Source organism: Centrocercus urophasianus, unplaced genomic scaffold (assembly GCF_019232065.1).
Source record: "Centrocercus urophasianus isolate 14NV4802_14NV808 unplaced genomic scaffold, USGS_Curo_1.0 seq_28, whole genome shotgun sequence".
Lineage (NCBI taxonomy): Eukaryota > Metazoa > Chordata > Aves > Galliformes > Phasianidae > Centrocercus > Centrocercus urophasianus.
The window spans coordinates 8,355,204-8,478,678 of record NW_024884844.1 but is presented as its reverse complement, the minus strand read 5'-3'; the positions used below and the strand labels follow the sequence as shown (position 1 = coordinate 8,478,678).

The 123,475-nt window shown below is 37.8% G+C and overlaps 3 protein-coding genes across 22 annotated transcripts in view; 1 reads left to right on the top strand and 2 right to left on the bottom strand.

The window, feature by feature from the left end:
• Nucleotides 1-2,040: 2,040 nt before the first annotated feature.
• On the bottom strand, nt 2,041-68,414 carry R3HDM1 (R3H domain containing 1). 10 transcript variants are annotated; one of them, XM_042827424.1, is made up of 27 exons: nt 45,083-45,610; nt 44,749-44,954; nt 43,710-43,920; nt 37,621-37,710; nt 33,987-34,101; nt 32,114-32,192; nt 30,470-30,529; nt 30,248-30,388; nt 27,764-27,872; nt 27,573-27,668; nt 26,092-26,129; nt 25,959-26,009; nt 25,593-25,819; nt 22,819-23,073; nt 20,177-20,328; nt 19,096-19,197; nt 16,348-16,608; nt 15,668-15,788; nt 12,253-12,407; nt 11,862-12,010; nt 9,784-9,887; nt 9,205-9,369; nt 6,102-6,271; nt 5,725-5,875; nt 4,545-4,627; nt 3,791-3,875; nt 2,041-3,449 (listed from the first exon to the last, which is right to left on the bottom strand). In XM_042827424.1, the coding sequence occupies exons 3-27, from the start codon at nt 43,878-43,880 to the stop codon at nt 3,085-3,087; spliced, it is 3,495 nt and encodes a 1,164-aa protein (XP_042683358.1). In that variant the 5' UTR covers nt 43,881-43,920; nt 44,749-44,954; nt 45,083-45,610; the 3' UTR covers nt 2,041-3,084. The 10 variants fall into 10 exon arrangements, with proteins under 10 accessions (XP_042683358.1, XP_042683350.1, XP_042683351.1 ...); XM_042827416.1 differs by lacking the exons at nt 19,096-19,197; nt 45,083-45,610 and adding an exon at nt 68,340-68,414; XM_042827417.1 differs by lacking the exons at nt 19,096-19,197; nt 45,083-45,610 and adding an exon at nt 67,620-67,723.
• A 607-nt stretch (nt 68,415-69,021) lies between these two features.
• ZRANB3 (zinc finger RANBP2-type containing 3) lies at nt 69,022-105,641 on the top strand. Of its 10 annotated transcripts, none has more exons than XM_042827068.1 (21): nt 69,022-69,088; nt 74,320-74,478; nt 85,907-85,925; nt 86,580-86,758; nt 88,809-89,040; nt 89,246-89,331; nt 91,683-91,854; nt 92,293-92,421; nt 93,582-93,701; nt 93,931-94,050; nt 94,576-94,755; nt 95,237-95,389; nt 96,029-96,491; nt 97,493-97,693; nt 98,346-98,428; nt 99,125-99,226; nt 101,048-101,190; nt 101,668-101,811; nt 102,640-103,033; nt 104,080-104,211; nt 104,780-105,641. In XM_042827068.1, the coding sequence occupies exons 2-21, from the start codon at nt 74,327-74,329 to the stop codon at nt 104,876-104,878; spliced, it is 3,303 nt and encodes a 1,100-aa protein (XP_042683002.1). In that variant the 5' UTR covers nt 69,022-69,088; nt 74,320-74,326; the 3' UTR covers nt 104,879-105,641. The 10 variants fall into 10 exon arrangements, with proteins under 10 accessions (XP_042683002.1, XP_042683009.1, XP_042683001.1 ...); XM_042827075.1 differs by having other exon boundaries at nt 69,023-69,088; nt 74,317-74,478; nt 88,809-88,905; XM_042827067.1 differs by having other exon boundaries at nt 69,023-69,088; nt 74,317-74,478.
• An 852-nt stretch (nt 105,642-106,493) lies between these two features.
• Nucleotides 106,494-123,475, bottom strand: part of RAB3GAP1 (RAB3 GTPase activating protein catalytic subunit 1) — a 19,681-nt gene continuing 2,699 nt past the window's right edge. Inside the window, exons 5-24 of one of the 2 annotated variants that reach the window (XM_042827078.1) lie at nt 123,302-123,380; nt 122,823-122,942; nt 122,101-122,266; nt 121,268-121,367; nt 120,289-120,370; nt 119,445-119,513; nt 118,716-118,789; nt 118,105-118,197; nt 116,549-116,718; nt 116,336-116,434; nt 115,964-116,136; nt 115,289-115,343; nt 114,617-114,985; nt 113,445-113,582; nt 112,238-112,465; nt 112,038-112,134; nt 111,845-111,948; nt 111,643-111,758; nt 110,568-110,670; nt 106,494-107,707 (exon numbers count right to left, since the gene is read on the bottom strand). In XM_042827078.1, coding sequence (XP_042683012.1) covers nt 107,465-107,707; nt 110,568-110,670; nt 111,643-111,758; nt 111,845-111,948; nt 112,038-112,134; nt 112,238-112,465; nt 113,445-113,582; nt 114,617-114,985; nt 115,289-115,343; nt 115,964-116,136; nt 116,336-116,434; nt 116,549-116,718; nt 118,105-118,197; nt 118,716-118,789; nt 119,445-119,513; nt 120,289-120,370; nt 121,268-121,367; nt 122,101-122,266; nt 122,823-122,942; nt 123,302-123,380 — 2,678 coding nt within the window. In that variant the 3' untranslated portion in view covers nt 106,494-107,464. Of the gene's footprint in view, nt 107,708-110,567; nt 110,671-111,642; nt 111,759-111,844; nt 111,949-112,037; nt 112,135-112,237; nt 112,466-113,444; nt 113,583-114,616; nt 114,986-115,288; nt 115,344-115,963; nt 116,137-116,335; nt 116,435-116,548; nt 116,719-118,104; nt 118,198-118,715; nt 118,790-119,444; nt 119,514-120,288; nt 120,371-121,267; nt 121,368-122,100; nt 122,267-122,822; nt 122,943-123,301; nt 123,381-123,475 lie in introns of those variants that run through there. The other variant, XM_042827079.1, reaches the window with a different exon arrangement.

Below are 123,475 nucleotides of genomic sequence, written 5' to 3'. Positions count from 1 at the left end.
CCTGAACCCAGGCACAAGCCTGTGGGTTTTTCAGTGCTCCCCAGGAATGGGGCTTGTTTGTTTTCTTCATTACAAACATTTGTTTTCAGTGTACAGTCACAGCAGTGAATGCGTTCACAGTTCAGGGATGCATTCTGTACAGTAATATTACTGCATTAACTAAAAATTGAACTCAAGTAGTAGCCTTGGGTGGAGTAGATAATAGATTCACCCAAGCTTTCTAGTTATTCTTGATTGCTGTTTCCTCAGCCTTAGCAGTTACAACATGCTCCCAACCCAATGAAATGTATTAAATCACTGCAGTATAATTTGTGCCCTTAATTCCTTTTGCCGTTAATTACTTTTAAAACAGCTCCAACATGGAATGGCAAGAAACTCAAATAAATTAATTTTAGGTTGGTGAGAACATTTGAGAAAACTGGTTATCAATACAGTGTCTGTTCTCAGCTGGGAAATAAATTCAGTTCCAGGGTCTCTGTACACAGACCTGAGTTGTGCCTTTTTACGAACCAAAAGGGACAGAAGTGTAAAAGTCGGGGAAGTACAGCTGGTCTTATCTTTCTTTAACTTGAAGTTTGAAGGCTAACGTCTGATGAGCCCTCTCATAGGGACACTGTGAAGTGGCACAAAACGTGAACAAAGCACTGTAAAGCAGAAGTATTTTTTTAACTCTGAATCTAAAATGGGTACAGAAGCCTCTGACACTGGGTCCTGTTCATAATCATCAGTGAGACACCTATCAACCTATCCAGGCAAAAAATGTAACTGCTCCTGCTCAACAGAAAAAAAGTGCTCAGAAACTACCTGCCTGTAGTAATAGTAGGAAGGAGTCATATTCTGGATTAGCATACATGACTTATTAATTGGTTTGGAATGGCTAGATTGGATGTTGTATTTAGTACTGTTCTTTGGTCATTCAGAATGGATGGTAACTCAGTTATTCACTCTTCTACATCTTGCCCTAGAATTCTCTTTTTTTACCCAGAGGCAGCAACTGCCTCTCCGAGTTGTGGCACCTGTCATTATAAACTTCTGGCTTACAGGATTAAAACCACAATCCTAAGCTAGTTCTGGTTATTAGCTGGAAGCAGTGATGCAGCTTGTGCATTGGTCACACTATGATCCATGCTGTCCAGGAGTGGAATACTGTAACTTAGATCACCTGGAGTTACATTTTCTTTGGTTTCTTTGGCGATTCCAGCTCAGGATGAAAACAGATATCCTCTCAGGTATGACTTAATTCAGCAGATGTACTTGAATGCCAAGAATCCATCCTTTGAGCAAAGTGGTCCTACTATTAAGTAGATGTGTATTTTGGCTAGGGGCTTAAAGTTGACCTTTCTCCGGCTGTAGGAGACATGCAGAGGGGAGGTTTACCTTCAGTCATGTAAATACGTGTCATTACAGCCTCTGGCAGAACCAGGTCCCCCATGCTCAATTAATCACGCTGTCTCTCATCCCCAGACAGACCAATTTTCTTCTGCATACTTCGATTAATCACACAAACGATTTAGAAACTAAACATGCAAAAGACAGTTCTTGCTGCTTCACACATTGATGTTTAGTTGTTCAGTAGTAGAATTTTTGAAACGAGAAAATTAGGCACCAAAATTATTTACTTAACCACTGCAAAATGTTTTTAAATACATTTACATTGAGTTTCCACTTAGAGGAATTAAAAATGCATGTTTTACAAAGCTATGGCCTTAAAGGAAAGGAACTGGTTGTTGTTTATCTACACAGCAAGTCAGCACCTGTGCTAAAACAAGAAAAAAAACTACTGAACAGGGGCAGCCCTTATAATCTGATCTGTTCTCTCTTTTCACTTGTATGGGGAAAATGTTTAAAAAAAAAACGGAGAAGATGGTGTAAATGAATGCTTTAAGAAGAGGAAGAGATGGTGGTTTAAAAAAAAAAAAAAAAATTACAGTAGTAGTTATTTTCAAGTTATTTTCTCACATTTATAGGGATCCAAACCATCAGCATATTCATCCGGGTTTCAGAAGACTCCTAGAAGTTTAAACAAATGCACCACAAAAGTCTGTGTTTGTAAACATTTATTTTCTTGAACTGAAAAAGGCTTGCATCAGCACACATTGTACAGCCTTGCAAATTACACAAATTGAAAAAAAGTTTGTTTCATTTTTATGTGCAATGAGTCTTTTGATGTCCAGTGAGTATCTGCAAATGATGAAAACTTAAACCATTAAAAAAGTTTCCAGCTCTTATCAAACACAATTATCTTAGCGTGAAAAGAATGAGAAAGAGATTCATACTGGTGGGAACACAATTAAAGTGCAAACATTTTGTCACTTGTGAAGATCCATTTTAGTTTCTTCACTTTTTTTTGCTAAAAAGAAATATTAAAATGTGATTCAGTGAACATTCTTCGTAATCTATTCATATTCCCCTTTAAATACTTCTTCAACTCATTGGATCAAAGCGAATCCTTCCAGGGTACAATGAACTTGTAATTTCTTTTGACATCGCTTGAATGAATCTCAAAAGAAACCAACCATCTAAGGAATTAACTAGTTACTAAAATTTTATATTTCTTTTCTTTAAAAAACAAAAGAAATGCAAGGGACAGGGAACAGGTTAATCTGAATACTTTGGGCAGTTCACTACAAAATGAGCGTAATTCCTTGAAAATGGTTCTCTTTCCCCCTGTACCAATCCTCAGGTTCCTGCTTTGGAATGGACAGCTGTGTGCTGGCAGTGAACAGGGATTATAAAATACAAATCTGAACATGGGCTTTTATGAACGTTTGCTGTACAATAGAACTTTGGATCTGATACAAGAAGTCAAAAATATAAAACAAAACTATTATAAAAGTTGGGGGGGGGCATTTCAATGGCATTCTGTATAGAAAGCTGCCTTTCCCAAAGATGATTTCTTGCTCTTGTCTGGAATTAACTTTTTCATCGTGCTGGATCACTGCGTTATTCTTCAATGGCTAATGTCACTTATGACAAAACATCCCAGGAATCTCTGTGAAAAGAACAGAAACCCCACAACATTAAGCCGATCAAGGAGAGAAGGACATGGAAGTAGTAAAGGCTGAGTGTCCATCGATGTAACTGCTACTGAGAACTAGCCCTTTCAAGGATATGAAAGTCGTAGTGCTTCTTGCTTGTTCTCAGCCTGAACTTGTTAACTGAGGTACTACTTTGTTTCTTCAATGCGTTCTGAGCAGCCGACATTGTAGGGAACATAGCTAGAACCGTGTAAGTGGAGGCCAAGTCAGTAGATTTGCATGGCTCAGTGTTCACATTACTATCTCCGCTGCCACAGTACCGCCGGTGGTGCTGCTGTGTTTGTAGACACTGTGAATCCCTCAGCCACCGGATCTTGGCACCGACTTTTAAAAGTTCTCCAAATAGTTTTTCTGCTTCCATACGAGTTATACCTTCTGGCAGCTCTGTTATTTCTAGAACTTTTCCCACAGCTGAAACAAGAAAAACGTTGAATCAAAATTCGTTCTTGTACTTAAAGATTAAGTAGATAAGTAGATAAAGACAGTAGAGAATGAGTTATTTCATCCTCGTATCTCCAGATGGCTGATATTACAGGCTATTACAAAAGCATTCTGTTGCTGGTAGAGGGCAATGCTTCTTTCACATTTAATGCTGCTTACAGCTGCAAGTGTACAAATAAAAGCTGAGATTACAAATAGGCTCCTTAAAAGAGCAAGGCAGGGAGTCAATGCTGAATTTTGCAGTAGATTTGTGAACTGACTGTACCATCTGACTTGCTTTGCCCTTATACACCACGTGGCTAGTTCTATACCTGGCTCTCCTGCACCGAGATCTGCTGAAGCAGCCTTCTTTGCTGGTTTCTTTCCCCTGTTTCCATGTCTGTTTCCAGGCTGACACTAGAGAGATGAATATAAATGATGTACTTCAATGAGAAGGCATCTTAAAAGTTCTGCATTACCTCAGTGTAAATCTCTTGACTTCAGAAGAAAGGAAGGAAACAATGAAAAGAATCACCTTAAAACTTCCCAGAAAAAAAATAAACCACCTCCCCTCAAACCCATCACATCTTCTGGCTGATCTCTGGTAGAATTGAGCAAGTTAGGAGAAGGGTTTAAGTCTCCAGGAGTAAATACAGTTTTGCTAACACTATTTTCTTTTCTTGTAAGAAACAAAACCACTTTTTGCTTAGGAATACCTGTATTTCCTATTTTTAAAAAATTCTTACTCAAAATTCTTTTAAGCAAATTTTTTTTATTACTCATTTTTAGAACTGCTGCCTATCTGCTTCTGGGAGAGTCCATATTCTACACTGTGCCTTGCACCTTCTTTCACAGGTTGAAATTTCAGTTCAAAAGACAAGTTTACATTTCAGGATAATGCTTCTCATTACTTTTACACCATAGGAACAGCGGAAGTATCAACAAAGAATGAAACAGTTATTAGAAAGCAAGTGCTTTCCAATCCATTATTTTTCCAATGCAGTAATTTAAGTTCCTATTCACAGTTATTATAATTGCAGTCCTAAATTGCTTTCTTCTGTGTTGCCAGGAGAGTGTTCTCTTTACCTGTTGGCTTGCTACTTGTCCACGTAATAAAGATGGTGGATTGTATTGCAGGGGCTGGCCAAGCAATGGGTATCTGGCATCTCCTTAAAGAGAAAGGTAATTAGAAGGGTCCCCCCACCCCCAGAACATAGGAACAGAATTTGGAGGTTTTGTGTTTATCTTTTGTAGGGGAAAGCAGAATGAGTATGCACAATGCAGTGTATCTGGCTAAGCTAGGAAATAAGATTTGTGTGATGAAGTCACATACTGATCACAGGGTGAAAAGGTTCAAGCCCAAGGCTTTCTTGCATTTAAGAGTTACGCTGAAAAACGCAATAACATTATTTACTGTGGTGTCACCTGAAAATGACCTTAATAAAGGACTTCTCAGTGTACTAATTTAACCATTGCCATGGTTGCATCCCTGGTGAGTCTTCATACTCCTCTGTGCTCTGAGGACTAGCAAACGGAATTCTTTTAACAATCACAGAAGATTAAAAAAGTTGCGAGGTGTGGTTTGCAACAGGCAGCTTGGAATTTTTACAACAACGATGGAATACCAAGCATGTAGAGGTTGTGCAGCACAGGACAAAGACAAACAAAATAAGTTTCTCCTATCAATAAGGAAGACACAGCAGCATTTTCTCTAAGTCTTGCTTTACTAACGTAATTTTTGTACAATAGATCCACTGATTTTAGTTTTGGAACTACAGACCAGGACATCTTTGGTCAATGCCAAAGGACTTCTTGTTTGTTTTCAAACTTCCACATCATAATGAAAATTCCCTATTTTCTGTTTTGTTTTTTTTTGTCTTTTTTTTTTTTTTCTTCCTGATAACACGGCAGAAGAGGAATTCAATTATTCTATAAGAAACTTTTTCTGCTATCACTCCAGTTTTTCTAAAAGGAATGAAGAATTCACACTTAGCAGTGGTTTGATTCAATGCATTCATCAATGAAGAAAAGGGCTTTGGCAGAACATTCATCTTAAAATTACAGTTCTATCCCTGAAAGATAACATCGTAACCATGGAATGCATTAAGATGAGCTAGTGGATAGCTTTGTTGATCTTCCTTCAGTAAGATTGCTACTGCAGTGAGCCACAGTTTGTCAGAAAATCCTTATGTCTTTTAAGATGCATTTAAAACAAAACAAAAACAACAAAACAACACACACAAGTTTTAGTTAACCAAAAATATACCTTGTCCAGGGATGAAAGGTCTAGAAAACTGGGGCACAATAGAAAGAGGTGTTAACGTGGGACGGATGTTCTTGAGGTTTGACAGCTGAGCTGGTGCTGGTGACTGGGCTGGCGAGGTGACAGGACTACCTAGTTGAGGACTATGCTGCAACTGGATAAACAACAAGTGTGTATTTAAAAAGGTATCCAGTTGAACAAGCTAAATTAGAAGCATTCCAACACTGGAAGCAAAAGTACTATATTAAGTACTATCAGAACAGACTTCATTCCAAAAAAGAACTCTTGGGAAAAAAAACAACAAAACAACAACAACAAGCCAAAGCAAAAATGCAGCTTATGCAAATAAGTCATGCTGGAAAATAAAACAGAACTCATACCTGTGCAGCACTATCTAAAGTGCTAAGTTCTGTGGACTTCTGCCCCCTTTGCTGATCACAGTAATATTTATTCTGTTTCCACTGTGGAGGTGAATGGTTCCGAGGCTGAGGGTTGTTGGGTATATTTAGCTGCATCATTACTACTCCTCCACCCGGTGGTGCTGCTACTGCTACATGGCAAGAAATGGACAGGATGCAGTTGGTTCATCATCAGTTTCAATTTTAATTTTAGTAGAAAAGACATGAATGAAAACAAAAGAAAATGCTTACAACATCCTGCTAAATAAGCTGCTCATTTCTAGAGAACTAGGACAGGATATTCTGTACAATTCTATTTCCACTATCAAATAAATCTGCACTAGATTAGCTTAAGAGAAGGCTTCCCAGAACTGCAGAAGATAAACGGAACCACTGAAACTCATTAGTGGGAATATTTTTTAAAAGGAATTCTATTTAACAATAGTTAGAAGTATTCTACATTTACTGTAGTTATTGTCAGAGTAAAGTTCTCTTTGATTGGTGCCATACATTAGAAAGATCTGAAATGGGTCTTTAGTCCAAAGCAACGTTTTATTCATTCACAGATTTTATAACTATCCTACAAGTCTGGGGTTGCTTTTCTGAGCAGGGAACGTAGTTTGTTCCATGCAGCCAGCACCACTCAGCTGCTGTGGTTGCTGCAGAAATTCCAGTTAGGGGAGAACAGCCAAACAGCCAATGCTGTTCCATATGGTTTTGTGTAAAGAGCTGTGAGAGTTTTTCTGAGAGATTAGTTGTTATCCCCCATCCCAGGTAATTTATATAATGTCCTATTTACTTGGAAATGGTTGTTTGCAATTTCCTTCTTTCTTCTATATTATGTTTACATAATTTCTCAGAAACCATGATTAAAATACACTGTTTGAACACCATTTAATCATCCAACTTCACTCCCTTCAAACAGAGAGTCCACAATCTTCTCAATTCATTACCTACATCATACCACCAATTAGGAAAAGTCAATCAGATTACAGAATGCATTGCTCCTATATCTTCTTAAAATGGGCTATTGTATTCACTACCCCTGCACTGCAAAAAGAAACAATCTGATTCCTTGGAAACACAAACCATACAATGTAGAGCAACAGGCTCTTAATATTAGAACTGTGTTAGCCTTTCTAAACTGTACTGTGAAATATTTACTGTATTGATGTTTATCAAAACAATGTGATAATAGCAATTTTTTTTTCCTAATTTTTTAAAATGGCAAAAAGTTCTACCTATGTGCTACAGATTGAAATATAATCATCAGATTACCTTGCCAACTTTAGTAGAGGGTATCAATTTGAGCGTCCCTGCTCTGTCCTTGTAAAAGTCACACGGTGAATATTTCTATTCTGTTGTGCAGCAAAATAAAGCAGACTTCTGCTTATGGACTGCTGCTATTAATCTGAGTAACACACAGCAAGTTGACAAGTGGCAAGGCCTCTGTAATCTCTATGCACAGACTCGAGGAAAAGAGGCAAAAACCAATTTACACACTACCTTTCACACAAGATTGGTTTCATTTTATTAATTATGCACATATGTATATATAAATATTATAAATGTTAGATTTACATTTTACTGCTTTATAATTTCCACAGTGCTTGGCACATAACTTTTGTCATCTCTGTTCTATGAGATAAGAACTCCCAAGGAAATAACCTGCAGCATTACTGCTTGACAGATGTCACATGCTGAAAAGTTCTACGTAAACTGCAAAAGAAAACTGTAGATCCCCAAGTGCTGTTTCTCTTTACTTCTACTATAAGTTCCACAGCATTTGAGTAAGTGAGAATAAATGCAACTCTTTTCCTATAACAAGCATGCTTGAAATCAAGTGTCATAGAAGGCATAAGTCAAATGCAGATATTCAGCTATCAAAAAGCATGGCAAGAAGAACCCGGGAGAAATCCTTGAAAGGCTCCCAGACTGAGTGTGCTCCCCTTCAAATTTTTCAGAAGGAGAAACACCACTCAGCTGCATGCCTATGTATGTCCTGTGTCCTTACCTCGAGATGATTCCTCAAGGTATCATCTCACTATTGCTGTTGCTCAAGTGCGTGCGTTTTTTTATTCTCTCAATATTTAGAAGGCTTTTACCTTCCCAAACCTTGTTTAAATGACAGTTTAACAGGTTTGAATCAAAACAGCATAAAACAGAAACATAGAACAGGGTAAGGGTAGAACAAACCAATTCTAGACCAATTTTGGATGCCTGGAAATGGCCATCTTTAAGATTTATATCCCAAAAGAAAGAAAACTAAAAATGCCTGTGAACTAAAATACACTGCTGATCCAGCTATCATGCCACCTAACTGTATGTTACCTATTTACTAATGAACAGCCTCTAAAAATATCTTTAAAGATAACAGGTCATAAGAGACTCCACATCTCATTCTCCACTGGAATCTAGGTCATTGACCTAGTTGCTTCAGCTATTGCTTGCAAAATACTGATAACAATGGTAGAAATTACACCCCCCTTTTCTTTTTGTTGCCAGTGAAACCTCTCCTGCATCAAATTCCCTTTCATTAAAATAAGGGCAGTAGTACTGACTACGATTAAAAGATTGATCTATAAATCTCTGGTTTGGAGGCTAACCCCAATGCCCTTACTTTCCTGACCAGCTCATCAAATTATATGATAATTGTGGTTGGAAATGCAGAGATTTAAAGTGTCTGGATATCAATACTTATAAACGTTTCAAGGACAAGACAAGCTCTATGTCACTACTGTTTTCATACTGCATTGAAGCTGCTATATATAGTCCTTAAAAAAAAAAAAAAATCTTAATATTTTATAGAGTAAAACATTCCAAAACTGATTTAAGTACTTCTGCTAAGCAACACTGTTCTCTGTTGAAGAAGGCTGCCTCCAGACTGCTCATAAGTTGGCTGTTGTTTCATTTAGTTCAGTGCGGTCATTTTTGAAGTTACAATGACAGTAATTCAGATGAAGAATTATGAAAAAGTATTTGCAGAGACAGCATTCAAATCACAATTGTTCTCGCAAGTAGCCATGAAATCAACCTGATAATTTCTAGACAGAATGGCTTAGATGAAAATCCCAATAAAATATACCTTTTATTGGCTGCATGATGGAAAGACCAGTGGGTGAACTTTTACATGAGGGTGGAGACACTATGCTGTAGTGCAAAATGGAAGCAGCCTGTGGCAGCTTTGACTTTGATGAAGGTGGCAATAATGTAGGAGGTGATGGCTTCTGACTTGAATGGTTGTTATAAACTATGGAAGTAAAGGCAGTAAATAAGGCTACCAGAAGAAACAAACATGAGAACAGAATACTTCAGAGTATTTAATTTCCCTTTCAACATTTGAAAAGACTACCTCTCTCCTCTCTATCCAATCCCAGTAGCCACTGAGGAAAAGATTAAAGTCATTTGGCTGCAAATGCATTGTTCCCAAGTCTGACTCAATTCAAAAGCAGACATGCAAGGCATTGTGGTGTCCAATACTGAATTCTGGCAAAGTAATGAGAGCTTTCAATGATAAAAAAATTAAGATGTGAAGTTAACCTGTATGCAATCTAACTTCAAATACAAAAGGAAATAAAAAAATACCAAACCCTTAATAACAAATACAAACACTCTACATAACAATGGCTAAAAACTTGCTCCAAAAAAGCTTTAGTCCCCCAACCTGCACATTGCTGTCCTTGAAGCTGCTGTGAGTTACAGGGTGATGATGTTCTAGGAAACTGTATCTGCTCTGATCCAGGAGGCTGCAAATATCCTACTGATGAACTGTAATAATAATAAAGAGAAAAGAACATGACTAACAGAAGTTTGTCACATTTAATCCTAACCACTGCATTTGTTGCCTACAGACACCACAAATTACTGGGATTTCACTAATTTCAATCAGTAATATTCCCACCTACCCCCTGCCCAGGAATCTTTTCTTCAGAAGACAGTGGTTTCGAGTCTGTTCATTGGCCATAACTTATGACCTGTGTATACCAAGAAGCTGTCGTGATTTATTTATTTTGGTATGTGTGCAAATAGACGGTATAAAGATGTACAGAATTAATTAACCATAATTAGGTCTCAGTTAAAAAGCCACCACAGAACCCACCACAAGGATTTCATATGCTGTTTTCTCGGCTGGAGGCTGGCCCCAAGCAGCTGAGTCAGCTTATGCAGCACATGGAATGAGCATACTCATCCACTTCAGAGCACGGTAAGGCAGCTTAGACAGATACCTACAGAGGTTGCCTTAGCATGGCTTTTCCAAACAGGAGATTGGAAAAAAGTACCCAGGCATGGAAGAAGACAAAGAAATAGCCTTTCATTTTTCTGTAATACATACAAAAAGGATAATTTTGGAAGTTTATTTATGCCAGCTAATTTTCAAGACGTTCAAGTCAAAACAGTTGAGGAACCGATACAACCAAACTCTGTCATAACACAGAACATCTGTTGGGTTGGAGGACTGCAAACTGAGAGTGGTCATGTCAGTACTGACAGAAAGTGAATATCCTGAGGGAATGAGATCTTTTTAAACACCTTCAAACAACAGAATAAAGGAAGTGTGATCCTGTTGAGCCTCCACTAGAAATCCATTTTCACGTATGACTTCACCTAAATTTTTTTTGCATCCTTTGTCCCCAAGATCAAGTATTTGATTATAAATTAAAAGTGCTCATATTTTGAAAAAGGCAAAACTCAGTGGAAACTAAAACAAATTGCTTCCTATCTGCATAGGATGTACTCTTTCACACAGCTTCTTATCTTTCTATTATTTTAGTCTACACTAATGACCTGTGGGTTTGAGTCCACTCAGTTCCTGCAGAACAGTATTCTGTGTTCTTTGTTAAAGTGTTGTATTTTGATAAAAGCAAGATGCTGTCCTAATGTCCAAGATGCTAGTCTGCTCTGAAGTTACCCTGCTTGAAAGAGATGGCCATTGCAAATGACAGAAGAGATCAAGCAACAAAGCTTATTATAAAAAAAAAAGTCTATGATGATGTCTACCTGTGACTCCACTGAATCTCAAACATAACCAAAGAAGAAAAGGTTAAAAAGAACCTTATGGTACACAGAACAAGAATTCAGATTCATTTAATTTGATGAAGCCGTGTAGCAATAACATAAATACTGAAATCTGTGCTCACAGATGGATGAAGCAAGCTTCATACCATTGCTGCTTGTTTAAAAGCTGCAAGCCAAGTATTTTGAAACACAACATGTAACAAGCATTAATTGTAATGAATTCTTTTAGGTATTCAATTATCTGTTCTATCATGAGTACTCAACATTATTTATCAAACAAGACCTGAACATCCAAGGAAGTTCCTATATTCATTTCATAGCCAGCGTTGTGCTAACAGGCTTTGTTAGTTATGTGCACAAAAGGAAGTTGAGTAATCTGTTTCAGAGATTCAAAATAAAGAGAATAAAGATAACTGCAAAAAGGTATTGCTACTGGACATCCTCGTGTTTCACGTGTAAAAAAAGGAACACTGAAAACTACAATGTAGAACTTACAAGTAAAAGATTGCTGATAGCAACACAGAAACAGTATATTTCCAGTCCAACAAGCAGTACTGGTTGTTTCAGTTAACTGCATAAGAGTAAAAAATGAAATAGCTAACAAAATATTTGCAAGTCTGCCTATAAAATACATCTCAATACATGGAGTAATATAGCAGATATGTCCGTTTCTACAGGGCAATTAAACCTTGTTGCTGAGAAATCAAATAACTAAGTTAAACTTACCTTAAATTATTCTGTTGACTTGATGGAATGACACTGTAGTAAACTGGCATTCCTGTTGTGGGCAATCCTTGATTTGACTGACCAGGAATTATTACAGGCTGTTGATATGTCTGCTGGGGCACTGCCTGGGAACCTTGAGGCACCGAAACCTAAAAATTGAGAACACATTAAGACTTCCTTGTGCAGACAGTGTTTCATTCTGCCCCTTGTTTAAAACTTCTGCTTCACATTCCAGTTGTCTTTGTTTACTGTTACTACTTTTTCAAATTTCTATCCATGTCACTTTGAAACATACTTGCAGATTTCATCCATTTACAAAACAATTGTAAAAAAAATTAAAAATAGATCACTCTGAATGCACAGATTGGAAAGTTCTGAGTAAATTACCCACCTGATAAGATGGCACTGAAGGATATGGAACAATCACACCTTGAATTTGATTCCCAACGTTGTTGTGTTGGCCACTGACTAGACTTTGATTCTGAGACTGTTGAACTCCAACTAAACCCTGGTAGTTTTGCTGCTGGTTAGGCAAAACTTGGTAACCTGAAATTATACATTTGAATGTTATTTTGAAATAATTACATATGAACGAATTTTATAAACAGTTGCCTATATGAAGAGGTACGTGTGGCATTTTCCAATGGCTTTCTACATCTGGCAGCTTTGTAGGAGTTGAACTCATCATGCACATAAAAAGAAGCCAACATTAGAAATTAACAGATTTATTTGTTTGCATCCATCTGGCATCAGCATTAAATACTTCACATCCTATCTGCAGTGCTGCTCTCACATGCTTGCACTGTTTATACTCCAGTGAGTTACATGTGTTAACACCTTGATTTGTCTGGTGAAAGCAGAAGGCATTTGAACAAGGCATGCCAGATAACATTAAGAGAGAATCAGTTGTCAGTTTTCATAAATAATGCTGTTTGAGGTACACCGGCTTTGAAATTCCGGTGATAACTTCTGCCAGCATCTCAGGTGCCCCAGAGATAGAAGTAGCAGTGATTCAGGGCTGAAGCACACCGTGCAAGGCATACGTGCAAGTCCTTTTCAAAAGGGCCATTTCTAAACTGAAGTATGGGATACTAAAACAATTAGGAACTGAGAGAAATCTTCCAGGTAAAAGCCACATTCACATACAATGGAGACATTTCATACTTAACTTTACCTCGTGGGGAAAAGGAAAAAACCTGACCTCGATATCCACCCCCATGTTGTGATTCTACAACCATTTATTATTGCTTAACTGGGACCCTCTATTATCTTCCAAAAGTGTCCTAGACAAATAAGTAAATAAATAAACCCACAGGTCTGAGTGCCAAACAGGAAACAGCATCTGTGCATTTACTGTGCTCCAGCCCCACATTTTTTTGTAAATGCATATAGGAGATAACTTCTACCATGATGAAAATACATGCAGAACAAAAATGACATTCTTTTTCCCCCCTACTCCACCTTTAAGGCTATGTGCTTAATTACTTACCATACAGCAAAACCCTCTAGCTATTATGTGGCTGAGACAATGCCAGAGACTACAAGAGAGTAACAAAATGGGGCTTGTCCAGATGAACTGCTGGCGAAAAGAGTCTGTATTTAACTCTCATGCATTCACATCTAACAAATTTGGCGTTCCCCATGCTCCCTGGCTTGATATGGAACTATAATTAATACAGCAAATAGAGCCACAAAAACTCACTTGGATTTTGTGTCTGCATGTTTAAAAAATTGCTTGGTCTATTTTGTAAATAATTATCCAGTTAACACAAAACAAAACCCAGGGATGTTCATTCATTACATACGTTCAGGGTACAACAAACGTTGTGAATTAAGTCTCAGCTTTTACAGAGATTGCAACAATGGAGACTGACAGACTGGTAACATCAAATATTGTTTGAGAAAATTAAAGGGAAGAAGGTTCAGTTAATTATGAGTGCTGTTCATTAGAAACACAGAATACACTACGTGCTTTCAGAGCACTATACAATTCAGAACAATGCATGCTTGAATGAAGAAGAGTAATTACAGTTTTTAATAGCTAAGCTTGAACTGCACACAAAAATCTCTCATATCTGCAAAAAACAAAATGCTTCAGTGTATTTTGTTGCAGAATGATCTACAGCCCCTAAAAAGCAACAGAATGCAAAGCTGCATATGACAGATACAGTCAGTAATACATCTGCAATCTAAAGCCCTCACTTCCTAGGCTCTGTAATGTAGCTGTGAACATTTGTCACTTTTTTTCTAGCACTTTCAGTGACAGATGTAATCAGTTTTGCAAGTGGAGAGAACTGGAACAATAGAAATTGACTGCCAAAAAGGTTTTCCACTGTATTCCAAAGAATATTCTATTTTTAGCACCACAGTTTCCCCTCTGCATTTTAAACGGTATGACAGAAATGCAGCACTCAGCAGAAAAAGAAAACTCACACCTGCCATAGTGGACTGCCTCCTAACAGAGAAATACTCCAAAGCAGTAGTTCCTGGAAGAAGCGTTTCTTGATATTTACATAATTTAAAATGAATCACTTACTATAAGTTAGCAGACAGAGTATAGAAATACATCTTCTGAATGATACACTGAGAGTGAGAAATGGCTTTTAGTCAAGAACACAGCAGTACAATAACCTGGTTAGCAAGTGATGACTACAGCTTGATACCAACTACTGCATCGACAGCTGTAGGAGCTTTATCACTGGCCATTTTGTAGCAGAAGCCAGTTGAGCTTCAGTTGATGTTCCAAACAGTAATTGCAGTCCAGTTCGGATTTTTAATCAACCTGTGGTTAGGTCTCATGGTAACTTGGCCCTCACAATTAGGAGGACATGAGATGCTACTTTCTTAAAGAGTGTTTCCTCCTATTTACATATTTGGACAAACAAAGCATTTAAAATAGAAGCGAAAAACCTAACACCTGAAACCCCTTTAAAAAGGAAGCCAGGAAGCAGCTGAAAAAGAGACCGGTTCACTGTGAGAAATACAAACCTCTCAGACAGTGTTACGGCCCCGAATTCAACAGCTCAAAGTCAGGCCATCCCATAATGTTAAACCAAACGTGGTTTCAGTTGCCATGCTCTCAGAAGCTGTCATCTTTTATCCACATTTGTTTGGAAAATAATTTCATAGTTAGTAAGCACTTTATAAAATGAATAAACCCCCGTAAGACACGATCTGCTCACTCTTGTTCTTGACCAGACTCACAGAACATCTGGAGCTGGAAGGGACCCAGCCTGAGGGACTCACTGCTGCATTGGCCAAGCAGCGCGTTGCTTTTCACCTCAAACACAGCCACCGACACTGAGCCCCAACCATTTCAGATGTAGCTTTAGGTCTTACTGCATGTACTGGTCAATATCCAGATACCGTTAGTCGATGGCCAGAAAAATCATTTATTGTGTATTGTATTAAACCGCAATTTAAACACTAAAACTATCTTTTGTTTGGAACTTAGAGCAGTTAAGACACATCTCTCTGATTTTACATCATTTCAAGTTATTAATTCATCTTATTTTACAGGCAACTAATTTTTTTTAGTAACTAAGTTACCCGTCTTTTGCTTTGTCTTATAACTTACTCAGTTTTAGACTAAAAAATTCTCCTGTAACTTAGCAGCATGGGCCACTCGCAGTAATGGCTCGGATCTCAAGTTTCCTGAACAACTGACTCAAATTGTTCTGCTTCAGTTGCACACTGTGTCCAATATGTGAACTTTTACTTGAAATCATAAGGCAAAATAATTCTAAAAGCAGAGGACAAAATGTATGTAGGGTATTCTAATGAAATGCTGAGTAACTTCAACAAACCTGTCTGCTGTCCAGGCTGTGCCAGTGGTTGGTTTTGCTGCGTGTTGTAATGGACAGAAACAGGTCGATATTGTTGACTGGAGTGCGGATACTGACTGGGGGTACAATAACAGGCCGGCATCTAGGGACAAACAACAGTTAAGGAGTTTCAGTAGCAAGTTTATAGAAGGCAGACGCATAAACAGAAGAAGAATGCAGGGTTAAAAGAAAGATAGATGCAAAACTTCAATGATGCTTTAGCAACTTTTTTACATATAAAGCCTCTTTTTAATGGCTGATTTCTTGGACTTCCAATGTAGAAAGGAAAATTCCACAATATTACATTTTCCTATGCAGGCACTGATTTAATGAACTGCTTTTAGCAGGCTTTGGTGACTGTGCATGCCATTCCAGCCAATGCCAGAAGAAAGCAACCCCGTTACTTTTAAAATGCAGCACCATTGGTGAAACCATGGAGAAGGATGGAGGGAAGCTGATTTAGTATCTCGGGACCAATTTGCACTTGAAGTTTTAAAATGTTTCTATCAATAACAAAGTGTATGTTTTTGGTGGGTTTTTTTTGTTTGTTTTTTAAACCAGCTGCACATGAATAGGCAGACTTTACAGAAAGCTCACTGACGAAAATGCACAATTAGTTTCTAAACATAGCTTTCAGTAGAATGGAAACAAAGCCCTTGTACCTGTGGCACAGGTTGCTGCATATATCCCTGCTGTGGGAGGACCTGCTGGCTGACAGGGTGGCTGGATGGAGAGTAGCCCGGAGCAGAAACCGGCTGGCCAGAAGGTGGTGGAGGTGGAGCGGCTGCTATGATATAACCAGACTGCTGCGGGGGCTGCAGGACAACAGTGGACTGGAACATAGTGGTGTGAGGTTCAGCTGGATCAGCAGGTGGCTGACGGGCAAGACTCATATGGCTAAACTGTGATCCTAGGTTGTCTTGCTGCAATAATAATAAAAAAAAAAAGTTACATTTGGAAATACTTAAAAAAAAAAGAAAAGTAGGCAAATATCTTAAACAAAAGGTTTCAGATAGGAATGTCTTAAATTATTGCACAATAGCAACATCAGCCAAAGAAGAACAGGAAAGAACATTATGAGAACACAGTAGTGAACTGTCTTCAGTGCTGACAGGGGAAAGTACATCCACACTCAGAGACTCCACTCACTTCACATACTCGAATTTTTTGGATTACGTCTGCCTCTATCTACTTACTGCAAGAAGTCAATTGTCAAAAATACATTCTTCTGATTGGACTTCAAATTCTGCATGAAAACACAGAACCCCAGCTAGAACAGCAAAAGGCTGTATCGACGAAACAACTTTTGGTTTTAAGAGCTTCAGTTAATGAGGCTTTAATCCTGGATAACAAGGTACATTTGTAAAAGGCGGTGTTGTGCTATGCACTCGATTTCATGCTAAAAAATGAATCCTCGCAACAGCTGCAAAAAAACATTCTAGAAATTACTTATTATCTCTGTTTTATTTACATCTGAAACCACGGTGTGATGGCACTGGACACTGCACAAGTCCTGTGATGTTTGAAAACTTCTACTACTGTAACTAAGCCTAAGCACTTGTTCTTTACAACATCAACATCAAACAAATTACCAGCATCCCAGAAATTAAAAGTTATCACTAGTATTGCCTTGGTTAGTAAACATGAAATTTCACATTTCAAAAAGCAGTCTCTTTAACTGTGAAAAAACTCTCAAAACCTTTAAAAGCATCCGATCCTCTCTCACATCATCCTGAAGATAAGAGGTAATCAAGAAAGACTAAGTTCAATTTCTGTCTTTTACAGATCATCTATATTCATATTTTATGATGACATTTTACACTTTTAGCCTTGGAATTATTCATCTGATACATGAATTTGCACATGAAATGTTATTTGGAATACTTCTGAATTTAGAACCATCTCTGTTTTCCTTCTATCAACAATTTACATTTCCCTATGGCACTTCTGGAATGAGGCCTATTAACACAATCATAACGCTTTTCTGCATTGAACTTTCCATACTGCTTCTCACAACATCCAGGTTAGAAAGGATACTGATATTTCATTATGACGTAATATTAACTCCCAAAACATCTAAAGGACAAAAAGCAGCAACACACGTTGTACTATCAATACCAGTAAATCATCTGGTCAGTTATTCCTGCAGTGACACGTACAGTACGTATTGTCAAAACATGGATAAACCCAACCTTCCTGCTACTACGGGTGATAATTCATTTAGATTACGAACCAGAGTCGATTAATCCTTTTCACTACGTTACATAAGTTGCCATCAGTAGAAATACATTTTTGAAACTGATAGCACAATTAGTATTCAAACTCACTTCCTGAATATGAAATGGCTTGAAACCATCATAAACCTGGAAGGAGTTTCATTCTTTGTTTTAGCCTAAACAATGATTGCAGACTGCAGCACAAAACTAGCTCCTGAATGAGCTGCTGCTGGAAGCAATGCATCACATGGGTTAAATAACCATTCTCATTTAATTAACTGAGAAGTTATATACATTGCAGTTTACATGTGCTCAAACTCTAAAATAACATGAGAAACAATGTTGCTGAAAAGAAAGCACCCCTAATGCAGTGCAGTTCCTTTTAGAATTGCACACCTAAAGTACAGATAATGGTTATAATATCATCTTAATTAAGTGCAGGCTACTGAATTCAGATTAATGAGCATCTGTTGTCATATGACATGATTTATGTTGCAAGCAATAGCAAAATACAAACTTCAAATTCATCATAAAATAGCTATTGTACAACAGGTAGAGCAGTTTGGGGAGTTGGAAAGCCTCAATTTTTGACCTGGGCCCTAGTTCACATTCTGCTTTGGACAACATTTCTCCTTCAATAGGCCTCACTTTGCCTCAGCAATAAGACTCTTAAATAATACCATTTCTACAAGAGACTAATGGATTTCATTTCCAGCTTCTATCTATTAAGAACAAGGGATGCTGTGAACTGTTTAAGAGTTCTGACAAAGAGGCTTCAAAAAGTTACCTCAATAAAACCCAGCACAGCTGACCCTTGGAAAGCAATTAGGAGTCAGCTGAAGAAAGAGCAGACAGAAAGCAACAAGGGTGGAAAGGATGGATAGAAAGACATTAATCAAAAGACACAAGGCATTGACTGGCCAACAAAACTTGGAAAAAGTTGTTTCTTAGTTAAGAAAATATTATATATCATTATATACAGATAAATAGAATAGCCTTAAATGTATGCATTTCTCTTGAACTTGAAATTAACAGGGAACTATTTTCCACTACTCAGGTGATATTTTAGTGTGACTGAAAAGCTAGCCAGTCATTATACCGCTATCACACATCACTTACAAACAACCCAGGCAAAGGTCAGCTTCCACTAATGATTAACCCACGCAAAAAGGAAATGAACAGAAGATATAATACCACAGAATATTGCTGGGTAGAGGAGACTGGCAGGAGCGGGGGTGGATAAGAGACTGCAGAGTACTGAACAGGCTGGGAAGAAGGCTGTAGAGGTCGGATAGGCTGAAGAAATAACAGGTTTATAAACATGGTTAACATAAGAGAAGTGAAAACAGTTTTTTGTAACAGGACAAAAAAAGCAACTGTGTTCCAGTTGTTACCAGAAAGGGAAGGGATAGGTTTTTGGATTTTTTTTTTTCTTTTAATTAAGCTGAAAGACTGCATAGAATTAAAAGTAATTTTCAATATGGCATTTGTTTTGTTACACATTGTATTGGCTATAAACTAAGTCAGCAGATTGCTTTTGTTTAACATTTGCCATGTCTTTCAGAGAGAGACTGTTTTGAAATTATAAAATAAGAGCTAGACTTGCATTCTAAACAGAAGTTGTTTCAAAGTAGCTGAAGACAGAATCAATCTATTAGCAACCACAGATTAAAACATGTTGCTTTTATTTATTCCCCAATACTGAAATATTTTATGTGCACTCTGGTTAACCATTTAAACACAGAGAGCTAGCCCATCCTTCAGCATGCACCACTGTAAGCAGGACAAACCTAAGAGGCGTTCACACCTAGCAGCTCTCAGCTACCACTTGGGTGCCAGCAGTACAACCTGACAGCACAGCCCAAGAACTTCTGACTGAAAAGTAAGCTTCATGAAAGAATACTTCAACTGGACCAAGTGCCTGCCTTGCTGACCAAGGTTTTGTGTGCTGACAGGGTTTGTGTGTGGGTGTGAGTACATGAGTGAGTACAGGATGAAGACAGAACCCTTTTTTCTTTTTTCTATAATCTTGATACTATAACATTTTCAGTACATCATTTTCTGTATTTTTAAGAAAAGACTGTTTACCCTGCTCAGTTATTAGGAAAACTGACAGTTCTGAGAACTATGGGGAAGAATTCCATATACTCCTATCTGTGCAGCTATTCCTGCTTCTACAGCCTGTGTCAACAGAGCAAACCTGCTAATCCCTTGTAAGACAGCAGTACAGCAGTATCGACCATCAGTGCAAGCAGCATACATTTGACATGTGCACCTGTGAGAGGATGTGATTAGCTGCTGGCTGTTGCTGATGTGGGGGAAGAGGTGGCTGTTGTGCAGGTCCAGGCACTTGGGTCCTAACAGGTTGCTGAGGCATAGGAGGATTGTACACAACTGGAGTGCCATCTGGATTAAGGAATGGCTGACCTGAATGGTTGAAAAAGAACAAAGACAGACAGTTCTATTATCTGAGTTTGGAGAAAATTAAGATAATTAATAATAATTAATTAATATATTTATATATTTACAGCAGACAAAATGAATTAATAACAGTTAGAAAGAAAGTCATACTGTTTCATATCAAATTTATGCCAAATTCCCACAACTACATTTACAATGGCCATAACTAAAAGTGAGTCAACTGGCAAATTATATGCTGCTAAAACATGCAAATGAACATTTAAATTAGACAAAGAAACTCAGCACTGACTTAATGAACACATAAGCATTTACCATACCCTGACAGTCCAGACAACTTATTTTTATTAAGTGAACTGAAAAAGGGCAGAAGCAGTAAAGGACAACTCTACTAAAACAGTATTTTAAGGACCTTTTAGAAGGCAATTAAATAAATAACTCCAATTGTTTTGAACATCAAGTGAAACATAGGACAGAGTAAAGGCAAATACCTGTACAAAATAGACAAAATAGAAGCAGCAATTATATTCCCATAACAGCTAACAAGGTTGAAGTACTTCTATTCATAGATCAATTCCTTCAGCTTTCCACTGAAATAATGTAATACTATTCTCCTATTTAATAATTTGCAGCTTCAATATTGAAGCACCCCATTAATGCCATTAAAAAAAAAAATTAGAAGTAAATTCTAAATAAACAGTAACTTGTTTTGTTGCCTAGGTTGGGGAAAGAAAAAAAAAAACTAACAAGAAGACCCAACAGAACAGCAGATCAGCAAGAGCCCACGTTTAAGTTAGAATCATAACTTGAGTTTTAATTAACATCAAACATCAATTATAGAATTCTGTTGCTTTTCTGAGGTGAGCGCGAGTAAAAACGCTTACAACATGAAAAACTGTTTCACAATCCATTCTTTCTTTGCCCTTTCCTGCTGCTATGTGGAAGTCTCACCAAAGCTACTGGGAAATGACCAACTGTACAGGAGGAACAAAGTGAATCTAATCACATGCAAAATGCTGACACAGACATCAGTGAAATGAAGATGACTTAAAGGCCACTACTTAAACTGTATCATGTTTCAGATGACACTATTTGCAAACTGATGGTAGCCTTCCAATGTCTGCAGTTATCTGTTTTGTTTACAGCAACTCCAAAGATTTTAATATGGTCACGCTATAAACTCGTAATATGAAAAATGAGCCAATACCCTTCATATTTACTACAGAGCCCAGAGCACGCGAATGCCTACAAATGCTAGAAAGTTCTGCTTTCCTAGCAAAATTTGATCACAAATTGCCACATTGCGCTTAGATGGCCAACGTCACAGTGTAAGATTCACATGTAAGATGTGCAGTGGTCCCATTACGCCTAGAAGCAAAGTCAGTGCTATGTCCAGAACCTATACCTGAGATAGCAAACAGTTCCTCCTCGAAATGCAATGGCTGCCTAGAAAAATTAGCTGCTACAGTCAGCTGTAACCAAATTCTATCAGGACCAGCATTGGCCGTTCTTTAGAGGGATTTAGTTAAGAGAAGCTTTAGGTGGCATGTCAATATGTAGATCCATTAATCAAATAGTTTTCTACTTTGGATACAAGAACAGCAACTGATTTATATTAAAGAAAAAGAAAATTATTTATTTACGGGAGAGAAATAATTTAGTAAGTGATTACCTTAACAACAGCAATCAGAAAAAATCAGTTTTACAAAAGTACATGCAATTATATTCAAGTATAATTAAGTCTGTCTAGAGAATGATGAGAAATGCATCCTGAAGAATTTCCTCATCTAGAAAGGAAACAAATCTGTATACTAAATGTAAAATACAATCTGTGTTGCATAGAACAGGTAAAATCAAATCTTCAGTGTTCCTTAGCTTCCACAAGCAAGTAAAAGGTTGAATTTTTTTTTTTTTAAATCAGGCAAGAAGTTACACATCTCTGCATCTACATTATGAAGTTTCATCCTCCTACTTATTAAAAATATTAATATTGGCCAAATACACCAACATTGACTTAATCTTGTTTTAAACTAAACAGAGGTTTAAAAATAGCATATAATCTATCCTTATTTCTGTCATGAGTTTACAGAAATGTTTGTTGTGATGTGCAAAACAAAGGATAATGAATTCTTTCAAGTCAGTGTGAATATTTGCTCAGGAGCACTTCCTTCAGTGAAACTGTTTTATATTAGCATTCAAAAACACTCTTTCCTCTCTCCCCTTATTCTGTATTCTAGATAATAAATGACATATTATTTTGTCCTAGTCACTGTTACAATACATTAAACCTATAAATTAAAACCTGTAGCAAAATCCAAAGTGAGTTTACTTACCCCTTTTATATAGAAGTCATGCTTTTTAAATTACGTGTACGGAACAAACATAAACACCAAAAAATAAAAAGAAAGAACAGTACTGAAATTAACTCTTATATAAACACTTGCACATTTTTGTCTGAGTTCTCAACTGCAACAAGAACACCCACGAGGAGATACCAACCTGTTTGAGGGTTGATCAGAATACTGCCAGGTGGAATGCCTGTCGCTTCCAAGGGAAGCAAAAAGAAGCTAGTGCTAGTAGGTGCCACTTGCCCATTTATGCCACCATCAAAGGAAAGAGAGTTACTAGTGCTGACAGTTGGATAGACGGCAGGCGTGCCATGAGAAGGCTGGCTTAGAGCTGGCACTGGAAGAGGCTGCTGGGTGTGAGAAAGAGAACCCGTGGATGACCCTACACTACTAGAAGACTCTGAACCTAGGAAAGGAGTAATGAGAAATTGTTTTTACCTAAAGACAGAAACATCATGCTCACGTTATATATATATATATATATACATACACACACACACACACGCACACACTTTCAAATGCTTACCCTTAAAGCTAAGCATAAGCACATAATTAAACAGTGGCCTTGCCAACAAAATGTTCATTCATCTCCCCTGGAATACCATTATAAGATTCTTTCGGTAAACCAGGGGTCAATTCAGCACTGCTTTGCACTCCAACCGTCTCTAGATCTGATTTCTGGTCAGAAAATATATCTGTGTACATATACATGCACTACAGTGCAGTTCTTCCAGTTCTAATAACTGATTGCTGACACATTCCAAAAAGATGCATGCAGACATATTGATGTACTCAAGGGTTTACATACACCACTTGTGCACACACAGGTGACAGCTATCGTATGCATGCAGGCCATTGGATAACTCAGATCCATTCAGCCAGACATCTCTTCAGATAGGCTTACATTACATGCTCTATAGACAGCCTACATGCAAGGAACGACTTTTTTGTGCCTACTACACATCTGAGATCTGTCTCACCTGATGGACAAATTGCAGAATACTAAAATTCCCAACACACTCTTCCCAACCTCCCCTCTCCCCTGGCAATTTTAAGGCTGAAATAAAAAATGCAGCTAGAAGAAAAATGAGGTAATATGGTATTTTAAACCTGAATTAGTCTTATTTGAAGTTCAAGAAGAATACAAAATTGCTTAGAGAAAGCAGTTATTTTACAATTGTGAATGGCTATAAACATTGCAAGGCAGTGGAGAACCAGACCCCAAGCTTTCTGAAAGCTAATGCATGCTGACAAGAGCAATTTTCCCAGAAGTCCAATAGGGAATGGTCTACAGAATTGCGGTTTCCTAGAGACCTCTAGGTGTACAATCCAGCACACTTTTAATTAAGTGTTCGCTATGACACTTGCAGGACTTAGAGTATAGAAGTTTAAATGTAGTAACTCTTATTAGCAGCCTCTATACAATCTAGAAGACTGGGGTAAAACATATTTACCATTTTAAGTCACCTTATTGTCCTTCAGAAAACATTCTAATTGCAAACTTTTCATTTGTTAGTATGAAAAATTAGTACAGCTGCAAGCATTTGCTGATGCTGATAGCTTTTTCTTTTTTTGCTATTGCTAAAGTGAAATACAAAGCTAGAATTTGTACATTGTGCAAAATAATTTATGTCAGCTTCAGAAAACACTCCTGTTTTTATCAGTTACTTTGTTTAGATTTTTTAACAAAGGTAGCTACTTCTAGATTATGTAGAGAAATGAGACTGAAGTCAAAGTTAAAGCCAGTTACATCCTTAATCAAAAAATGAATGTTTTTTCTTTCAGTGTTTTTTAAAAAAGGTTTCTGAGAATGTACATGATTCCATGATTGGTGAATGTACAAGATGTACATGATTCCATGGTTTCAAAACAAATGTAGAAGTACTCTTGGAACATTTTTTTTTTTTTTTTTTTTTTTAAACACATCATGGAAAAAAAATCTATTTACTGCATTAAAGGTGTGGCAGTATACCTACAGTGTAGTGGAAGTTTCAGAGAAAAGTAAAAAAAATTCACAAATTCTCAGAAACATGTGTTGTAAGTGACAGGAAGGCCAGCTACAATACAGATAAGCAGTAACATTCCTCTTTTCTGATTTCCACTTCTAACTTTGAAGTAGCACATCTGTAACCCACCCACCTACTTCAAGACTCAAAATTCTGCACATCTAAGATTATCTCTTATATCAAATTTATTTACCATTTAGAATAGAAGTATTTACTAAATGTCACTTTTTATTCACAGAAGATTTATATCCTTATTTTCTGAGATGTTGGTTTGACATTAGTTACACATGAGCACACCTTTGAAACCCAAAGTCTTAAAAAACTTAGTATTCTTTTTCCCAGAATTTCTGAAGCTTACAATTAAACACTTTGTTCCATTCTTCTGTTTTTTTTTTCAGTAATCTAAAGATTAAGTGAACTTTTTAAGCATTTAAATCCTGGCAATGGTACTGATCAGAACAAACAATGATTTATAGGTTTTTATGCTATATTACCCTAGCAGGATAACAGCTCAGATTCTTAAGACTGCACAAAGCAGCTTTGCTGTGATGAAGTTAGAGCTGAACTCCAAATACATTTTGATTTGGTATTAAGTACGTATGTTGATAAATACCCTAAAATTCTTTGTAATTTTGTAATGCATTTATTTAAAGACACCAGTAATTAAGTTTTAAGTTCTACTTCCTAAGTCAAAAGCCTTCATTTTATTTGCAATTCTAGTTCTCCAAGGCACTTACACACCTAAGGCCTGGGTCAGTAGCCATTCTATGCATGCAGCACCCACTGAGACCAGAGGGAGCTGTATGCACAGAACACCTACAAGACCAAGGCCTCTACTCAGCACACATTCACAATACGCGTCAAACATCAACCAGTACGTACTTCACTGCTAGGTAACTATGTACAGATTCCATAATACCTGTCTCAGATAGCCTGCCTGTGCTTTTGCTGCTTCCAGAGCTATCTCCTCTTGTCAGAACTGAGATCCCACTGAAGCTGCTGGCCTTTGTTACAGCTGGCTTCAGGCTGCGGATGGAACTATCGGAGTCGGTGCTGCTCCAGGGCCGGGGCTCGCAATACTTCAGCTCGTTCTCAGTACTGCTCTGATGGCTGTTGGCTGATCTCCCTGATGTTTCTTTATTGATTCTGCAAGTTATAAACTAAAATTTTAGCACAAGCATCAATTGCAAAATAAAGGAAAAGAAGAAAAGAAAAAGGTGAAACGCATGCAGAATACTTGGGGATATATATATATATATATTTTTTTAGAGAATGCATCAAATACCTAAATATCTGTCGTCTTTGTTGTGTACTATTAGTTTCTTCCTCCTGGATTCTGTTGGCATTTTAATAAGATAGCTTAATATTTATTAAGAAAATAGAAAAGTGAGACAGAGTTGAAATGCAAATTTACTTACCTTTTATCAGTGAAATAATTCTCTTGGGAACACAGGGACTGAATGGCAAAAAAAAGTGTAGAAATAAGCATTAATGGCATCAAGCCCCTATTATGGCACCGTAACAAAACAAATTGCAATTTGAAGTATTTTCTGTTAGCTATGAAGTTTGATAGCTTTCTTCATATATAAAACTGCCTGTTTTTTATATAAAACTGCCATGAAAATGTAACCTCTTTGGTGAATAATTCCCATGTTACGGGGGGGGAAGAAGAGCCAGTACAAAAAGGCCTATCTGTAGGAAGTTAACTTTAACTTTAGAATAGGGCTGATCAATTCATTTATATCAGCATTTTCTCTGAAGCTGCAATTCCTTGAATTGGGCCTTTCCTCCATGCAACATCCAGCTGATGTGACTGTGCAGGTCTGTTAGCAAGGTCTTGGTTGCCTTATCCTCTGCTTGAAAGTGTATAGTAATAACACTGGCTACTGCAATAACTGTACTGAATTCATCAGATATAGGCACACATACAGTAAAAAGCAAAAAGGGCTATTAACAACTTTAATTATATTGTCCTCAACAAGGACTTCTAACTTCTGGTACAAAGCTTTCTAAGGGTATGATACATGGTATGCAAAAAGAAAAGGGTAATTAAGACTCCACACTTTTTGCTTGCAACTAGGGTGAACAAAATGATTTTTGGAAAACATGGGTACAGCAAATTAGCCTCTCAGAGCTCATTACACCTATAGAATAAGAATATTACGAATGTGTGAGAGCTACAGATAAATGGCAGAAAAGCTGGTTAATGGAATCAACTTTGCCAGACAACATTTACTTCTAATAATATTGAATGAAACAGAAACTCTACTTGCAAAAAATGCAAGGCTGAACAACAATTTACTAAGTGGCACTATATGATGCTCTGGAATAAGTTAATGGATTTGTATGGCTCACATACTATCATTAACACCACAAACCTATTAACTAAACTAGAGCTGCAGAATTTTCATCCCACTCAAGAGACCAGACGTCCAGACTTCTGACTCATTTAGCACCTGTGGAAATTCAAATTCTTTTATTTTTACTGGTCATAAGATGCATTCGAAATAAATAGGTTTTTCTCACCTATGTCTAAGAGCACACAAATGAAAATGATAATTATTGCTCTCAGTAACACTTGTAATGTCTATAGTACCAAAAATCAAACCTAAATTTCATTAAGAGGCAAAATAATGCATTGAAAGCAGTAATGCTAAAGAATATATAAAAATGTTCTTGATGTTACTGTGGGCTTCATGCAGTAACAACAAGAGAAAAATCAATAACTTCCCAGAAACTGCAGTATCATTTAAAAATTGACTTCAAGCCACACTAATGGTGATCTGCTCAGTACTCTTCTGACATAGAAAGCTTCCTGAAAAGAAACATCTCTTAACGAGCACACACACCTCCGTGAAGTGTTCACACAAAAGACAGCATGCTTTCCTTTGATACGTACGTCTTGTGCAAATATTCTCTCTCTAGCTCTCTGATACTCTTCTTCACGTTCTTCTATGGATTTACTTCTTCTGTCATCTTTTAATCGTATTCTCATCTAAATTAAGTGATAAAGTGTCAACTTACACATGAAAGTAGTACAGATACATCGGCCAATACAACAAACAGAAGTGGAAAGTAATATTTATTCACCTGGTTGTCATCTTTGTCTAAGCTAGAGTTATCTCTTTTAAGGATGTACCGCTTCTGAAAGTCATCACTCTTCTCATCCTTTATATGCTCACAAAACTTTTGGTCAGGTCTATGAAAAGTTGTTAAAAAGAAAAGTTTATGGACTTGTAAAATACATTATGCATGTGGAACCAACTGAAATGTGTACAATATATTTCATAGTCTAACAGATATGACAGATTGTGGCTGCCTGGGCAATGGGAAAAATATCAAAAACGTGTACTGCTGCGTACACCTGGCAACTCCTGTTCCTGATGCATGACAAACCTGCTCTCAAAATCGCTTCCTCCTTCAAAGCATTTGCTTCGGTTTCCAACTAAGGTGGGAAGCAACCTCTTCCCCAAGGGCATGTGAAGTGCTCTTGAATCCACACAGGTGCCATGCAATGGGCATTGGGCATGCACGGAAGTGAAGATAGGTGCTTTCTGCTAGAGTTCGTTTGAAGGGAAAATGGATGATAAGGAGATATAGAGAGAGGAGAAAGCATTGACACTTACAAGCTTCTAAAACATAATTAAGTAGAAATAAACAAGAGAAGAAAAATGACACAACAGTGCAGGCAAGCAAGAGCTTCATGAGATCGAAGTGAGAGAAAGAAACAGTATATATTCTTTGGTACTTTATCTACTTTGTGAGAGGAAGTGAAATATTTTGCAAACTTTTTTTTTTCTTAAATAAAAAATGGATACCAACTACCTAGACAATGAAGCTGCTGCTACTACAGTAAGATTTTCTCAGACAATCAGGAAGAATTTGCCTATTGAAAGGAAAAAATGTATATGTTCTCTTCTCTGTATCTTTACTTGTTACTCAGGGCATTTATATAAAATCAGGAGATCTTTTTCTGTAAAACAGTCAAGCCTAACTGTTAGTTACTGGATGCCCAAATATAATTAGCAGGCATTTCAGAGAACCTTTAGACTGTCTTACCTCTTTCTTTTTAAGGTCCCTGAATTTACTGCCCTGCAATCACCAACTTCCCACTCCACTGAGACGTCCCAGTATGCACTGGGTTGCTGATGTCAGTAACATCACTGATCGGCGCTGGAGCCGGGAATCTGCCTATGAGGAAAAGGTAAGTTTGGTTTTATTCAACATGGAGCAGATCTCCAAGGTTTTCTTTCTAAATTCTTATTTTATATCTGAAGTGATTTAAAATAAGAATACTGAAAACATTAAGACTCTTCTTGTCTGCAGGTTGGATGAAATGCCTGCTAATTAGTAACTACGCCTACATGGGGCTTCCAGAGGCCAGTTAAAAAAAAAAAAAAGCAATAACAATAAATTAAAAAATAACAACAAGAAATCATACTTCAAAAGTTCTTATTCCACACTTGTATGTGTGAAGCTTCAGCCGAGGCATGCCGGTAGATGCAAAGACAACAGATTTGAAATGTATGCCTTTGTAATTAATTTCTGATAGAGTATGTTGAGCCAAACCAAAAACAAATACAAAAAGACTTAAGTTTATCTAACATATATTTAGGCCCTATATAATTTTCTAATAATTAATTCTGAGAGGGAAGCTATCTGCTAAAGTAAAATTTCAGTATGGTATGTTGTTTCAGTTCTGCTGACTCTTAAATTAGGATGGATAATAAGATTTTATTCCTTCAAAGCTGCAGAGAGTCTATGATGACGATGCAGGAGCTGTGAACTCCTATCTTCATGCTCATATCAGAGTACTTCAAGAAAAAAAGTGTCATGCAAATTTATTAAGTTTAAGCTAGAAACTAGGTACACAAAACTTAGATACAGTCAACACATTACCCCTTCAACTTTCTGTGGTGACAGAAGGAGGAGACAGAGCAAGTGCAGAATACAGAATAGCTGGGTCCTGAGAACAGAAGTGTCAACTACACGTGGAATTTGGAGATGCTCTGATTCCAATGCTAGCATTTCGTAAGTTTTCTTCAAGAACTCCCCAGCCATCACAATAAAGTAACGTGCAGAGTTGTTAACCTGGTTGACACTTCCACTGTTTGCCTTCCTCGTTACATTTACTTTGTGAGGTTGTGAGATTTGCAGGCAGCGTTATTCCAGCAACAGATTTCAAAGCCTGAATTTTTGCAGTAGATTTTTACAGTACAAAAACCAAAGCTCAGTAAGTCTTTTCCCCTCTGTTCACCCTATCTGAATACAGCTGTTCTAAGATAAGGGCTGGTCCTGCTTTGATCCGAACAAAAGCAGGTACTTGAAGCTGGTATCAATCGTTAAACAGATAATAGTAGATGTAAGTTCATATTTTATGGAAACAGCATACTTGTTCGTTGCTAAATCTTTAAACATGCAACACATCACACTATTACGTAACACCCAGAACACCTCTCCTTGCTGCATGCTACCTAATGAACAGACAAACCCCTATGCTGCAGATGCAGCATCATTATATCTCAAGAGTTAAATGTATGTACCATGAAGTTTTTCCAAGACTTTTACACTTACATTCTTGTATTGCTAGTTTTATTTACTATGACTGACTTCCCACTCTGGTCCACGTTGTGCTCTAATCCAAAGTAAGCAGCTACCCTGTGCAACAGCATTCTATGATAAGATGTCATTGGGGGAAACTTTTTTCTTGGAGCTCTGGAAGAAAGGAATAGTAGCTTTATTAAATAAACAGGAACAGTCTTGAATTTTTTTTTCCTATAAGAGTACAGTACTTACTCATTATTACCAATGAAATCTAAAATTTCCTGTTCTAATTTCAGCAGCATCATTCTGTCCCTGAAAATAAAAACACAGCAACTCACATATGAGACACTCCAATAACTCCAACTGTATTCATCTTAAGAATACACAGATAGTATCTATGATCAAGGAATGATGGAAGACTATAAACAGGACCATTAGGTGTCTAATACAGTATTTATTTATTTTTTGGAGAAAGTACTCATTTTCCACTAAGCTGTATTTTATTGAACCCCCCACTGTTCTCATCTCAGAAATCACAGTACAAAAAGCCTGCAAGTAATCTCTTCCTGGTACTATCAACAGAAAGTACAGTCATCAAGAAGGCTCAAAAGGGGAAAGAATGACTGGATTGGTTCTTGTTGGTCAGCATGGGCAGCAAGATTTGTAGAGGCCTCAACTGCCCCCTGAATTGTGAATCACAGGATCACAGAGAAACAGATTGAGTAGGTGCTGGTAACAGAAGGCATTCCTGCAACATACTTACAGCTGAGTAGTTAAAAGCTGGCACACACTGCAATGTGGTAAGATGTTAAGAGAATATAAAAAACTAAAAGTGAAGATGACTGAAATGAGTATCAGCTGAAACACCATAAAATAATCTTAAAAATGTATATGCCAATTTCAATATCTCATTAGCATATAATGAAACTAACTGTCAAAAGGTCATTGTTTGCACACATCAGCTGATATGATAGCAGGTAAACCCCCAGCAGGCCTTTGCCTATAAACTTCTTGTTTTCACTAGGATGATTTATGACTTCCAGTAGGGCTGAAGTAAGAGACTTCTGAGGCCAATGCATTCTAATTTTTCTAATGTTTTCTGTATAGGGCAAAATGTGTTGGTCCATTATGATTATCTTCTCTTTTCTGTTCTCTCCCCGACTCCTCCAATAACATGGACTACCCATGTATTATCACATTGTAAATCATAACTATAATCTAATCAACTAACAAATAACAGGAATATCTTTCACAAGAGCAGCACAATTCCACTAAGCTCATTTCTTGCCTTGTATGTTACGCCACAGATCTAGTATTAAACTGTTGAGGGAAAGAACAAACCAGACAGACAGCGTACTGCAAATTTCAAAGCAACAGAATCACACCAACTTTTCCTAACAAATGATGGACTTGGATTAGGTCAGATTTGGTTTCTGATGTGTAGACTGAAGATACATATGCCTATGATTTATATACTACATAGTAAAAGAAGCTGTCTATAAATTCAGTACAAGACAGGTTAAAGTGAAAGAAGGCAATCTGGAATCTAACAAGAAGATGCTAACTGAGTACACATTTTAAAGAGTATTAGAGTCTCTTCAGATAGAGCTGCACACAGACAGAACTCATTATTTGCTCATTAAACAGGAAAAGCATTTACAACAGGTCAGGGTCCTGAACCTGTGTTCATATAACACACAGACTACAGTAGATTGGTGTTTCAGATAGTTTTCACAACAGAATCTCATCCTAAATAACTGATGTAATGGTAAACATTTAAGAGGAAGAAAATAAAATAACAATAATAATAATGAAAACCAAAACAAACACACACCAACAAAACATGGTGCTATGCCAAAGACAGAAAAACTGCAAGTTGATTTTGCTAATGCTTACCTGGGATTGTTTTTTAATGTATTTACTAAAAATTCATGAAGATCTATACCAGTGGAATCTGTGTACTCTTGGCTGGAATCTAAAAGTAGGGTGGAAGAAAGCAGAATTACATTTTGAAAAAAAAACAATAAAAAACCACCAAACCTATCTTTTTCCTAATTCTTGATGAGCATTGTCTTTATGGATCAATACTGTTTAACTAGTAGACATGTTGCAACACTTGCAATTTCCAGAGAAAAGCTTTGAAGGAAAAAAAAAAAAAACCCACAAAACTGAAAAACCCTGTTTCTCTTAATTCTCCAATTCAAGCACAGCACAAGAGTCAAAAGCTTCAGTAACTCTGTCAGTCTTATTAACAAACTGCTTACATTTTGAAGGAGTATTTTATCATCTTCAGTCATCTCATTTCCATCCACCCTCCAAGTTTTCTCCAACATACCACCCTGCACTGCTGTATACACTTCCACGGACCAGTAGCTGGTATACACAAAGACTGGATGTTGCCCAAAGAAATACTGTAATTCAGTATGTTACACTTTAGCCTTCACTATTGTTACTCTGTAGTATTAAGAACCTTCATTTTATTGGTCTTGCTTTCCACAACATCACTTTCAGGAATTTCCTACAGCCTTCTGTCTTGTACTGGTTTCAGAACAAGAATAAACTATTTCCTAATAACAATTTGTGTCACTGAAATACTTCAACAACAAACCTTCCCTTTCACCAGCACATTCCAGAGTTACAGATCTCAGATTTATAAGCTACAGATGGCTTAATAATGTTGGAACTAGATTTCTTTCAAGAACTACGTAAGTGTCAGCCTATGCCCAACGTGGGCACAGCTCAAACTTAGGTGCCTCAGCCCTTGCTGTTCTAAGCCTTTTTGTGCTTAGCCTAGAATGGAGCACAGTCCTGGCAAATTAGCTTCTACTAGCAACAGGGGAGGGGACTATTGCACTAAGGAGCACAAAATTCATCGGACACAGAATATAAGCAGGCCTTTTTTTTAAAAAAAGGAAACAACAGCACAATTTTTTTGTTTTAATTTTTAGAAGGTGGGCATGCGCTACAGAGGTTGAGCAAGATGGCTCTAACACAACGCATTTGTTTCTTAAAGCATCATTTTGAAGACTGACATTTATAAATGCAGCCGAGTTCTGCACCCTGGTGCTTTTTGTTTCATGAATGCCTGGTTGCCAGCTGGGACAAGATGTACAGAAACGTCACATGAAGAAGGCCTCGTGGAATTGAGAAAGAGACAGGACAGACAAGTGCTAGCAGTCTCATGAAAAGGATTACTAGGTTTAAAGATATTTCCTACATACTGGTTGATGCAAGATTCCTAGATATGATTTCTGTCTCCTTTATTTAAACCAAGAGCTGCTCAGTGAATTTCCAACTTATATACAATGAACATGGCAAAAGATAGCATGGACAGAGACAGTAATGATTAATTTCTGCAGTTCTGTTCCAAGTAGAATAGGCCTTCAATCCAGACTGCAGGAATATTAACATGCATGCATCATACTTGTCATTCTAACTTATCAAGTTCAATCCGTACTCCAAAGGATTTGTATAGTCTAGATGCTACCAAAAGTATGAGTGTGAATGACCATATAGTCAGGTGAACAAGAGACAATGAAATATGAATCATCAACATGTGCAACAATCCCTGGTGGTTCATGCAAACAGAGCATTCTTAGACAGTGGAACGCTGAAGAAACGAACTTTCAGTCGTAAGAAAGCAATGTCTTTTTTTACATTTAAAAAACTCTTCCGTAAGACTTTTCCCATCAAAGTCAGACAAGATCATTAATAAATTCTGAAAAGTGATTAAAAATACAAATTAAAAGCAGAATGACAGATAGCAAACCTCTTGATAACATTTTTCTGTGCAATTTGTCACTGGACTTCTCCTTTTCTGTTTCATCTTTTGCAGGCTTTTCTTCTTTTTCACAACACTGTGACAACTGGATTTGAATTTTCTCCTGTCAAAAGTAAAAGCCAGTCATCATGAAAATTATTTCAAACAATGTGCATCTGCAGCAGAACTTTCTGCACTATGTCACCTGCAAAAATGAAGTAGTAACAAGGAAAGTAACTGTCTTCATTTTCTTTCTGCTCACACATATACTCTAGCCAAAAAAAATGAAGTTACTTACTAGCAAATCAAAAACTGTTGAGAAGACATAGAAATTAATATATATTTTAGAATTTTGACATATTTCCTGGCTCTGAATGGTATCAAAGTGAATCTAAAGTATCTCGAGATATAAAGAAAATATTCCAGTTTTCAGACAAATTTTATATACTGTGTTTTTATGCAGTGTGTCCATCGTCTACATTTCCCCCTCCATTACAGAATAAAACAAATGCTTCAATCTCTAAGACAGACCAGCATTACCAGATTCACACACACAAAGATAAATATTTAGAGTAGAAAATACCCAGGCTGAATTTGCAAATCTTAATGCAACCAAGGCCTCAATTCCTTTTGTGTATCCTGACAAAGTAGCTTTGTGTGCAGTCATCTCAGAAACCCATGTTTCTATACAGTATAGGGGAACTATCATGAAACCTGTTTCCAAGATAAAGCAAAATAGAGCTTTCTTTTTGTGACATAACAGTTCCCTAACTATTGAACAAACAACATCTTGTTCTTTGTGCCTCTTCTTGTCTTTAACTAAACTACTAATGAAGGACTATCATGTCTCAGACAGCAAAAACACAGTAAGATGAGAAATGGAGACAAATTCTTTATTGGAGTGGTCCCAAGAGGTGGAACACTGATCCTGACCTGTAACAGCACCGCGCCATTCCTTTTACCTGGAAGCTTCTCAAACATCTGCTTCGCTTCCCCAGAGATAACTGAGTTTATGCTGCCACCCACCCCATTGTAGAAGATCCAGTTCTTCCCAGCCCAGCTCACAGAGCTGCCCCACAACTATTTGCCTACCACTCTTCCATCCTGCAAACATAATCACAACTTATCAAGGCTAAAGACTGTTTCACATGCAAACACCTCTTTGCACAACCTCCAACAACACAAATTATTTGTCACTATAAAGTTAACAGTGACTGTTCACCCAGCAGCTATGCAGCTGCTACTTTAAAAAAGCATGGTGATTGTCCAATGAAGAGATTAATTGTGCCTCAGATGTACCAACAACATGCTAGTCTCCATTTTACAACACACATTGCAAAATTAAGTAAATTAAGATTTTTCATAGTCTCACTTTCTCTCATTACAATATTGATTGGATAGGTTTAGAGTATATAGGCAAAGTTAAAAATACATATATATCATATAGCAGTAGTTCAGTCAAAGGATTTCAGAGTAAGTAATCATTCTTATGCTCCTTTCTGCAACAAGAGCTAAACAAGGAGAGCCGTCTGAACAGCCAATTCCACTGCCACCAATTCTACTTCAAAGTGTGACAATGAACTGTGTACCAAAGGGCATTTTCTTGTGATTTCATGCTTCAAAACCTGTAGCACCTAATTAAGCATGACCTACTTCATGGGAAAGCCACTGAAAAATATTTTATCTTCTGTTCCTTAGAATTTTCATTTAATCCCACTATAGTGATAGCTGGCCTCTGTCAGTATACTGATTTCACAGGCTCTTTATTGTAAAGCAAATGACTTTCCAATCTCAAATCCTCATTGCAGCAGCATGAATTATCAGCAAATTTTGACTTAAAAAAACAACCCCAAACCAAACCCATCAAAATCTGAAAAATTTCTCCAGCTTAATACACTTGAATAAAGAGATAAGAGTCAAGAAGCATTACAGAGCAGTTACTCAAAGGATCTACATTCTGGGTTCTCAGCTTTCATCAGCACTCTCTAAAATCAGCTTGATCTGAATTTACACGAGTCAATTTAAACCATCACTACAGACTGTTTGTTGATTGTCACCTTTTGTTTTCATTTTTCCCACTTTGGGTTGTTTCATTTTGTTACAGAAGTTCTATTTGCTCATTACCCATATCAGTATCAGGGACACAAAACCAGCTTAGTCTTATTAAGAGCTAAAATTAACCATTCTGAACTAGTATTCGTACTTCATATATCAGTGTACAGAATCAGAACAACCCCAGCAGCTAAATTTAGACAAAGAATGGCAAAAGAATAAAGAATCACTGTATTACAAAGGTAAAATAAGCTGCATGTATTGCAGAGTGCTAAGGAGAGATTCCCACAAGGCACTGCAATAAATGGCACTTGCAGAGAATGCTTACTATGAGAGCCCGTGATTTTAAAGCATTAAATATATGGTGTCATGTAGTGCAAGAGTTCTAAAACAATCCTGATGACTTACATTTGAAATATGCTGTGGATGAACAGCTCATCAAATGAGGATTCTCTTCTCCTGGAATAAGATGCAGTGACACAGCTAAGCCCTACTGCTTCAACCCTGATCTGATCTCCTAGTCAGTGTTGGTAGCCTTACAGGAAACATTACAGGATTATAAATCACAGTACAAGGCATCAATTTTTCTGTTGTCTTTTTATCTCTACTCCACATGCTGTACTGCTGTTCCTAAGAATTGGATTTTTTATTACATTAGCTGGCCCAGTTTCAAAATTCCTCCAGTAAAATAAACTCTTCAAGTACATTATGGAAGGAATTATGAAGGGAAAAACACTCTTTTCTCAGTTCCAAGAACAAAACCTAAACAGAGACTTTGTGGCTCATTCTTGTGATGTTTAATTAGTTCGAGTTCTCGCATTCTTTCACTCTCCAAAACTGAAATGGATCCCCAACAGCAACAAATTCTCCCCCGCTTCTACTGGTTCCCTTTGCTTATTACAGAAAGTAAGACTTTTCACAGAAAGATAATAAATATGCTTCATGAGGAAGACATGAAGAATCATTTAACTTTTGTTAGGAGAGAAAACAAGAGCAGCACAAAAATCATTTCAGTGCCCATCTTCCATACCCAAACTATAACTGATAATAGCATTGCCTCTAAGGATACAGGTAAAGGCAGAGAAGTTGGACTTCAAAGCATTTTATATATTTTGTCCAGTATTTAGGATATTCTTTGAGTATATATTAAGAAATCAGTCTTCAGCAATACCTCAGGCATGCATTAAGAGAACCACCAGCAATTATTAATAACATGCATAAATTTACTCAAAACACCAAAACTTAAAACTGCTTACATCATCTAAATAGAAAGCTGTTAAGTTGCGCTGCGTATCAACCAGTTTTTCTGCTGTCTTAATGAAGGCACACAGCATTAGCTACCGCACACTGTAATGCAGAAAGCTGGAAGAACTAGCAAAGCCTCTTTGCATTCCCTGATACCAGTCACTGGAGTTCAGAAGAGCCAGAAGCAGCAGATTCTTTACCAGGTATCACCATCCCTATTAAAGCTGTACTGTTTTTTTAAAATTAAATATGGTATCTACATATTTAAAGAGCACCCAAAAGACTTTTTTTTTGAATAGCAAGTTACTTCAAATTGTTTCAGAAACTTCAGTAATGCGACTTTTACCTGGAGGTCCTGTGATATTTCAGCTGTAGGAGGTGGTGGATACTCTTCACATACAGCAAGGCTCCGAACTAACTTTAACTTTGTGTTTGACTAAAGGAAAGTATGTAAAATTAAAAACTATGGCTTATCAAAGTTCTACAAAGATACCACAAGCTGTTATTTTTTCCATTCAAGTTATTTAAAACAAACTGGCTGAGAACGGCATTTTTAATATTTTGAATAAATTACTTCCTTTAGGAAGAAAATACCAAAGCAATCGCAGTTTTGAAGGCACTATCAAGCACAACAGAGCACATCTAATGGGAAGTAAATTAAATCTTTGGGAACGTGTTTCTGTCCATAACAATAAAAAGCCACCAAAAATATAAAGGCAAACCACAGAAGCAGACAACTAGGCAAGACAAAAAAATCCAACAAAATAAAACAAAGCTTCATTGCCAGAAAAGAAAGGGCAAAACTAAAGGCACTGTTCACAACGTAACAAGGCTTCATATCAAGCACGGAGGGCTTCCTCAGCATGCTAGCACACAAGTCTACTGTACCTTCGACCTTTTTGCTGTCTGTCCAAAAGCCTGCACTGGCCGCTGAACGATAGGCACAACAGAAAAGGTTTTATTACACTTAATAGTTCAACTTATTCATGAAAAAGTCTGCATAACAGAGAAAGCTTTAACAGTTATTACTGATGTGACGGTCAAGACTATGAAAGCAACAGCAGGTGCTTTTGGCTGAAGGACTGTATGCTTTCCCTTCTTCATTGTGCTTATTCTCAAGATCCCTTTCCCCTTTTTTAACAGAAGACACTTATAAAAAAAGATGTAGCAAAAGAAATCTAATAAATAGTAAGTATTAATCTCACTCACTAAGATCCAAGTAGTTAAAACTCCCTGCTATCTCCTGCATTTAAAATTCTCATGTCCCAATTTCCTTGGCAACATGAGTTTGTTTTGATAAATTTTCCTCCTATTCCTGAAACCCATCTGGAAAATGATGGTATGGAAGAAGAAGGAAGAAGAAAAAAGCCCCTAAAAGGCAATTAATATATGTTCTAACTCTTATTTCATGTTTTATAGATAATTAAAAGATTGGGAGCTATAAAGAACAACTTTGAAATGGGTTGCTGACCAAAAGTTTTGCTTTAGATAAGTAGTTTACTACCCATGAATGCTCTCTCTTCTGAGATTCCTTCTCCTATTAATAGTTTCTTTTAAAATAAGAACATTACCACCGTTTTAGGACAGCATGCATCACTGAAATGTACATTCAAAGCCAAGAAGCATTTGACAGGTTTTTAACAGCAGAGTTTGAACAAACTCCAATGATAGCTATGCAGGCACAGAGGCACTCACAGTGCTGTAACATAATTTAAGTACTGGTTTCACTCTGGAACTCAAACTGATGAATATACAAGCCTTTAATAGAACTGGTTTCACTAAGAGTAAGCCTAATATTTGTATGTGAAAAATAACATCCATAACACCATTTCAGATCTTGTTTAATGGACAATATTCCGTTTTATGAAAAGCTATGAAAGAAGAACAGCTATTTTCTGTCACTTTCCTCAAGTATCAAGTGTCTTTCTTGCCCCAGCTTCAGTGAAGAGCAGAAGGGCTGCTCATTTAAATATTGCTCACTTACTGTGTAAAGGACTTGAAATAGCTGCACTGAAAAGCAAACTGATCTGCTACCTCTTTAAAAGAAAAAGAAGAGCTTGCTGAGATTCTGAGCAAAGACAGTTCAGCTTTTCCTATATCTTCAACAATAGAGACAGCCTTGTTGGTGTCTGAAAAACATTCTGTCCTTCTATCAGCTCTGCTACAAGTATGCATAGTTTATTGAAAGCTGGCACTTTGTGTATCCCAAGCAAAGTTTGCATCATATCAAGCTACTGAGCTTTAGGAATGGGATGATTTCCCAACCTTTACCAATTAATCCCACACTAATTACCCTAGGTGAGATCAAGTATAAGGTACTGAGTGTAGTAAATGAAAGTATTTGAATACTTTGCTGCTTGGCTTCATGAGCACATGACAATTTTTAGGGACCAATCCAGTAGCAGCCGCACTGGGGAGAGCTGGGGATAGGGGAGAGGGAGACCCTCTCATGCCTGAAATGAATCCAACCTCAGAGTTGCACATGAGATGAATGTCATTCAACCCATCATGTTAAGACCTGTTATCTGACAACCAAATCTTTTTATGCCCCGTAAAACAATTCTTTAACAGGCCTCAACTCCTTGCTTTCCTGTATAATTTCAAGAATATCAAAACCTGAAGTACAAGCCCCCATGTCCAGCTGTAACTGTGAGGGATAAGTGCCGGACTAGATTTGGTATGGCTGGATTGCATGGACAACTCATGTGAGAAGAAGTCTATGCTGCAAGGTCTCTGCCTGGAAATACAAAACCAAAAGTCCTGGGACATGAACAGTAACTTCACTCATGAAACTCTAAGATGATTGGACCCAGATCCTTACTTGTACAAAACTGGAGCAGGGGAGAATAATCACATCTCCATTGGAGTTCCAGGACAGGAACATGTTGTAGCTCCATGAATTTTTAGTTCTGCTCCAATTCCTGTATTTCCTAAGTTTTGCTCCTATACTGCATCTTTACATTCTCATTTGTGAAAACCAAACATTTTTTAGCTGCTTTAGAGTATCTAATTCATAGTGAGTTAGGCAATTTTATATCTGCAGCTCTGAAAGAGTTTTACCAACCTGAGAAAACACTGTGTTAATGAAAGATTAAAAATATATTTATGCCCCATAATTAGTAATTTTGGACAGGACATCAAGACACTTTAAAAGCAAGTGTTACAAAAAAAAATGGCATAATGAAAACATTGATCAGGTTTTTGTCTTAAAGAAGAAAACTGTTGAGATGAAGTACTATGCTTCATTTCCAACTAATTAACACAATGCAATCAGCAAAGTAAAAACGGAAGTTAAGATCGCTTACCAAACACATACAGTCAAATACAACCAGGGGCTTTCAGAGGAAGTAGCTGACAATTTTTTCCTAACTACCCCACACTTCAATTACACCAAATACAAAGTAAAGGTCTGGCACATTAACATGCCTTCCTCTGTCATTCTGTGCTATAAAGAAACTGAATAAAATCAGGTCAGGCACAAGAAGGCAAACACAGGAGTGTGAAGAATCTTGAGAAAAGGTCTGTGTATTTCTGATTTACTGCTTGGACATTTCAGAGGACAGACCTGAACAAAAGAGGTTTTTACCTTTCTACTAAACTGACTTTAAAACCACTTAAGTGTTAGAGTCCTACCTAACGACTGTACATAGCTTTGCAATGACAGAAAAAACAGCATGATCTATGGTTACTTGCTGTCCTGCACTGGTGAGTTCTGACAGCAATTTTCCATGACACAGGAGAAGGTGACTAATGATCAAAATTGGAAAAATAGTTTCACCATTGGCTACAGAAGCATTTTCAACAGTTCAGAAGCTGAACAGAGTCTATCCAATCATGGGCCTATTAAAAATCAGTAAGTCACATTCTGGAAACAAAGACAGGTTAAAATCTGAAGAGATCAAGACAGCTGAGAATGAGGCTGAGAAAGACTTCAGAGAACTCAGCTGAGGAACAGAGAAACAAGAGGTCTGTGCCACTCTTACACTACTTAAAAAGATTGGGAAAGATACCCCTGTACTCTAATGAGACACTTTTCACATTCCCATTGTACATGACAGCAAATTGGTTACTTGTGCAAAACATCTCAAAAGTCTAGAATTTAGTCAAAGCTGTTTGTCAAAATATAATGGCCTGTGACACAAACTACAGAGACCCAGAAGCATACAAACTGTGGTAGGCTTAGGAACAATCGTAGCTAGTTTCTTACTTGATTGTAAATAAATTAAATTGCAACTTAGAAAGCAAATGTGTAACATACATATTTGCACTATCAGCTACCACAGCACAAGTGACATTAACTTTTACAGACTGCAGTTACACACAGTTGTGAAGCCCTACACTCACTAGGCTCCAGTCACAACTGACTGTGTCCCTACTACTCCTGAAATCAGTGCTCTCAGACAACTAGCTTGATTTTTAATTACACCATTCATGTTATGGCAATGTTCTGGTTCTGACGGAGACTCCTGGACACAACACCCACATTAATACTAAGTGAAAGACAGTAGAACTGTCTGCATCAAAAAGATGTTTTCTTTACATAGCTGTAGAGTTCCTGGTGCGTATGCTATGTGCAGGCTACATAATTATCTCTGCCACCCAAGAACAAAACCAACCAACCAAAACCTCTGCCAAAGAAGCCAGAGCTTAAAGCAAAGCTCGTAACCATGGACAGTTTCATTTCTCTGTGCAGGAATGCCTGTTTGCAGAAAGACAATCTGCCACTTGAGCCTCATAAGCTTCTACACTACTTGTTGAATGAGAAAATGTGAATGAGATTCTTCCAAGTTACTGAACTGCTGGAAATCACACACATTCATTTTTCATGATGACTACTGGAACGTTCCATTGATTAAAGAGATTACCAGCTTTAATATCTTCCCATGTTTCAGTAGTTGCTTCTCATATGTTACAGGCAAAGTACTTCACTTTAATGACTTCATTTTTCCATAAAGCTATCTGTTTACACTGATACCAGCTTTAATAAAGTCAGGAGATATTAAAGAGTAGAACTGTGTTATTACAGTAGTTGACAAGATTCATTTGGAAGCAAATAAAACTAGCAGATAAGGCTTACTTCACTCAGCAGAATATTGAATTGCTAGTCATGAACAAAGCTAGTCCCAAAAGAAAGTTTTATTCAATTCTCAGTAACAGGAATCTAATAAGCCACTCTCCTGTTTTTGCAGCCCACAAAAGAATACTGGCATACTCCATACCCTCATCACCATTTTTATCGTAATTTTTTTTTTTTTTTTTTTTTTAATTAACCACCCACAGATGGAAGAATTCTTATAGAAAGTTAATTTCTTCTCCAACACAAGCTTCTATGTCTTCTTAGAAATCTGACTTTCTCTAGGCCTCAGCCAGGAGTCAGCCAGTTTGTCCCATGCGACAGTCCCATCTTCTGGGGCTCCTGAGCTTACACAGTACGAATCTCAGAGGTATCAAACACGCTGCCACACGTCCTTAACTGGTGCTAACACTGGTGTGTTCACTTTCTTAATACGAGATGATTTCACAGTATTTACCTCCTGTACATCTTACTCAAAATTTGATGCCACAAGTTTCTGTAGGTGTATCTCCTACCTTGCAAAGATCATATATTTATACATACCTACTTTCCTGTTAGGACAACCTAACCTTTCCAACCTGACAGCTTGCACACCACAGCTGTCAAGTGGGGGAATACTGAGGAAAAGAGAAGGTGCATAAGTACTGGCTGCGTCCAAGATGGGATGAAAGCTCACTGTTTCCCTCCCCACTGATGCAGGGAGAATAGCTGGACCCAGATTGCTGATTTGATTCCTCTAATATCCAGGACTTGGATCACTGACATCTGATTACTTCAGCCTCATGCGGGACAGCTATTCTGTAAGAGTTAAACCTGAGCCACCCATAGCTCAGAATCCCTGGGTTGGTCACTCCTATGCAGGGTAGGCATGCTGAGCTGTTCTGTAGTGCTTTATCCATACTACCAACACTCAATATTTCAGTGTCTTGAACAAATCCTATTATTCTATATAGTTTATTCTCAATACAGCAAATTCTCTGAAATACAGACAATACAGAAACAGCTGAAGATGTTTGAACTGCCAAGTTTTCCTCTTGTTCTGCTATAATAGAAAAGCCTTGACTTAGCTTCACATGTGCACTCATGAAAACATAAATAACAGACAACCTGTCTGGTTCCTGTGAAAACCACTTATCCAAATCAATCAAAAATGACTGACCTTTTATTTATATATATATATATATATATATATATATATATATATATATATATATAAAAACATAAACAAAGAAGTGGATAAAAGTTCTACTGATCTGTGTCAAAGCAACATGTAAGGAGATCACGACAAAAATGAGAACACAATTAGAAAGACTCATTTAACACAATACATCAGTGAAAAATAAAGAGAAAAAGCTTCTTACCGGCATATTGTTTTTGCTATCAGGGCAATTTTCATCCTTTTCCACTTGAATCTGCTCTTGACTTCCTGATTTTATAAGGTTTTCAACTGGATCTGTATCTTTAAATTCAGCTTCTGAACCCTTCATTGCATCAGTTTCATCTTTTACAGTAAGAATATCAGACATCCTCATTAGAAAAGATTATTTTAAAATTCTACAAGAAACACGGAACCTTCAGGACAAAGAAAAAGTGAATCACTGTGTAGTTTTTTTTTTTTAAAGAAATACACATACCTAAGCAGCTATCCAAAATAAAGTTATTTTGCTGTGAAGATTTGCTTTCCTATTACATTCTTCCTGTCTCATACCAGAAGCAAGGAGTGATCATTTTTCATTTTACCACTTCTACCAGAAGCACATCATGCCACTTTCTATATGAGAGAACTAAGCACCACACTGTTGGATGACACTTGCAGATTTTCCTTTCTGTATTTTAAAAACAAATTTCTTAAGCATTCCAATGCTCCAAATCAAGTTAGATTCCAATAGAAACAAGGAGAGATTTACTGATTTGAAAGGAAGAAAGAATTACACATAAAGAGTTGAGAGTAAGTAGATAAATTACAATGAATCAAGCGTGCAAACACAGATGAGTTTCATTAAAATTTTAAGCTTTCTAATTGTCAGTAAACAATGGCACAGGTTCCAAATGCAGGAGCTCTCTTACACATTACATGTAGTGAAAATAGCCTTGATATTAAATTAAGCACTCTCTCAGAAGTAAAGATAGACAGAAACAGCAATTACTATGAAAATTATCAACAGTTATTAGTAACAATCAATTATATAAAGAGAACTCTAATGATTAGAGCCAATAATGGAACCACTCTAATTTTCCCAATGAAATACTAAATATAATTTATTCCCATTACTTAATTGGAGTAGAAGATGTAAAACCAAGAATATTCAATTTCTTTAAGAAAACAAAGACTATGTTCTACATGCTTCAAGCCTTCAAATAACGTACAGAAAAATCTAAGTAAGTATTTGGATTTATTACCTGATGTGTCCTACAGTTTGGGGATTGTGGTTTCCCACAAAAATAAAATAGAATAATCCAAAGTTCCTTTTCACAGTTGTCAATGAAGATGTCAGTTGTAATGAACCATCTGGAATCTGGCAGGAGTCCCATGTCCTTATCCCCAGTGTAAAGTCCCGGACAGAACGATGTTGTCTTGAATCAGCAAGAACATCCCTTTCAAACGCCTAAATAAACAAACACATTAAAAGTATTGACAACTGAAACACACAATGATTTTATTTGGGGGTAGGGAGGGGTGTGACCAATCCAAAAACTTGAATATCCATTTAAAGAAAAAAAGCACATTTCTCACATGTATTCATTCTACTTGCTTTGCCTGTAGCAGCAGTAATAGTTTTCATCAGACTTGCATTTCAGTGCTGCAGAGTTACAAAGTAGTCATAATAAGCTTTCTGTTGGCATCCCAGTGAAACTGTTCCTATAAAAAAGGTATCCTCCCAAAGTCTGAAAGACAGTTAACAAGAAGGAGCAACAGGCCGTGAAAGCTCAGAAAACCTTCTAAGTATAAGCAATTCTCTCTTCATTGTTGTTAATCTACAAGCACAGTACATAATCTATATTTCAGGCATCTGGAATTGTAGAAGATACTTTTATTCAACTCAAGTACGTGCCCTTGATCAGGTTTTACAAATTTCTAGAACACCGACAAAGTTCCATCTTCCTTCTTTGCAGATTTGCTTTCCTGAGAAATAAATAATGCCACCACCCACAAGGGTGTGTGTTTGAAGGGGCAGGCAACAACAGCTATCAAATACCAAACAAAATGTATCCCAGGGATGTGGCAGAAATATCCCAAAGCCAAGAACTGCAGCTCAACTCTGAAAGACATGCTGAAATAAAGCTTACCAGGATCTCTGTACTGTGTTCCCCAAACGCGTATCTCACAACTATTCCGGGGCTTATCATAAAAGCAGTACAAATGACAGTGAACACCAAGAATACCTTCTGCTTCCCCAGCTGAACTACTCAATTTCCATGTGAGTAACAGGATAATTAGAACAGTTTCAGGAAAACAAACCAACAAGTGAAAAACATCCAAACGTTTAAAGTGAAATGAGAAACAAATGAGCCATTTCTTCTGTGGTTATGAAGAATTTCAACCAATCTAAGTACAGAATCCGCACTAAGCCATCCCCTTTCAACACGAGGAGCTGCAGTACATGCAGGAAGACGGGGCCAAAAGACATATCCTGAATATCTTCAGTGCCTCCCACATGCTGCATCTTAGCTCAAAGGGATGTGAAAAATGTTGTGTGCTACGAGCTTGCTAGAATGAGATTAATACCAATCTTCTGTGGCCATGTGACAGTGCCCAGCCTTTCAGCAGTTCTACTGCTTTGTCAGTATCACCATTCTGCAAATGGTTTCACATAAATTCATGTCACAGAAGCTAGCTAAATACAGAACTCTACATTACAAGAGAAAAAGCCATATCCTGTTTCAACAACTACCTACAGAACTGAAGTTAGCAAGTAGGATTTACAACGAAACGAAAGAAAGCAAACACTTCACATTCCACAACAGTAAGTCTCACCAGCTTGTAAACAAATTGCTTTGTATATAATAAGATATTAAATCCTTATCCTGGAAAATGGTGACTGTAAAAACAGCCCAAGGCAGCACTTCACAATATACAAGCATGAAATGAAAAACTGTATTCCTGGCCTCCTCACCACCCCCTAAAAAGAACCAAAAGCCATCACCCTGCAAAAGAGATTTGGCGAGGAAAGATTTTAAGTGATCATTTAAACAGCATTTGACATTTCACTTCTTCTCCTTAACTGCTAAGGGATGGATCTTAATCCACGCTCACTCATCGCTCGAGTATCTGAGCTGCACTTGTGCCTCAGCACCACTGAGGGGATGGCAGCGGTGTGCAGAGCGAGGCAACACACAGACCGTGTTCCCCAGCCACAGATCAGTTTCAGATCTCAAGCAACAGAGTTTGATAAATACAAGATACTACAGATGCTTGGGCTTAAGGAAGCATGGAAAATAAAGAGGCCTGGCCGTGTTTTCAAAACATCAAATCGTTAATGGAGGGGAAAGGATTAGAGATGAAAGAACAAGCTGGAAATAAACGATGACAGAAATGCAGGGAAGGATAAGCGGAGCTGTTCAGTTGCTGAGTTTGTTTTCCAGACGATCCAGATGGTGATTTAAGACTTAGGAAGGCGCTCACACAAACCTTCGACGTTTACACAATTTGAATACAGATGCTTTTCAGTTTAACTGACAGCATTTAAATCACATTTAGAAAAAGTGTTTTAAAAGATTACAGGCTGAAGAAAAAAAGATTATGTCCAGTTGCACATATAATCCCAGAAATTAAAATCTAATTTACCTCCTACACACTACCCGGGTCACAAGCGCAATGACAGTAATCAGTACTGCCTCCATACATATTGAAAGTTCTTTATTTCTTTATTTTTCCCAAGTCCACTTTGGTCTCTTTGCAACACCATTTTAAAAACATATACCAAAAAGGGTTACCAGCATTCACCTCAGTGCAACTCATACTGCAAAGATCTATGCGCTTGCTTTTGGCAATCCAGAAGATTAGTACATAAAAAATCCTTGTTTTCTAAAGCAACCTAACTGCAAATAATCCTATCAATTGCTATGAACAGATTTATCAACTGCAGACAGATTTAAAGCCTGCCAATTTAGCCTCTGATTCAGATTAACAGCAACAGATACAAACAGAAAACTGAATCTTGGCCTACCTAATTTTTCCTTAAAAAAAAAAAAAACCCAAACAAACAAAAAACCCACCAGGGATTCACTGAAATCCATAGGGCAATCTTGTGATTTGTGAGCCACAAGAGTGAGTTACTTGGATAGCATCCCACCACCAAAGTTCCTTATAATTCAGACAAATTCATAGCTGAGATCATTCAATTCTAGTTTCTATTATTACACAGGTTGGATTAAACAGACTTAAGTATTTTTATGCGCTGCAACAGACCACAGACACCCTTCTGAACAGTCCAGACAAAATATAAGTTGAAATGCACACTCTTCCCCTTTTTCATCATCTAGATAACAGTATACCACAGATCACCCTAAATTCTTTCATTTCTCCTTCTGAAAAGCAGTAATCAGTTAGTCCAGACAATTGTTCTGAACGTGCTCCTTTTCAGAGGGAAAACTGCCATTGTAAGTTGTGAGATGAAAGCCTTGTGCAAGGAAGGCATACACTTTTCAGTCAGAAAAATAAAAAAAACATCAATGCTGTGCTTTTACTGCCTTCTTTTCTGTAATCCAAAGTGCAAGTGACTAAAAAAGACATCAAAAGAAGTCATTAAGCAAAACTACTGAATTTTATGACAGAATCATGACACACATAAAACCACTGGATCTTTTGTTTCAGTTTCTGACTTGAAAACCATCATTTGCAAAGTGCTAAATTGACTTGTAATGAGTGAGGATATTTCTGGGAACAGGATCTACTCAACTTAATCCAATTTCTGTAATAGGCATCAAGACTCCTATCTGCTCCTTGTTAGGCAATGAAGATAAAGATAGGAAGCTTTGCTCTGCCCAGGATGGAAGAAATTGATTCTTTTGAAAAGAAGATGAGAGAAAAGGTGATTTTCCATTCCTCTTGGAAGCAATTATTGATATCATGATGGTGAAAAAACCAAAAACACATCAAAAATAAACAACAATACAGCACAGCTGACAAAATAACTGGTATCCATCAAATACAGGGCAGGAAATTGGATTAGAAGTGTGCGGGGTTGAAATCTACATTCAACACACAAAGCAGATACACTGCCAGTAAAATGGGCAAATGAAAATTTACTTCTTAAATAAGCTTATGCTCGTCAGCTATTTCAACAAGTCTAAAGAATATCTGCTGCTGTGTACAATATCTATCTCATTTTTATTAGTTTTAAGTAGTTTATCCCCTAATCTGATAGTCAAAATCACAGTCAGCACTAAGTTCCCAGTTAGAATTGCTGCAAGTGATTCAGAAATCTCCAAACAGCGTGCAATTGTTTACCTTGTCTCAGTGCCCAACAGTTGCTCTAGTTTATACAGTTACATTTCTCCCCAGGAGTCAGAAGTTGCTTTAACTGTATTATCTGAGTAGAAAAGGCTGGAACTCAGTTACCTGTGTGTTGTATCCCTTAGGACAGACAAGTTCATGTTAAACAGTATGGAGGAAAAAAAAAAGTAGAAAAGAGCATATTAGAGTCTGAGGCAGAAATGGCTGGGAGCTTCTGACCATCCTAGACTAGCTCGCAGTCCTAGGAAAGACAGGTGAGATACAACACCAAGTAGCAGCTGGGAAAAAGTAATTGCAAACGTTCAGGCACAGAGACAGGCAGGAAGCTAGTCCGGTATTTGCCCCAGCTTTTCATGTATATGTTGGAAGTGTATTCCTTTGCTACACAGTTGCTGTGCATTTTCCACATACAAACAGAAATTGATTTTCCCTGGTATGTCTGCATCCCCTGTAAGTGCTCAGGGAACACTTCATAATTCCAAAGACTCCACGGCTTTCAGAAGAAGAAACCCAGGTAAGATGAACATACAGAATTTTGCTGATCAGCAATCGGGACTCCTCCCATCACTGCTATGAGAACCATCTTCACCATCAGATGAAGTAAAGAGACAGAGAATAGAAGACTTGCCATACAACAAGAGCTTTTCCAGACATTTTTCATCTCAATTATTTTAGGCAAAATTTAAATACAATATAAACATATTTAAGTTAGCATCATAACCTCAGGGTTTGTATGAGTAGAAGAAACATCCGTCTGCTTGACTAACCAAAAACACAAAGAACTCACTAATGTTTCTTTGTTAGAATGAAAGGGAAAAATGTTTATGCCTTAAGCAAAAAGATATTGATCAAAATTATCTCATTCTTATGAGAATACAAATTACAGCTATAACTGAAAGAATTATTGCGTCTAGCTACTGCTTAGATCTCTGAAGTTGTTGGACAAACTCAAAATGGAACTACTTAATTTTAGCCAGTAAGACCAATACTTTGGGCAGGTAAATCATCAAATAAACTCAGTGGTGCTACCAAAGGAAGGTCGTCTTTTTTCCTTTCTCTCCCTGTACTTCTGCCCATGCTGCTGGGGCACAGTTCCACCCTTACACCAACTCCCATGTCTGCTAAACTTTTCCATGCTGTGATTCAACAGCAAGTGACTGAAAACCATCAAGCTCTTTTTCTACGGTAAGATTTTGCTGGCTACTAAGTTACAGTGGTGCACAGAGGAGTTGTTACTTGTGCTAGTCTGCATCAAGTTAGCAACAAAAGGAACAGAGAGAGAACTCCTCCCTCCTTTTATAGAGGCAAGTTTTGTGTCAGCAATACCACAGTGGTCAATTAAGGACACTCTTCAGTAGCATCAGTGCAATTATCTATGTGGAGATGTAGATTAATATTTTTAGATAAAAACAAAACAAACCATCTATTAACCAACAGTCAGTTGATGATTCCCAAGACAAAGAATGGGCAAGATGACTGGCACCTGCCTTAGGAGCAGACTAAGTCCCTTCTGGGAAATTCTCCCTAGGAGAGGGGCAGAAAGCAGAAAGGAGAACAGAAAGAGTAAAAGGAAAGGAAAATAATCAAAAAGATACAATCCTGAAACTCCCAACTTGGAGAGTAAAGGATTGCAGCGGGAGCCACAATTCTCCCTCCTGCCAGCAGGGCAGGCAACGCTCACAGATGCTCTGAGAGCAACAAGGCAGGCTCTGCAATCCATGTTTTGCTCTCCTTCTCTCACAGCTTTACCACTGCAGGCCATGGGTTCAAAGGCTTTCTGAATTCACTGCACAGATTTTATGAAAACACAGCAGTTGACCTAATAACTAACATTTAGCATAAAATTCAAAGCAAATGTGTACAATTATCAAATAAAGAAATTGGAATTGTTGACAGCCAGCTGCTCCCATCTTCCAGACAGCCAACAAGTAATTCTGCACATACTTTCTACATGATCTCCTATGTTCTAAGGTCGAGAACCATCAAATGATTTAAAAAGGAGCAAGGAATGTTGGGTTCCTTATTCAACAAGGATATGCAGAAATGACTAATAGTGCAGCATTTGAATAAGAACATCCTCCTTTTTTTTGAAAGTGTGAATCAAAAAACAAGTTGTTTATATTTATGTACTAAAAAAATGCTGTAGAAATGAATCCATGATTCACTGACCTTAATACATACGATTGACAGATGAATACTTTTCTGAATACTACACTCTACAGTTTTTTTAAAACTTGTACAGAGTTAACATTGGAATGCTATTTATTGCATTAGCATTAGAAGACGCTGATTGAATCAAATAAGAAGTAAGCTACTTACTAATCAGATTCTCCAAAAAACAGCAAGATGATGGATGGGAATATAAAAGAATGACATGGAGTTACTCTGCCTCTTCAAAATTAACTTCTGCTAGAAGGGTGCTAATACAGCAGCAAAAGCTGGAAGAAGAGAATGTTTTTACATCTTAAATATGCCTCCTCAGTGGTGTCAAAGCTCACACAGACCTTCAGTGGCTCCACTATTGACTTTTTTGTAATTATTATTCTGAGTAATACTGAACAACAGCTGGCTGACAGTGGTAAAAGAATGTCAAGTTAATGTGTTGAGGAATATAGCTGTGTACAGGAGAATAAGGAATTTAGCAACTGGCAAGGCTAATGTGACCTTTTCTTTCACTTATAAACTTAAAAATTCTGTCCTAGAAAAAGACTGACAGTCTGCAAAGGCTGGCACCATACAGTGCTGCAGTTATCTTGAGCACTGGATCCTCAGCAGTAAGCCAGAGTGGGATCCCTCTGCATGCAGCACTGCTGTTCTCTTATTAGTTCTCTTCTTGGACTTCATTTTGTCTGGGTTCCTCATGGTGTGGGAAACAGTCCTCATAATTCAAGCACCGCTACAGCATAAGGCAACAAAAAGGTTCTGCCAGGCAGCTTCTAAATCCAGCAGCTTTAGGTGTTTTTGCATGGTGTGAAAACATGCATTTTTAATAGAATTAATTCTGACCATCAAAATCATTTTTGAAAAAGGAAGAAGGAGAGGGCATACCATGATACTGCCTGACCAAAGTTCAGTCCATGTGTTTAGAGCTCCTTACAAAATTACAATTCTAGCTTTGAACAATCTATGTTGGATGAAAATGTGTTACAAAACAACTCAGTCCACTCTAACGGCAGCAGTAATATTAAGCAACCTATCCCAGATACTTAAAATTGTAACAACATCAGGAACTGTTCTGCTCCCACCTTTACTTTTGGGCTGAAGAGGGAGACAGAGGGAAAGAAACATTTTTGGAAACAGCCTTCAAGCCAGATACTGAAACTGTTTTTGCTATCCTTGTCTCACAGGAAAACAACTGCAAAGGTCAGCTTAGAGTAGCAGACAAAAGCCATTTTAGCCTGAACATTACAGAATTAACCTCTCAAAAACCATATACTTCAGAAATAGAAAAGCATTAGGCCAGAGGAAAATAAGCACTGAATAACTAAGCCTCTCGCCGAACAGCATGCTTGTCTCAAGAGGAAAAAGCTACTAGAAATGCTTGCGAAAGGCAACTAAATTGCCTTTAATTTTGCTAACATTGTTCTGTTGGCCTGCCAGGTGAAATGAATGCCCTTCTCACATGACATTGCTGTACCAGCAAAATCCCTACAGATACAACTATGCTGACAAAGATTTGGCTGGCTTAACAAACATCGTTCAGAGACCTAACTGACAGCACATGCCACCTCCTGGCTCTTACACTGCTTCTACTCTGGGAGCTCCACTGCAGAGGTGTTCACAGCTCTGTACCCATACCCCACACCAACATCAAGCCATCTCCTGCTGAAAACAAACCCCAGCCCCTCACTTTCTATCCCTCTTCTGTTTCAACACATAGCATCGACTTCAAAATATCAGGATTGATATTTTTCAACAATATTTTGATAAAGGTAATTTAAATAAATGAGCCAAAGCATTGCTACTTTCAACAGATATCCTTCAAACAGCAGCTCTCTTGAAAGATGCAAACCTTCAGAAAGATACAAACATTCGGGAAACAGGCATCCAAACTGAACACAGCGGCTCCCAATTTTAATACAGAATTAAGTTATATACTTGGAATATGTAAGTTCACATTTTTTCCTTTGGTATTTATAGATATAAGAACAGAGAATAAAAAGGGCCTCTGCAAGAGTCACAAGTTTCAACAGAAGACAGCGGAAGCAGCGGACTCCAAGTTCATAGGTCAGAACGACTGCTTAGGGCCAGGGATGCTACAGATTACAAAAGGAGTTTGGTAATCCAACAAGCTATGAAGCTCCCAATAGCAGGCATTTTCCACCTCCCACCAGAACAAGAGTCACAGACACTGTGAATTACCACCATGGCCTATTCTCACAAAGTGTACAAGGAAGATTTAGAGAACAAAAGAAAAAGCACACAAAATCCAACAGCAAACAACAGAAGTGCCATTAAATTTCCTACAGGCGAATACCAACATGCTCATCTATGCGATGGTTCCTTTCCTACACAAAATCAGGGATACATGTGTTATTTGACAGCTTAAAAGATCTGCTCACTACAAATGCCAGTTAGTAACAAATCAAAGTTTTAAAACTGCCCACCTCATAAACATTAATCCTTTAGCAGTGCATTCAATAACATATAGAGGTAGGACAAATCATTAATTTAGAAAATCATACTAGGAAACAACATAATAAAGCTGCCTACCTTTAAAACCACATTCATCTAAACAAAAACGAAAACTTAAAAAGATAGGAACACATCAACACAATGTGACAATTGGTACAGTATTCCCCAAAACTGTCTGTAGCGAGTTTCCATCAGATGTAACCTACTAAGAGGTCTCTTTCTCGTGTTGTAATGAAAACAAACTCATGGGAATGTCAACTACAAAAATACATTTTGTTTCTTGAAATTTCAAAATGGGTGAAAAGAGGCATAAACTACATTAAGTAGGAGTAAAATGTTAGCTTAATATTCAGGATTTTTTCTAATTCATTGTTGTACAAGAGTGAATTTGAGTCCCTTCTTGTTCAGCTTCCCTCCAGGTCACACTTGCCCTTGCAGTCGCTGCTCCATACAGACTGGTGTGGGATCTGTAGCTTTAGTCATCCATTTCATTGAAGTGGGAGATAAGGCTGCTGAAGAGTGAGAAAAGAAGAAAGAGTGCAGAAAAATAGAAAGAAAAAAAAGAAAAACAGAGGCAGTCTGTGGTGGAAGATGTCCAAACACAGGTGTTATAATGTTATTATAACTGCCAATGGACAACATTTTTAATCCCTTCAGAGAGATTCCTTCACGGACACTACGTTAAAACCACAAGAAAATGAGAAATGCCTACAACAATTCATGTTGTCCTTAAAAGATGAGAAATAATTTTTAGCTTGGTATTGAAATAGTCTTCAGGGCATCTCTGCTTCTTATTAAAATAGAAACGAGGATTTGGAGGAGGAACAATAACTACCCAAAATAGTCCTGCCTAAGAAACGTGCTGTATAGATGCTCATTTGTTGTGTCTACAGCTCTATGAATGTCTCTTACAGAGATTATGCCAAATACAACTGCATGTAAAAGAATACAGAAATAACTCATTAATGTGAAGTGGGAAAATAATTTGAAGTGAATGTGTTAATGTTTCTCTCAAACAAGAAAAGATACTGAAGCAATACACTTAGATTAAGTAACAACTCACATCCTGGAAAGAGGTACTGGAGCATAGGGCTAGTTTACAGGAACATCAGAACCTTAACTTATCTTCAACTCAGAGCATGCTCATGAAACTTTATCTGTTGTCAAACGCACATAATTACATTTGCAGAAAACTATCTAACAGAATAAGCACAGAAAGAGATATGCGAATATAAAGTTTCAATTCAATTTAAATTTCAAAGCAATACCACACATCAAACACACAGGAGAGATATTTGAGAGATAAATGAAAGGCTGACTAGAAAGCAATCACATACTTAATAAAGAAGGAATGAGTCTCTAGGCTTGCCCAAGAGCAAAAGATACACTACACAGAGAGCCACTTCAGAATCATTCTCCTGACAAATGAAATACTCCCTAGGTTGGCTGTACTATTGTCAGGGGAAATTATTATTAATTATTGGTTCTTATTTGTATACTCACAAAAAATTATATAATTCCATTCTGCACATAATGCAGGACTCTACCTCTGCTTTCCCACAAAACACTCGCAGAAAGATCTCTACACCTTTACATTTTCAGGACAGAAAAGGAGAGGAGCAAAGTCCTGGAGAAAGAGACACATGGCTGACAAACTGCAGAGCTTTAACTGGATGTGATGTTTGCTTTTAGCAACAAGAATGAATGAAAGGGAAAATGAGGTCTTTATATAGGCAATGTGGGGTACACAGCTGCTGTGTATTACTTAATCCTTCACGTTGCCCCCAGCTTTTCCCATTACTGGACATTCTCATTCACTGTGTTACTTCTAAAAAAGGATATAACCCTTTCACAGCCTTCATGCTTGCTCTACAAAATGCCTGCCCAACATATTGCATTGCTGATGGTGTGAGTGGAGGGGGGGGAATATCGAGGAGAGTGAGTACAGGGAGGGAAACCATTATTAAGCTACAAATAAAACTATGGATTTAACCTTTCTACTGAAAAGATACAATGACCAGCAGTTTTGTGAAGACTGAAGAAGTAAACATGGAGACCTATGAGAAGTTGCTAATTCTAAATCAGTGTTATCTTCCGCAAAGGGAGAGCTGAAACAGAAGTTCCCAAATAACAACATTTACCCGTGAAACATCAAAAACCAAACCATAAGCCCGCTCCCATATCTGCAGAAAAACAAAGATGTTTGGAAAGCTCAGGTTAAGTTGCTGTGTTATCGCCCCTAAAGAATTCTAAACACTTGTGAACACAGAAACAGAGATTCAATGCCAGGTGCCTAACGCTAGGAAAGGGGAGGCTGCAGCTAAGATGAGGAAAAGCAGCTTACTTCTCATCAGCCTCCACCCCTTAAGTGCTTCGGAGGGAAAACACTATGAAATGTGTTCATTTAAACTGAGGCCTTTATGTCAGGGCAAATCCTATTTTTCTGAAGTGCTAATTTAGTACAAGTCCTCTTTGCTGTCACATCTTAGAATGCGCAAATCAATAGGTCAGATAAACCAAGAGTGAAAATTCCTTTCAGAGAAGGTACAGATTCCTTTCTGCAGATTCAGAACCGAATGAGCAACTGAGGAGTTGAACCAAATAAGCCCAATACAACATGCAACAAAGATCTGAACTGCAAATAAAAGTTGAGGGAAAGATGGCAGCTTTCTTTTGCTTTGTGCCAAGGGAGAGGATTCGGAAAGTTGGCTGTTTCTAATATTGTTTCAATTTATTTTTCCTTTCAAGAAAAACAAAAACAAAACCATCAAATATCTCAGCTCTGCCCCTTCGTTTGCTCCAGAAGGAGATTCTGTGGGTATATCTTGTGAGAGAAGGGAGCATATTTCACTCGAAACAGCGAGAGCAAGTTGAGATAAGTTCCTTTAGTCACAACAGCGGATTCACGGCTTGTACTATAAACACCACCACCTCTTGATCCATGCTCCACGTTCAGCTACTGTTAAGTTCATGAGCACAAATCTATCTTTTTATGTCGCAGAGCACTCAAGGTTAAACAAGCTCTGACTTCACATGTAGAAGTCAAGAGACAGAGGGAAGAAAAAGCAGGAGAGAAGAGGGAATGAAGGACCCTGGGAAGAACACCAGCAGTCAACACAGGATTGTTCCTTTCTTGCATATCTATAAAGGAAAGCATCTCTAGTCAATTGAATCATGCAAAAGCATTATCAGACACTAAGGAGACTAACATAAATCACGATATTTAATATCTATGGTTAAAAAAACAACATAAACAATCTTCAATTAATGCCACATAAGAGATTATTTTTTTAAACAACCGGGGCTGAGGCCTAGAGTATCCACTTGAGAAGCATCCTGCAATATTACAGATTGGATGATGGGCTTTGCTAGATAAACAAAAGCTTTCTCATAGATGCAGTACTAATTTTCAGAATGTTGCTAGGGCAACAGCAGGCTATAATGAGAATTCTGAATAATGAGCAGGTGGCAATATATGAAGATCTTAGGCTCCCGACTGAATTATTCATACGTACTCCTGAATACTGAGATTTATAAAAGCAATAGCCTTATTTCATCACCACAACTGCAAATACTATATACCATGTCTAGTGTATTTATTGGAGTCCTAAACACGCTTCTCGTTATGATATGCAAGGCAAGATCACTAGGCTGAACAAAAAAGACCCATGGTTGTAGCATAAAAAGACACGAGCAGTTCTTTTGCACAAAATCCTGAAATACACAACAGAAAACTGTTTTTAGTTTTGGCTTAAACAATCTGAATCTAGTTTTCTGTCAAAGACCATCCTTGTACTGATGAATGAGGAATTCCAGAGGGACAGGAACAAACAAAACAGTAATGACCTATGGAACAGACCGAGAAGAACTGGACATATTCTATCCATCATGCACTTGCGTAGCACTATGCATATGAAAAATTCCTGCTCTGGCATGGGAATCCTTATGCACTGTCTCCAGATACTCTGTTATCACACTTGAAAAGCAACGGCAGCAAGATTTGGCAGGATTTTGTCAATTTAAAACCTTTATTCAACTCCAGCAGCTCAGTGCCCTACTAGAACTTCAGAACTAATTTAAACTCCTTCACTTAGTTTTTCAGCAAAGCCTCTGATTAACTGGCCAGCAATAATCTGAGTGTCTGGACAAGGTCAGCTGTGACTATTCATTTGCTCAGTATGACAGAAGGTAAGCTATTTTACTTATTTTAGAACTGAGCTGATACTTCCTGCAAGTTCAGTGAGTTCAGAAGCTGTAATGCAATATGCAAACACAAAAAAACCCCATCCTTTTTGTCAAATATCTCAGATCTCCATTTTAAACACCAATGAAATAGTAAGGAGCACTTTAATCTATGTTCTCAATATCTGGAGATTAACAGTTTATGCACTGAGATGTAAATTCATGCAGTACATGATGACTGTACATAAATGTTTGTAAGTACAAAGCTGCTTCACAAAGCTGATGTGATGAAAAAGTGTTGCAGAAGAACAGTATAGGTACATAATAAAATTATTCAGAATCATTTAGATGAACTGAGAATTCCATTATCCATGAAGTGTATCTATTTACATAAAAGTACAACTGTTTTGGTTTAGCAGATTTTCAATTAATACCCACTAATTTCAGGTCAAGCTCCAGAACACACCGCACATTGAACTGTCACATTATCACATGCAACAGCCATCCAGGCCTGAATACTCCACAGAGCTAGGAATGGTTTTCAAACTGGAGTTTATTCAGTGAAATTTCACCAGAAAAAGCTGATATCAAAGCTGGTATCTGGCCAAATCTTATCAGCCATGCTTCTGAGCCAGCAAACCTTCTTGAACTCTGTTATAGCCAAACCATTTCCCTGCAGAAACCACAACTGAAGATCATTCTGTAGAGTCAGTTCAATTTGCAGAGGATTACACTATCCGACTCTTATAGTTAGTCCTTCTGAATTGTTTATAACTGAGTTACTGTGCTCTGCAGCAGCTTTTCTAAATGGGTTTAAGATCCAGTGTTAAGCAGTGCCCTGCATTGCAGTTTCATTCTGTAAATTCCTTTGTTTGACTTTCTCATCAGAGGGAGGGCAGAAGACAATTGCCTCACTGACACGACAGCCTGACTCAACAGCTGTTTAGGCATGATTCTGTATTGCTAAACTGAAAAACCTGGTCACACAGGAAAGCAGAGAAAAATCAGCATCCCGCTGCTTCCTAATGAACACTTTTGAAAGCATATCATTAGAAGAGCAGCCTAATTGCTCAGACCCAAGCACAGGGGAGATGGAAAGCTAATTCCTCCTTTCCCCTGACTGCAAAAAAAAGGAAATAACACACAGAGCATCAATTTCTGCCATCCTGGTACCCAGAGCTTTCAAAGATATTTCACTTTCTTAAGGAGCAGAGAGTTCTGTCAAGGAGGCAATGCAAATTTTAGCACCATGTGCCAAACATAACTCCCTCTCTCATATCACTATCACTGAAGCAAATGGTCACACACCAAGGAAACCTACTGGGATCAAACACCACATAAGCATCTCCCTCTTTAGAAGGGACGCAATATCTACGAGTAAACATGATGAAGGTTTCAAGTGTGACAATTTTCTTTTGCAGAGTGTGAATACAGGACAAAGACTGCCACCCATAAGTCTATATTCTGAAGGACCTTGAACTCCTACCATTAATGTCTAATTAAGAAATGAACACAGCACTCTAGAACTTGATGAAGTTATCTGAAAATTTTCTGGACAACTAATTTGGAGAAGTAAAATTGCATGAAGGAAACAACAACAAAAAAGGGCCTGTATTCCCACAGGCAATGGGAACACACCAGAAAGCTCTCAGACATTCTCAGTGATACCAAATGTGGGGTAAGGAAAAAGCTTAAAGAGACAGTGACATTACAACTGAATCCTTAAGAGTCACATTTGTATTTTCAGAATATTCAAGAAAAGCAGTATTGCCAATTAACAGAATAGCTAACAGTGAGCATTAGAAGCCTGTGTTTCTCTGACAAAATGGTCAAACAGTGCAGGTCAGAAACTTTGATACAGCCTACAGTCCAGGGCTTGAGGATAATCACACTGTTCCTGATGCATCATTTCCTTACATAGATACACCAGTTAAAATAATATACATGAAAAATTGCAATTTTATGTTTTCTACTTTAGAGTTACTTAAGGATTCTTCATTAGAATACTTATGGAACTTACCTGCATCACAGATTCCCTAAAGCAAAGGGATAAGGGGCTGGAAGGAAAGAGATCCCTTTAAAAGAAAAGGCTACAAGTTCAGCTGCACAAAAAGGAAAAAATACACAAATAATAATTTGACAAAACAGACTGAGCAACAAAAAGTAACATGAGTCAGAACTTGCCAACAAAAGTTTTGTGTTCCATATAAATAGAAGAACAGGAGAAAAACTCCATGGGCACATCTGAAATTGAAGTTGAAGAGTACATTCAAAGCAAAAACAAGATTCACAATGTAAGTGCTGAAAATAGCATAACCAATAACTACAGAAAATTAGAACTGTCTCGTGAGATTAATTTGACCTCAAAGCAGAGAAATTGTTTTTTGTATAGTACAAAAGATATGACAGTATCATTTGACGTTAGTAAAACAAGCACAGAACTAAACACAAGGAAAAAATAACTGTATGTCTGGGTTTTCAGCACATTTTAAAGGAAAGCATGAATCAAAGGCAACAAAGTCAACAGAAAATGAGTTGAGAGAAGAACGTGTGCAACACCGAGATTATGCCAAGCTACTCTATTTAATAAAGAAATATTTCTTAGGAAAAAAAAAAAGGAGTAGGCATTCTCTAATTGAATTACATGTGGTATCACACAGGAAATACAGCAGAAACAAAGAAATACAGAAATAACTGTAGGTAATTAGAAGGCTTACTAAAAAAAGGTATTATAAAAAGCAGTAGATTAATGGAGGGGGCAAATGGATGAAAGGTTTAAAACTACGAGCCTGAGACCAGCTTTGCTTCGTTTCAGTCCTGTAACTAACACCCATGGATCATAAACATGGGAAGTGCCACCCAGAGAGGAAAAAGATTATCTTGAGGATGCTGATAATGGAAAACTGACTTAATGCATTCTTTAATATGAGAGAAATTCCCTACAGAAGCACAAGTGTCATTTCAGTGAAGCCCTAGTGAAACTTTAGATAGAAAAATGGCATCTGCACTGGTAAAAACTTACATGAAAAGCACCACTGCATTCTAAAAATAAGGTAGCTGAAGAAGAGACTGAAAAAGAGCATTTAGTCAAAACACAGACTGAAGAGCAATTAGTCTCTATTAAATGGCACATGTGGCTGCAGGAGACAACAGGTGGGCAGAAGAGCTACTTTAGAGGAAAATGTCAAAACCACGTGCTATGAACTCACCACAGCCAGCCATGCTGGAGGCCAGAAGACATTAAAGAAACAAAATAAATAAATACTATCTGTCAGGAAAGGAGACAGTCAGCAATCCAATTAATGTTTATATTTGAGACAGTTAAGAATCGATTCTTTCCTGCACCCAGAGTCTCTCAGTTTTCAGACACATTCATGCAATGCAGAGTGCATTATGTTTCATACCTGTCCACACACATTCCATTATTTGGCTGACAATTAGTACTGTTTAAAATACAAGTACCTGGATAGACTATTCCCTGGGAACTGAGTATCTGCCCAGCTTTATTTTTAATTAGCCTAGTAAAAACTCTTTCTTAGTGTCAGCCAGAAATTTTCCTTCTGATTAGAAGACACTGGAGAAAGTCCACTTTAAAAAAAAAAAAAAATCCTAGTTATATGCTAAATGCATCCTTTGATTTTTGTTATATTTCTAAACATTTCAAAGAACAGTTTAAGATCAATGTTATGTCCTCCAGCACGGTCTGTGGAAGTCTATCATTGATCATCAAACACCCAAGGGAACGCAGCCTCCTTACAGTAGCCATGCCTACACTCAACCTGTTTTCAGTACATACACAGCCTCAACTCAAAATCAGTTTCAACATTTTAAAATCTCAGCAATTATAACCACATACTTGCAGCACTTGCAGGCATGAGTGAAAAATGGATACAGAAAACTACTGATACTGCAAACGTAAATATGCTGAGGTAAATAAGTTATAAGCAGTACTGAAGTCAAACCTCTGTTGACTTCAAGCTGAAGGAAATTCTTCTTGCTATACCAAGAGGAAGTGCCCTTGCACTTGCTCAGATACAGGCATGTGGTGTGGTCAGATCCAGCACACCTACAGGACACCACCACAGTGGAGGAGAACAGGGATACAAGATATTTAGGGCAGCTCTAGACAACTAAGAACCCCATCAGATCACTGCGGTCTCAACACATTCTGGAATTGTCATCAATAATCTAAAACACTCCTCTGAATCACAGGCATGCTGTCAGACACACAGTCTGATCAGAGTTGAAAAATCTTTTCAAGGTTCCCCACACCCAATTATTCCAATGTCAGAATTGGGCTGAGCTGTTTTTTGCTTAAAATGAGCTTATATTGCACTCCATGTTGAAAGGCAGGACAAGAGAGACACTGAGAATACCTGGACATTTACATTTCCTGATCTTCATGGAACATATTACGTTTAAGCTTTCAAACCGTTACGACCAAAGAAGATAGGAACACAAATCCAATCTAACACTGTCCGACAATTCAACAAGAAAGGCCAGAAAATAAAAGCTGATTGTATTCTGAGCTAGGACAGCCCTACTGCTGTTGTGATATGCAAGTCTTACTCAAGACTGCTGCTCTTTGTGCTCTGCAAATTAAACTTTACAGTGTCAGTAAAATACAAGATTAGATAGAAACCGCTAGGATGTCACGACAGCTAAATAAACAACCTACCACTGGAATATCATGCATTGCAATAGTAGGATTATCCTAGTAACAACATTTATTCTGTTCCTCTTACTGCTCCAAGAGTTTAGCCTAAAAGTAGCTTTCTGAGCTCAGAAACCTCAGCCAATACATGATCTTAATTCAAGATGCCAGATGAAAGCTTTGCTCTATTTAAATCATTACTAGCTAGGCTTGTTCTGGACTCAGATGCTTCTCCCCATAACAAGAAGATCCTATAGCCACAGATACATTGCTTTTGTAGCCATTACTTGAAAAGGGTAGAAAAAAGGACCGGAGTAGTCTTACTATACAAAGCATTAGAATCAAAGAAAACAAGGATTTTTTTATGAAGGAGTGTAAGTGGTGAAAGATTAATATCTGTTTCCTATCCACTGGTCTAGCCAGAAGGCATTAACATTCCTATGGCTGCCTCCATCGAGTCACCAAGTAGCTGTGCATGGCCTGCTGCACCTCCCAGCCCGTACCACAGGGGTGATGCTGCAGAGCAGTACCCGGACTGGCTTCTGGTGCAGCTTCACACCTTGAAAGAGGAACTTTATTTCCATGAAAATAATGTAATGTGCCACGAAACACGGGCCTAGAATCCTTTTCAGGCAATATTTGCAATGAAAATAAACTAAACATTACTTTGAGGTGCTTGAGGAAAAAAAAAAAAAAACAACACACCACCAGAGTTAGGAGACTAATAATTTGCTATCTTCGTTACAAATAAAAAAAAAAATAAATAAAAAAAATCAATGCTTTATTACTGCTAATTCTAAAAACAGAATTACTATCAGTAGGTACTATCAATATCTAATTATCCATTTTACAACAGTTTCTCCCATTGAAGTGTATGCAAATAGTCATTAACTCAAGAAAATTAGCTTCCTTAAGTCAGAAGGAAAGTCCTTAGGCAAAAAGTTCTTGTTTGGGAATAGTCTGACTTCCAAGGTTAAAAAAGATAAGGATGCATCAACTCAAGAACCCAAGCCAAGTTTTATTTTGAGGCAAGGTACTATCACTCTAGGTAGCTGTGTTAGGCAATAGAGCCAGTTCAAAATCAGAAACTGGCAAGAGTTTGGTTCTTGCTTTAAAGTTCTGAAAAAGATTCCACAGATTATGAAAGAAAATGAGAACAAGATATTCCAGGCATCATGTCTTATTCTTTAAAGACCTAGAAAGTACACCAAATCCGAAATATATCTCTCTTCATGGTGCTTTCAAGGAAACAAGCCTTTACTGTACCTTTCATTGAAATACTCCATAGAACTCCTTGAGAATACAGACAAGAAATTCCCACAAATTGATGCGCTAATTTTCTGATTTTCTCTACTGAATCACTTGGGTGCAAAAAAAAAAATGAACTCTTGATCAAAGTCTGAAATACATAAAGCTCAATAATTTTCCAGTGACCTTAAGAACTCCTACTGTATCTCTGCAACAACACACCAAATAATTCTGAACTCACTTAAAATACGAAAACAAATGAAAATAATCTTGCAGATCCAGCATGGTGGTCAGTGACTCCCGGCTACTCACCATCAGCAGCACACCCAGAGCTCTGGCATCAAAAAGGACTCTGAGAACACTCCTCAATGTGTTATTGGCAAAAGCACTTGAGTTAGTTCAAAATTCCTTCACCAGCTGCACACCAAACAGCCCAGATTCAGATTTCTAGATTCAGCTGCACCAGGGAAAGAAGTCACTGATCTCACTTCCAAGTCACCATTTCCTCCATCTGCCAGCTAAACTGTTCCTGAGAGCTTCCCTAGATGTGTTCAAATTAGAATTAAAAAAGAGCCCTACATCCTACATAGTCTAAAGTGAAATGTTCAAAAACTACTCATTATAACAGCTCAATTAACAGATCAGAGGGGGTGATAAGAGGCTGTCCACAAAAAGCTAATATGACAGATTCCTGCATGCAGACAGGTAGCTGCAAGGAGCACATCTGTTTATATCTTGTTCTACTGTAACATGAAGCAAAATGGCTTAGTTGGAACTTCATATGAATAGAAAATCGTTACACTTCTCTTAGCAGAAAGTGTACTTTTCCAAAGCAAGTATGGCAATTTAAGTTAGCTATTGTACCATACTTTTCTCTTAGTCTGAAATTCAACACTGGATCTTTGCTTAGAATACGCAGCTTTATCAAACCCAGCAATAACAGTTTCTGTATTTGTACCTTTTAGAGATTATTTTTTACCCTGGTCATATGAGCTAATCAAACCTATACTTTTGCAATGAAGGAACAATTATGCTATGCTATTCAGCCATATCTTTAATGACAGGAGTTTGCCACAATAAGTTTCAGCCATCAGACCATTCTGTACACCACTGGACAAAGACCTTCCATAAATGGCAGTAGGAACTTGGTAGCAAACAAAACTGGTGAGGGAGCTGAGAAGAGAGCTGAGAATGTTAAAGGACAAAACTCCACTTTATACAGAAAATGCTCTGAGTTACAGATTAAACAATAAGAATTCATGTTAGGAAAGGGCTAAAAGAACAGAAAAACTTAGCATATAAACAAGGACATAAAAAATATGCAACATATATATATTTAATCAGAAAGCAGTGGCTGCAGAGAGAAAATGTCCTATTGCCTTCCAAGGGGAATCAAAGATGAAGAACAGAAAAGAAACCCTCTATTAAGCATCTCTTAGCCACGCTCTTCAAATCTACAGCTTGCTTCACCAGCCTGGATACAAGCAGAAAATATAATATGCTTGGAAACATAAATGTTCCGTGTTGGAAAATAGTTCATATCACAAAGTGACACAGTGACAGAATTCTCATAATGCCTGCATTAAACTGGAGGCTAACTTCTGCACAGCTCTAGCAGTGCTGGCTTTTCTGTAATTAAGGTTGCTGAGCTTCTGTAAATCTGGTTACAGATATTATTTCCTCTGCAGGACTCCTTCAAAAGTCTTGAAATCAAATTAGGCTTACAGGTAGGCTGACAGCACAATCTTCCCAGCCACATTTAATCAGAACCTATTGCTGATTTATGATCTCCTAGAAATAGCTTTTCAATACCACTTTCAGAAAACCTCTTAACATAACACTGTTACACAGTGCATCAGTCTACCACCTCAAAGCAAAACCAACAGAGAAACTCAAAGAAAAAGCATACTTGAAGGGCTTGCATAAGTGCTACCAATCATCCCGAATAAAGCACCAAATTAAGGCATTCTCATAGAATCTTCTTTCCTTAAAAGTGTGAATGGCCTTATTGTGCATATCCTACAGAGCCAAACAACTCATCTTTCCATTATTAAAAGGCTCGATTTGAAATGCACTTTTTAACAAAAGCCCCTGGGTCATTTCTATCTAACCATCCCTACACGGAATGTAGGTGGGAAAACTGCCACTAAGAGATTCACCGGGCTCCCAAACCCAAACATCTCTGCAGTGCTCCCAGTCTAACAGCACCGGCTTTACAGAATGCTCCACCGCCTCCGTGAAAGCTCCTCAGATGTTACACCCAATAACACCATTTTGCATTTACTAGCTATTGCTTAACTCTGAAATATAAGAGGAACTAGAATAAACTGGAAAAGTTCACAGTCAGCTACTTTGTAGTGATTATAGTGGCTAACACAAATCAGAATATCCAAAGTTACTGCTGTTTTTTTACAAGCAGTAAAGTTACAGCACAGTTATCTAGCTCACCAAACTGAACGCTGCTATCAACATATGCAAAAGTTTTTAGAAAACTCATCTATACTGTGTTGCAAAGTTCCTTTTGCTCCATGATCATTACCTGAAAACTCATTTGGAATACAAGTTGAACAGACCTCAGAGACCAAAAAAAAACGCAATTGTATCGACTGCTTTTAAAAGCCTAGAATAGAGTGCCTCGAAATTTAAAAAGTATCCTATTTAAGGACATGGCACTGCAAACTAACTCAGAAGTAAATGACTTGAAGTAGTGATGCAAGGACACGTGAACTGAAGTTAACCCACTGGACAAAGCTGGCAGCCCCTTTCAAGAATGATCCTTTTGCATCCAGAGCTACATCTAAAGCATTTCACCTACTGCATCCAGCTGGTTGGAAGCAGTTACACAGACAGGCTTTAAGTAAGTATTACAAAATAAGAAAGAATGATGTGAGGTAACTATAATGAAACATAAGCAGCAATGAATGCCAAACTTCTACAACATAACAGAACAGAGAAAAAAGATGCAATTCTGTGTTACGAATAAATATAAATCTATGTTTAAGAAGAGAAATAGGAAGGTAACAATATCCACCTCCTCAACGCTGTGTGTGTACAGCCCTTGCAAATACAATATTTAGTCATACCCACGTTCGCTCCTGAGAAAAGCAGCAGTTGATCTCAACAGCAATTACAGTTTTGTAAAACAAATAGTAGAATTGACTTATACAGTTAGTTCTGACCTCCCATGATTTAAGACACAACAAGTCCTAATGTTATCTTTTCCACTGCTTTTTTTTTTTAATTATAGAGAACAAACTCTGACTTACAGATTTTCTACAAAATGCTCCAACCCTGAAGACCACAGTATTTATCAAAAGAAATTAAAAAAAAAAAAAAAAAAAAAAAAAAAAAAAAAAAAGGCTTAATATCATGCTTGGTGATAACACTTGTAACTAAAGGAAGACTATCCAATAAGTATGTTATCACTGCTGTTTCTTCCTCCTCAGAGGCAAACCGGTCAAATAACACCTTTTTTTAAAAAAAAAAAAATTACTGTAAGAGCAAAATTTTATTTTTGTTGCTTTCACTTAAACATTTCTAACCTAACATTCCCAACACGACTGCCAACGTCGTATCTTCTGCTAAGCATTCAACCAAAAAGCAAGTCCCAAATGCAGTATATTTCCCCCTGTAGAAGACGTAAGGAAATAATCTGGGTGAAAATTTCAAGTTAATGCCTCAGTCAGAAAGCAACATCATCACAAAAGAAAAAAATGAAAAACCTCATCTAAAACATCGTGTAGAAGTAAAAGCAACAACAAAAGCCACAGTATATCCCTTAGTTACCTCAAGGGCAGAAGAAAATCTTGCTATCGTTTCAGGTTATTGACAAGAAGGCATCACTGGGAAAAACCAACAGAACAGACAGACAGAAAGCCCAAGAGTCAGCGCACACTTGTGGATTCTGCCGCCAAACAATGCACCTGAATGAAGGTATCCGTAACTCCTGGATTCCCCCCCCCTTCCCGCACGGCTTTCTACGGCGCTCAGAGAAGCACGAGGGCAGCACGCAGACCCAGCGGGCGCAGCTCACACCGTAGGTTCAGCGAGGACAGCATTCGGGCAAACCTTTCAGTGCAAATAACCCCAAATCACCTCAGTTTGGAAGAAGCTGCCGCACTGCACTTCTCTGCCCATCTCATTTCTAGACAACGAAAAACCATTCTTCAGCGCCGAAACCTGATTTTAAAACGTCATCCAGAGAACCTGCAGCAATCAGGCTGTGACACAGTTTTCACCTCACTCACACGGTTAGACACGTTTCCACGCATATTAACCGTCCTGCAGCAAAACCACAACGGGACGGCCCCCCGCTGGGACAGCAGCCCGAGCACATCCCCACCCACAGCCGCACGGAGCCGAGCCGCTCGCAGCCCTCCGGGCTCAGCCCGGCACACGCAGCCCGCCGAAGGGCCGTGGCCGGCTTTCCCGGCGAAGCCCTCAGGCAGGTAGCGGCGGCCGGCCCGGAGCCGCTGCCCAGCCGCCCCGCGGATCGCTCGGCCCCGGGGCCGCCGTGCCCCGCTCGGTGCCGGCCCTGCCTATATTAGGTTAGAGAAGTGGGGCCGTGCCGCCCCGCGGTCCCCCGGCCGCGCCGCGCAGGTGCCGCCAACCACCCCAACGGCCGCGCCGCCCGCCCCTCCCCCCTCCAACGGCCTCCCTCCCGCAGCGGCTGCCCCCTGCTCTCCGCACTGCGGGCGCGGCCGACCGCCCCCCCCCCCACACACACTCTCTCCCCTCCTCCTGCTTTCTCGGCCTCCTCCTTTCCCGCTCTCCTCAGCTCCGCCGCCCGACCGGGAGCCGCCTCAGGCTCCTTACCGCGGCGGCGGCAGCGCGGCCGGCGGACTCGGGCCGGCGCGGCGGCGGCGGGCTCACGCACGAGGGGCGCTTAACCCCATCGCCAGCCTCGATAGCCGCCTGGGTTCCTCCTGCTGCCGCGGCGGGGAGAGAGGCCCGCCCCTCCGCCGCTCCGCTGCCAATAGGGGCATGGAACGTTCCTGAGTTACGGCCGAGCTGTCCAATCAGCGGCGCGCCGCCAGCCCTCAAAGCTGCCGGCGAGCGGCGCCCCTCAACGCCTAGGCGGGCACAGGCCCATCCAGAAGACAACGACCAATCGGAGGTGCCACTGCGCTGACAGACGGCCGCGATCACCAATAAGAACCCCATTCGGCAGGCAGACCGGCACAGCAGCGCCCACCCCCTGTGGGCAGCGAGCGACCATTAGCACAGCGCGGCGGTGCGCAAACAGACTGCGGCCGCGGCTAACGGCAGTTAGGGAGCATGGCTGTTCACTCGGGGTTGGCGGTGAACTGTGCCTAGATCGCAGCCACGGACAACTCGGCCGGAGCAAGCTAGGAACTGTAATCCCAGTTCGGCCTCTCAGCCTGGCCCCAGCCAGCGGCCCAACCACAGCACAACGCCACAGCGCTCCCCACGCCGGAAGCGCGTCGGGAAGCCCACGGCTTCCTGCCTGCGCGTGCGCGCTGCCGGTTTTACGTCACTTCCGCCGGCGGCGTTTGAGTACAGAGCGCGCCAAGCCGTAAGGCGCTGAGCTGGGCCTCTGCAAGGTGAGGGTTGGGCGTCTGCGGGCTTCTCTGCCTCAGTCCGTGTTTGCAGCAGAAAGACTCGCTCTGCTCCCCCCCAACGCTGGGGTGTTGCCGCATGTGTGTAAGTTCAGGACAATCCACGAAAACCTTTGCCCCTGAGCAGAGGCGGAGGTGTCTATTTTCCCTGATAGCCTGTGGTAAAATCGTGATGTGATGTGTGGCGCTGCGATCGCTGTCCTTTGTTCTAACTGATCGTTCTTCTGAATTTCTTTGTTTCAATATCTTAAGTCGCTTTAAGATCTTCTTATTGGTAGAAGAATGGATTCTGTGATTTTCTTAAAGCTTTGTGTTTCCTATTAAGCCTCGTGGAAAATACAGTCATAGGGCAGTGAGGAACATCAAAAGGAATGTGATTCTGTGGTTCTGTGAAACATAAGCTAAATGTGTGGTGGAAACACCCATTTGTTTTGGGGGTCTGCTGTGAGCTGCATGGAAATGCTTTTTTAATGAGCAGCCTATGAAATAAATGGTTTGTGTAATGACCACTGCTTGTGATAGCAAGCAGCTGTCTTGGAACTCAGATCTCCCGCTGGGCCCTGAAGTTCTTGTTAGTCATCTGACTTTCCAGTACTTGAGTTTATGTGTCTTAAACAGCTTGTGTCTTGTGTCACTGGAAGGAAGAATGTCTGTAGTAAAACAAGCAGCAATGACAGAACTCCAGAGTTGTTTTTGTTTGTTTTTTGTTATGTTTAATTTTCCTTTTATTAATATTTATGCTCCTCCTACCCCTCAGAACTTGCTTTTCCAAGAGATTTATGAATTCAGTGAATGCAGTAGATGCTAGAACAGATTTTGAAATACTGCTTATTTCACATCTCGTGTATGAGCAGAACTTGTATTCTAAGAACAAGAGAAGAAGGTTGCAGTGCTATCATCTTCCTGTTTTGGTGTTGTGTTTTTGTTTTTTTTTTTCTTTGCAGTCCAGTTTCCCTAGAAGTTTGAGAGATTTTTCATCTCAGATTCTTTCCTGGAAATCATAAGTACTGTATGAATATAGTAATAAAATTTACTCTGTTGTTAACTTTCAAAAAGTGGAAACTGAACTGCATCAGCCAGTTTGTATGTACATTCTTGGATGCTTTCCCCCTTTGAAAATCTTTTAGTAGACTTGAAAGATAAGATTTACCTTACAAAAAGTAAAGGTACCTGTACAAAAGGTTCTTCCTTAGACATAAGGAAGAATTTTTTCTCTCAGAGGGTGGTCAGGCACTGGAATGGCCTGCCTAGAGAGGTGGTGGAGTTGCCGTCCCTGGCATCTGGAGGCATCTGGATGACGTGCTGCATGATGTGGTTTAGTGCTAGTGGTGGCAATGGTGATGAGGAGACGGTTGGACTGGATGATCTTATAGGTCGTTTCCAACCTTGTGATTCTATGATTCTATGAAAAGACATGTTGACACCCTGTGCACAGACATGTTTACCCTGTTGTTTGTAAGTTCTATGCTTCATCATTTTTACTCGCTTTTTTTCCCCAGAAATGAATAATGTAATAGCACAGATCTTCACTATCCCTGCTTTTAAGAAGTGCAGTCACTTTCCACTCTCTACTCCTGAGATTCTACAGCGATTTCAGACGAATAGATGCTATTATTTTAGAACCCTGTTATTTCATCCTTGTGGCCCTTTAGAAAGCTTGAGAGAATACCATATGCATTTTCATTTACTTTGTTTTTGTGGCTTTGTTTTGTTAGTCATGAGAATTCTGTCACTGCTGTTTACTCAATGAAGCCTTGAATGAAAAACTGCATCTATGCATCAGAGCTTTTAGGTCTCTTTTATATAAGAAAACCAAAGTTCCTGTGCTTGTGATCTAGAGATGTGGGAGGGTTGTCGTGATGTATTTTACAGCATACTTGGGACTCAGGAATAAATGGGGAAAAAAAAAATAGAGAAAACATGTGCACTAATCCTTTATCTGTTCTTAGAGCTTCTGAAGCTTTAATGGGTAGAACAACAGGCATAAACTGGCCTCCTGGGGATATCAACCAGTGTTTCTGATACGCTGTCACTTTAACATAAACTTGTGTTTATTTGATGAGATTACAAAATGCCGTGCATATTTGATCTATCTAAAATGAGCTCTAAATGACCATCTCTACCAAAGTAATTATATATAAGGCATTGATTTTTAGCTTAATAATTAATTACAAAGAAATCTATAGAAGACATGCACCCATGACTCCAGTATGGATTCTTGTTTTCATGCATCGATGGTAATATGTTTAGTGGTTTATATGTTGTGCAAAGGATAACAGTTCAACAGAAACTGGGTCTCTGTTTACAGACTCTTTTGTCAACAGTACTTCAGTAGTGCCAAATTCTTTTGCTGCAGACGAGCGAATTCCTGTTAAAGTCCTGTTAACTTCTTTTTGTAGTTCTCTAGTCCAATGTTCCTTTCATCTTCCTTTGTCTCGCCCTGACTTCAAGGTGATGCATGCTACCATCCATGCTGTGGCACCAAGAGGTTGCACTGCACAGAGCAAGTTTGGCTGTCTTGGAAAAGCTCACCTTGCCCAATGGAAGAAGTTCTTAGTTTTAGCAACCTGATGGCCCTCAGAAAGCCCTTGGAAGGTGGAGCAATATTTTTCTCTCATACAGTAGTGTGGTGGCACCTAGATTTTCTTTGCTGAAGAGAATGTAACTTTGTCTGGAAGAGTGTGCTTCAAGTTTTGTATCTAGAAATTCATATGTGGAATTTATGAATGAGTGCTGTTCTCTTTCATATAACTTCATCAGAATCTGTTTGTTTTACTTAACAGTACTCCAGGATATTAGAAGCAGGCTCTTGCAAGCTCTGTCTTGCATGATCTTGCTTTACTGCACTGATTACTTTAACCACTTCCATTGCCCTTAGGTCCATCTGTGTAACTAGTCAGTGCAAAAACCAGGTTATTTAGTCCTGCAGATCTTTGAAGTGAATGGCAATAGCTCAGTGAGTTTCATGCCGGAAGTTTTATGATTCATCCTATCAAATCATATCTGACTTCTGAGTTGCTTCAGAAATGCATAAGTTTCAACAAATCTGAGCACAACTTGTTCTTACAAAAATTTGATAGCTAGCCTTGTAGTACAAAACCTACTGTTGAGGTTTTGTAAAAACCTACAGTACTTTCATGACTAGAGGTGCATTTTGGCTGATACTCTTTGTTTCTGTGCTCATTAAGGTCTTGCTCCTTTTACATGCTGTGAATCCAAAACTAGACAATTAGGCAGTGCAGGGTCAAAGACCTTTTCTTTATGCTCTGATGTAGGGTTTGTTCCTTTGCACGTGTTTAGTTGGTGTGCTACTGCTGAACAGTCTGATGTCTTAAATCTATTAAGTTCTCAGAGAACAAGAGCTAGTATTTCTTCTCTGGCCGTGTTCCCGTGGACAAATTGAGCACAGTGAAGTATGAGAATTTTGATTGATGTATTCTGTGCTTTATGAATGTTTCTTTCTGAAAGGAAGATTCTGGTTTGGTTTTGTTTCTGCTTCTGCTTTGTTGTTTGTTTTTCACCTGAAACATACTGGGCATATTTTGCCATTACTTCCTGATCTTAGAATTACAAGTTTTAGTGGATATTTGGTTTCCTTATTAGAAGTAAAATGTCCTCTTTGTAACTTCCCTGAAAAAGTAAATACTTACCTTTTAATGTCTGTAAGTAAGCTTTATTTGAATGATCAATAACTATCATCATTGAATAGGAAGAATATTGAATTCTTCATAGTGTTGAAGAAGCGATGTGCACCAGACTCTTCCAATTGCAGTAGTTAGAACATTTTATTGACATAATGTTGCAGGCTCTTTATCATCTGCTTTATGTTGTATGTTCTAGAGAATTCTCAAGATGCAATTGGCCAACCTCTTTTCAGTGGCCTGTGGGGTAGGACAAAGGGCAATGGCCACAAACTGGAGCAAAGGAAGTTCCACACCAATATGTGAAAGAGCTTCTTCCCAGTGGGAGTGTCAGAGCAGTGGCACAGGCTGCCCGGGGAAGTTGTGGAGTTTCCATTTCTGGAGATATTCAAGGCCAGTCTGGATGCCTGGCTGTGCAACCAGCTGTAGGGAGCCTGCTTTGGCAGGGAGGTTGGACTTGGTGATCTCTGGACATCCCTTCCAACCCCTGCAATTCTGTGGTTCCTGAGACTGGCCCTCAAGCTGACTTTGTAGCCCAGAGGGGGAAAAACCTCCAAGTTCTTAAAAATTACTAGGATACTCCTCAGTGGGTGACGTAGGAGTTTGCTTATGTGCGTGCTAATTTAAGTAGATTTCTTGTGTCCAGCTAAAACATGTTTCTTGGACAGGTCCTCGTCAGGTAACTTTTAGCCAGATAAGCCAAAAGATGAAAATTAATCAACTTTAGGGAAAAACAAACAAACAAAAAACGAATGTGTCTTCAAAGGCATTGTTATAAAATAAAGTGCACTGATAAAGCACAGTGAAACACTGAGATCTTGCCAACTTTCTCTTATAATATTGGTGACATTTTTAATGTTGAAAACAGCATTCTTCCCCTGCCCCTTTTCTGAATGGCTCCTCTTTGGAAATGGTTTCATGGGGGAAAACTCCCTCCTTATACCCACACGTTGCCATGATTTTTATTAGCTATAAAGAGAGAGATGATTTATTGCTTGTTTTTAATTCTAAATTAAGGCAGGCAGTTCTATGGCAACTTGATTTAGCACTTTATCTATACGGCAATACAAGTGAAGCTGTGCTACTTTGGAAACAGGAAGGATGTTTTGTAGTAGGCGAATGCAACAATGTTTAAAATGTTTTGGATATTTTGCTTGTTTTCTTTTGGGTATGGATTATCAGGGGAGACTGATCTTATCCGAGGTTCACTGAATTACAACAACTCTGTGACTTTGCCTTTCTAACATAAGCATTGTGAGGATCTTAATGACTTATATCTTGGAAGTTACTAATTAATATGCTGGTGATTCTGGTGTTCTTCCTTTGTGATGTGTTTTTTATGAATTAAATTGTCAATTGTGGCAGCCATTAAAAGCCTAGACTGTTAGGTGTTAGAAAAAGGCAACTGGCTGGTCTGAGTATTTTCATTACTTCCTACTGCTATCAGTATAAGAGCAGTTTATGTGTAAATGTCAAGTATTTCAAGCTGTTATTATTCCATGAGGTTCTGTTCTATAATGTATTGCAGACCTATCTTTTAAGACAGACTTCTTTTTTTGGTTTTGTTTCCAGTAGGTTCAAAATGGCTAATGCGCTCCAGGACACACGTACACCCGAAGCTTCTTATTCTGAAAGTGTTGATGCTGAGCTGTCCTTTCTGCCTGAAAGACTGAGAAAGAAACTGCTTCCTTTTCAGGAGAAAGGCATCATATTTGCACTTCAGAGGAGTGGCAGGTATATTCCTTATATCACATGCTTGAATGAATTATTCTAGGTAAAAATTGATGAATGGTTAGAAAGGTTATGTGAATACAGCAATACTTAGGTTAGCTATATTACATATTTTTTGTAACGTAATATAACATGATTTTAAATGAGGTTGTTTTGTTTTTCTCCTATTGGAGGAGTGGAAATATTTAGTAGTGCAAAATCAACCTATAGTATCCAACATCTTCACATATAAGAGGAGGCTGCTGTCAGCGGAGCCTTCTTTTTGTGATGTTAATACAGCAGTCTCAAAATAAGTTAATTCACGTTTGCTTCTGTAGTTCTTAATGGCATGGTAGATCTGTTAAGAGAATGACTAACAGATCTCAATGCATCTGTGTGGTATTCTATTTTAAACTTGGTACAATTCTGGCATGTCATCAGGGTGTTCTGGAACTCACTGAGCTGTAACAACCAAGCAGAAGACAACTTGCAGAGCGCTCACTTAACAAGTACAGCAACTGATAGAGCATTCAACAGCTAGGTACCCTGTAAATCAGAAAAACAGTTTGTGCAACAGTGACTGGAAATACTTAGCTAAGATCGTGTTACTGTGTTAAAAGGTCAAAGAAGCGGGAAGGAGAATGATATCTGTGCTTCTTAAGTTTTAGAATATCTGAGTGATTACAGTACTTTCATGACTTGCAGCTGCATGTTGCTCCTGTGGAAAGTGATGTCGTTGTAGAGGTCTGGCACAAAAGAAGTGATTTGAGCTGAGGCTGTTAAAAAAAAAAATAAATAAAAAAAATAAAAAAAAATTCATATTTTCAAAATGGATGGAGGTCAGAGACGAGCGGGGCTTGGTGCTGGGACCAATACTCTGATATCTTCATCAGTGACATCAGCAGTGAGGTCAGCTGCACCCTCAACAAGTTTGCTGATGACACCGAGCTGTGGGGGTGCATCTGACGCACCAGAGATGGGATGCCATGCAGAGGGACCTAGACAGGCTTGAGCAGTGGACCTAGATGAACCTCATGAGGTTCAGCAAATCCAAATGTAAGGTCTTGCACCTGGATTGAGGCAACTCTTGCAGCAAATACAAGCTGGGGCATGAAAGGATTGAGCGCAGCCCTGCTGAAAAAGACCTGGGAGTACTGGTGGGTGCTAACGTGGGAGTACTGCATCCAGATGTGGAGTCCTCAGTACAGGAGAGACATGGACATGTTGGACTGAATCCAGAGGAGAGCCACAAAAATAATCCTCCCTGCGAGGAGAGGCTGAGAGTTGGGCTGTTCAGCCTGGAGAAGAGAAGGCCTTTCGGTATCTAAAGGCGAGCTACAGGAAAGGAGGGGACAGACTCTTTAGCAGGGTCTGTGGTCATATAGTAAAGGGAGATGGCTTAAAGCTTTAAGAGGGTACATTTAGGTTGGATATAAGGAAAAAAAGGTCTTCTATGGTAAGGGTGGTGAGGCACTGGAACAGATTGCCCAGAGATGTGGTTGATGCCCAGTCCCTGGAGACTTTTGAGGCGAGACTGGATCAGGCCCTGGTCAACCTGACCTAGCTGTGCACGTTCCTGTTTGCTGCAGGGGAGTTGGACTAGATGACCTGTGAATGTCCCTTCCAACTCTAAGGATTCTATAATTCTATGTACTTTTCTGGTGTGACTGTAAGAATAACTGTGTACAGTTTTAGTGGATCACTAAGGTTTTGACAGAATAGGCAGCAAAGTTTGTATTTAAGAGTTGAATTTAATGTATCCGAAGCCCTAGGCTACTGTATCTCATGATCTGATGCCAATAAGGGGAAGTAGAGTTTACATGATATGCAACTGATATGCGTTTATATATACAAATAATAAAATTACACAAGAAAATATGTATATAGTTTCTTTAATGTTAATTTGTGTAGGCTAATGAATGTGTTTGAAAACATAATCCTTTGCAAGCTGTTATAATATAGAGCTTCCTCGGGAAACTGCTTAACTAGATAAATTCAAATCAGGTATTTTTCTTTGAGAAGCAACATTTGCCTGCAATAAGTGTGTAGAAAGATTTGAAATGCCTCGGCTAATGGCTGTTAAGGAGGCTATGGGGTTATTTCAGATAGGGTTATGGACTTAGTTTTTTCTTTTCTTGAAACTTTTCATTAACAAAAGACTGTTGAATAATGCGATGCTGATGTTTTTACTGTGACGTGGGTATGAAAGTATTTGCATTATGGCTGCAAGAAATGCCATTCTTTGGCATAGTGAGTTTAGCTGGGTCAAATTGGGCAATTGTTTGCACATGTTCACATAGCCTCTGAAGTAAAATATATTAAGTCAAACTTTCCTGAGGATTGTTTTTCAAAAATCTGTCCCTTACCCGGATCTAATTCTCTTTTAGTCTCAGAACAGAGAACAAGAGCCTTTGCTGCTTGTAGCTGAATTTTCTTATGAGTTTGTCAGCCTCTGGCTCACCCTAATCTCTTCTGTGCACTCCTTAATGATTTAAGCATTCTTTCACTATTCCCTTTGGTATATTTTAACAAGGTCTGATGCTTTTCCATAAAAGTGTCTTTTCTAATTTTGAAAATATATGAACATAGCACTTGAAGTAAGCAATATGTGCATCTGGCTTCTCTTTTATCTCTGAGGCTGTGCACTCCCTGTGCTGTCATCACTTAATCCATGCTTTGCTGTAGCGGTAGGAAACTGGTGTAGAGAGAATTCTCTATTGTTGACTGTAGAGATTGAGTTAATGTTTTCTTAGGTTAGAGAAGCTCCTAGGGTGACAGAGGAACAAAAAACCTTGAATGAAATATACACTCTGAGATTCTAATGGGGCTGGAATTAATCTATTCATTTCCCCAGTTTCCCTAATAACATAAATATGCAGTTGTGATTTGAGCTTCATTAGTAAAAGTGAGGCAGAAGAGACAGGCAGATGCAAGCTTTTTCACTAAATGCTCCAAAGGTGTTGTGTGTAGCAGCACAAAGTGCCTAATGCTTGTCTAGAAAAAAATAAAAATAGTAATTCTAGAGCCAATAAGACATGTACTGTCTGATTTGTTGGGAATCTGAGTGAGCATTCTGACTTGTTTTCTTGTAAGCACATAACTAATGTCATTCCTACATGTTCCAGGCAAGGATGCTGAATTGGTGTAGTTACCAAATAGAATATCTGTTGAGATGTGAGAATGTGTGGCATCAATATTTCTGTGAGATTGGAGCTAATCTAAATTCTTGTTCAACTTTTGACCATTTTGTTTTTAAGATGGAAAGTTCAGGTTCAGATTTCCGAAATAAGAAAGCTGAAAATGATCATCATTTGTTAAGGGAGATCTACTTACTTTCTCTGCTTTTGTCACAATGACTTTGATAGATGTCAATTTAACTAATTTCTGTGTTTAAAAATGGAATTTCTTTAATAGTCATTTTGTTGAGTCATACCTAGGAGTATTTTTATGGATGTTTCGTTTTTACTTCAATAATTACTTGGTGACTTGAAGTGTTAAGTGATATCAACAAGTCCCTCCATTGCCTTTATCTCTCCAGATCAGAGGGAACTGGGAGTAAGGAGGAAGATTTAAAGAGATGAGTTCTTCTGCAGCTTTTGCAGTAAGGAATATCATTTGGGAAAGCAAATTTTATTTGATAGTATTAAGAAGTAGCTAATGGTCATTGAAAGACATTACATACTAGGCAAGAGCTACTTTGATTGCAAATATTTCAATCTTGAAAATTAATGTCTAGGTTACGGTTTGTAGCCTAGCTTGTCAGTAGTTGAAATTAGTTTGTTATTCCATTTTGTTCCAATTAATTGATGTCAGTCTTTCTTGCAGCAATTCAGCTGGTGAGCTGATCTGTGTCTGAGGGGGTTTATAAGAAAAACGGGGAGAGACTTCTTACTAGGTCCTCTAGTGATAGCAAGATGTAATGATTTTAGATTAAAAGAGTATAGACTTAAATTAGACATGAGAAAGAAATTCTTTATTCAGATGGTAGCAAGGCATTGGAGCGGGCTGCCCGGAGAGCCTCTGGATTCCCCATTGATGGAGCTGTTCAAGGCCAGGTTAGGTGGGGCTTTGGGCAACCCGGTCTAGTGGGAGCCTCCCTGGCCATAGCCTGGCAGGTGGGTGGAACTGGCTAGTCCTGTCTTTTAGGTCCCTTCCAACCCAAACTGTTCTGTGACTCTAAGTCTCCGAGTTTAAACTTTGCCTTGACCACTTTGGTTGATATGTGTTATTTCACACATCCTTTTCCATACTGAAATATGCTGGCTAATATACACATATTGCTCTCAAACCTTCATAAACACGGGTTTATGAAGGGTAAATTTTAAATGTCTTACTCAGATACGGGTTGAGCAGTATTGGAGAAAAGCCTAAGACTCTGCACAGCCATTCTCCTCTATATTCCTTTGAAGAACTGAGAACACTGCAGATGTGGCAATTCAGTGCATCTTGCATTAGACTGATGGTTGGTTTTTCATTGTTTACTTTTCTAAAGCACCTAATGTAATTCAAGAGCAAGGGTATGATGTGGCTGAAATCCTCTGGGGCTCTATTTTTGGTTAAACAACCTTGATTATCATCTGTGTTCTCGTTTGAGGACTGAGTGCTGCGATTACTGACACACAAATGTAACGGTTGCTTGCGCAGTTTTATATAAAAATACACTCCGTTCAGATTCCTTAAATAACCTTGGTTAAGATGTTAGTGCTAAAGTGTTGGCTTGTGAGTAGGAGGTAAATTGTATGTTGTAGTGTTATATAAAACTGACTCACATGAGTAGGTGAGAATCCCAAGAATATCAGAACACCCACACTGGTGAAAGAAAGATGCAAAGCTTCCTCTGTACAGCATGTTCCAAAGGCTGCGCTAACAGAACCAGCTTTAGTTTGTTTGAGTAGTAACAGAATTTTTCAGTGTTTTAAGAAATCAAGTGCTACTGCTTTGACTGTTTGTCTTGGAAAATGGAACTAAAGGTGAAGGATTTTGTTCTGAAAAAGCTGCCTGCAGTTCTGGGTAAATAGCTGCTGAAAATGAATCAAAAAGTTGAATTATCCCCACCTGCAAGCAATAATTACATTGGAACTCTATATTCCCTTTAATTTTTAATCCATGGCTTATGAAGAGACAGAACTATCTAGTTTAGAGAGAACATAATTGCAAAATGATGTTGTAGTTGCAAGGAACGTACAGCCATGACTGCATGACTTACTAGGATTCTTAATTATGTATACAAATCAGATAGGTTATAAAGTTAAAACTCAGACATAGGCCAGTGTGTTGCTGAATTGTTGGTATTTTTCCAAGAGTAGCTCAAAATTAGATTCTTTGTTTTTGTTCACATACCTTGCTGAAGTCATTGTAATTAATACAACAAACTGTAATTGCATTGTTTACTTGGTGATGTTGCTAACATTTCAGAAGGGTTGCCTGAACGTAACCCAGACACACAGGAATAGAAATAATGATCATTTAAACACTCTTTCCTTCCCTGAAACTTGTGTTATGAAGCTGTTTCAGTATTAATGTCTTTCTGATGCAGATGACTTCTTGTGGCTGTATGACATATGCCACACAAGCTTAGCCTCAGTTTCCCTTCTGCTTCTCTAATGAACTGAATTTTGAACATCTGTTTCTCCTTATGCTTTACAGAGCTGGTTCAGTCTTCTTGACGTCAACATAACCATCAGATCTTCCTGTGCTCTATGAGGTTTGAAAAATTATCATCCCTTCTGTCTTTCCTTTTCTTTTTTTTCTGATTTTCCTCTAAGTTCTGTTTTCTCTCCAAGATTTTCTGTAGTGCAAGTGCACCTTTACAAGACTGTTCTGATAGTGTGTGCTGAGTCTTGACTATCCGGTTCTGGGGCTCTGATTCATTCAGTTTTGTGTGGACCCTTAAATTATACTCGTAGATGCTTGTATTCTTTTTTGTCTGGATCAAAATTAAAGTTTCGAACCTATGTATGCTTGGGGTGGACCAACAAAACAGCCGATTTCTCTTTCTTCTCTGCATGCATATTCACCTATCAGGATACTTTCTCTTAGTTTTATTTTAAGTTAATGCATCTTGAAAGGATAGAGATCAGATTGTGTGTTCCCTTCTATTTATGAAAGCTACTGCTGTGTGCAAAGCCCACTGCTGACCCTACAACTGTGAGAGGTATATGAATACCAGGAAGATTGTAGCAGAATGTGTAATGCACTGCTGTGAGATTCTGATGTGTTCTGTTAGGAAAAAATAGCAGCATTCCTTCACAAACGGACAGATTCAGATGCCAACCTCAGGATTCACTGTGAAGAAAGGAAACGTTTAGAAATGGGAAAGGAAATGGAGGGAGCTTGCTGTTGTCTGTGATGCTCATTGCCTAGTTGGACTTCTGTGCTGAAGGGAAGTGTAACTGAGAGATCTAAAATGATTTTTCCTGCTTTTCTGAAACTTTTGACTGTGTGGGCTGAGCCTAAAACAGGATGCGAAAGTGCGTATCATAGCTCTGATTTTTATTCTTGGATAGAGCTATTATTGAGGTGTCAGCTGAACAGATGGGATATGAACGATGAAGCTCAAATTGGGTAACTACCAGTTGAGAGGAAATGACTAATTGAACTTCAGAGAACGAGAAGTCTGTCTTCTTGCAGTCAAAATATATGAACTAAAAGTACACATTTGTCCCTTCCGTGTATCTGAAGATCTGTTTCTTTATGTTCATGTTGGCAGCTTGTCTAACTGCAGCAATGTAGGACGTACTGACGTTTGTTATAAATGGCAGCTGCGTGTTTTTAAGGTTACATAAAGCAAAATGTGGGGTATTTCTTTTGAAATGGTATCATGCAATTATCAGGTATCCGATCAGTTCTGTATGATCTGGGCTGTAATGATAGGGAAGTTCCATACACTTCTAAACTAATCCTTGTGGTTATAAAATGTGGGGACTCTTGGTGATTTCCCTCTCAGTGGATATAAGCTATTTTTTGTGCCTTTAAGAGCAGATACTGGACGACTTAGATGTTGTAACTACATTAAGCAGTCATGTTTAAGACTTGTTCCAAGACTGAAAACTTCAGGGCAGCTTTAAAAACAATTTTTGAGCACCTGATTCATGTCAGTCCATGATGTATGTAGTTAATGTTTCTATGCCTAAGCGATGTAGGGGTTGCAAGCTTAGGAAGAAAAGCCAGTAGTTTCCCTGCTTCAGCCTTTGATTTTTTACTACAAATTACTGTAGCAGAACAGATGGGAGAGAACTAGATTTGAAGATTTATTGCTGAATTACAGCTCTTTAATAGGGTGGGAAGTGTATGTAGAAGTACCATATCTTTGTAACCATTAACAGAAACTGTACTGTCAGTTTGGGAACACAGAATTGGAGATGTGTGTGCTGCTGGCAAGGTCCAGGCTGATTCTCTGTAAAATTTGGGTTCTGCTTTGTAATTAGTAACTTTTTTCCCCCTTGTGGTTCTTCACAGATACAGTTATTAGTATAATTAAGAGTGTAATTCTAATTTCTAGCTTCAATGTGTTAATAGGCTGAGACTTTTCTGTACCAACACTGTAGTCTTTCTATCTCTGAAATTGTTTTTTGTGGATTTATGGAACAGGGAGAGGTGGAACAAGCATTGCATTTCAGCTTTTCCTTTTGGAGATGAAGCAATTGTGTTTCTCTTGTTATTTCCTACCATGGGAGGCTCAGCTGCCCCTTAATCTTTCTATTAGCTCTTATCCACTTCTCTTTTGGCTTGTATTTATCTTCCATGGATGTGAGTGATCAAATTGTATGTGCTATTCTGGGTAGCACTGCTGCATAACAGGTTTCACTGAAGACATACTCACTTGAAGTTGAAAACAGAAGGTTCTATGGGCAGAGTCTGAAAATAATTGAAAGCAGTGAAATAGAACAACTTCCTGTAGTCCTGCAGATACTTAAGTCATCAAAGTGTAAATGGCTGCAATAAACTAATGAAAAAATATCATTTCATGAAAAAAATCTGTTCCTGTGGCTGACATACTTTTAAGTTTTTATTTTGATTGCTCTTAGCTTTCAATTGTCAGAGCAATTTATAAATTTCTTTGTTCTGGCTTGTTTCTCTGAAAAACAGAATGAAGGTCCAAGAAGTTGGTTTGCATGCACCAAAACACAGTGCAATAGGACCTCATGTATTCTCACTTTCATCTCTTTAAAATGTGTGGCTCACACTAAAGTAGATTTATTCCTGCTGTGTAGGAGATGCACGCCTAAAGTGACGTGATTTTCATTTCATTATTCATAATACTCTGCTAAAATAGAAGCTGATATACTGAGAAATACTGTATTTATCAGCACAAGATGGCAAGGAACATTTGTATTCCTGTTCTCTCTGCCACATTTCCTTACCAGCAGATGCTACTGAATGCAACGTACTTTCAGATATTGCTGTATTTGTGCATTCCCTTTGATATCCTTTAGGATTAAATACAATATTAAAGAATGTTTTTAGCTTCATCTTGAGATGCCTCTGCTTTGTATGTAGCTGATTGCTACATTTCTGCATTTGTTTGCTACTTATTTTCTGCATTCGTTTAAGGGGTTAAAACTGAAATTAACAATGATTCTCCACCATTAGGTTGTTGTACATTCCACTCAATTTCAGTCTTCAAACTGTTTTTAAAAATCAGTCTACTGAGAGAAGTTGCCACCTTTAAGAATCTGCAAGAAAGAATTCTTTTTAGAAGTATAATGGAAGCAATTTGTATTAAATGGAAAAAAATCATTCTTTAAAGTAAGCAATATATGGCATTATTTAAAAATAGAATTGTGTATTTGTTGTCTGCAAATTAATGTCTCTGCCCAGCTGCAAATCACAAACACAAAGGCTCCACGATCTCAGGTTGCCACTAAAAATATTCTCTTCCTGCCTTTTTTTTCCTTTGCCTGTGTGGATTTAGCAGTTATATTTTGTTCTGGCTTTTTTCTTTTTTTTTTGATTGTTCCATCCCAACCAAGTTTGAAGTGGAAAACATCTAAAAAGCTGAGGGACTGCTATAAAGTGAGTTACAAGTAGATTGCAACTTACAAAACTGTAAGCTATATAATATGCGTATTTTCATGTGTGTGTGTTAGTACAAAGAAAATGTTGATGTTGAAATCTACACTTTCGGGTTGAATGAGCAAGCATCAATGTACCAGAGCTCTCAGAGTATCAAATCTGTATCCAGCACATCAGTTCTGGGAACTGCCTCTATGTTTTCTGCCAAGCTTTGTAGTTTGGCCATAGGAATGTCCATTTTGGCCCCATGGCAAGATGTATGTTATTGAATGTGATCACAGCTGATGTTGTTAGTACTTCGAGTACCTGCATGAATTTCCATACACCCAACACTGAAAAAGCAGTTCTGTATTATTTTAAAGGGTTTCTAGTATCAAAATACAGAATTTTAATGTCTTGTTATGTTAAATTTAGTTACAGTTGCAGAGACCTGGAAGATCTCAGTTTTTTTTCACAGAAGGAATGTTTCATTTGAGTAGCATGGTGCAGTGGGTGCACATCTACTCGTGTGGCAGAGAAGTTTGTTGTCTCAGAAGATGCAGTGGTGGGGAACAGGCAGTGGGGAATTTATCCAGAGCAATTAATCAAGACTAATTTGTGTCTGTGACTGAAAGCTACTGGGGATAGGAAGCAAAAGCTCAAGGCAAAAGTCCTTGGGCTTTTTATTTTTAGTTTTAGTTTGTTTTTTTTTTTTCCCTTGAATGTGATGGGACACTGGGACACAAGCAGAGTGGCCTGTGAAGTTCATTCTCTCCTGGACCTTGAACTGTCTCAATTTCTAAGACTTGATGCTTTTCTGTCAGTAAACATTTACAAATCTTCAAAATGATGAACTGCATGCAGCTGTCAATCTATTGCTGCCATTCAGTTCAAGCAGCAGCACCCAGTGCTGTATTTCTCAGTGGTGTGACCAAGCCTTTTGGGTGGCACTATGATACAAAACAGTGGGAGTTACTCTTCCACTTCGTTTTTTATGAAAATTTGGAAAATTATGCAGTGCTTGAAAAACTCCCCAGATTATTTATTAGCTGGAGGATTAATCCAACCTCCAGTTACTTAGCTGAAACTCCAGCAGGGAATGCTATTGAGATTGCAGAAGTTGGCACTTTGTGATCATTTTAGATCTTGCTTTTAGATCTTAGCGTTGATTGTGGCAAGAAGGTTCTTAGCAAGTCTGAAGCTTTGTGCAGTCTGGTGTTGTTACAGGAAAACAGAACTTTAAGTCACCCTCATGTTGCAAGACTGAAAGGGAGTAGATTTTTTTCTTCTTTCTTAGATTAACGTTTTTTATCTTCCTTTGAATTTGTTGGTGTGTGAATATGATATAGGGGGTCTAATTACAAGAGTTAAACTCTTACTAATTACAAGAGTTGAACTCTTAATTCTTTGGATAATGCTTTCAAATTGGATAATCTTTGGATTTTTTGTTTGCTTGGGTTTGTGTTTGGAGGTTTCTTTTTTCCTTGGGATTTTGGTTTCTTGGTGGGGGTGTACTTTTTTCCAACTTGTATGAAGTTGTAGAATAGCAGAGCTAAAAGTCTGTGAAATAGCTGAGAGCTCAGTTTGTGAAACAGCTGAGGGTACAACGGTTGGAAATAGGTGACGTCAGCCACCATTTGGTGGTGTAACTGAATGTCCAACAAATAATTCCATTGGCCTTGGTCTAATTTCAAAATGTTTTTGAAGGAGTTTGTGTGGGCCAGGAGCAGTTAAGTTCCCCAAATCCTTTCAGACTTCAGAGTATTAATACATATTAATTGTATTAAGGCATAATGTAACATACCTATAAAGAAATTTATATCAGAGGTAGTGTTTGTTCAGGAAATATAAATTTACTTAAAGAATTGCCTCTAGAGTTGCCATTATTTTCTTTGCTTGGAGTAAAGGGCTTCTAAATGGAAAAAAAATCAAGTTCATTTTCCAATGCTTTGCCCAGTACAGCTGGGGTGGTGAGAGGACGTCTGTTTCTATTTCAAAACAAATGGAACACCTCTGGAAGTGACTTTTTTTTCTAAATCAGCGTGCCATAGAAGTGACCCTTAATCACAAAGAATCAAAAACGATGCTGTTCCTGAAAGACAGTAAAATTGAAGATGTACTTCTTGCGCTGTCTCTTAAGATTAAATTTAATATAGCACTAAACCAAAGCAGCAATTCAATTCCACTGTATGTTCTTCAGTAATACTAACAAATTGAGTATACAATTTTAGAATAACTGGTGTACTTACTATTACAATCATACCAAAATTACTTTTACTGTTATTGTCAAAGGCACTCTAAAGAGGAAGTCTCTCTTTTTTCCTTTAGTCACAAAGAAAATATTCAGGATTTGCTGAATGCCTAACTTACATTCACAGTAAGCAATTTATAACGATTGGTTTATCAGTTATATTTACTATTGTTCTTTTTCTTTTTTTCCCCCTTATTGCACCTGTAGGTGTATGATTGCTGATGAGGTAAGTGATTCCTGTTACTTTAACGTCACTTTTTCTTGGTTTAACATGCTTCATTCAGGAGAGTTGGCAGTGGAGCCCAATTCCTGTGGTATTACCTAGATGTTCTGAAAATACTGAAGTGGAAAATACCAAATACTTAATTTGATGGAAACCTAGGGTGTGCTTTCTTTAATAGTGAAACTCATGACTTGTAACATTTTAAATTTATTACAAAAATATTTTATCTATGGTAAGAAATCGCAAATTGAAACTTCATGATGGATTAAAAAGTTATATATAACAATTAAATGTAAAAGAGGTAATGTTTAAGGACTGATGTAGGTTCCAAGTTCTGGTTTTTAGTAGGAAGAAGCTTGAGGAGATTTCAGTCTCGGCAATATTTATCTTTCCTTTGAATAGGTTTTTAAAATGTTTTTGACAAATTAACAAGCTGAAGAGTTTGGTCAACTTCATAGTCTATCCTACTAAGTCTCTGAACCAAAAGCCTTTTGAAATCACTGGAAAAGATACTTGGAGCTTTAACAAGCAAGCCAAATATACAGTATGTGTGAATCCCTTTAAAGAGAAGCATCTTCTTTCATGATAGATTAACTGTAGTAACAATGATTTCCAAACATAACTTCTGTTTTCAGCTTTTTTTTTTCCTTTTCACAGATGGGACTAGGTAAAACAATTCAAGCAATTGCTATTTCCTACTACTACAGGAAGGAATGGCCTCTCTTAATAGTAGTGCCTTCATCTTTGAGATATCCTTGGGTTGATGAGATGGAAAAGTGGATTCCAGAACTATCTCCAGATGATATTATTATCATTCAAAACAAAACTGATATTGGGTAAGTTCATTATTATTCATTAGGAAGTCCTGTTTCATTCTGTAAACTGATGGCAGTATGTATGTGAAAAACACACAATATATAGATGTTCATAATGAAAAGTAAGGATTTCAGCAAGATGAAAGAAATTTCAATTGGGTTTTATGTTTCAGCAGAGGGATGGGTTTTGTGGTTGTTTCTTGTCTCCTCTGTAACTGAAAGGTCTGATTTTTTGCACAGTGGCAAGGCTGTCTGCTGAAGATTTGGTCACTTTGGGGTGTTTCCTATTGAACACATTGACCATGTGTCAGCTCTGATGTATTGTACTTGTTAGTTTCTGGAAAACATTTTGAACACATTTTTGAAAAAAAATTTAGTGTGTGTTAGAAAATAAGGACTTAATTACAGTTAACTTTCTATCTAGAGCACTGATAAATTTAAATGTTACTAAGTATTCTCTAACTGCAATGGTCATTGTGATCCAGGTTTTTCATCTTTAGGCTTTAGAAGCCTAAATTCGTTACAGTGGGACTACAAGTCTTAATGCTATTAAAGTAACTCTCCTATTGCAAGGAAGCACTGAACTAAAAAGGTATTTCGTAATCTGTTTTGCTGTAATAACTTGGTTAATTTCATAGCAGTGTCTAGATATTGTTCTAAGACCTGGACAAAGAAGACTGACTTCCATGTTGTCTGGAGAGTATCAGGAAATGACTGCCAAGACATGCAGATGAGAAAATAGCTTGGAATCCTCCTTGGGGTAACTGTAACCAGACAAATCCAATTCAAAATATGTTTAAAATCTTAATTGAGGGATAATTACTATTGCTAATCAAAATAAAGCTGTTAGAGGAATGTGGGAAATGAAATAAAGATCCATTAAGCGAGAGTTTTTTTATCATTTCAGTTGAACTGCACATAAAAACTATGCTTACACTGCTGAATGCAGCAAAGAGAAATGTGGAATAAGGGAAATGTGAAGACAAAAGTAAATGGCAAACAGAATTCTGTTCTTTTCACATTCTGAAGTTCTTAAAAGGAATAAACCATAACCATTACTACCTTTGTTCTCAACGAGATAAGAGGAAAGCTTGGCTTTCTATTTAATTCCCAGGAGGCTTCCTAGCTGTTGAACTAATGAATATTTTAACATAAAGGATGCTTTATGCATTTGTAAGAAAATCCAAAAACAGAGCTGACACACTTGGTTTAGCTTTGGGAAATTGTGCTTCTGTGTGTTCAACCTTTTGATTTCTCTGATTTCAGTACTTTGCTTTCCTTCTGAACTTCAGCAACAAAGTGTACTGCTTGAATGTTGATTACCTTCTTAATATAAATAGGTTAAAATATGCTTAGGTCTCTTCCTCCATGTCTAGAAGCATGGATGTACACATGCACAAACTTTAATTACTCTTTAGTACTGTAAGAAACTTTAGCTTTTTGGATTGGCTTTTGATCTCTTTCTACTGGGGAACAAATGAAAATCAGGCCAGCAGAGTGGTAGTTTCTGACAGATGAATAGATCAGCTTTATGTCTTGTTCTGGTAACTTGTTTGCCTAACAACTTTGTGCTTCTGTGTTTAAAGGCTCCTGAAGGGCTACAGTGCTCTCTAGTGATTTTAAAAACAATTTGTGCTTTATGTCCTTGTATGTTTTAAAATCTATTGTGAGAAATCATTTCCAATACTTGTTTGGGTTTTTTTAATTAAAAAAAAAAAAGTCGTCTTCTCAACCCACGAGGTTTTTTCATATTTTCTTCCTGTCCATTTGAGGGGGGTGAGTGAGAGTCTGTCATGATGGTAGCTTAGCTTGTTGGTGTTAAACCACAATGATATCCCCTGAAAATGGTAATGAAATGTGTGTAACTTAGAAATGTAGGATGCTAGAATTTTTATTTCAATTGAATAGCCAATATTATTAGTCAATCTAACAACTCTATAACTAGCCAATCCAAAAGACATCATACTTGCCTTCTGTTATTTAAAAAAAAAATCTTTCTGGAACTTGTTTGCTATGTTAATTTTCCTGCAGTAAAAATGTACTAAGACAACTTCTGAATTTTCCCTTTTAGGAGAATATCAAGCAGCAAAGTGACGATTCTGGGATATGGCCTGTTAACTTCTGATGCCCAGACTTTAGTAGACACTCTGTATAGGCAGAACTTCAAGGTAGTTGTGGTTGATGAATCACACTATATGAAATCCAGAAATGCTAAACGCAGCAAGATTTTATTGCCCATTGTACAGAAAGCCAGTAGAGCAATTCTTCTTACCGGAACTCCTGCGCTCGGTAGACCCGAGGAGGTATTTAGCATCCTGCGTGTTGTTTCTTCTTTTTTTAGGGATAGCATCAATAATATTGAGCATGGAATTTTGTTATTTTCATGAGTAGTACGGCTGGTGGATATAAGCTTAACACAATAAGCATGTAATAAATGAGAATTATTTCTGAATAGTATTATCCTTGAAGGCAGTTTGTCACTGACATTTTTTTTTTTTTTTTATAAAGCTTTTCATGCAGATTGAGGCACTTTTTCCAGGAAGATTTGGAACTTGGAGTGAATATGCCAAAAAATACTGTGATGCTCGTTTGAGGTATTACTGTACTTGCCCTTGTATTTTTCTCATGAATGACTTTGATTTTCCTCTCATATGAAATGAAAGAACCAATAAGTAGTGTCTCTATTGTGGTATTACACCGTCATGTTTAGAGACCCAGGGAGGTGGAACAGGCTGCCCAGAGAAGTTTTGGATGCATCGTTTTTGAAGATGTTCAAGACCAGGTTGAATGGGGCCTGATCTGCTGCCTGATACAGTGATTGGCAACCCTGCCCACGGAAGGGGGGTTGGAAATAAGTGACCTTTGAGATCCTGCCCACACCAAGCCATTCTGTGATACCATCTCTTCCATCAAAGTGAATTAGGGACCTTACAGAGGAAGAATATCAAAAATACATTGTACAAACAGAAAATAGGTTGGCACATACATACACTGGGGGTTTTTTCAGTGTTTAGAGATGTTTGGCAAGAGGATTGAATTGATGGGAGACTTTACTTTAGGAATAAATTGGAAGCTATTAAAGTTCGAGAGAAAGTGTAAGTGCCAACGTTCTGTTCAGTAAAATGACTTGCCAATTTACTGTTAATATGAAAAGTATAGGTTTTACTTTTTGAGCTGGCATTTCAGCTAGAGCTGAAACTTGAGTTTCTGATTCTCATTGCAATGCTCATGTCATGTAACAATTTATCTCTTTATTATGGGATTCAGTCTTTTTGCTGTCCTACAACATTTGTGGAAAAGAAGATCATATGTTAGATTAACCAAACAAAAGGAGAAAAAAGGTCCCAAAAGCACAGCAGTATGTTTGTTCTGTTTGAGAGATTAAATATGGGCACTGTAAGAAGGTATGAGAGGGGAAAGAACCTTTAAAAAGATTTCTTAGCTACCATTTTGCATGTACTAAAACTAGTAGTTTTTGTCAGCTAAATTGTTAGCATTTAGATTTAATTTTTACTGTAATACTTGTCTAATTTCATTTTCATGTAACTTGGGCATTTTTCCTCTTATCATATATATGTGTTTTATCAGCATCTGACTTCTAATAACAGAGTGCTGTCTGATTTTCAGATGGAGAAATGCTATTTTTTCTATGGTGTTTTGACTAAATGCATCTGTAATTTTCACACCACAAGTGTGCGTGGGTACAGCATGGTTAACGACTCCATCACAGATGATTATCTTATTTTTGGAATACCATAAATATATTGAAAATCAAATTCGGGTTAGCAAGCTCTCAACAGATAACATTGTTGTCATGACTTGGCTGGAACTTAACATCCTGTGGTAATCCATTTGGTAGCTTTATTTTATGCAGAACTTTCTGTGAAAGTGTTTTTTACTTAGATGTTTATAGACACCTGTTTCTAAGGATGAGGGTTGAAGTGTTTCAGCTACCATTTCTTACATCCCCAGTGCTCAAGTTGGAGGGATGAATGCTTTCTAAGGACCAGACACACACTGAAGAAAAGATAAGAGCAAAAGTTGTAGCTGCCTTCCATCTGTCTAGTGATCTGTTATGCCATTATTTTGCCAGTGTAAAAATGAGTCCTCACCTCCTTCCACACTGGTCATAATCAGCCATCTGAAATCAATAGTACCTTTATAAGCCCAATAAAGCTTAAAATTCCTTTTTTTTTCTTTTAAGGAAAAAATTACCAGTAATACCAGTAAAATTTACATACTTGTACTCTCCTGTCTTTGAGAAATGCCACCTGGGCTTTTCTCCAAACCCAGCAAAATCTGCCGTGCTACAGATTTTGTTGCTTCTTGGCACTGTTGACACAGAGAAGCTCTTCTCTTGCAGCATGTCCTTGAAAATAAAAGAAAGAAAAAGAAACACAGCTATTAATTTATTTCTCTTTTTTAGCCTTGAGCTTTTTAACTTTTAATCTACTTCCCCTGTTTAGCCTTGCTTTTTTAATACAATTACATTTTAAACTGGAGCATTTAGCTTTGAATCCTGAATGTACATAAAGTGAATTCAGATGGGACAGGAAAGGAATTTCAATGATGTTCTTTGCAGCGTTTATGATTAATTTCTTAATCAGCTGTTACCCTCTTTAATATCATAAAGAAGCACTATGGTAGATTCTTCTGATTAGTGATAGACGGGATGAGATAGAGGACTTTGTCTGATGGGGAGTCAGGTCTGTGGGTTAGAAATTAAGAGCTCTGCCTTGAGTGTTGGAAGGAATCAGACAGAAAGCAATCATCTTTCCAACATAACAACGCTCAGTGTTCCTGGTTATCCTAAATGCCTTCATATCTGTGTCTTACAATGAACTGTGTACTGCAGGCTTCCATTGGGTTTGGAATAGCTAGCGTTCACCAAATAATATTGATTTTTTTTTTTATTTTTTTTATTTTTATTTTTTTTCATTTTCAGATTCTTTGGTAAAAGAAAACAATGGGACTGTAGAGGAGCTTCAAATTTAGAAGAACTACATCAACTTTTAAGAAAAATAATGATCAGAAGACTGAAGAATGATGTTCTAACACAATTACCTCCCAAAGTTAGACAGCGTATTCCATTTGATCTCCCACAAGCCGCAGCTAAGGTGAATTTTCCACATCAGCTAAAAAGATATTTGTTAGTAAATGTCTGTGTGATTATATATATTCATATATATTCTTATATGTGTTTATATAAGCATGTGTAAATATTCTCCCATTCTTTGTAGCTACATGTATAGCACAGCATCAGCTTTTTTTTTTATTATTATAATGTGAAGAATATGGGTATGTCATCTTGAGAAGGGATCAAATAGATGTAAAATTGACCCTAATTTTAATATGGTAGTCTTTCCTTCTTCATTTTCATTAGGTATTGAATCCTACAATTACTTTTAGGCAGATTTGACAGAGATTTCAAATGTACTCCATCCCTAGATGTTTCATGGAAGTCAGTGTTGTGGTAGAGCATACTTAGTAGCTTCTACCAAACCTGTAAAAGATAAGTACATCTATCCTAACCACTGATCTCTTTTTCCAATTAGAATTTGAATACCACTTTTGCAGAGTGGGAGAAATTAATGAGGAAGTTGAATTCAGAGCCCACTGACAGCCATTTTGTTGATGTCATGAATCTAATCACGCGTATGTATAAAGAAACTGCAATAGCCAAGGTAAGTGTAGAAGTACTAATATATATTTTAATTTTTCAATGTGTTTTCTGTTAATAAAATCAGTTGTATTGGCATCTCTTGGACTTAGGAATGCACTGAAGGTGAGTGCTCCAGGAACGTAACTGTGTAGGCAGCTGCTGCAGCTGTCTGACCCAGCTGGCTTGCATTACAGGATGCTGCTGATGCAGCCCTTGTGCAGACTGTGCACTGTCAGTACTGGTTCTCCCCATGGGTATATGAAGAATGATAACCTTCTCTAAGTGGTCTTTCTATTTTATCAGATGGGACACCTGTTTTGTATTTTCCTCTTTTAATTAAGGTGTGAGAATGAATGGATCTTTTAGGTGTTTACTTTTTAGCCTGTTATCACATTTCTTTACACTAATCCGTATTTAGAAAAGCATATTTAAAAAGAATTAAGAATCTGAATCCTTGGAGTTTATCTTAAATATTCTATTCATCTTAAAAATACCAGCGTGGTTCTGTTGCTACCTTGTCCCCTACTTTTTTATTCTCTGTCATTGTCAGCTCATTTTCAAGTGAAAGAGGGAAAATGCAATACTGTTTATGCAGCAGCCCTCAGAATCTTTTTATCAACTGATCAGTGACAAATTTTAGTAGTAGCTGTTATTTTATTGTCATTGTATTTGATGAACACTATTAATATTTAACACAGCAATTATGTGAGTATTTAAATAGGGCAATTATTATATTATTATTATAGTGTCATACTCTACATGATTTGTTAATGGTTTTCTAGTTGCTGGTACAGAAGTTCTGGTTAAACAATACTTTGTATGATTAAAATATGTTTGGTCAGAAATTAAATGCTTTCTGTATTTTGATTTCAGACATCAGGTAATGATGTCGTAACTGAACACATTTTTATTTTCATCTTAATCTGAAAGAAATGCCATCTAACTTTGTGATCTTGTGAGGGTGAAGGGTTTTTTTTCTCTAAAGAAATGGGACAAATTTAGCTATTAGGACATAAAGTTGTGCTACTTCTTGAAACAGAATTATAATTATTAAATTAACGTTAGTGTATGATAAAGTCTTAAATGGTTAACCAATAGAATGGCATTCAGACATTGAAGTGAAAACTGTCATTTTGAACATTTTATACATCTAACTGATGAAAACATACTCTATTACTCCAGGCAGGAGCAGTGAAGGACTATATCAGAATGATGCTTGAAAATGACAAACTGAAGTTCCTAGTTTTTGCTCACCACTTAAGCATGCTTCAAGCTTGTGCAGAGGCAGTTATAGAAAATAAGGTAATTATTTAACAAATGTGCACTCATTTAATTTCAGACTTTGCAAATAGGTAGTACTAAGTCTATAGTCTTTCTGATAAATAGGTTTAATTGTAGATCAGCAGGTAAAATAGTACTGAGGTACTATTATCTGCATGACTGGAATAGAGCAGATATTTTAGTACTGGGGAAAGAAGGTGGTTGGATCTAAAAAGGGATGACTTCATTTGTCTATTAAAATCTGTTATAGGTTCGCTACATACGGATAGATGGAAGTGTTCCTTCTGCAGAAAGAATACATCTTGTTAATCAGTTTCAGAAGGATCCTGATACCCGGGTTGCTATTTTGAGTATTCAGGCAGCTGGTCAGGTAGGATTTAAAAAATAAAAATAAAAATACAAATAAATTAAAAAAAAAAAAAAAAAAAAAAAAAAAAATTGAATTTGAAGAATGGAAATGAAGGTTATTAAAGTTATTTACTGAAGGCAATTTATGTAATACATCTTTTGCAGAATCATGTGTTCATTTTTTTTGCACCAGTCATGTTAACTGTTTTAAGCCTCTCTTGAAATTACATGAGCAAAATCACCATAAGCAGTAGGTTGAATAATTAGTAAAAAGAACAGAAAAAACCTGCACCTTCTGTCTGGAAGTACCAGATTAATGAAAAGCAACATTTAGTTCCATAATGAAGAGCTGTATGCAGTGTTTGCACAATATTGCAGTGTTTTCTGAATCTTACTAATATCTACCTGGAATAAGTGTAGAGGGTTGGCTTGTATTTCTTTTTGTGTGTCCAGGTGGTCTCTCTCACCTACATTTAAAAATGTTCTGTGCAGTGTGTAGATTTGTGGGGAGAATCTTTTTTCTAAATTGATGTACTCCTTTATTTAGGGTTTGACTTTCACTGCTGCTACTCACGTTGTGTTTGCTGAATTATATTGGGATCCAGGCCATATTAAGCAAGCAGAAGACAGAGCACACCGCATTGGGCAGTGCAGTTCTGTGAACATTCACTTCCTTATAGCAAAAGGAACGTTGGATCCTTTTATGTGGGCAATGCTGAATCGCAAGGTACGTGTGGAATACAACCAAATAATTGGGGATTCACTGTGGTTTGGATACCACTGAAGCACAGCTAGCAAATAACGTTCTAGAATAAGACAAATCTATGGATCTGAGATTGTCTGGCTAAGAGTTTAATCACTAAATTCCTGCTTTCCATTAATTCTGCCTTTGGCTTCATCTACTAAGCAGAATGTCTAAAGACTACTGAGAAAGATATGTACACAACGTAAATAATCTCTTAACTTCAGTAAATATTGATGTTTTACATATACCTTTTCATATATATGGTACTTGTGCAGAAATGGTTTCCATTAGGGCAGCTGGAAGAATAGTTTCAATCACTAACATTATTTTGAATTACTGCAGATATTCTCATTTCTCTCTTGCAAGCTTAGTTCAGCAGTTGTAACAAATTTGATGCATTTAGACAAATGAACTTGTTCCTACCTGTAAATTTGTAAGAGCCTTTACACAAGTCTTTTTGCAGGCCAGCGTTACAGGCAGCACCTTGAATGGCAAAAAAGAGAGAATGCAGGCTGAAGTAGGTGATAAGGAGAAATGGGATTTTTTGAGTTTTGCTGAAGCTTGGACCCCTAACGACAGTGCAGAAGATCTCCAAAATGAACTTCTGTTTACACATGTAATACTCAAAACTTATGTTTTTAATTGTTATTTCTTTTTTTTTTTTTTTTTTTTTTTTTTTTTAAGATCTAACCTTTTCTCACCTAGGTTTTGTGTGCACTGCAGGCTTTACTACTGGAGAAATACTGTATGAGTGGCAAAAAAAAAAAAGTTCAAGTTCAGAAAGTTAATCTGGAGAAACTGATCTGTTGGGCATAAAATAATCTACAGGTTTTAAATAGCAGCTTTAATTGTTTTTTTAGGTGATTGACTCATCCTTAGAGTCTCATAAGGAAATGTAATTTCTGTTTAAAATACAGCTTTCTTAATAGCTTTAAAATTCAGCACAGTTATTTTGAAAACGTTTAGAAGTCTTTCCTTGTACATTTTCTGATGGAGCCTACGTAACATACCTGTTCTGTGTATTTGCTGTCATTAGTGCTATTGCAGAATCTTGATAAGAATACTGAAAATAATTTTTAGGTAACAACATTGAATAGCTCTTTATGCTGTTTCTGCTTAAAGGAAAATATCTTTTGTTTTCATCTCTAAACTAGCTTCCTGTGTTAGAAAGCACTACTAATGGGGAGAAAAATTTAACCAATCCTGATGCAGTAATCATAAAGATGGCTTTATGTATTTCTTTCCTCTTTCCTAGTTTGAGCAGGAAAGACAGCATGACATACGTTCCTTCTTTACCCCAAAATCTGCCTCTACAAAGAAACGCAAAATGTTATCAGATAGTGAATCATTAAAGGTTGATGCAGAGTCTTTTGAAGCCGTGAAAGAAGAGGATTCAGAGAAGAGCAGCGAAGATCTGGATTTCACAAGAATAAGTGATGTGGATACAACTTGTCATGAAAGTGCCTGTCCTCATGAAGCTAAAAGAGCAAGAAGCATAAGTGGATCTACGCCAGTCAGCTCCAGGAAGAAAAAGACATTGACTGGAAAAATGTCCGCTTTCTTCACACAGAAGAACAGTGAAGTCCTTCCTTGCAGCTCAAGTGCTTCAAGCAAAGGCGCAGCTTTAAACAAAGTTTGGCACTGTAGTGTTTGCACTTACAGTAATAATGAATTGCTTCCTTACTGTGAAATGTGTAATTGCCCTCAGAGCAATAAAGGTAAGTGCTGCAGAGAAAGTGTGCGTTTTTCATTCCAGCTGTGATTAGTTTCAGGAAATAAATATTTTTAAATCTGAGCATGCACACATACAAGCAAAACATGAAGAATAGTATCTTTCTATGAATAGATAGACAGATACCTTTTAGGTGATCTTTCTTAATTTAACTTTTCCTGGGGATCTTTTGTATGATTCTAATTTGAAGCGAATAGAGAATTGAGATGAATGTTAACTGGATATAAAAATGGTGAGTAAGAATATAAATTTAATTTTCTTTACAGCAAATGTAGCTCTTGCTTTCTTTGAGAAGGTTTGTAGTTATTCTATATAATTCTATATAATTCTATATATATTCTATAATTCTATATAATCCAATTAAATTGAAAAGCTTTTCTCTACATGTCAAAAACTAAATGATGTCACATAGATGGTTTTATTAGCCTCAGTATTGTGTAGTTGCCATGGGAGACATTGCCTTAAAAATACAGCATTTTTCATTCATACAGGTCAGAATAAATGTTTTCTATGAAATTTATTCCAGCTATTTGAGAACTTAGTAAATATTTTTATAAATCTCTCTCCATGTTAAGTTTTTGCATTAGAAAGAAAAGAATAAGGTTCTTTTTTTCTTTTTAGATCTTTTCTTGATTAAGTAAGGTCAACTTCTCAATTTCTTAAGTATGTATAAATGCTGGAAAGCTATTTAATGTGCTTATGGTGTTTGGTAAATGAATGTAGTGGATAATAACTAGCTGTTTGATTGCACGTATTTCTTCATAAAGCTGGCTGCACAAAATTGCATAACTAGAACACTTTGGTCCGTGTGTTTATTCTCCTAATATCAAAGTTAGCCCTGTTTTCATAGGTGGTTGAACCATTATATTATTAGAGAATAAAATGCAATTTCTCAGTGTTTCAGTTGCTTGTTTTTTATCCATCCGTTTATTGATTAGCTCTCAATTTATTAGGAGAGTGTAAGTGATCACTTTTCTCTCTCTGTAGGTGAGAGAAACTGTGAAGTTCCTACTAGCCAGACTGAAAAAGACGTGTTGAAAGACTCCAGAAGTGATGAACAGAGAGCAGCATGGGATGCTGAAGATGGAAGAGAAGATTTGGAGGAATTGATGACCAAGCAGTCTGAAATTAGTGAACAAGAAGCTGTCAAAATCAAAAGTGAAGAAAATGAAAGAAGGTGTGGAAAAGGTAATAGGGGATTCCTGTGGGGGAAAAAAAGGTGTCCATATCCTATGTGTGAAATTGTATTTCCTGTCTCTGGCATGAAAAAGAACTTTAAAATATGAAAGATAGGCTAGCAGTGATTTTCTTGTTTTAACCTGGGATGTTTATCAAATTTTGATATCTAAAGCACTCTTCATACAAAACCTGAGGAAATAGAAAGTTTTTGGTTGACAAAGCAATTATGTCAAACTAGTAGCTGTATAAACCTAAGGTACAGCATACAGTCTTATTGAAATTTATGATGGCATTGATTTATCTTCAGGATAGCCACGGGTAAATGAAATAATGGGAGATTCAAGAGAAACAAGATTGTCTCCTAAAAAACTCGGGAGAACACTTAATAATTTGTTGCTTGTATTGTGTGCATCTTATGTTGTTCTGGAATTAAATATAGAATCCTAGTGTGGTCTTGGAGCTTGTACAATGACTCCTGAAAACTCAGAGGGAGTGGGAAAGGTGAAAAATAGAAATGTAGAATTTATACAAAAATATGTTTGTAGGCATGTGAAATCAGGAAATGTCACACATGACAGGTGTGGTTATTTTTACTATCTGAGTAGACTAAATGAAGTAAACCTCTTAATTTTAACCTTGTTTCTCTGTATTGGATATTTAGATCAATCAGATGCATTTCTAGTATATGATGGGCTAATGTTCTGTGCAAGCAGGAATACTGATAGAATTCACCTCTATACAAAGGTAAAGCTGAAATAAGCATGCTTATTACCACTTCAAAAGTACAAAGTAGACTGTTGTCCTATAAAATAGGCATGTATAGTTTCTTTTGTCATGCTTTATGTAAAACCCCTATTTTCATATTATTGAAAATGTATAAAAATTAGGTGGTTTATCATTCTAGTTCTTGTTGAAGAAGCAGTAATTCCTCATTTATACAGCTTCTAACACTTCTCTTAGTTTACACAGAGGTGCCAGTGCATTACATTTATGCTCAGCTCATCTGTTGAAAATGCTAACAATACTTGATTCTTTTTCTTGCTATAAATCTTACCGCTACCTTGAATCATTAGCATGACTAATTATTCTCCTGTTTGTAGCTAGTGTGCTATTCCCAAATATTTTTGGAGTTGCAGTAATCAATGAATCTTTGCAGGTGAAGTAGGTAAATAAAATATTGCCACCACATTTTCAGAAAGGTACACATTGGTGCTGTGTACAGATCAGAAAAAATGCTATAATGTTTTTTAACTTTTGTTTTTTTTACATGAGAAATAATTTTTTACATTTTTACATGAAAAATCATTCCTAGAAAGGTCTTAAGCTTGAAGATCTAAACTTGGTTGGAAGAGGAAGATAATCCATTTGAAACAGATGCTTTTTTCTTTTTTCTAGATTGTAGTGTATTCTGTCTGTAAACGAAACTGTTTGTTTGTGTAGGATGGTGAACCACTGAATCTGAATTTCATTCCATTGGACATACAGCTGGACAACTGGGAGGATTTACCAGAGAATTTCCAACACAAACGAAATCGTTCAATGGTAAGCCTAAATTCAACTGGCACAGTAATGCAGTATTTAATGTGGAGTATTTTGGCTTTTTTTTTTTTTTTTTTTTTTTAAGATGCAGAACACTTCCAGGACTCAGGACCTACACACAGTTTCATCAGTGTGAGCAGATACTGTAAATATTGATGCAGATATTATGCAGACTGTTTTCTGGCAAATTATCATACCTCCTGTTAACATAGATGGAATCAAACAGGCATCATTTAATTTCTCATTTACAGGATCAGTAACTAGCATTTGTAAGTCAACAAAATAGCATTTTGAAGGTTGTAAATTGTGTGCTGAGTGATGAATAAGAATGTGCTGGGTTGATCAGAGCTGCAGTTATGAGCAGGCCTTGACTCTCATTTTGTCCTTCGGTCTTCTAACAACATTCAAAACAGTGTAGGGCACAATTCTACTGAGATATGCAGCTTCAGTTACTTAAGCAATAACAATCACACTTGTATTGGTGTTGTAAGACATGAACATTGTCAAATTAAGTACTCACAGTAATGAAATCCAGAATTTAAATTGGATTTGCAATGTTATCTGTTGGAAACAGTCAAGAAATACGTTTCATATGTTTAAAGAGATGTATAATTTGGAAAATCAGATTTTATCATGTAGGAGCAAGACTGGTTCTTATTAGTAGATTTTCCAACAAGGCTAGAACATAGATTTGTAGGTCAAATTCCTACTTGGTGATTCAGCCAACAGCTATCTGAATCACCTGATGAGTGGCAGAGATGTTGCCAAAGAATTTCAAAGCTACTTAGTAGACTGAGAAGACACCTTAAGAATGCCATGTTTCTGTAGGAGGTGACACTGCTTATGGAACTTTATCTCTGTCCCTCCACTTTTGCAGATTAAAATATCCATGTTAGTAAATGCTCCCATGTGTCTTTCTGTCCTGCAGTTTTGCTGACTTCTTTCTTGCTGTTCTGAGTAGGAAAGTAAGACTGGTCCGTGCTCTTCCATGTTTGTCGTGGGGAAAAAAGAATACTTCAAGGAGAAAATCATTGCCACATCATAGTCTTGGAAGCACATTCCCGGATGAGGCTGAAATCACTCATCATACTGCACAGTGTATTTATTGTTACCAGAGTCCATGTTCAGAAACACTGTGATATTGGCTACTGTGGATGTAGCAAGTCAGCAAGGAATGGAGTGCGGAAAAACAAACAGCAAAGCTTTCATATTGGCCACTCTTTTGTATTGTTGTTATTGGTGGACATATTGGTACTCTCATTTGTTCATTTGTTTTCTGTTGTAAAGATGAAGGTGGGATGAAACCATTTTTTCCCTACATGTATTCTAAAGAAGGCCACGTTATAAATTCTAAATTTTTACATATGGATGTTATTTTCTCTCTCAAACTTGGCTTTTTTGAAAGCCTGGAGCAAGAGAGGGAGTGCTTCTCTAAGTAGAAGACTTTCACCCATCTGCTTTTTTTTTCCCTGAACGAAGTCTTGCTTACACAAGGAAGGCTTATCTGAGACTTTTTCAGAAATCCATTCTCCTTATCATTACAGCTTAGATTGAAGTCCATTTGTGGTTTTATTTTCTACTTTGTTAAGCAGCACACCTATATGTCATAGCAAAACTGTAATTGTAGACAATGCCAAAGCAGTCTTAAGTTCTTCAGCAGAAGAGGATGGAAGGCTGCAGCTTGCACAAGGGCTGACTTGAAGGGACCATCTCTGATCATACCACCTTTTTTTCCATCCGGTTTTGAATATGTTAATTCTTAGCATGCTTTCAATGTAATTATTTGTTTGATGTCACGCTGCTGACAATAGCATTCTCCCTCAGATACTGAGGTTTGTGAAAGAATGGAGTCATCTAACAGCAATGAAACAGAAAATTGTCAGAAAAAGTGGTCAGCTGTTTTGTAGTCCTATTCAGGCTGCAGAGGAGATGTGTAAAAAGCAGTTGGCAGCAAGCAGCACAAAAAGGTATTTGTTTCTATTTTTCTTTCCCTTATTAATTTTTGCAGGAAGTTTTGATGTATTTAATGTAAATTTCAGTAGAATTAAGCCAAAGGCTACAAATGGGTAATTCAGTGACTGTCCCACAGTGACAAACATGCAACTAAGCACATAAGTAAATGTGCTGGAATGGAAGTATCTGCTTCCCTGTCCATCACTGCCACATTCAGCAGCTATTCTGGCCTTCTGCTTTGTGTATTTAAGCAGCTGGAGCTCACCAAAGATTTTTGAGGAAAAATCATTACTGTCTCAAAAGAAAAGCAAGCTTTAAAAGATCTTACTATATTTCCTACTTGGAGCAGGAATAAATCATTAGTTGCCATCAGGGCTGCAATCTCATTCATAATTCATAGTTTACTTCAACACTTTTTCATACTCATTTTTTTTCTTTAAATAATTCTGTCCACTGTTGGTGACATCTGTCAAAACTGTTGGTTTTTTTAGGTATGTGACCAAGGAGGATGTAGCAGCAGCCTCACTTAGCAGAGCAAGCAGCAGTGGGGGCAGCGTGCGCCTCATCACTAAAGAAAGTAGAGCTTGTCTGAGGAATGAAAAAGCTTCTATGGCACAACCAGGTCATTCCACAAAGTAAGTTGAGTTTAATGCAAAAAAAACAAAGCGATGAAGCTGTTTCTTCATAGACTTTTTTTTTTTTTTAAGATAGCAAAGTTATATTTACCTTGTTGAACCATAGTAATAGGAAAGTTATAGGAAAGAAACTTGCTAAAATAGCTAATGAGCTATTAACAGTTTTGTTGTGTGATGACATAGCTACTAGTTAACAGAGCAACAAGGTGAAACAAGAAAAGTTACACAACGTGGTTAAGGAAGCAACAACGTTAGCTTGAGCTTACTTGTGAAGTTGACTACAAATAGGAGAGAAAATTTTCTTCCATTCTGCCTCTAATTTAGAATAGGGCAGAAAATACAAAAATTTTGGTTGGAAAATGCCCTTCTTTATCAGACAAGTAGTTCTTGGCTGGAAGCAAATCTTGTTTAGAGTAGGAAATTGTTAAGAAGCTGTGAAAGTTGCAGAGAGAAGGCAGGATGTTTTCCTCTGACATTTTGCTCCCATTACAAAAGGGGTTAAAACATTAGTCTGGGAGTATAGGTACGTACCTGACACAAGCTAACACTTATAAATGCAGCATTCTTTTAGGGTAGTAATTCAATGTGCGTGTGTAAATGCAATAAGATGTGCAAAGGAAAAATCTCCTTTGTATTGTCATACACTGTTTAAATTGAAACATAAACCAAGTAGACGACTGCAGATACTAACCTGACTGAGATGATCTTTTGATTAAAATTGGTATTCTAGAGCATGAAAGATATCTAATGGAAATATACAATGTATGAAGCAAAAATTGTAGTGTTGAATACCAGCTTTACTCGTTCTACTTTGATCTCTGTAAACAGGTTGTTTTTGGAGGGTGGAAAAAGTCCTTCTGTTCTTCCCTCCAATTGGACTGAAGTTCAAAACTCCTCCCTACCCAAAGGCTATTTGCAAGCCCTGGATGGTGAAGGAAACCCGCTTTGTCTCCACTGTCAGCAGCCAACAGCTCAGCTTGACCAAAGCTGCCAGGCCCCTGCCTGGGACACACGGTTCTGCACTCTTTCCTGCCAGGAGGAATTTTCAATTCGTTCTAGTCAAGGCTACCTCAGGACTAAGGTGTTTGAAATTGAGCATGGTGTTTGCCAGTTTTGTCATCAGAATGCCCAAGAGCTCTATCTTAACATCAGAGATGCACCTAAGACTCAGCGTAAGAAGCTTCTGGAGAGCTCGTGGATGTCTCATCTTCCAGTTGGGCAGGTAACAGCACTGTTTAAGTGCTTTCTGCTGATCTGTGTATTCCCATAGTAGTGTAGGAGGTAGTTGAGAGAAACCAAAATGGTGTACTTGCAGGCATAAGATAGAAGACTGTAAAAAAAGAAAATAAACAACAAAATCCTTGTCTTCATCTGTCTTCAAAGACAAGCATGTTTTTGGTATCTAAATAGGACTGGCATCAGAACTCTGATTTTTAGGGATGTAAATGTTGTAGCTGATTTAAATTGAAATGTGGTTATGAAACAGAATTGAGGAATGGATGTAGTAAATACCAGATTATTGCTACTTCACAGAATGTTGGTTAGTAGCTTAACAAAAGCCAGCTGTCACAGCTTCCCTCACCATAACCTCAGAGCATATGAAGAACTACTCCCATTCTTCCCAGATTAATCGCTTTTTTGCAGACTCGAAGGCAATGGAACAGGGAGAATATCCATATACAAAGCAGTATTTTAGTTCCAAGATAAGAATACTTTTTTTTTTTTTTTTTGTCCTGTTGTGAAGTTGAAATTCTACTTCAGAAGTTGCTGGTTCTATATTGTTATTATAAAGTCTGAAGACACACTTAAAACTTGCAAAAGAAAAGATCATCGGCCAGTTCTTCTATTGGTTGTATGCATGAGATCACCTTTGTTTTTTTGTGGCTTTTAAAAATAAGTCAACACAAATCTAAAAGACTTGAGACCAAGTCATGCAGTGTGGGTATCTTACAACCTTCTGAGTGAACTGCAGCACTTGATAAAATGACATTGAAAACAAATTTACTGATCAAGAAAATAACCTTTCCTTCTGCTTTACTTTGATACTGTTGCATGCTGCAGACTCGGTAGAACTGTGCCAACTAAAACAATAGTTGTTTGCTTGTCCACTGGAGTAACAAACATGCTAACACTTTCTCTGATCATAAACATTGGTATAAATAATATAAATAGCTGCTTTGCTCAGTTTTATTGTTCTGTCTGTAGAACGAAGATGTAGCTCAGGAGGAAAATATCTAAGGTTTCCATTGTCTTGCCCTTTTCCTGCAGTTGAATGAAATTATAACAAACCCAACAGAAGGTCAGTTCTGGCAGGTGGATCACATCAGGCCTGTTTACAGCGGAGGAGGACAGTGCTCCCTGGGGAACCTTCAGACTCTGTGTACGGTCTGCCACAGAGAGGTCAGTGTGGTACACTCAAATATCGCCCTCTGGCGGCTGACAACAGCTCCTGTCCTCATTGGCACATCCTGGTACTGGGAACGTGATTGTAGCAAACTACAGGTTTTCACTGACAGAAGAAACTAAAACTGATTCATAGGTTACTGAGATTGTGCTATTATATGTACAGTAAAAATCAGTAATTAGTCTGTATACCTTATAAGAAATAGACAACACCAAGGTACTATGCATGTGGAAAGAAGCAACTGGTGGGAAATAACCAAAAACCTTAAGTAAGAAATACCTGATGTTACCCATTGAGTCTGTACTCAACTAATACAAGCGTCGCTATGCTGCCTTGTCTGTGGGATGGCACTACTCTTTTCCTTGCAGGAAGGCACCAGTGAATATGAAAGGCAGCATTAAACCATTTACTCACAAATGGGAAAATGTCACCTTAATAAACATTTGCATTTTATTTGTCATCTGCCGCAAAATTAGGTTGAAACCTAAAGGTATAGCCTAGTGTTTTCCAGCTAGTTGTCATGTAAGTCTGTTTTCTGACCAGACTTACCTTTCTCTTTTCCAGAGAACTGCAAAACAGGCCAAGGAAAGAAGTCAGAGGAAGAGACACTCTTTAACTACAAAGTATGGTTGTGATATCACACAGTTTTTTGTGAAGAAGTAAAATAAGTATAATCAGTTACATTATAACTATAGTTGCATAGTTTTCCTCATGCACTTTAAAAAACAGTCTTTTATACTGGTAAAGAAAACAAGAAATCATTCAAAATACTGATTTATTTTTTCCCAGAGGGCCTTGGATGAATGCATGGAAGGAACTCAATCATGATTACATTTTTATGGCCCTGCAGTTTAAAGCTGAATTTCTATGTATAACCTTAGTGCAGTTTTGAAGTACTGCAATTTTCATATTAGTTCATTTACAACTGCAAGAATTGGAGGAAGTGCTGCTGAAATTCATGTTAATCTTGCAATGCTCAGTTGTAGTGGGTTATTAAGGACTAAGAAGCTTAGTTATAATTGTTCCCTTCGTTCACTCAGTCAAAGGTACTGGAGAAAATACAGGCTCTGCTCTCCTGACCACAACAAGGCAGGTGATGTGTTTCTTCTAAAACTGTCTTATAACTACATGTAAAAGTTAGCAGTAGCCTGGGAAAGGGCTATGAAAGGCCTGATAGCTTCATTTGAGTTGGTGTAAAAGATCAGGGCACTTTCAGTTCATGTTTATTGAAATATCTGTTTAAAACAGCTAGCATTTAAGGTTTGTTCATGAGAAATAATATCCATTTTTCCTTGTCTCATCCAAGGTAATTCCTGGGAAATGCTAGAGCCATATTCTCTTTACCTAAATTGCAGAGCTAATGGTTATTTTGCACTGTTTAAGTAGCTTTCTTTACAGTTACTTCAAATAAATCAGCATCATCTTACTGCTTTAGTGCCTTTCCTCTGCCCCTTTTATGTTATCACTACAGATAATTTTTTCTAAAAGTATTTTGTTCTCTACAATTCCAGGCATATTTAATTAAAATACACTGAAATACTTTCATTAGATATCCTTATGAGAAAATGCCTAGTGTTTTACACATAGCTTTTCTCAGGTAAAGATGAAGATAGGTACTGTTGCAAATATACTGTCTTCTATAGACTAAAACTACTGGACTTTTCCAGCAGATCCAAACACCTTTAAGCAGCTGACAGAAAATGTTACAGCACTCACGTTCTCTGAGAATGCCAAAGTGAAGCAGCCAGTCACACAATTGAAAGATCAAGCACCAGTAAAAGCCTGACTGTTGGCTAAATGAAGGGTTTTCAAGCTTATTCAACCTATACAGGAGGCTGCAGGTATAAGGTAAAAATCACTAAGAAAGCATAGCAGGAGAGGAGGAAAGCAAGAATACCAGGAAGTGGTAAGTAATCAAACTTATTCAGTAATTAGTCTAGTGCAACTAATTACTTACAAAGTTGGACAGTTGAGCAACAGTTGAATTGGCCTTTGTCTTGTATTTAACAAAGGCATTTGCCTCATAAAACACAAAGCCTATGGGACAAAGTTCTAGGGAAAGATTTTCTCTAAAAAAAAAAAAAAAGAAAAGAAAAAAATAACACAAAACATCCGTAACACATTTTTACTTGACGCATGTCTATCAGAGAGAAGTATTTGAGATAGAAGGAACTTTTTACACGTGATCTATTCACAAACAAGTTTGTTTCTATATCAAGCTATGAAAGTATGACATCTAAGTAGTATTTCGATTTAAAAGAAAACAAACACTCCAACCTGAAAAGTTCTTAGAACCAGTAAGTTTAAATTTATTGAATAATGTCAACAATACCACAGTTTTTACATTTAATTTTGTAATGTGACTGACCTGCTCATTCTGATTAAAACACAGTAAGATCACTGTAAAGCAACATTGGCACATACAAGTCATAGTGTTTGCATGATATTCAATGGGGTTAGTTTATCATATCAGATCAAAGACAGTATGCATTTAAATGGTCTCTACTGTAAGCTTCACTTTGGTTTAAAACCTCTGTACATGTAATTTACATACAGCTTTGGCCCTTGCATGCAGGGAAGGATAAAAAGCATCTAAAACTGATTAGGCTTAATGCTAATAGGATTATAGTAGCTCTTATCCCAAAGACAAGACCTTTTTTCAGATGACTGGTGCAAGGCTAGGAGAGTTAGGCAAGAACTAGAATGTGTTGTGCACTTTAAATAAAATAAAAGGTATTTTAGAAGTATTTGCAACTTACAGATTAACCGAAAAAATACTGAGCTCAACATTTGTGATTAGCAATAAATACAAATTAATGTCTACACATCAATTTAAGTAGGCTAATATCACTTTATCGAGTCTGATTAAGAACTGTAAAGCTGGACAGTCTGCATAACCTTGAACATGAAGTATTTGAGAGTAGCCCATTAACATCCATAATTAAACAAGCCAATGCAAAAACATGTGCTCCATGTGGACAGAGGGGGATGGCTAAATAAACTTTCTTCCCCAAAGAAGAGCAAAACCACTGCTGCCGCCTCTCCAGCCCTCCAAGATGGAGCATTTGGAGTCCTTCTTCTCAAATCCCAGCTGAGGTCTGTCCTTGCGACTATCACTCCCTGCCACTACCCACAACCTTATTTTCTCCTCCCCACAAGCTGGTAGATCTGTAAGTGTTAACTTCCCTGAAGGAAAATGAGTAACATTCTACTTGTGAAGACACACAAGGTAACACAGCTACGGTTACATCAGAAGAAAGTTGTGTCTGCTGAAAAGGCACCTGCAAGTCGAAAGTCTTCTTTTGTAAGCACGCTGTACATCCGCTGGGGCAGCGGTTTGGAATAAGGTGCAGGACGGGGGACGGTTGTGCGCAGGATGATCTCCCGGCCTGTGGGCGGGGGGAAGTCTGACATGGAGCCCGTGTTGAGTCTTCGCTCATCTGCTGAACCTGATCTCCTCAGTTCTTCATCAAGCGGAGGCACTGCAGAAATCTTAAATAAAAGCAGAAGTGTAACTACAGGGCAGGCTGTTCCTTGCAACTAGAATTCAGAAAAGAATTTGTAAGAGGAGAAGAGGAAGATCGGCAATGATAAATATCAGAAGGCTTTACGTATATGCACAAGACACTAATGGGATGTCAAGAAATAAACTGCACACAATCGAATGGAAGAACCTTTGTGGATGGTAAGCTCCTTGGGTTTTGAAAAGCATGAAATAAGGTTTTCACCACACAAAACTACCCTTTCTCAGTCATGAAACTAGCCTCAGCTCTTCATTGCTACGCATTTGGTCAAGCCACCCTCGTTGTAGAAGTAACCAGGGCTGCCACTGAGCCTTGACAAAAAGTCACTTGCCTTTGAAATTCAACATGTAACTTCAGTGTACTCTCCATGACCAAAGAGAGGCTTGCTAAGGTTACATCACAGAGCAAACAACACTGGGCCATCTCTATCTCTACTCACTGCCAGTAAGCAGCAACACTACAACTGCATATTGAAAGGAGTAGCATACTTCTGCCATTTCTGCCAACTTCCTGGCTGTTCCTCAGATGGTTTGACAGACACGCACACACACACTCTCCAATAGCCTAACAGGGTACTGAACTCCTTAAATAAAGACTAGGAACATCACAGAAGAACCTGCAGAATGACCTATCCACTCTCTCTGCTTCCAGCTCTTACCCATCCAGCCCCCAAGAGCAGGAACCCAGTTCTGCCTGGCTCTGCAGCCTTTGACACGGTCAGTCACCAGGGACAAGTGGCATTTGTATGTCCAAAAACAGTTCAAGGAAAGCAGACAGGATGTTCTCTTTGCTATACTTCTTCAGTTACTCTAGTTCTCCCTCTCAGAACACCTCTATACTTTTGTCCAAAAGTTTCAGTAGCTTTAATAAGCTTTGCTATCTCAACAGTTTTGGTAGTAGCTGGATCGTGACATCCACACAGTATACTATATAAATCATTACCTTCCCCCAAAGCAACTGGCTGTTTAATAGGCAAGAAAATAGTGACAGCAACAGAGAAAAATATAAAAGGCAGGCCACATATTTCAGCATCAGTGAGTATTAGTATTCACCTGAAGAAAAGTTTGCATTTTTTATTCTTGTTTTTGGTTTTATATTTTAAATTTGTCTTCATTTTCACTTCCCAATAGGCTCTAAAAGAAAGTCTGCAAATGAGGAAAAACCATTCTGGAAACACAATATTATTTTTATGCTCAGGAACTACAGTACCAACCACATCAGGCTGTACTCTATCTACCAAAAGCTTCAACTCTATGCAGCTAAGGAAGATGAGTGGGAAATGAGGGACAAAGTTGGTTACCTCATCAGAAGATTCAGTCAGCTTGAAAAGGGATGAGAAAAGAACCAATGATGAAAGATAGAAACAAAGGCAAGTCAGAGATGACTAACAAGAGGCTAGAAGGAGACTGCAGGTTTAAGAGACATCATGCACTCTACTTCTAAGAGCATGCACTTGCTATCATATTTTCCCTGAGAAAGTTTGAAAAGAAGATATTTTACACAACCCAGAGAAGAGTCCAGATTCAAAAGGTAATGAATAATAAAGTCATTCAACTTATAATTCCCAGACAACTCTCTACCAGACTAATGAATGGTAGATTAAACATGCTTTCCTGCAGCAAATTAACTCCCATCCCACTAAGAAGTCTTAACAGTGACCAGCAGCTAGTGGGAAGTGGCTGTAAGCTACTAAACTAAACTGTAGAAATTACATGTATTTTTACTTGTTAACGTTAGAAATTCAACTTCTAAAACAAAATACATGATTTAAAAAGAAGTGCATACATTTCCATACCTTTATAGGGCATAATCTTAAGATTTAAGAGAAATTCTTCTCAGTTAAGCTGGCTCCTGCATGTTGAGATTTGCAACACAACTTTCACTAGACTAAAGTTCTCTTAAGGGTAAAACAAATGTTTCGATTTTTATTTATCAGAATAACTGTGGCCTGTTTTCAGAATGGTCCTTTTTACACCGAGTTGCAAAATATTACAGATTATCATTAAGGCATCCACACCTCAGAAGTGCTTAATTCCAAATCACTTTTTTTTCCAGCAGTGATCTCTAAACATGGTTTCAGGCTTTAAGATTTCTGCAACATTATGTCACCTTGTTATTATCACTGCAGTTAAATTTTATTTAGATTATTTGATGCTACAGATAGTTGAAATTCTGAGAGAAGCTGTAGGCTGACTGCAGTCCAAGAACTTCGGAAATCAGTACTTACCAAGCCAGTTATTAAAAAAAAAAACTGCTTAAGGAAAAAAGCATTATTTATAAAAAATACAAAATGGGGAAAGATTTCAAGAAAACAGACACGACACGGGCAGTAAATAAAGCAAAAACAGAGTTGAGAGAACTGACACTTTTCATAAGCACATAAGTTTCCATACCAGAAAGTTTCTGAATATAAGCCTCAGTCTAAGAAGTATTTAATATTATGGCATGCTTCTCTGCATTCCATGTAAAACCATCATCCCACTCAACAGTTCTTTCTGCAATGTTGCATATGTTACACAACTTCACTGAAGCAGAAATTTGTGCCGTAATTGCATTAGTGTTATAATTCAAAGTAAATCAAACATTAACAACAGCTCTATCTACTCAACTTCCTTTCAAGTTTCACATCACAGGTCACCTACTCTTGGTGGGATACTGTTGTAGCTAAAATCATGTTGAATATCACAAAAAAAAAAAAACACCCAAAAATGCAGTCACATTTATAAAAATACGTGGATATATGTAGACAATATAAACAGCCAGCATATGTTAACTTATTGCATTCAAATGGTTTGAGGCCTCAGAGCAGCAGTCAAGAACTCTCTTACCCTCTGAGCATTCACAAACAGTTTGTGAATAACGCTGCCAGCAGGTCCTCTTCCTGCACCAAGAACAGACACTTCTGGCTGCTCCAGGAGACAGTTCACAAATCTGTGATACAAACGATTAAAAAGAAAAAAGAATTTTTGCTTGTTCTGCTTTCTCATCTAAAAATACAATTGCTTCCCATGCGGGGGTCTCCATCTAACAGAATTAGCACTAGGGGCTAACTCTGAATTCTCTGTTCCAGAAAATTAAGGAAAAAAATTTCATTTCAGAGTAACACTTCCTCTCCACCCCTTAGCCTTCTGTGATTGCCTCCTGCCCTATCGCTCATTCTTTCACACTAAGCTATGACACTAACTGGTGAATGATCTCCCTGTCCTTATCTTGAGCCACAACATTTTTTCCATTGTATTTTCTCCTCCTATGTTTTTGAAGAAGATGAGGGAGAGGGCAGTACGATGGTCCTGAGCTACCCACTGGGGTTAAACCATCGCCTAGAGCAGCAAGAACTACTTATTTCTTTTAAAGCATGTTACACGTTAGTCAGCTTTAGCAGAAAGTAAATCCGACAGCAGGTAGTGACAACAATGAAACATGCCTTGTCTCTTTTTATTTATATGTCTTACTGACATTTAGAATTACTAGGGAAACTACAATAAGGAAGTGTAACTTTGGGCAGCAATTCATTCCATATTAGTTGTAGAAAGCATGAAATTCCTCGTCCTTCTAATTTTAACATAAATTGCAACAAAAGTTGATTGCATACACCTTTTACTTACACAAAAATGTCACATTTCCAGTACCAACAGAAAATAAATCCCATCAAAATAGTAGATATCACATGTTTTAAAGACATGGTTACTCAGATGGGCATACAAGGTGCCCACCCCTGGGTAGCATAGGGACAGGGACACCAAATTAAATACATCATGTTAAATATGACTCTTTAGTATTCCTGTATTATCATCACTTCCATGTATCCTAAATTTTGACATTACTAAAGAAAGAGCAGCAGAGGAAAAAAACAAAACAACTAGAGGGAATTAAATAAGCAAATAAATATACAAAATCAGTCACCTTTGGAGATCTTCCTTCTCCTCCTCACTTTCACATTTCTCTACTCCAAATTTTGCCTTCAAAGACCTGGCCCTGGCAATGATAGCTTCCACACTCATAATCTGAGCAATAATTTCCTGTATTTTAATGAAAAGATTTATTCTTAGCACTCCCACAAACAAGTCTATCAAGTTTCCAGCACAAACTAACATAGAAGTCTTACTTCTAGCTTCTTGTCCTCCGGATTTGGAAATCGTAGAACTTTACTGGAATGAGATATTATCTGTTTAATAATCTTCTTAACTGAAGATATATCTTCTAGTACTTCTGTTAGGAGGAAGAGAACCAAACAAGTTCTCATTATTGCATTAGTGTTCAACCTAAAATACCATAATAATTTATTAAACATTATTTACCTTCTTCCTTTACCTTGAGTACGGCTGCATGGATGATGCAAGGCAGGAGATGCCGTGCAAGGTCAGCTGGTTTCTGAACAGCAAGGTAATGAAGTACCTTTAACAACAGAAAAATTAATACATTAACGATCAGAACTGCTTCTCACAGTTAAGGTTAAGTTCAAAAGATAAGCAGCCATCACTAGCCACAGAATTGTTACCTTCTCTGCTTCTCTAGTGTCATCGAAGAGTCTCTTCTGCCTCCGTGCTGGGACTGGTTTTGCTGTCTCCCAGGCCTCCACCCACATGTTGCTGGGGATCTTCATTCGGGCGCTCAGCTCACCTTTAATTACCACATTTCCCTTTTCATCAACCACTTCCTCTTCAATGTAATCCCGAGGAGAGTACCACCTCACAAAATCCTCCAGACAACAGCCAGGATTGGCTGCCTGGAATGAAGACGACATTAAATTTGTACTTCACAGAATCCTGTAAAAGTGTAACTGGGTAGGAAGGCAGTATAGTTTTGAGGGCACACCACAGGCTATGAACAGAAAGTCAGGGAATTTTGTTCATAGTCAGCAAAATTTATGCTAGAAAAGAGACCTGGGTGAGGGGAAAAAAGCAAATGCAAAGCAAAACAGTGGAGTAGGGTGTGAGGAGGAATGTATGTGGAAACCACACCATCAACAAAAAGAAACCTTCCTCTTACGCCCCCCTCAAAAAAACCAGGAGATTCACACATTACTGCAGGCAAACTCGAAGTCATACTGTGAAGTCAAGCTTCACCTGGTACTTCATAAATGCAAGAAATATTAAATTTTCACAAGTTTTTATCATAGAATCATAGAATAGCCTGGGTTGAAAAAGTACCTCAAAGATCATCTAGTTTCAACCCCTTCTACTGTGGGCAGGGTCACCAACTACTGCTCAGAGCCACAGTGCATAAGCTTATACAAGACAGAAATGAAAGAAAGAATCAGTAAGCTGCATGAACATGCTTCCAGCAATGACCTTCTGTCTTCTAACTACAGAAGTTCCTTTTCTTCTTCCTTCAAAAAGGATCCTAAAATAAATATCCTCCCTCTTTTATAAAGGCTATCCTGATTTTTAATTTCCAGTTTATCAACTAAAATGCCATGGTTTTGTTTTGTTTTGTTTTTTTAATCTCCTGAAGAAAGTCACACAAATCCAACACCGTACGAATTCAGCAGAACACTACAGTGCAATAGACTGGATAGCCACAGATCCTGAAGGGTTTGAGCAGTTTTATCAATGGGCTTTTAATTTCAACTTTAAACTATTTTGAAACTGTTCTGTCTAAGGAAAAAGACTCATTATAAAACCCTTAAAAATTGTTCAACACATGCAAGAAGAATAATTTGATGAAGACAAAAGCAGGCTCGTGGAATTTTTCAAGCAGTATACCTTAAAAGACTCCATATCTGAGAGCAAGCAGGCACTCTGCATGCGTGCTCGAAGATGTGCACCTTCTGCTGAGGTCCCAAGTTTTGCCAGAACCTCAGACTGTTCCTCCAGCAAATCCTCAGTCATGGGTGCTGGCTCCTGCGAGACAGAAAAAGGCAAGTTCACAAATAGTTTCTCCTCATCTTAGCCCTCCTTAAGGAAGAAGTGGCTGACAGCTCCCTCAGTACTCAATTTGTACTTTAAGGAAATAACGTAAGTTTCTTTGGCTTAAACTGTTTAACCTGAAACTGTGCGTCTGAAAAGGACGCTAACAAACAAAACAAACACTACCTAAGAAACACTTCAGTATACAAAAAACAACAGATTAAGTCTGATGTTTGACTGATACTGTTCTGATTAGACCCACTGTGGTAAAGAAATGCAGGATTTTTGCCACTGATGCTGTCAGCACGTAATTAACTGATGACATTCTGCCTCACTGCTCTCTGCTTGTTCTTTTTACCCATGTGAAGCAACATCAGATAGGTGAATTTCTCTCAAAGGAAAACCACTGTATTCACGCATGGCTGAATTCACATTACTTCCTCGGACACCATTGTTTCCTATTTCACCCCTCTACAAGAAAATCAAATAAGGTTTCCAGTTCACTGGGGGAAATCTGCTCTAGATAGTGAGGTCCTAAGCTGATGACTATGGCCTTCTGAAATATTTCTCAGTGCATCTCTAAAAGACAAGAAGCAGTAGCAAAACTGATCCAGTACTCTGGTCCATCTGGTGGAAATTACTATCAGCTCAGATGACCAAACATATGGAGTCTTAAATGTGTCACACCACAGAAACATAAGTAAAAAAATAGGAAGGGAATGGAAGATGCCTTAGGAATTGGAAATAAGGAAAAAAAACAGAGCGTGAGGTAGGCAAGACAGCTTAGTTTTCATTTCAAATGAAATAAATGTGTTTTGAATTAAATTTGGTAAAAGCATGTAAGATTTCACTTTAAACACCTTCACCAAGTTATAAAATATTGAAAATCCACTCTTAAGACATAGCCACTCCTCTGTTTTAGGTCCAAATAAATAACCTGCAAACTACATGCAACTTCACAATCCTGAGAATGAACGGTACTGCATGAGAGTCACACTGCACATGTGGCTCAGTTCTGGCTATCTAACCTGTGTTATGGGAATGTAGAGAGGCTCTCCTGGATGCAGCAGTGTCAGCTTCCCATGAGGATGCAGGCGGCCTTCTGGTTTCAGGTTTACAGGCTCTTTGCTGCCTTCTTTTGCTCCTTTTTTTCCATTATCCTGTCCATTTCCTTTCAGATCTTCTGTGTCACTTAGACATTCAAAAAATTCCTCTTCACTGTCACTCCACGATTCCCAAGACTTTCCAACTTCTTTATCAGTCTCCTTCAGGTAATCTCCAGAGTGGTCTGCTCCTTTTCCAGTATCTCCAGAAGAACCACCAGGTGAACGATCTGACACGCTCCCCCTTTTCCCCTCATCTCTTGCTTTCTTTCTTTCAATGCAACAGTTTAACATCTAACAAGTTATATGGGGGGGGGGGGTACGGGGGAGAAAAGTGTTTAGCAATTACTTCTTTTACAGAAAAAAAAACATCACAGAGAAACATGAAGAATTACCAAAAATCTCTTACGATTCCAAAAGACATTAATCTCATTGAACTGGTACTATAACAAAGATTTTGCCAAGGAATGGAGATCCAGACCAAGTGATACAAGCCTAACTATATCTATAAAAAAAACCAACGTATTTAAATAACAATGGTTATGACTTGGATTGTTTCTCTAGGAGAAAAATCATTCTGAAATTTGGGATATTTACCTGAAGCTTCTGATGCAGTAAACAGCATCTCAGATCTGGAGGGCCATTAGCTAATCTAACAAAAGGTAGAAGTTAACTATTACCAATTATGAACTTTTCACACACACATGGTCTTAAATCACCTGAAATCAGGAAAGAGGCAGATACCCACAACAAACCCACCCCCACCTGTTCCACTATGCAGCTCTTTTGTAGTCCCAGCAGACAAGTAGTGACTGAACAAGCACAGAATTTAAACTACATTTACTTCCTAGAGATCATTTTTGAAGCTCAGAGATCAAGTGTAGCAGTATAAAGCAGGCAGATTCTGCATTCCCTGGTCAGTTTTGTGTTTGAATGATAGCTGAGATAGCATCATCTGCCTGAAAAGGCAACTACACCAACAGGAACTGGGAACAGCTCCCTTAGAAAAGTGGTGGAACTACACCACAAAATGAAGGTATTTCGCTCTATAACAGCTCCTTCATTTTTATCTGATAATTTGGAAGCTAAGCATTTGCATAAGCTTCTTTTTCCTCCAAACAGTGGAATGCTCTTTAACTGGAGCTTCCTTCAGATGTCTCAAGTTTAACAGAGTGTGCAGATTCTTTCCCTACTCGCTCTCCTTTCGTATTTTAGGAAGGAAAGATAATAAAAGCAGCAGACAGCGTTTGCAATTAAATAAATCAATCTTACCCTGGAATAAGGTAGTTGTTCTCCCATCTGTAGCGCATTTCTAACACAAACTCTTGCCAAAGATGTGCCACTCCTTTCACTCCTCCATGGTAGAAGTTTATCATACAAAGACATAAAGCTAATTTGTATGTCAGACTATCAGAAGGAGCAGATTTAAACTGACTGAAGAGATTCTATATGAGAAATAAAAGAAAGCAGGAATACAGAACCAATGGCATTTTCACCAAAACCATACAATCTGTGCATTCTGTGTATCTTTCCAAAATTCACCAATTATAAAACTGAAGGTCACAACAAAGTCTGTATTAACATGCACTACAGATCGTGTTCCCTCTGTCTTCCCTCTGTCAAGTATCAGTTGGTACAACTTACGTAATCTTCGTTCTCTGGAGGAGGATTGCTTCCTGCTGAAGAGCTAGCCCTGCTTTCATATCCCTCTGCCAGTTTGTCAACAGCATCAGGAAATAAGAACTTGAAGAAATAACATTTAAACTTAGGCTGTTTCAAGGAGTGGATCAATGCAATTCAAATAATGAAAATGACATCAGAAGCATTTTTTTCTTTAAGTTAATTCTGCTCACTTACCAGAAGAATAGTGTTCAAAACTTCATTGTTCAAAGGTGATTCATCTACACCTCTGTGCTTGCGAATCTTTTTCTTTGCACTGTGAACCATATTTGTGACAGATAGTTTATGAATTGGGACAGGCGCTGGCTCAGTGAGCTTCGACAAAGCATGAGTGATATCAGCAACCTCTGCAATTGAAAAAAGAAAAGAACAAAATCAACTCAAAGTCTACCTGCTGTAATCAATCTATACTTCTTGCACTGAATTTTAACCCTATTAACCTAAGCTATACCCTCATGCTATCAATGTTTGATCCTTGGTCAAAGGACAAATTCTTGGTCACAGTTATATAGCAGAACCAGGAATCACAAAGGAGTCGCAGACCAACCACCTTTAATTTACTTTTTTCTGAATGAAGATAAGACTGTAGGTAGTGCCTGCCATCTACTGCAAGTACTGCATAGTTGCAGATAATGACAGGCAGAGTATCAGCAAAAAAAAAAAAAAAACCTGCTGAGGAGCCCACTTACACATGGTAAAATTGAGTAAACTGTAGGTAACAGAACATGCAAGTTTATGCTGGAGCTTTAGATTAGACAATCTGTGCACTATTTTGTTTTGGATTCTTCTGTTAAACTCCTCAAATCAAAAGATATTTTCCAGACAAAGCTGTAGCTGGTCAACTCCAAAACCAATGAATTAATATTGTTTAAAAGTGTAAAAACAAATTTCAGTGAATTATTAGCCTGGAAAACCTCATCTTGGCAGACATTTTAAGGAAACAAGAGCTAAGGGAGGGCTGAAGAGATTATGCCAAGCAATAGAAGTAGGATGGATGTGGCTCTGGGCAGCTTGATCTGCTGGTTGGAGACCCGTTCAAGGCCATTCTATGACTCTATGATTTTACTCTACAGAGTCCAACACTTTTTAAAGCTAACTAGCTAGCTCCTTTTCTTTTGTTTTTGAGCTCCTTCAAAATACATTCAACATGCAAAGTAAGAGAATTGAAAGAAAGGGACAAGGGCATCAGAAAAATGCCAGTATCCCCACACTGTTGGGATAATGCTTGACCTATTGGTCTAACAATTTTGGTTTTAGCTTCATTTCATTTCTCTCTCAGTAAGATAGGCCTTTGAAGTGGAAAGGAGATCAAAGACTTTCAAACAGATATCACTCTTATTTGGCTGTTTAAAAGCACATAACACAGTATTTCAAAAAACAGAAAGTAGTGAGTATAAAAATACAGAAAATAATGCAGATGAATCTGTTTAATGCTTGCTCAACACCAAGTCTTCTACGTAAGCAGTCAAAAGGAAAGTCTCATTTTCTTTCTCATTTAATTAAAAATATAGCATTGGAATTTGCCCTCTGACCCTTCAAGAGCTGAAATTGCCAATTCATGTTAAGTATTCATATTAAGCATTACCCAAATTTGTGGAAGTGTTCCAGAAAATGCCTGAAGGTAAAAAATATAAAATACTGCTGAATCTGAAGTCAAGAGAAGTGGCAGGAAAGGTCAGATTTGTGAAACGAATAACTATCAAAAACATAAGTCAACAAGATTTTAGCTTTACCTTTTCCATCCTCTTCAAATGCAGACCTTCCCAGTATTTCATCAGTTGATTCCTTCCGACGACAAAGCTTGAAGAATTCATTAAGAAAGTCACCTGTAAGAGAAACAGTTTCTGAACAACTAGATTGAATTCTCACTGAACAATAAGCTAATCATCAAACAATTCTTGATAACTTCCTCTTTTTTTCTGATGACAACTTTGTCTTTTTCTGAATGAACACAATAATCTCTTCCAAAGCACAAAATATCCTTAAACCAGGTAACTAAGTATCAGAAAATGCACTGCTAGACACCTATCAGCCACCACTCCACAGCACCAGACCTCACCCAAAGCAAACTGCAATTGTACAGCAGAACAGAACATGCACAGTAAACATTTACTCTCTGGAACCTGAAGAAGTAAGAACAGCACTGAAGTTAATGGCACACATAGACTAACCTATAAGAAACTATTTGCAAAGCTTGTGTTCTTGGAAAAAGAAGTCCAAAATACAGTACACTCAAAGAAATTAGGGGAGTGAGGAACCAGGTCATCGGGGAATCAATCATTCAATTCTAATTTCTAAACAGCTTAAAAGCAATAAAAGAAGATACAAAGTTGTGATGTCTTACCCAATAGACACTGAGGATTATCTGCTTTTCTGACTCTTACAGACCACTGTGGTGCTTGAATAGGATCTAGATCACTAAAAAAAAAAAAAAGTTTAATTCCATAACCACAGGTATACAAGAGATGAGCACTAAATTCTTAAATAAAATTTCATAGTTGTGAAGCTGTAATATACACCTAATTATACAGAGGAATATGAAAAGCATTCTAAAATGTAAGCAAGAGTTCGTTTTCACAGACATATGACATGAATAAAAATCAAAAGAACGACTCAGCTCAACTTTAAGTAAAATCATCTTTAGAAATCTACTGATGTTGAAAAATTATTTTTGCATTACTTAAAACAGTAGACCACAAGTCTTTTCTTCCTTTCTGATGTACAAGTGCACATTGTTCTCCTCTTTAGAAAGAGGGATGTCAATCACTGAGCTCCTAATGCTTTCCTTATTCTAAATCTTGCTATCCTCCTTTCAAGAAAAAATGCAATACACAAAACTTGTAAGGTTAGCATGGCAGTATGCCCCAAGATGTACATTCTGTTGAGCTCACAGCATAACATTTTCTCACACAGAAATGCACTTCAAAAATATTTTTTCCAGAGCAGACATTCTATCAGTAGATCTTAGCACTCCACAAAAAGCCACATACAGAGTCCCAATGTCACTTAAATGCAGCAGTTAACAAGTGGAGAGGACACATCCAGATGCTTGCAATTCAGACAAAATACTTACGAATAGACATCATTGTCAACAATTACACCTTCTGTTAGGTGAGGCCACGTAGTGGCTAGATGGAGCTCACTGAAACAGAACAAGATACAAGTGTCTATCAACCGTAAGATCTTGACTCACATGACTGCTTATGCTTAAATGCCTGCATGGGTTTTGCAGCTAAGCACAGAACTGTGCGTATTTCCAACAAGTTTCCATCACCCAGCACTGCACTCAGCCTTACTGGCAGCTGGCACACAGGTCCCTTTCTCCACTCCTCTCCGTGAAAGCAGAGATTGTGCATTATCCTCTGTAATGGTACCCCACTACAGAAAGAAAAACCTACATAACTTGCCTACTGCTTTGATACTGTCTAATACATTAAATGACCCTTTGATTTGCTGAGTAGTGATGGGGTATTTGGAATAAGACATCAGAAGTATTGTAACAACTCAGTTAATAGACTCTCTCATGTAAAGTCTTCTACAAATGCGACAGTAAAAAAAATGATCAAGTCCACATGTTGAATGAAAGAATGCTGAATGAAAGCATATGATTTTTAAAGTTTTCTCCAGTTAACGTGTTCCAACATAACAGTTTCAGGAACAAACTAAATACTCTGTAAGTTTACGATGGAACATTTATAAGCTGCAATTCTAATACCATTATATCACTTGCCAAGTTGTGTTACTTGCTATTAAATTTGGATAATATAGCATTCTGCTACTGACACAGTCAGTATAGGACAGCAAAGCTCAAATGACATACCTTAAAGTCCTCCATTAAGCAAAGTCAAAAAAAAAAAACAACAAACCTACACCCCCCCAAAAAAAAAACCAACAGGTTTTTTCAACTTTTATCTTACCTAATAGGATCCTCACAGGCACCAAATGGTAACTTCCCAAATTCAAGGCCTCCAACTTCTCCTCCAACTAGAGCATCTATATCTGAACATAAATCAACACATTTCCCATACAGAATTCATGGGGTTTTTGAAAAACCATATCATGCCATTTTCAAAGTAAGACTGCAATGTGTTGGCTGATCAGAAAGTAACTGAATAGTTAGGTGACAGAGGTATGAAAACACAGTCCTAGCACATAGCCAAAGTAGTTGCTTCCAATCGAAACTAGGAAGTAATGTTGCAACTAGATAATCAAAACAATTTGTTCTGGTAAGAACAAATCCTTGTAACTCAAGAACGACCGCCAAGGACGCACACAGTATCACACAGTGAGCTCTTAAGTAAGCATCTAGGACTTTTTTTCTAAGTAGCATTACTGGTGCAAACTTTTCAAGCCTCACATGTATACCTCAGATACCGTTATTTTTCCTCACCTCTCCCCTCAACAAGAGTGCTTGATCAGCAGTTTTTACTACATAAAAGAATTAACTCCTTCGCTTAATAACAACAAAATAATCCAAAGTTCTACCTCAAGCAAGGTCCACACAAGATTTTCTCCTCTTCCTATTGTTAATAAACAGCAAAGCATTAAAATCAATCTTTTTATTGAAATAACTGACCAGTACTCTTGTGAAGCAGTAACATCTATAAAACATGAATCCAGCAGGTTCTGCGTGGAACTCAGGGCAGAATTCTTTACAGATCTATGGACAGTTATCCTCTCCTCTCCAAACAAATACTATGGTTCTAGACATACCACAGTTTGTCTAATACTAATAAAAAACAACTGTCACAAACATAAGCCACAGTCCTATCTTCAGAGCTTCGAACTCGTTAGCTCATCACAGCCTTTAATTCCTCTGGCAAGATACAGAAGCGTTTTCTTTTGCATTTGCCATTTATCTTAAGACAGGCTATTACACGGACACAAAACTCCCACCTGGTGGCTGCTGCGGCCAGAAGTACTGTTGCCAATCTTGAAGCACATACGTAAGCCGAATAGCCATGCTCACTGGAGGCAGTGGTGTTAACGGGCATCCCTTGAAAACATCCACTGTTAAGTGCACATCCTTTAAAATATCTTCATACAGAACTTAATTCTAATATAAACTACCATACATTCCATCAAATTTATGAATTACCAAGAATTACCAGTAAAGCCTCTGCTTAGCAAGACGCTTGTGCTAGAACTAAGCACATAAACATTCTAAAACCCGTGCAACATTTACAAGCTCTATTTAGCTGGTAACGTACAAGTAACTAACACAGAATATGACAGGTCTTCAGTAAGGACTTTTTCAGTGTTTTGATGAGATTGTGACTAATGTTGGTGGTCAGCAAAGTGTTGCAGTCAGCCATACCACTCCAGAGAAGTCCACCCAGGCCCCTCAGATTACTATCATATTGTTCTTCACTATTTATAGGAGGTTGGGTGCTGGCGCTACAACTATCAGAACAAACATGCACCTCAACCTTCCCCTCTCCTTTCAAACAGCACGTAGAGCTTGTCTCTATTGGAAAAGGGAGTTGTTGCAAGTAGGCTGCAAATCAGAAAGATTTGGCCTTCATATGCCAGTGGAGAATTTATACAATTTTTGTTAATTTTCTACTACTAGATACAGAGCAACAATATCTGGGAAGACACTCTGTTGGTATTGACAGTAAGTCTGATATTTACACAACAACTCGCTAGAAGACAGAAGCAAATGAATGGCAGTCAGGTGACAGAATAATAATTCTTAGTATCAGGTATGTATGTGCAGATGCACTTACAATCTTGGACTTGAAGACATCCAGTAATCCCGATAAGTGAGTATACTGGCTGGGGACTTTGCGAAGATGAACCATTTCAAAGTCAGTTCGAACTCCCGGACCTTGGCACTCTCCAACATACATACGGCGCCACTTCTGATGTATTTGCACAAACAACGGCACCTGACTGTAAAACACCCACATTTTGGATTATCTCTGCCAGCTCATAGCCTTTTAAACACTGTATTTTTTACAATGTATTTCTCTTAGGAGAACACAATTCAAAATGCTAAATATGAATCACAGAAAAATATTCTTAACTTCATCATTAAAGAGAACGCCTAAAAATTGTCATGAGAAACACAGATGCAAAGATTCAATGACCTGTTAGCTTTCAGTCCAATTACTAAAAGCTACTCATAATTACTAGAAATTCACAGTTACCACACAGAAGAAATCTTTCAGAAGTTGTGTTCCATATGCCAGTTATCCCAACAACATGCAACAGTTTTATAAGCCTTTGAGGTTTCCATACAACAATGAATATAAATAACATACTGAATCAATATTTATATAGTTACTGTGGAAAGATACTTAAAAAGTCTTTTTGTAACAGTATTATGGTGCAAATGCAAGAAACACAATGTAATTCACTAACAACTAAATACTTCTTCCTAAATAAATAAAGAACTATATAAATAGCACACTAGTTTCACCTTAAAAAAGTTCATGCTTTCACCTACCAGCCAGTGTTGCCCAATGCAATAGAAACAGAACTCAGCAGGAGGTTACATTTCGATTCACTAAGAACCGCATCGTTATTTGCAGCTGGAGCAATAACCACAAACTCACGTAAGCCGTACCTTAGAGAAAGAGCAGGGAAAGACAACATAGTTGTGTGTTCCAATAAACCAGCTCAAACACAGAATTGTCAGGAATATTACAACCTGAATAACCTAATTCCTGCCAGCAGGACATGACTCTTATTTTGCTGTGTGTCGCTTCTTTCAGAGAGGCCAAGATCTGACTGGGAACGCAGTACCGCAGATCATCTCACCACTACACTAATTCAACAATGCTCAAACACTACTGAAGTCATGTGAGGATTTTCAGGTGTACCAGTCCCGAGTTTCTTACTAAAGTTAGTAAAAACTGTAATTAGACTGAAAAACAAACTATCACTATGCTTCTCCGTATTAGAGAAGAAAGGCAGCATACATACCATCTTACCAGACAGTGGGCTCTAGGAGGAAAGTCATTGTTCATGCAGAGCAAGTCCTGCATAGGCAGGGGAAGGGCATCTGCAAAAAAAAAAAAAGACACATAAGAGCATCAGCATCCATCATTTACACTGTTTACTTCTTTAGCAATTTGTTCACTGTAAGACATAGTAAAA

Bases quoted from the DNA above. Each gene is read 5' to 3' on its own strand.
- R3HDM1 (XM_042827424.1), bottom strand. From the start codon at position 43,880: ATGAGGATGTCTGATATTCTTACTGTAAAAGATGAAACTGATGCAATG. The intron at 27,669-27,763 runs GTGAATAAATAT...CACTTAATTTAG, and splicing joins TAGACAAAGATGACAACCAG to ATGAGAATACGATTAAAAGA. The intron at 9,370-9,783 runs GTTGGGGGACTA...TTACTTCCATAG, and splicing joins TCAAGGACAGCAATGTGCAG to TTTATAACAACCATTCAAGT.
- ZRANB3 (XM_042827068.1), top strand. From the start codon at position 74,327: ATGGCTAATGCGCTCCAGGACACACGTACACCCGAAGCTTCTTATTCT. The intron at 86,759-88,808 runs GTAAGTTCATTA...TTTCCCTTTTAG, and splicing joins CAAAACAAAACTGATATTGG to GAGAATATCAAGCAGCAAAG. The intron at 89,041-89,245 runs GTATTTAGCATC...TTTTTTATAAAG, and splicing joins CGCTCGGTAGACCCGAGGAG to CTTTTCATGCAGATTGAGGC.